We start from the raw sequence: 112,048 nt of genomic DNA, 5'->3' as shown, positions 1-112,048 counted from the left end.
CAGGGAAAAAGTGTGGCGATGGAGAGAGTGGGCCAGTTTTTAGATCCTGGGTGTTTTCTGGTTTAAACTCTGAATGGTCTGCAGGAAGAAGCTCCTCCTCATTCTCTCTGTGTTCGCTTTCAGGGAGTGGAAGCATTTCCCTGAAGGCAACAAAGAAAAGAGTTCATTGTTGAGATGGCTGAGGTCCTTCATAATCTTCCTAGCTCTGGTCCTGCACCACGTGCTGTAGATGTCCTGCAGGTTAGGGAGCTCGGTGTGGATGGTACTTTCAGCTGAACGCACCACCCTCTGGAGGACTCGCCTGTCCTGCATGGTGCTGTTCCCAAACCAGGAAGTGATGCTACCCATCAGAACGCTCTCAATGGTGCAAGTGTAAAAAGTCTTGAAAAAGCACCTGAGAGGGTAGTATATAGTCCCTTAAGCATCTTAGATGGTACAGACGCTGCCGGGCCTACCAGGGTGTTGGTGTGACAGGTCCAAGACAGGTCCTGTGTGATGTGAAAACCATCAACAAACCTGAGTAAACGTGTGAGAGTGAGGAGATGACAGCATCCAAATATCTCAGTTCACCAGACACTGCATATCCAGATTTGCTTAATTTACACTTGGCATTAACATGCGACCTGATTCCAGATGCTAATCACATACGCATTAAAAAGACAAGTGTAAATGCGCTTCTGAGAGGAATGTTATAGGATCCGATCCGTTATCAGATAAAGGAGTCAGTTGATGATGCCAAGTGTAAATGTGCCTTGTCATAATTGACTGATGATCCAAACTGCTTGATAGGATCACATTGATCGCCTGTTAATGCCAAGTGTAAACGTAGCCTGTATCTGAGTTCCGAACACTGATTGGAAGGTTGTTCCATTGTGGGGTTTATAAGAGAAAAATCTGCCCCCTGCTGTAGTCTTTATTATTTGTGATACCAACAAATAGCCTGCACCTTTTGATCTAAGTAGGCATGGAGGATCATACTGGTACAGAAGTTCACTCAGATACTGCAGCGTGAGAGAGCCAAGTGCTTTATAAGTCAGTAGTAGTGTTTTATAATCAGTGTGAGATGTAATTGGGAGCAGTGTAGATGATTAAAACAGGGCTCATGTGATCATATTTTCTAGATCTAGTGAGGACTTTTGTTGCTGCATTCTGAACTAACTGAAGCTTATTTCTGCACTTACTCCAACACCCAGACAGTAAAGCGTTACAGTAGTCTAATCTAGATGTTACAAAAGCATCAACTAGTGTTTCTGCATCCTGTAACGACATCATATTTCTAATTTTAGCAATATTTCTAAGTGGAAGGTAAGACTACACTGTTCCTGACAAGACTGAACGCTTTTGGTTTAAAGCCACGCCCACTCTGTGAGTCACACTATAGCACGCACAGAACCAGGAAGTTCATTTCAGAGAAAACAAACAAAACTCGTAGCCTCTCTCTCTCTTCCTCTCTCTCACAGACACACACACAGAGCCATAAATATGGCAGAAGCCAGTATTTCAGTAAATCAGGATCAGTTCATCTGTGCAGTGTGTCTGGATCTCCTGAAGGAACCAGACTATTCACTGTGGACACAGTTTCTGTAAAGTGTGTATTAATAGTCACTGGAATCAGGAGGACATGAAGAGCATCTACAGCTGTCCCCAGTGTAGAGAAACTTTCACTCCAAGGCCTGTTCTACGCAGGAACAACATGCTGGTTGAAGTGGTGGAGAAACTGAAGAACACTGAACTCCAAGCTGCTTCTCCTGTTCACTATTACACTGGACCTGGAGATGTGGACTGTGATTCCTGCACCGGGAGAAAACACAAAGCCGTCAAGTCCTGTCTGGTGTGTCTGGCCTCCTTTTGTGAAGATCATCTTAAACCTCACTATCAGTCTCAGGCTTTCAAGAAGCACAAGTTAGTTGAAGCCTGTGTAGATCTCCAAGAGAAGATCTGCTCTCAGCACGACAAACTGATGGAGATCTACTGCCGTACTGACCAAAGCTTCATCTGTTACTTATGTATGACGGATGAACATAAAGGCCATGATACAGTTTCAACTACTGCAGAAAGAAGTAAAAAACAGGTGAGAACCGTACATCATTATTCTTTTACAACGATTTTTCAAAAAAAAAAAGCATAAAACAGGTCAAACCAGTTAGTGTGCTTTAAACCGCCAACAAATGTCTTACAGCATTTTACTATCAGTTGACTGTGATAATATCTTCAACAATTTAAAAGTCTGTTTTTGAGTTTCTATAGTTCTTAGCTTCTATGACCACTCTTCATTTAATACTAACTTCTTCTTCTTCTTCTTCTTTCGGCTGCTCACATTAGGGGTCGCCACAGCGGATCATCCGTCTCCATACCACCCTGTCCTCTACATCTGCCTCTTTTACACCAACTACCTGCATGTCTTCCCTTACCACATCCATGAACCTCCTCCTTGGCCTTCCTCTTTTCCTCCTACCTGGTGGCTCCATCCTCAGCATTCTTCTACCAATATAATTCATGTCCCTCCTCTGCACATGTCCAAACCATCTCAATCTCGCCTCCCTCACCTTGTAACCAAAACATCCTACATGTGCTGTCCCTCTAATAAACTCATTTCTAATCTTGTCCATCCTCGTCACTCCCAACGAAAACCTTAACATCTTCAGCTCTGCTACCTCCAGCTCCACCTCCTGTCTTTTACTCAATGCCACAGTCTCTAATCCATACAACATCGCAGGTCTCACCACAGTCCTATAAACTTTCCTTTCATTCTTGCAGATACTGTCTATCACAAATCACTCCTGTCACTCTTCTCCACCCACTCCACCCTGCCTGCACTCTTTTCTTCACTTCTCTAACACACTCTCCATTACTTTGCACTGTTGACCCCAGGTACCTGAACTCCTCCACCTTCTCCACCTCTTCTCCCTGCAACCGCATCACTCCACTGCCCTCCCTCTCATTCACACACATGTACTCTGTCTTACTCCTACTGACTTTCATTCCCCTTCTCTCCAGCGCATATCTCCACCTCTCCAGGCTCTTCTCAACCTGCTCCCTACTCTCACCACAAATCACAATATCATCAGCAAACATCATAGTCCAGGGAGACTCCTGTCTGACCTCGTCCGTCAACCTGTCCATCACCACTGCAAACAGGAAAGGGCTCAGGGCCGATCCTTGATGCAGTCCAACCTTCACCCTGAACCAGTCTGTCGTACCTACTGCACACTTCACTGACGTCACACTGTCCTCATACATGTCCTGCACCACCCTCACATACTTCTCTGACACACCTGACTTCCTCATACAATACCACAACTCCTCTCTTGGCACTCTGTCATACGCTTTCTCTAAATCCACAAATACACAATGCAATTCCTTCTGTCCTTCTGGCCTCATTTGCTTCACTGCTCCAGGACAGAGAAATAGAAAATGGGGTGGCATTTGAGATGAAGACTGAGAAGAAAAAGATGCCCATTATGCTGTGATACTCTTTGTATTATGTCTCGTGTACCAATGCGACTGGCTGAGGCTCATAGATCTTTCAAACATGCAAGAGGCAGATGTAAAGGACAGGGTGGTATGGAGATGGATAATGCCCTGTGGCGACCCCTAATGGGAGTAGTAGAAAAAGGAAAAAAATGACTTGTCACATGTACTTTACAGCACAGTAAAATTCTTGAAATTCCTTCTTTCCATGTCCAAGCGATGTTTCAAAGCTGGGGTCAGAGTACAGGTTCAGCCATGTTACAGCATCTCAGAGCACTAAGAGTTAAGGGCCATGCTCAGGGGCCCAAGAGTGATAGCTTGACAATATCAGGGCTTGAACCCCCAACCTTTCAATCAGTAACACCAAGCCTTTACCACTGAGCTACCACCATGCCAACAGAAACTGTACTTACGCATTGCATGTACTGTACATTAAAGCAGTGGTCCCCAAAGATGAAATTTTTTTTTTTTTTTTTTTTTTGCACCATGGACCAGTTTCAGGCAAGACAATTTATAGGGGGAGACACAATAACATGCATATCATATTACTATATACATATAAATGAAAATTTTCATATTTCCATGCATAGAAATAAACTCTGAATGAAACAAATGTGCAAAGGTGGCAAAGTGGTATTTTTTTAATAAAACACTCTGCAGACTGCAAAAGTCAATAAAAAGGAAATAAATTAAGCATTAGTTTAATAGCAAATGTTTGTATTCTTTCTGCAGGGCCCAGCAAAACTGATCTGCCTGGTGGTTGGGGTCCCTTGAGTCAGCTGTGCTACAGCACCAATGGAGCAGAGAGGATTAAAGGCCTTGCTCAAGAACCCAAGAGGGGCAGCTTGGCAGTGCTAGGGCATGAACCCCTAACCCTAACAGGGTCTGACACACTCTTAGCCAAATGTTTTCTCATGGGTTCTTTGGTTGAAGGTTTTAGGATTCCTAAATACATTTTATACAGAAATTCTCTGTTGAGAGGTTTGGCATAAGGTTCCCAAAACAAGGATTAAGACTTATGTAAAAGATTGAATTCACAATCAGTGCTAGCATTGGACGTGGGTTTAAATTGTTTATTTCATGGAGTGTATGGAAAGAAATGGTGTAGGGGTGATTCTGAAGGAGGTAAGAAGGAGGTGATTGGTAGGAATGGCCTTGAGGAGAGGACTGTGGAGGGGCAGATGGTAGTAGATTTTGCTAAAAGGATGGAAATGGCAGTGGTGAATACTTATTTTAAGAATAGGCATAGGGTGACGTATAAGAGTGGAGGAAGGTGCACACAGGTGGACTATGTTCTATGTAGGAGATGCAACCTGAAAGGGACTGTAAGGTGTTAGCAGGAGACAGAGTAGCTAGACAGCATCAGATGGTGGACTGTAGGATGGTTTTGGAGGTGAAGAAGAAAGAAAAGAGTGTGAGGACAGAAAGAAGAATAAGATGGTGGACTCTGAAGGAGGAAGACTGTAGTGTGAGATTCAGGGAAGCGGTCAGACAGGAGCTCGGTGGTGGTGAAGAGGTGCTGGATGATTGGGCATCTACTGCAGAAGTGATAAGGGAGACAAATAAGGAGATACTTTGTGTGACATCTAAAAAAAGAGAAAGGAAAACACAGAGACATGGTGGTGGAATGAGGAAGTGCAGGAAAGCACAGGAGAAAGAGGTTGGCCAAACAGAATTGGGATCGGCAGAGAGATGAGTAAAGTAGGCAGGAATACAAGGAGATGCGATAACAGGTAAAGAGGGATGTGGCAAAAGCCAAGGAGAAGGCATATAAGGAGCTGTATGAAAAGTTGGACACTAAGGAAGAAGAAAAGAATTTGTAGCGATTGGCCAGGCAGAGAGACCGAGCTGGGAAGGATGTGCTGCAAGTTAGAGCAATAAAGGATGGAGATGGAAATGTGTTGACTAGTGAGGAGAGTGTGTTGAGCAGCTGATTAATGAGGAAAATGAAAAAGAGAGTAGGTTGGATGATGTGGAAATGGTGAAGCAGGAAGTGAATAGGATTAGTTAGGAAAATGAAGAATGGATAGTCAGTTGGACCAGTTGAGATACCAGTAGAAGTATGGAGATGTTCAGAAGAGATGGCAGTGAAGTTTTAACCAGATTGTTGAACAAGATTTTGGAAGGTGAGAGGATGCCTAAGGAATGGAGAAGGAGTGTGCTGGTACCGATCTTAAGAGAACAAGGGAGATGTCCAGACCTGCAGTATCTACAGTGGAATAAAGTTGATCGGTCACTCCATTAAGTTATGGGAAAGAGTAGTGTAAGCCAAGCTGAGAGAAGAGGTGATCTGTGAGCAGCAGTATGGTTTCATGCTGAGGAAGAGCACCACAGACGCATTATTTGCTTTGAGGATGTTGATGGAGAAGTATAGAGAAGGACAGATAAGTTGCATTGTGTGTTTGTGGATTTAAAGAAAGCATACAACAGGGTGCTGAGAAACGAGAGGTGGTATTGTCTGGTGTATGTGTATGTGAGGGTGGTGCATGACATGTATGAGGACAGTGTAACTGCAGTGAAGTGTGCAGTAGAAATGACAGACTGGTTCGAGGTGGTGTTGGGATTGCACCAAGAATCGGCTCTGAGCCCTTTCCTGTTTGCAGTGATGTACAGGTTGATAGACAAGGTCAGACAGGAGTCTCAATGGAATAATACGAATAAAAATGGTTTGCAAATGACATGCTGGAAAGATGGAGAATGAAAGTCAGTAGAAGTAACACAGTGTACATGTGTGAAAGAGAGGGAGGGCAGTAAAGTGGTGCGGTTGCAGGAAGTAGAGGTGGTGAAGGTGGAGGAGTTCATGTACCTGGGGTTAACAGTGCAAAGTAATGGAGAGTGCAGGCAGGGTGGAGTGGGTGGAGAAGAGTGACAGGAGTGATTTGTGATATTAGGGTATCTGCAAGAGTGAAAGGTAAATACCTTGAACCAGTCTGTCATTCCTACTGCACACTTCACTGTTGTCACACATTTACATTTACATTTACATTTGCGGCATTTAGCAGACGCCCTTATCCAGAGCGACGTACAACCCGACTTTCTCTTACAATACCACAACTCCTCTCTGGGCACTCATGACTTGCTCTATACTTTTCCCTCAACATTCTCAAAGCAAATAAGGCATCTGTGGTGCTCTTCCTCGGCATGATTCCATACTGTTGCTCACAGATGGTCACCTCTTCTCTCAGCCTGGCTTCCACTACTCTTTCCCATAACTTCATGGTGTGACTGATCAACTTAATTCCCCTGTAGTTACTGCAGGTCTGCACATCTCCCTTATGCTTAAAGATCGGTACCGGCACACTCCTTCTCCATTCCTCAGGCATCCTCTCACCTTCCAGAATCCTGTTAAACAATCTGGTTAAAAACTCCACTGCCATCTCTCCTAAACATCTCACGCTTCTACCGGTATGTCATCTGGTCCAACCGACTTTCCATTCTTCATCCTCTTAATCGCTGCTCTCACTTCCTCCTTACTAATCCTATCTACATCCTGCTTCACCAACTCCACATCCTCCAACCTTCTCTCTCTGATTTTCCTCATTCATCAGCTGCTCAAAATACTCCCTCCACCTTCTCAACACACTCTCCTCACTAGTCAACACATTTCCCTCTCCATCCTTTATTGCTCTAACTTGCAGTACATCCTTCCCAGCTCGGTCCCTCTGCCTGGCCAATCGGTATAAATCCTTTTCTCCTTCCTTAGTGTCCAACCTCTTATACAGCTCCTCATATGCCTTTTCCTTGGCTTTTGCCACATCCCTTTTTACCTGCTGCCGCATCTCCTTGTACTCCTGCCTACTTTTCTCATCACTCTGTCGATCCCACTTCTGTTTTGCCAACCTCTTTCTCCTAATGCTCTCCTGCACTTCCTCATTCCACCACCATGTCTCCTTGTCTTGCTTTCTATTTCCAGATGTCACACCAAGTACTTTTCTAGCTGCCTCCCTCATCACTCCTGCAGTAGTTGCCCAATTATCCAGCACCTCTTCACCACCACCAAGACCCTGTCTGACCTCTTCCCTGAACCTCACACTACTCTTCCTCCTTCAGTTTCCACCATCTTATTCTTCTTTCAATCCTTACTCTACTTTTCTTCTTCTTCGCCTCCAAAACCATCCTACAGACCACCATCCGATGCTGTCTAGCTACACTGTCCCCCGCCAACACCTTACAGTCTCCAATCTCCTTCAGGTTGCATCTCCTGCATAGCACATAGTCCACCTGTGTGCACCTTCCTCCACTCTTATCGTCACCCTATGATCCTCCTTCTTCTTAAAATACGTGTTCACCACTGCCATTTCCATCCTTTTAGCAAAATCTACCACCATCTGCCCTTCCACATTCCTCTCCTTAAAACCATACCTACCCATCACCTCCTCATCACCTCTGTTCCTTCACCTACATGCCCATTAAAGTCTGCCCCAATCACCAATCGTTCTTTCCTAGGTACACCATCTACCACTTCATCTAATTCACTCCAGAATCTTTCCTTCTCCTCCATCTCACAGCCAACTTGTGGAGCATAGGCACTGATGACATTTATCATCATCCCTTCAACTTCCACCTTCACGATCATCACCCTATCAGAAACTCTCTTCACCTCCACTACACTCTTACTGTACTCTTCCTTCAGAATCACCCCTACACCATTTCTCTTCCATCCACACCATGATAGAACAGTTTAAATCCACCTCCAATGTTCCTGGCCTTACTCCCTTTCCACTTGGTCTCCTGAACACACAACATATCTACCTTTCTCCTCTCCATCATATCAGCTACCGCTCTCCCTTTACCCGTCATAGTACCAACATTTAAAGTACCAACCCAAACCTCTACTCTCCTACACTGCTCCTTTCCCTGCCGTCTCTGTAGACGTCTTCCTCCTCTCCTTCTCCTCCTTCGGCCAACAGTAGCCCAATTTCCACCGGGACCCTGTCGGCTAACGATACCTGTGGCGGTCGTTGTTAACCCGGGCCTCGACCGATCCGGTATGAAATTCTCATTTGTGATCCGCATATTTGATTTGGCACATGTTTTACGCTGGATGCCCTTCCTAACGCAACCCTCCCCATTTACCCGGGCTTGGGACCGGCACTCAGAGTGCACTGGCTTGTGCCCCCCTAATGGCTGGGTTCATTTAATACTAACATTTAGATTAAATATATGAAATATAGTACCACAGAGTTTCATCTCCTTTGAAATTTGTCTCAGTCAGAGCATATGTACCTCACCATGTTACCGTGTTAATTGTACATTCACTTCAGCTACTGCAATGAGCTTTATTATAATCTCCTTGCAATATCATTGTACAGTAGAAGGCAACAGTTGGAGGAGAGAATGGGCTGGGTGTGTGGGGTCTAAAGTGATTTACTTAGCCCTTTTCTCCACTCTGGATGAGTAAAGACCTGTAGTGCTGTGTGCGGCACCTATAATCCACCTATAATCCACCTATAATTAGTCTCTTAATGTCTGATTTGGTAGCTGAACCAAACCAGTCAGTTATAGATGTACACAGATTTTCAGCCAGTTGTTGACTCTCCACAGACTGAGGGGGTGGTGTCTTATACTTGGTGATGTTCCTCAGACCAGTCCATACTGACACTGGGTCGTTGGCTGGAAACTGTTTTTGAGATTAATTAGAAAGTGGTCAGAGAGCCCCAAAGCTGCTGGTGGGACAAAGTGATATGCATCCTTTATTGGGGTGTAACAGTGATCCAAATATATTACTGTCTCTGGTGGGACACGTAATGTGCTGTCTGTATTTTGTCAGTTCACAGAAAGATTTGCTTTGTTTAAGTCTCTAAGAATGATTAAAATAGAGTATGGGTACCTTTGCTCCATTTCATTTATTTGTTCAGCCAGCTTTTGCAACGCTGCACTCATGCACAGGTCTGGAGGCACAAACACATTTGCAAGAATGAAAGAGGAAAACTCCCGCAGTGAGGAGAAAGGTTTACAGTTTATGAACAGTCCCTCTTATTACATCTAAACACCTACTTTCGTTGATATAGATACACAATCCACCACCTCTCGTTTTCCCAGTTAACTCCGTAATCCGATCCAATCTGCACAGGTGGAGGCCCAGCAGATGTAGCATGTTGCCCGGAATGACTTCACTCAGCCAGGTTTCAGTGAAGAACAATGCAGCAGAGTTTGAAAAGTCCTTGTTGATGCGGGTGAGGAGAAGTTGTTCATCCGTTCTGTTAGGGAATGGACATTCACGAGATGAATGCTTGGGCTTAACCTTAAAGCGCTTCCCTCTTTTGTGTCTGTACATGCGTTCGAACAGCAGGGGATGCACACCGTCACCGGCAGGGTGACGTCATGACAAGGAAGCTACAAAAACCCACATGGAGTGAAGCCGCCCCCAGCTTCAGTAATAGAGAAGGACATGCTTGCAGGGACGTGAAAGTATGGCAAGGGGACACAGCATCTCGTTCCCTCAGGGAACATACATAACCTAAAGGGTTACATACATAAGGGTTAAATACATAACCTAAAGACATTCCCGGTCAGGTGCAGGAGCTGCAACGCAATGCTTTGGGAATGAGAGTTCATGCTGCCAGACTGACCGGTCCCTAACTAGTGTGTATTGGCACAGCTATGTCGAAGGACAAAGGTGCCAGGAGTGTCACAGAGATCAAATTTATAAAACTTGATGAAGGTCACCAGGGGTCTTGGAGGGACACTACAGAGGACCAAGCCTTAGAGGCTGCCACACTCCGGGTCGAGTGCACTCTGACCCCAAAATGAGCAGAGATACCAGAGGATTTGTAGGTCACACCGGGGGGCTTTACGGAGAGAACGTGCCAGGAGCGGGTCTCTGCCCAGTGATTGCCCCGTCTTGGGGGCATGATTACCAAAATGGCAGAAAAAATGGCATAAGGAAGAAACCTTGAGAGGAACCAGACTCAAGATGGAACCCATTCTCATTTGGGTTGCATGGAATGTCCATTTATTGCAGATATATGATGTTGCGGGGAACAGCAATGGTGATCAGAAGCAAATTATAGTCCTGATTCAATGTAGCAAACTTTTGACATTAACTACAGTCCAAATCCATCCTCAAAGCTCCCGTTCTTACTCCGGAATTTCATGGACCCACCCAAGGTGTTGAAGACTCGCTATAGCAGCATATCAAATAGAGAGAACCAGAAGGAAACACAGACATGAGGGATCTCTGAGATAAGAGATGACCCACCACACCACCATCAACAAACCTGAGTGAACGTGTGAGAGTGAGGAGACGACAGCATACAAATATCCCAGTTCACCAAACACTCAATATCCATGATCCCCCCAGATCTAGACCTTTTACCTAAGAAAAATTTACTGATAAAAGACTTGACTAAATAAATACGTTTTCAGTCTCGACTTGAACACTGAGACTGTGTCTGAGTCCCGAACACTATTTGGAAGGTTGTTCCATAACTGTGGGGTTTATAAGAGAAATATCTGCCCCCTGCTGGAGTCTTCATTATTTGAGGTACCAACAAATAGTCTGCACCTTTTGATCTAAGTAGGCATGGAGGATCATATTGGTACAGAAGTTCACTCAGATACTGTGGCGTGAGAGCGTTAAGTGCTTTATACGTCAGTAGTAGTATTTTATAATCAGTGTAAGATGTAATTGGGAGCAGTGTAGATGATTAAAACAGGGCTGATGTGCTCATATTTTCTAGATCTTGGAAGGACTCTTGCTGCTGCATTCTGAACTAACTGAAACTTATTTATGCACTTACTCCAACACCCAGACAGTAAATCGTTACAGTAGTATAAGATTGATCCTTGTGGAACACCAAACTTTACATCAGAGAGTGTGGAGAACTCACCATTTACATCAACAAACTGATAATGATCAGTCAAATAAGACCTAAGCTGTTGACCTGAGCTGTTCCCTTTATTCAAGCAACGTTCTCAAGTCTAGCAAGCAGTAGAGTATGATCAGTAGTGTCAAAAGCTGCACTGAGGTCGAGCAAAACAAGTAAAGAGACAAAACTCTGATCAGAGGCCAATAACAGTCATTTACTACCTTAACTAGTGCCATTTCTGTGCTATGATAAGGCCTAAACCCTGACTGATACATTTAAAAAACGTTATTCCTAAGTAGATGTGAGCAGAACTGCTGGTCATCCCAGGTGATTCAGATCTCCAAATAACACTTCATGATTCTCTGCTCTTCCCTTCAGCCACTGCTCGTAACCTTGGGGTATCTATGGACAATGAACTGTCCTTCTTCCCACATGTCACTAATGTGGCTCACTCCTGTCGATTTCTTCTCTACAACATCCGAAGGATTCAACCATTTCTGTCCACACAGGCTGCCCAGGTGCTTGTTCAGTCTCTTGTCATTTCAAGACTGTACTACTGCAACTCTCTACTTGCAGGTCTTCCTCTGAACGCTATTCGTCCACTGCAAATGATCCAAAACGCAGCTGCACGTCTTGTGTTAAATCTGCCCAAGTTCTCCCACACCACCCCCCACTGCTGCTTCTTCACTGGCTTCCAGTAGCTGCACGTATCAGATTTAAAACATTGATGCTTGCCTACAAGGCCAAAAATGGACCAGTGCCATCTTACCTCAGTGACCTCATCACATCTTGCACTGCACCACGCTGTCTGAGATGAGAGCAAATCTGTTGGACATGTGAAGCGGAGAGGAAAGGTGCTCCCGTGGGCGAGCCTTAGCATTAGCTCCAGACTGGTGAGCATCCAGACTTTCCCCTACAAAACCTGGAGTGTTCTCGTACTCTCTACTTCTCTCTAGACTCTGGATGTGCTCCTCTAATGTTAAGATCTTCTCCATCAAAGAGCAAACTAACTTACACTTTTCACAGATAAAATTATTGTTAGCAAAGGAAAAAGACTGACTAAACATGTCACACTTCACACACTGAATGAGCTGGATGCTCACCAGAGCAGAGAAATTACGTACCTTAATGTGGTTACTGTAGTGTTTGTTCGTAGTTCTGGTGGGAATGGTCTCCGCTCACTGCTTTCAAACCCACGAACAGGGAAAAAAGCGCTCTTCCAAAAGCAAAAAGAGAAGAAACGAAGCTAACGGGCAAGTAGATGATGCAGGAAATCAAAAGGATATTTTAAGATTTTAAAGTGCTGAGAAAAAAAAACTAACTATAAAAATTTAAACGGCGATACAAACACAAAATTCTGGGCAAACAATCATCAAAAGGAAGCTACGTCACACTCACTTTCCTTCTGTCAAAAATAATCCAACTCTCACACATAACCATATAACATGTAAAACTCCATACAGACAGTAACCCATTACTATAATTCTGTAGAACACAATAAAATCTATCTGAAATGTATTTTATTTGGTCTCAGAATGAACTGAAGGAGGAGCAGATTAAATCCCAGCAGAAGATCCAGGAGAAGCAGAAGAAGGTGCAGGAGCTGAAACAGACTGTGGACAATATTAAGGTGAGTAATGAACACACACACACACACACACACACACACACAGACACACAGACACACAAACACACACATTTATAATGAGACTCACTAAACACATTTTGTGCGTGTGTTCTAACAGAAGCGTTCACAGGCAGCAGTAGATGATAATGAGAAGATCTTTAATGAGATGATCAGCTCCCTGGTGAAAAGGCGCTCGGAGGTGACGGAGATGATCAGAGTTCAGGAAAAAGCTGATCTGAGTCGAGCTGAACAACCTATAAAGCATCTGGAGCAGGAGATCACTGATCTTCAGAGGAGAGTCAGTGATCTGGAGCAGCTTTCACACACACCTGATCACATCCACTTCCTCCAGGTAACACTCACTGTCTGATCTACAGAGGGCGCTGTTCCTCACAAAGCTTCCTCCTAAAAGCTCATTACAGCAATAAATGTTCCTGTCTGAGATCACAAGTGTGTCTTTGGTCTGATTCAGTCTGAGATTCATTCGTTTCTCTCCTACACTTTTCTCCTTCTCTATGATGTGTTTCCTCTCTGTAGAGTTTCCCGTCTCTCTGTGTTTCTCCTGGATGTGACGACTCACCCAGCTTCACTGTCAATCAACATCTCTCATTTGATGGAGTGAGGAAATCTGTCTCAGATCTGAAAAAACGAGTCGAGGAGATCTGTCAGGAGGATTTCAACAAAATCCGTCCACAAGGTAAACAAATAGTTGTGTTGGAAATTATTTATATGTTGTGTATCACAGATGGAGAGATAATTAATGGAACAGGAATAAGTGGAGGTCACGTATGCCGAAGAAGGTAGATAGCGTTCTCCTCTGAGTGTGTTCCACTGCCTTGTGAGACATCATGAGCAGCAGATTGTAAAGATGCAGTTGTGTGGATTCTCATGTCTCTGAGGAAGCAGGTATTAGTGTTTCCTCTCCCCAGATGATAACTGTCTTATAAGTAGAGCTGTGTGTTGGGTGGGAAGTGGCAGGTGACCAAAAAAATGGAATTACATTAAGATAAACTCACCAGACAGTCAGAAGATCTAATCTAGAATATCATAGTTGATGCTTCAATTCAGATCTGGAAAGTTTCCTCACTGGTGACGTCACTGACGCGTCTGTTACCAGCAAAGAATCACAACTTTCATATTTATGATGTAAAATGTTTCCACATCATTTTTCAGTCTCCATTTTGTCTCTGTGTCTCAACAGCTGCAGCAGTTCTGATGATTTTCACAGAACCAAAGAGCAGAGCAGATTTTCTGCAGTGTAGGTGTAACACACACACACACACACACACACACACACACACACACACACAGAGTGTAAACATGTCTGTATTGATGATCTAAATCTGATCCATTTCTCCCTGATGACTGATGATGTGTAATATTTAAAATAGTTCATGTAGAGCAGCATTAGGAGAACAGAAACACACACAGGTGTCTCACACACACTTATTATAAATCCTGTGATTAACATCAAACCTGTGCACATTTTATTGTTCTAGATTTCTGTTATCTGACTCTGGATCCCAACACAGCACATCCTCAACTCATTCTGTCTGAGAAGAACAGAGTCGTGAGATGCAGTGAGAAAAAGCAGCGATACTCTGATCATCCAGAGAGATTTGACTTCTGGGTTCAGTTGTTGTGTAAAGAGAGTGTGTGTGGACGCTGTTACTGGGAGGTGGAGTGGAAAAGTGGTGTTGTGTTTCTATCAGTCTCATATAAAGAGATCAGCAGGAAAGGAGAAGGTGATGAGTGTGGGTTTGGATTCAACAGTCAGTCCTGGAGTCTGGAGTGTTCTTCTTCCTCTGTCTCTTTCTGGCACAACAACATTAAGACTGAGCTGCGAGGTCCAGCGTCCTCCAGAATAGGAGTGTATGTGGATCACAGTGCAGGAACTCTGTCCTTCTACAGCGTCTCCGATACAATGAGGCTCCTCCACAGAGTCCACACCACATTCACTCAACCTCTATATGCTGGATTGTTTGTAGGGTCTTACTCACTTGTGAAATTATGTGATGCAAAGTGAAAAGTATGTGTAATATATAAAAATAAATTATAGAGGAGTCAAATTTTATTTCTCCATGAACTGTAACAGTAATTCTCTATGCAAAATCTATAATACTAATGAATGAGTTTTATAGAATTTTTAGTTTTTTGTCAAACATAATGTTTACTTTATAAACTATTAGGAGATTTGTTATACTGAGATTTATCATAATGAGATTTGTTATGCTGAAATGAACAAAGTTAGTTTGACTTAAGTTTTGGTCACTATAAATATGTATATCTCCTTATATTTATATATCTGCACCTAGCAATACTACAAGACATACAAATAATATTTACATTTCAATAAATAACTGTGTCCTAACCTCATCCTAAACACTCACCCTTATCCACATATTCTTCTATGTTTTAGTGTACAACAACATTCCTTATATATCTGGGAACAGAGGAGGTCATTTGATGGAGTTTTGAGAGAGAAATTTTGTCTCATTTGTGTTTGATACAGGATTGAAGCTGCTTAACAGTCCTGAGTCTTCTTTCTCATATTATTCTTTCCCTGATGCCCTGAAATTCTGATTTTCACCCTTGTCGTTTGTTCTTTTTTGAATTTCTCCAAATTCTTTGAATCTTTTAATGATGATCACACTATAGATAAGGGATATTTAAAGTCTTTTTAATCTGATGTTGAGGAACATTATTCTGAAATTCCACAGTTTTTCACAGCCTGGTGAGAATCTTCCCATCTGTGCTTCTAACTCAGATTCTCTGAGATCTTTTCCTAACCAATCACTTTACTGACCTGTTGCCAATTAACCTAATGAGTTGCAAAATGTTTCTTTAGAGGTTTATTTTTTAGCAATACTTACTATTCCAGCCTTTTGTCACACTATCCTAACTTTTTGAGATGTATGGCGACCATCAAATTTAACATTAACCTATGAAATAATGCACTGTCTCAGTTTAAATATTTGATGTTTTCTATGTTCTATTGTAAATAAAATGACAATGAGATTTGCAACTTATTTTAATTTAACACAACATCAATATTCAATAACAGAACATCCCAATATTTTGGAACTGGGTTTGTCATGTATAACTTTCCACATTGATTGCTTAGTCCAGTGGTTTCAGTGTAAAAGGCAGAAGGTTTCATTTGATTCTGGCAAAACGTTTAACCAAAGGAAATTGGCATACCATGGCTGACCTGTGTTGCTGATTGAAATGTCAGGGGTTCAAAAGCACAAAACATACAAAAGCTTTTTTGTGCGTCGCTCTGAACTAGGGCGTCTGCTAAATGCAGCAAATGTAAATGGTTTGAGCCCTGATCTTGCGAAGCTGAAACTCTTGGGGCCCTTGAGCAAAGCCATTAATCCTCTGTGCTCCAGGGGCATGGTAACATGGCTGACTCTGCATTCTGACCCCAGTGACCTAACATCACTGGGAAATGTAAAGAAAGACTTGTACTGTGCTGTAAAATACATGTGACATGTTTAAAGCAGTGTTTGCTCTCAACATTACAAGAACAGCTCAATACCATTAATTTATTTTGCTGGCACCAACACTTTCCTGGCTTCACATTGACATTGGCTTCCTCACAGATTTGCCTTAATCTCAGGGTTACACTACCAGCTTTATTGTCATTGATAGTTTCAGATTAAAAAGACCTGTGGCTGATTCTGCTTCACTCCACTTAGCATTTAATAAGACTGACTTTAGCCATGTTTTCTTCTATTTAAGAATCCCAGAGGAGATTGTGGGTTAGCAGGGGACTCAGTTCATTTATGTGTGGGCTTAATGGAAAAACTCTGAGTGACAGTGAACGTCGCCTTAGGTTAGCACCCTAATGCAAACAGCTAAACGTTAAACAAAATCCTAATTAGATTGTCAGATTTCTTCACACTTTCTATGCTTGCTACTTCGTAACCAGGTTAAAACTGTTTTTTTTGTGTGTTGGCAAACTTTCATTATTGCCCTAGAACACTAATGCCACAGACTTATCAGCAATATACAAGTGGTTTTAGCTGTCAAGATTTGGGAATACAGTGGAACCCCGTTGTACGAGCATAATTCGTTCTTGAAAATTGCTCGTGTGTCCATTTGCTCGTATATTCGAACTAATTTTCCCCATAGAAATGAATGTAAAAGTGATTTAATCCGTTCCAAGATCTCATTCGATCGCTTATTTCTGCACTTAAAAAGTATTTGTAGTCTATTTTTTTTTAAAAATACACAGCAAATTACCGTAATATAAACATAATTTAACACTTACTCATGTGGTAGTGGTTGATTGCGAGTGTGAGACGCGCACCACGCTCGTAACCTCCTCGGTTTCCATGTAATTCTATTTACTTTCGTTTTCACAGCACCATCACTGATTTTCTTGGGAGACATTTTTCTAAAGTTCTAGTGAAATAAAAATATAAAACTAAAAAAAGTTACTGTGGGAGAGCATATGAATACAGAAATAAGGAACGCCACAACAGGTCAGGTGCAAAGGCTTCACATCCACTTTTATTTGTTTTTTTTTGTGTCGGTCTGCTTAGTGCCCCACGCAGCACATCTCTGGCGCGCCCATGCGCATGCACACACACACACACACATACACGCACACACACACACACACACACACACACACACGGTCTCCTCCTTAAATGCACCCTCCGATCACTTGAAAAGAGAGAACAATCATTAGGTCACATTAACTTCAGGTGAGGCAATCCCCTGCCTATCTGCTCCCGGACCCGCCCTCCATTCACAAATGGTGAATGGAGGGCGGGTCCAGCCGCCACGCCCCACTGCCACAGTTATGTTTTTGCTGCACTGAACAACGGGAGCGACTGAGTGATACGTCATCAACTAAGCGACTGATGCGACCCTCCGCCGGCAGGGAACCGGCAGCGTGAGTTTGCTCGTGCCTTCGAAATTTGCTCGTGAAACAGGGTCAAATTTTGCGAGCGAGGTTGCTCGTATCTCCGTTTGCTCGTACTATAGGTTGCTCGTACAACGGGGTTCCACTGTACTTCTGGATTCTACCCTTTTTTTATTTTCTTTATCTGTCTTTTTCTTATCCACCAGATGTCGCTAGAGTGTCCATTTGCCTTTCACTAATAACTTTCGGTTTTCAGCTGTTCAGTATCTCTGTGTGTATTTAAGTTCCGCTCTACACTCAGAGTAAAAGGTCTGCCTTTTTTGTATCCCTTTATTTTAGAGATAAGGAGGCAGAATGAAGATTTAAAGATTAGTTCTATAAAGTAAATTGGAATAAAAAACAAAATTAGTCTTGGTGCACATTGTTTGCACACGTTAGAAGTGTGGTATGAAAGAGGAATCCTGTAATTAATGTTTCTATATAAGATTTGGGTAAAACATCTCCATAATAAAGTTATTAATACATCCGACTAAAAAACAAAAATGTACTATGGTACCAAGAGTGCAGGCTTTCCGAGGAAAGTAAAGAACTAAGAAAAAGTATAGTAAAAAAAAGTTACAGAAAAATTGTATAGTACACATACGGAAATACAGTGGATATAATAAGTCTACACATCCTTATGAAATTGCAGGTTTTATAAAATATAAATACAAGTCAAGTCAAGTCAAGTCAAGTTTATTTGTATAGCGCTTTTCACAACAGACATTGTCTCAAAGCAGCTTTACACAAATCAACAGTGATGGTGAATGGTGTGCATTTGTCCCTGATGAGCAAGCCGTGGCGACTGTGGCAAGGAAAAACTCCCTTAGATGTTATGAGGAAGAAACCTTGAGAGGAACCAGACTCAAAGGGAACCCATCCTCATCTGGGTGACATCAAGAGTTTGATCATAAATCTTTCAACAATACAGAACACTGGAGAGTGAGAACTAACATGATTACTGGAGTATAAGATTATAAGTAATGTTCTTTCTGCAGTCTTAAACAGTCTATATGGTTAGTAGCTCCGAGTTTTATAAGCTCAGCATTTGTGATCACCACAGATCCAGCATCAGCTTCTCCATGCCAGAGCCTTTAAACACTCCAGGAGGTCCAATGTCAAAACTCCACACATGTAGCGGGATCCAAATGGCACTGGTACGTCTCTAGATGGTTCAGGATGTTTGTGAGTTCGGCATCTACTTCTTTAAAGGTCCGTAATCATCACGAGGTGGGAGGTGACTGGAGCTGGAGCAACCTCAGGATGCCTCGGGATGGGGAGAGAAAGAGAAGCAGTGGAGAGGAATTAGCGTAGCTGCTGTTCATGATATTAACAGCACAAGTTGATAATGTGCATGTGATCAGATGTTCTGGAGCACAAGGTTATGATGTGATGTGTGTTATGTGTAGGCTTTGCTAAAAGATACGTTTTAATCTACACTTAAATTGGGTGAGTGTGTCTGAGCCCCGAACACCGTCAGGAAGACTATTCCAGAGTTTAGGAGCTAAATGTGAAAATGCTCTACCACCTTTAGTGGACTTTGCTATTCTAGGAACTACTAGAAGCCCAGAGTTTTGAGATCTCAGGAGCGTGGCGGATTGTAGCGTGTTAAAAGACTGGATAGATACACGGAGCCAAACCATTTAGTGCTTTATAAGTGAGAAGTAATAGTTTGTAGTCTATTCGAAACTTAACAGGAAGCCAATGTAGGGACGATAAGATCGGGGTTATGTGATCATATTTTTTGACCTTGTAAGAACTCTGGCTGCTGCATTCTGGACTAACTGAAGCTTGTTTATTAATGAAGCAGGACATCCACCTAGTAACGCATTACAGTAGTCTATTCTGGAGGTCATAAGCATGGACGAGCTTCTCTGCATCGGATATAGACAACATATTTCTTAGCTTAGAAATATTTCTAAGGTGAAAGAAGGCTGTTTTGTAACCTGATTGATGTGATTTTTGAAAGACAAGTCGCTGTCTAAAATAACACCCAGGTCTTTTACCGTTGAACTAGTGGTTACAGAACATCCGTCTAAATGCAGGTTGAGATGCTGGAGCGTCTGTATACCAGTTTTTGGGCCGATGAGCAAAATCTCAGTCTTATCAGAATTTAAAAGTAGAAAGTTATGGGTCATCCAATCTCTTAGTTCCTTAACACACTCAGTCATCCGGGTTAATTGAGCTGTATCGCCTGGTTTAGATGAAATATATAGCTGAGTATCATCAGCATAACAATGGAAGCTAATTCCATGCCTTCTAATAATATTTCCTAACGGAAGCATGTATATTGTGAAGAGCAGGGTCCTAGAACTGAACCTTGCGGCACGCCATAATTTACTTGCATTAGCCTGGATAGCTCTCCATTCAAATCTACGAAATGGTAACGATCGGACAGGTAGGATTTAAACCAGCTTAATGCCTGTCCCTGAATGCCGATGTAATTTTGTAAGCGATCTAGGAGGAGATCATGGTCTATAGTGTCGAATGCAGCACTAAGATCTAGTAAAACCAACAGCGAGATGAAGCCTTGGTCTGAAGCTAAAAACAGGTCATTAGTTATTTTAACTAGAGCAGTTTCTGTGCTATGATGGGGCCTAAAACCTGACTGAAATTCTTCAAAGATATTGTTCTCTTGCAGGTAGGAACATAACTGTGCAGCGACAATCTTTTCTAAAATCTTAGACATAAATGGGAGATTTGAAATTGGTCTGTAATTTGATAACGTGTTTGGATCCAGATTAGGTTTTTAATGAGGGGCTTAATAACTGCTAACTTGAGGGATTTAGGGACGTGACCTAAAGATAGTGAGGAGTTAATAATATTTAGAAGAGGCTCACCAGTTGTATATAACACTTCCTTCAGTAATTTAGTAGGAATTGGATCTAACTGACATGTTGTCGATTTAGCTTTGGCAATAACATTATACAGCTCTTCCTGTCCTATACATGTAAAACAGTGGAGTTGTGGAGTTGAAGGTAACACTGTCTCAGGAGATGCTGTAAGAGGTTGAACTGCCACAATTGTTTTTCTAATGTTATCTATTTTTCAGTGAAGAAAATCATAAAGTCCTCACTACTAAACTGTGATGGAACACAATTTTCAGAGCCCTGATTTGTAGTTAGTTTAGCTACTGTACTGAAAAGGAACCTGGGATTGTTTTTGTTGTTTTCTATAAGTTTGCTCAGGTGTTCAGCTCTAGCAGCTTTTAGCGCCCGTCTGTAGCTGAGCATACTGTCTTTATCTGTGATTCTAAATACCTCCAATTTAGTTTTCCTCCATTTTCTCTCCAGATTACGTGCTGTTCTCTTGAGGGCATGTGTATGACTATTATACCAAGATGCAGGTGCTTGGTCTCTAACCTTTTTTAACCGGATAGGGGCAATGGTGTCTAATGTGCTAGTGAGGATAAGGTCTATGTTCTTAGTTATCTCATCAAGATTAATAGTAGTTATGGGTTTAGTGAGAAATTGAGATAAATCAGGCAGGTTATTTACGAATCTGTCCTTAGTGGTTGGAACAATAGTCCTACCAGGTCGATAACGTGGTGCAACACGGCTAATCTGCTCTACCGGTAGTGTGTACAGTATGAGGTAATGGTCTGTGATGTCATCACTCTGAGGTAAAATATCTATATCAGTGACGTCTGCTCCGTGTGATATTATTAAGTCTAGTGTGTGATTAAAGCGATGAGTTGGTCTGGTGACGTTTTGTTTAACCCCAAAAGAGTTTAATAAGTCAACAAATGATAATCCTAGAGCATCGTTTACATCATCTACATGAATATTAAAGTCTCCTACAAGCAGCACTTTATCAAAATTGATCAAGAGATCTGATAGAAAACAAGCAAACTCTTGAAGAAAATCAGCGTAGGGCCCTGGGGGTCTGTACACGGTGACCAGAGCGAGTTTACTACGTATGTCCGAAAGTACAACTTTAAGAACGAGCACTTCAAATGATTTAAAGCTGAATCCTAACATCTGACTAACATTAAGAGAAGCAGTATAAATGGTTCCTACACCCCCACGACCAGTCTGACGGGCTCATGCTTATAAACATATCCTGACGGTGTCGACTCGTTTAGACCCATATAATCACCTGGTTTAATCCAGGTCTCAGTGAGACAGAGTGCATCGAGATTATTCTCTGTGATCATCTCATTTATAATCAGTGCTTTGGGTGCAAGTGATCTAATGTTTAAAAGACCAAACTTTAAAACTTTTTGGTGTTTGTTTATCTGGCATTTTCAGTTTTAACTTCAATGAGATTGTTTCTGGATCTTGTGTATTTACTTCTTGGTTTTACTACGAGGGATAGATACGGTTTCTATAAACTGGGCTGTGTGTGAACTTGTAACTATTTGGTCTGTTGTATGCGTGTTCTCATTGTCGAAGATTTCCTGATGTCTTACCAGTCAGATGGTGTGAAGTATCCTAGAGATGTTATCTGATAGCACTGCTGCTCCAACTCTGCTGGGGTGCAGGCCATCAGGCGGAAGAACCTAGGACGCTCCCAGAAACAGTTCCAGTTATTAACAAAGAGAAGTTTATGTTCTCGACACCATGACTGTAACCATTCATTTAGAGCTAAAGTCTACTAAACTTCTCAGCCCCTCGCTGGTAAGTGGGAAGAGGTCCTGACACTATGATCCTCGTTGTGGGTGATGTGCTGCGTACCGTCTCCACCAGGATCCTGAAATCCCTCTTTAATACCTCCGTTTGTCTCAGCCTGGTGTCGTTCGTTCCGGCATGAAGAACAACCGCTCCAAGTTCTCCTTCAGGACCGCGGGTACCTGCGCAGCGACATCAAGAACACGAGCACCAGGAAAACAGCGAGTGTGCACCTTACCTTTAGCTCCGGTAGCGCGGACATGCCGGACGATGGAATCTCCGAGAATCACAGTGTCGCGTTCCGTCTCGCGGAGAGGCGGCGGTTCTCGGTCGAGATCTCGAAGGCCTGTAGTGGTGGCGGGGGAGGCGTCCTCGACCGGGGCTTTGCTTGTCTCTTCCGCTGCTGCCGCATCCAGGGTCCATGTTGCACCTTTGCGGAGTTGTAGGTGCGCTGGGTCTGGGCAGAGAAACACGCGGAGTTGAGGTGCTGGGAGCGTTAGGTTCAACCCGGAATTTACCTGGGACGAGTGCGCGTCCGCCCGGGATGTTTCCAGCGCCGCTTTCCGCTCTCGCAGCCGGGCATGCTTTTCATGCAGCTCGCGAATCTGTTTCTCCAAAACCTCCATCTCCAACGCCACCGTTTGCAAATCGAACGAGTCCTCACCTGTGCTCAAAGTCAGACACACAGCCGGCATAGTGCTCATAATCACGAACAGATTTCGGATACACAAATAAGATAAAGTGAGAGAAGATATAGTGGTAGTCGAGTTTAACTGACTACAGGCACAAGTCAGGAAGACAAACAATTTAGGATTATTAAAAGAGAAAAACACAAACAAACGAATATAAACACGAATACAAACACGGAACTCGCGGCAAACAAGTCAAACACAGGAAGCTACGTCACCGGAGACATGTGCCAGCCTGTTTAAATGCCATGACTGGTACCCTTCTGCCCAAGGCTACTAGTGACCTGCAGCATCTGAGCCAGAACAGCTTAGTGATAACCTGAGTGCTGCAAATGTGGATGAAGCAAGCATCTCCCACCTGGAACAGGAATCATCAGCACTGAGGATCCAAGCTGAGGAGGCTCAGAAGAACCCAGTATGTGCTCATGGTCAGCTGGACCAACTAACGGCAGAGACTCAGAAACAGTGCAGTACGACAGATGAGAAAGACCCAGAGCTGCAGGAGCAAAAAAAAAAAAAAAACTCCAAAAGGCCCTGACTGATCTCTGCATAGAAACCACAAGAAGAAAGAAGAAAGACACCATCTCGGTGAAAAACGTCTCTAGGTTACAAACGTAACCCTAGTTCCCCGAGGGAATGAGACGCCGCGTCGAAGCACTATGGGAACTCCCCTGCGTTGTCAACGCTCTGAACCACGTGTGAAATCTAGCCAATAGGCAAGCCGTGACGTCATAGACAGGCGACGTCGCGTAAACCAGGAAGCTACAAGATGGCTGTGCGGTGGTAGCGACATTAGCTTCTGCAAAGAGAGAAGGTAAGCGCCGCGGGATGCAGGAGTGTGGCACGGAGGCGCGGCGTCTCGTTCCCTCAGGGAACTAGGGTTACGTTAAGTAACCTGAGGCGTTCCCCTTCAGGAACTCGAGCTGCGTCGAAACGCTATGGGAACGAGTGTCCAATCACGCCACACTGACCAGACCCTGCTGAGAGAGTGAGGGCCTCGGCACCAGCACATAGGACAGAGGAGCCCATGGTTGCTCTGAGGTCAAGGCCATAGAACCGGACAAGGTCAGCGGGGTGGGCCAACCCGCAGCAACACAGACGTCCTGGAGTGACACTCCAGCGGACCCGGCCATAGAGGCCGCCACACTCCGGTGGAGCGAGCCCTGACCCCGATCGCAGCGGGGAGCAGGACTCGCAGCTGAAAGGATGGCATCCGCTACTCACCTGCTTAAAGTCCGCCCATCGGCCAGGAAACTTTTCCTATTAGGGCCACAGCAGACGAACAGCTGCACCATCCGCCTCCAAGGACTTGTCCTGTGGAGACAAGCATCCAGTGCTCGCACAGGACACAGCTGGGTCTGTAACCCCTGGTCGGGGGCCGAAAACAGAGGAGGGCAGAATGCCTGTAACACGACATATCGTGTGGGAGCCGTAGGCACCTTAGGCATGCACCCAGCCTCGTGTAAAGAAACGCTTTGGTCATGCCAGGGGGCAAACCCCAGACGGGACGGGGGAATGCCAAGTCCCAGACAGGCACTCTGAGTCGCGTCCCGGGCCTCAGCCTCCAGACGCCGTGGAGGAAACGTGTCACCAATAAGTGCCTACCCAGCGAATACGGAAACCCTCAGGGTCAAAGGGGTTAACCCTGCGGCAAACTGTACCCGTAAACCCCAGAACTGAACCTACCGGGCAGTTAACTGGGTCCAAGTCATGGTGCTCACACCGTGATGCGAACAGTCGCCATCGTGCGGCATACGACCTCCTCGTGGACGGAGATCTGGAGTGGAGAAGGGCCTCTACTACCTTGGTAGAGGGAACAGCTGCTATGGGGGCCACAGGGGCCACAGCCACAGCTTTCACAACTCCAGGCGGGGGTGAACCAGAGTTCCCAGAGGAGAACCAGAGGAGTAAAGATCCAGAATGGGTCGCACCCCGCCATCCACCTTCGGAACAATGAAGTACGGGCCGTAGTAGCCTGACTCTCTGACCGAGGAGGATGGAACCACCTCGATGGCCTGATTCCTCAGGAGAGTACGCACCTCCTGTCCCAGGACCAGAGCCTGCATGGGTCCCACCAGGGTGGGACACATCCTGTTGAACCGGGGAGGAGAAGACGTGAACTGAATCGCGCAGCTCTTCTCCACATTACGCAGGACCCCCGAGAGACTCCTGGCAGCCCTCCAGACTGACAGAAAGTTCCACAGGGGAACCATTCCCTCGGGGCTGGCCCCTGACCCACTCAGAGCGGCTGGAGCGGAGATCTGCAGCCGACAAAACCTCCTGAGAGGCGGCAGATCCCCCCGTCCGCAGCGATCTTTTGGGCAGAATACGGGGAGCAAACTGCTGGAGGGAGGCAGCGTCCTGAACACCCTGAGGCAGGGCCGACAGACCGACCTCCCAGTGGTGCCGGGGAGGGACGGGCATCATAGCATGAGGTGCACACCGCCTTCCAAGATGCAAGCCCTCAGGCTTATGCACCACAGCCTGTACACGAGAGGCGAGAACGAACCTCAGGTCTTCCAGCCCCTCCTCGGGCTCAGAGTGTTGCCAGGGCCCATAAGGACCTCCCCGCGGAAATCGGGCGGCAACGCACTCTGTCCGGGCTAATTCGATGTGCCTGGACGTACCAGGGCGAGGCTGCCGCCGAGCAGCCCCATCGGAGCGGCAAGAAAGTACCACTGAAATGCCACCGCGGCCACCTGAACCCGCCAGCAATCGCCCTTACCTACAGCATCACCAGGTCAGGCAAGGAGGGGCCACCGTGGCACTCAGAAGGAAGCTAACACCATTCCCCATAGCAGGCCAGCCTGGTATGCCTGCAACACACTCATCATGTGGATGTCATCATGCGCAGCCTGACCTGCAGCGTAGCCCTACCTACCAGAGCCAAGCGGATCTCCGTAGGCAAACCGATAGCCTTCATAGATGCAGCACTCAGGGAGAAAAAGCTAGCGTCTCTACCACAAACAGCATTGTCCCGTAGCCGCGCTACTTAGTCCCAATAACACTCGCGCAGAGCGAGAAACATTGAAAAAGCACGCGCACACACTGGCCTCCCAGGACCCAGACACCTCGCTGCGCAGATCAGGGAAGGTGCCGAAGCTGTGACACAGGGCGCAGGAAACGCTCATCCAGCTCACTGGGTGCGCGCTGCTTCTGCTACACGACCGGCCAAGCTAGATCCAGCTCGGAACCGGCCTGTGCCACGACCTCAAGGAGCTCCTCGTACAATACAGGTTGTGCAGAGTCTGCAGGCTCATTAGCACCCATCATCTCATCCTCCTCGGAGAGAGAGACATGTAATGCCGCGCCGCCCGCACCGGCAGAAGAAGCAGCCGCCAGGCATGCTTTCGCCGAAATTTCCGAAATTTCTCCCACCTCGGAGGAAGAAATACGGAGCACCACGTTACACACACCGGGAAAGGAACCGCCAACCGAGCGCACTCCCCGGGGAACAGGAGCTCGGCTAGCAGCCAGGAGCGCATAGCCATACGGCTAAAATGCTAACAGCCGATACCCTCGAGAGACGAAGCTGGGAGAGAGAGTGCGCTCATCGGAGAGCGCTCTCCGAACTTCTCCCACCTCGCAGGAAAAAATACGGAGCACCACCTCACACGCCCCGAGAAGAACCTGCCAAACGAGCGCACTCCCCGGGGAACGGGAGCTCGGCTCACAGCAAGGAGTGCATAGCCATACGGCTAAAACGCTAACAACCGATACCCTCGAGAGCCGACTAAGCACGCTTCTAAGCTAAGCAAACAACACATCGGCTGCGTGTCACCCCCCCCCGCCTTGAAATGAATCGGGGCAAGCAGGAAACACGCAGACGGAATACTGCCTGCATTTAAGCACATGACTGCACAGATAACACACACAAAGCACTTACCTGAACGAGCAGAAGCTAATGTCGCTACCACAGCACAGCCATCTTGTAGCTTCCTGGTTTACGCGACGTCGCCTGTCTATGATGTCACGGCTTGCCTATTGGCTAGATTTCACACGTGGTTCAGAGTGTGGACAACACAGGGGCGTTCCCATAGCGTTTCGACGCAGCTCGAGTTCCTGAAGGGGAACTCCAGGGAGCTGAGTCTCTGTTAATGATAGCAGGGACTGAACTAAGGAAGAGGCACACCACAAAATTTCCGTTAACCAGCCGACTAATACCCCCTAGCTAAGAATTCAGAGTTCCAAAGGAGGGTGAGAGCCAAGGCCTCTCTGAGGTCTACTCAAAGAACTGTGCCTTCCAGTCACAATCTCACCCTGGATCCTGAATTAGAATTGAGAAGGGGGATAGGGGGTTGTGCAAACAAATGAGATCACCCCCAATCGGCCCTCCGAACACTGTCTCGACTGCTGATCCCAACCAACTACCCTGTTACCCGATCTGGTACTGTCACCTACACGGTGCTTTCCATCTCCACAACCATCGTAACCTTGGCCTTACTCTATTACTGTTTAAATGAATCAATAGAGTACAAAGGTCAATGAACAGGTGCACAGCTGCTCTTCCCCGCACCTTCAAGCGGAACCACCGGAGATGTGGGACTCAGTCAGAGACAATGCTAAACCTCACTAAGATCAACCCCCATCCTGAGAAACCAAGGGCTGAGAGAAGTTAGACGCTAACACCATTAGGCCACCATGATCTACCTGCCTTCTGACCACCATGATCCACCTACTAGCCGACCTTCATAACTGTTAGCTGATGATGTTCCCCCCTAGAACTTCATTAACCTACAGGGGGGATCTGTAGCGTCTGGTTAGGATCATTTTGTGTATCAGCTAGATTACCTGTCCCAGGCATTCCTTTTAGCCTTTAACATCTGCATCTCAATCACAAAATGGGCCCCATGGTTTACACTTATTTGGGGGGGGAGTTCCAGACCACAGTGTCGTACCGCACACCAAAGACACAAAACAGGATAGTCCCTGGCCTCTCTAGCTATCTTTAAGGGGGGGGGGCATTCAATTGATAAGGCAATCCACTCTCTAAACTGGGTCTAAACAGTACATCTGGGTGTGATGACCCCCCCTGGGTGTGGCTAGGGGACCTTTAAATATCCTGAACCCCCACCAATCGTTGCTCAAGAACCTTACTCCGAGACAGGACTCAAACCCTTTGAGACAGATCTTTCAGTAAGCTTTACCTCCAAGAACTCCTACTCTGATCTTCAGGAGAACCTGGCAGAACATCTAACTCCCTCCTAACTGACTCTTCAAGAACCTCCTTTTGTCTACTGCATCCAGATTCTTGTTTAGTCAAGTCAAGTTAAGTTTATTTATATAGCGCTTTTCACAACAGACATTGTCTCATTGTTTAGCAACAAAGCCAATGCAAGTAATTGTTTTACCAACTATTTAAATGCGTGCTTGAGCTTGAGCCCCTTTATTAGGGTGAATTTGAATTTCTTGATGATTCTCATTTTAGGTTGTGGACAAATTAAAGTTAAACTTGCCATTCCTTTTCTTACTTTCTCTCTTTCTTTTTTTCCTTCTCTTCATCCCTCTGCATATTCTTAATTTCTTTTTTTTATGTATGTTTGTGTAGTTTAGTTCTATGTTGTGTGGTCCCATTCATTAAACGCAGTATGTTTATAAGTGATTGTCTCTAAGTGCTGCTCACATTTCAAAGTCACTGCAATACTTTGATCATGCTAAATTACTTGTACGGTATAAAGTAAATGGGGGGTCATGTCTGTCCTGGCTGGTAAGATCAGAATCAGAATCAGGTTTATTGACCATGTGTGTTGACACAAACAAGGAATTTGGTTCCAGCTGTTTGTTACTCTCAAAAGTACAGACATAAATAAAAACCTATACAAGACAAAACAGACACGACAAGACAAAAACAGACTATACAAGACAATACAGACAATACAGACAATATGAGACAGTATAGACAGTGTGGGTAATAAATAGGGATACAGACCAGTAATGTACATAAAGTGTGGGAGTGCATGGTAGTGCAAATGACAGTATTGTGTGCCAGGTATGATGAGAGAGTTTACTATAAAACTTTGTACAGTATATAGAAGCAATAGTATATAGAAGCAATAGTGTGTGCAACATATACAGATAATGTGATGACTGACAGTTCTGTGCAGTACTCATAGATGTTAGCAGGGAATATAATTATGGTCAGTTGTTAGTGAGGGTGATTGCTTGGGGAAAGAAACTGTTCCTGTGTCTGGCAGTCTTAGTGAACAAAGTTCTGTAGCGCCTGCCAGAAGGGAGGAGCTGAAAGATGTGTCCAGGGTGTGAAGGGTCATTAATGATTTTTCCTGCCCGGTTTCTGGTTCTTGTATGGTACAAGTCCTGGAGAGTGGGCAGGGGGCACCAATGATTTTTCAGCTGTTTTAACAGTTTTCTGCAGTCTGTTTCTGTCCTGTTTTGTTGCTGCTCCAAACCAGATGGTGATTGATGAGCACAGGACAGATTCAATGACTGCTGTGTAGAACTGTATCAACAGCTCCTGTGGCAGACTGTACTTCCTTAATTGCCTTAGAAAGTACATCCTCTGCTGGGCCTTTTTCAGAATCAAGTTTATGTTTGATTCCCATTTCAGGTCTTGGGAAATGGTAGTGCCCAGAAACTTGAAGTTCTCCACAGGTGACACAGGATGTTGGATATTGTGAGGGGAGTAGTGTTGAAGGATGTTTCCTAAAGTCCACTATCATCTCCACAGTTTTGAGTGTGTTTAGCTCAAGGTTGTTCTGACTGCACCATAGCACCAGCTGCTTCACCTCCTGCTTATATGCAGACTCGTCACCATCTTGGATTAGTTCAATGAGCGTGGTGTCATCTGCAAATTTCAGGAGTTTGACAGTTGGGTCACTTGATATGCAGTCATTCGTATAAAGGGAGAATAGCAGTGGGGAAAGGACACACCCCTGAGGAGCACCAGTGCTGACTGTCCGAATACCGGAGGTAACACCTCCCAGTCTCACCTGTTGTTTCCTGCCTGTCAGGAAGCTGGTGATCCATTGACAGATGGCAGGGGGTATAGTAAGGTTTAGGAGTTTGAGTGGAGGATTCCCGGAATTATTGTATTGAAAGCCGAACTAAAGTCAACAAACAAAATCCGGGCATATGTTCCTGGGCAGTCAAAGTGTTGCAGAATGTAGTTTAGCCCCATGTTGACTGTGTCATCCACCGATCTGTTTGCTCGGTATGCAAACTGTAGGGGATCCAGCAGCTGTTCTGTCTTCTTTAGATGGGCCAATACCAGCTTTTCAAAGGTCTTCATGACGACAGATGTCAGAGCGACAGGCCTGTAGTCATTCAGTCCAGTAATGGAGGGTTTCTTGGGGACTGGGATGATTGTGGAGAGTTTAAAGCAGGAGGGAACCTCACACAACTACAGTGATCTGTTGAAGATAGAGGGGAAAATAGGAGCCAGTTGGTCAGCACATGCTTTGAGACAGGAGGGGGAGACACCGTCTGGGCCGGGAGCCTTCCTTGTCTTCTGTCTCTGAAAGAGCCGATACACATCCTTTTCACAAATCGTGAGCGCAACTTGAGTGCTGGAAGGAGTTGTAAGAGAGGATTCCAGAGGTGTGATGGGGGCAGACATTAGGCTGGGTTGGATGAGAGGTGTGAAGATATTGTTCTCAAACCTGCAGTAGAAGGTGTTGAGGTCGTCAGCCAGGTCTTTGTTTGCTTCAGTGGGGAGGGGTGGTCTCCTGTAGTTTGTGATATTTTGCAGGCCTTTCCACACTGATGCAGGGTCGTTAGCTGAAAACCTTTCAGAGTAGCTTCTTTTGGCTATTCTGATCTCCTTTGTCAGTTGGTTCCTGGCCTGCTTGTACAGTGCTTTGTCCTCCCCTCTGTATGCATCTTCCTTGGCATGTCAAAGTTTTGCTGTGAACCATGGCTTGTTGTTACTAAATTCGCAGAAGGTTTTGGTTGGCACACACATGTCTTTACAAAAACTGTTGTAGGATGTCACAGTGTCAGTCAGCTCATCCAGGCTGTCAGTTCCAGCCTCAAAGACACTCCAATCAGTGCAGTCAAAGCAGTCTTGTAGTTCCTGCTTTGCCTCACTGGTCCATCTCTTCACTGTTTTGACTACAGGCTTAACAGATTTTAGTTTCTGCCTGTATGTTGGAATAAGATGAACCAAGCAGTGATCAGAGTTCCCTAAAGCTGCCGGGGTACAGAGCGTCTGAGTCCTTAAGAACGGTGTAGCAATGATCCAGTGTGTTTTTCCCTCTTGTCGGACAGTTAATATGTTGCCTGTAATTTGGAAGTTCTAGTGTTAGTTTTGCTCTGTTAAAGTCTCCAAGGATAATAAAAAGAGAATCCGGATGTTTTTGCTCCAAGCCGGATATTTGGTTTGCCAGGTTTTGCATTGCATCATTCACGTTGGCCTGAGGTGGGATGTAAACTCCGGTCAGAATGAATGAGGAAAATTCCCGCGGTGAGTAAAACGGTTTACAGTTTATTACCAGTGATTCCAGGTTTGGGCTGCAATATTTATCCAGCACTGTGACATCTGTACACCAACGTTCGTTAATGTAGAAGCAGATTCTGCCGCCTTTTGTTTTGCCCGATAGCTCCGTTCCGCAATCCGCTCGGTGTGGAAGCCCGAGAGAAGTAATCCGCTGTCCGGGATTGAGCGACTGAGCCAAGTTTCAGTAAAACAGAGAGCAGCGGAGCATGCAAAATCTTTGTTTGTTCCGTTAAGAAGAGTTAGTTCGTCCATTTTGTTCGGCAGTTCGCAAGGTAAATTGCAAGGTTCGTAAGGTTGCGACGGGAGCACAGTTCTAAGTCCCCTCTGTCGTAGCTTCACTAGCGCGCCGGCGCGCTTCCCCCGCCGGCGTCTCCTCCATGTGCCATAGAGAGTAGCTGCAGCTCCAACTAAGATCTCCAAATAACTTTCCGGGTTTGTAAAAACTGTTGAAAAAGTGTCTGGAGTGAACTCCCCGATGTTAAGCAATTCTTCTTTAGTGTAAGTTATTAGGGTAGGGTAACTAAACACACAGACAATAAACAAAAAGAAAGAAAGTACTAGAGAGAGTCGTGCCGAGGCTGCCATCCGCGGCGCCATCTTGACTCAACTCCTGCGTTAACCTTCTGTAGAATAAATTAGATTATACTGTCTGTTCAGTGGACGAACAAACCACATAATTGTAACATTAATTCCATTACCATAATTCTAAAACTTAATTTAAATATTTATGGTTAATTATAACCCGTTATAATTACTCATAAATATTTCCTTTTTTGCAAAACTAAATTTGCTACATGGTTAACTGGTGATATTCTGACCACATGTGATACCACATCTGCAATTTCATCATGAACAGCAAGTTAGAACAAAGCACAAACATGAATTTTTTCCTGAAACTGGACAAGTCTGCACACAGGGGTGTTTGACATGAAAGATTGACATACGGCGATGCCTAAAAAAGTTGTTTAAGAAGTTTTGTGTCAGGGAGCGGGTAGTTGGACCCAAATGCAGGATGCCAGCGAGGTATATAATAAACGTCTTTATTAACAAAAGACAAAATCAGGCAAACCCAGAGAAAACAACAGGAAGCAAGCATGGACCGGTTTGAGGCGTGAAACTTGGAAGATGGGGTGGACTGCCACAGGGTTGAGCACCTTGGAAATAGGGAAAGGGCCAATAAAGCAAGGTTCCTGCACACGACCTTCGAGGGCAGGTCCTTGGTGGAGAGCCAGATTCTATGCCCAGTGCAGTAAGCGGGTGCTGGTCCGCACCGGCGGTTAGCCCAGCAGGTATAGGAATGGAAAAACCTGAGGAGAGCAGCCCGGATCTTCTTCCAGGCACGGCGGCAGCGCCTGACCAAGGCACCAGCTGATGGTACCGAGGCCATAACTTCTTGAGAGGAAAAAATGGGTGGTTGGTAACCATAAGCGGCCTGAAAAGGGGAGAGGCTGGTGGCTGCGGAGGGCAGAGTATTTTGAGCATATTCAGCCCATATCAATTGAGATGCCCACGAGGCATTGTCATCGGTGCAAAGGATGTGAAGGGCCGTCTCCCGGTCTTGGTTTAGCGTTTCAGCTTGCCCGTTGGTCTGCGGGAAAAACCCGGAAGACAAGCTGACCGAGATACCCAGGAGGCGGCAGAAGTCCCTCCAAAAATTGGCAGTAAACCGTGGGCCCCCTTCCGAGACTATATTGCTTGAAAGACATGCTGTAGCAAGAGCTGGGCTGTTTCCTTGGCCGAGGGCAATTTTGGAAGAGGTATGAAATGGGCCATCTTGGAAAACCGATCAATTACAGAGAGAATGGTGGTATGGCCAGCTGAGGGGGGTAGACCGGTAACAAAATCCAAGGCTTTATGGGACCAAGGTCGATGAGGAATGGGAAGTAGGTGAAGGAGACCCGCCGGTGAGTTTCTCGGGTTCTTGTGCTGGGCGCAAATAGGACAGGATGCCACAAACTGGCGAACATCTTCCTTAATGGGCCACCAAAAACGAGAGCTGTGGCACCATTGGAGGACCTGAAAACAGAGCTGGTCCGCACACAGAGTCTACCCTCCAAACAGCCATCTGGGTTGGGCTGACAAAAAACACAAAAACAAAACTTATGACCACCGGATGAATAATTAACGTAGGTAAAAACGCACAAAAAACAACCCAGCCATTATAGATGCACAAGCCAGTGCACTCTTAGTGCCGGTCCCAAGCCCGGGTAAATGGGGAGGGTTGCGTTAGGAAGGGCATCCAGCGTAAAAACATGTGCCAAATCAAATATGCGGATCACAAATGAGAATTTCATACTGGATCGGTCGAGGCCCGGGTTAACAACGACCGCCACAGGTATTGTTAGCCGACAGGGTACCGGTGGAAATTGGGCTACTGTTGGCCGAAGGAGGAGAAGGAGAGGAGGAAGAAGTCTACAGAGATGGCAGGGAAAGGAGCAGTGTAGGAGACTGGAGGTTCGGGTTCGTACGTTAAATGTTGGTACTATGACGGGTAAAGGGAGAGAGATAGCTGATATGATGGAGAGAAGAAAGGTAGATATGCTGTGTGTTCAGGAGACCAAGTGAAAAGGGAGTAAGGCCAGGAACATTGAAGGTGGATTTAAACTGTTTTATCATGGTGTGGATGGAAAGAGAAATAGTGTAGGGGTGATTCTGAAGGAAGAGTACAGTAAGAGTGTAGTGGAGGTGAAGAGAGTTTCTGATAGGGTGATGATCGTGAAGGTGGAAGTTGAAGGGATGATGATAAATGTCATCAGTGCCTATGCTCCACAAGTTGGCTGTGAGATGGAGGAGAAGGAAAAATTCTGGAGTGAATTAGATGAAGTGGTAGATGGTGTACCTAGGAAAGAACGATTGGTGATTGGGGCAGACTTTAATGGGCATGTAGGTGAAGGGAACAGAGGTGATGAGGAGGTGATGGGTAGGTATGGTTTTAAGGAGAGGAATGTGGAAGGGCAAATGATGGTAGATTTTGCTAAAAGGATGGAGATGGCAGTGGTGAACACTTATTTTAAGAAGAAGGAGGATCAAAGGTTGACGTATAAGAGTGGAGGAAGGTGCACACAGGTGGTTTATGTGCTATGCAGGAGAGCATAAGGAGAAAGAGGTTGGCAAAACAGAAGTGGGATAGACAGAGTGATGAAAAAAGTAAGCAGGAGTACAAGGAGATGCGGCAGCAGGTAAAGAGGGATGTGGCAAAAGCCAAGGAAAAGGCATATGAGGAGCTGTATGAGAGGTTGGACACTAAGGAAGGAGAAAAGGATTGATACCGCTCGCAGCGGCCTCTCCGAAACCAAAAATGGACACCAGAGTCAGCTGTGTTCATGTGTACGACCACCAGACACTGTTACAGTACAGGCATCATGCAACCAACAATCTGCATGATGATCTTATCAACAACCTTCGCGACCTCGGCTTGCTGCGACCTCGGCGACCTCGGCCACAAAGACCAGGCCCCCAGACCCCGGTGTTACCTGATGCCGGTGGCCGGGAGAGGGGACGGCAAGCGGGCGGGTGTCCGTGCTAGGCTAAACGCTAACCCTAGCCGGCCGGCTCTCCCGTCCATTTTTCTTTCCAACGTCTGCTCCCTGGACAATAAACTGGAACTGTTGCGTCTTTGTTTTCACGGAGACGTGGCTCAGCGACAGAGTTCCGGACGCCGCCATCCAGCTAGACGGGCTAACCGTGTTTCGAGCCGACAGAAACGCAGCTCTGTGCGGTAAGACTCGCGGTGGTGGCGTGTGTGTTTATATCAACACGGAATGGTGTAAGAACTCTGTGCTTGTTTCAAGCTACTGCTCATCGCTAGTGGAGTTTGTGACTGTTAGATGCAGACCTTTTTAATTACCACGGGAATTCACAACTGTTTACATCGTCGGAGTGTACATTCCTCCCAGTGCTAATGCTAAGGAGGCACTGAGTGAACTCTACGGCGCTATTAGCGACCTGCAGAATGTTCACCCCGACGGATTGTTTATTATCGCCGGAGATTTCAACCATGTGAATCTCAAGACTGTGCTTCCTAAACTCCATCAGCATGTGGACTTTGCAACGAGAGGAGCGAACACGCTGGATCTTGTTTACACAAACATCCCCGGCGCGTATCGTGCGGAGCCCGCCCCATCTCGGATACTCAGACCACAGCTCTGTTATGTTGATTCCAGCATACAGACCGCTCATCAGACGCTCTAAACCGGTTCTGAAACAGGTGAAAACCTGGCCAGAAGGAGCTACTTCTGCTCTTCAGGACTGTTTTGAGTGCACTGACTGGGACATGTTTAGAGAGGCTGCAACCTACAGCGATTCCATCAACTTGGAGGAGTACACATCATCAGTGACCAGCTACATCAGCAAGTGCGTTGATGATGTGACCATCTCAAGACCATCACTACACGCTCAACCAGAAACCGTGGATGACTGCAAGCGTCGTGCGCTGCTGAAACAAAGAGACTCTGCCTTCAGATCAGGGGACAAGGCGGCCTTAAAAACAGCAAGGGCCAAACTGTCTCGTGCTATCAGAGAGGCGAAGCGCGCGCACGCGAAGAAAATCCACAACCACTTCCAGGACAGTGGAGACACCCGGCGCATGTGGCAGGGCATCCAGGCGATCACGAATTACAAGACCACATCACCTGCTTGTGACCGTGACCCCTCCCTCCCAGATGTGCTGAACGACTTCTACGCCCGGTTCGAGGTGCAGAACAACGTGGTGGCGAGGAAGACCATCCCTCCCCCCACTGACCAGGTGCTCTGTCTAACCACAGCTGAAGTGAGGAAAACTCTATGCAGAGTTAACCCACGGAAGTCTGCTGGACCTGACAACATTCCTGGCAGAGTGCTCAGGGAATGTGCAGAACAGCTAGCAGATGTCCTCACTGACATCTTCAACATCTCCCTGAGCAGCAACGTTGTTCCCACGTGCCTCAAGACAACGACTATTGTTCCCGTGCCGAAGAAGTCTTCTGTCTCCTGCCTCAATGACTATCGTCCCGTCACGCTCACACCCATCGCGATGAAGTGCTTCGAGAGGCTCGTCATGAGGCACATTAAGACACAGCTTCCACCCTCCCTGAACCCCATGCAGTTTGCGTATCGTCCAAACCGTTCCACGGACGATGCTATCTCCACAACCCTTCATCTGGCCCTCACCCACCTGGATAACAAGGACTCGTATGTACGAATGCTGTTCATTGACTTCAGCTCAGCATTCAACACAATCATTCCTCAGCACCTGATCGAGAAGTTGAACCTTCTGGGCCTGAACACCTCCCTCTGTAACTGGATCCTGGACTTCCTGACTGAGAGACCTCAGTCAGTCAGGATCGGGAACAGCATCTCCAGCACCACCACACTGAGCACTGGGGCCCCCCAGGGCTGTGTGCTCAGCCCACTGCTGTTCACTCTGCTGACTCACGACTGTGTAGCAATGCACAGCTCGAACCACATCATCAAGTTCGCTGATGACACGACCGTGGTAGGTCTAATCAGCAAGAACGACGAGTCAGCATATAGAGAAGAGGTGCAACGGCTAACTGCCTGGTGTGGAGCAAACAACCTGTCTCTGAACGTGGACAAAACGAAAGAGATGGTTGTGGACTTCAGGAGAGCACAGAGCGAACAATCTTCACTGATTATTGATGGAACCTCAGTGGAGATCGTCAAGAGCACCAAATTCCTTGGTGTTCATCTGGCAGACAACCTCACCTGGTCACTTAACACCAGCTCCATCACCAAGAAAGCCCAGCAGCGTCTCTACTTTCTGAGAAGGGTGAGGAAAACCCACCTCCCTCCCCCCATCCTGTCCATGTTCTACAGAGGGACCATTGAGAGCATCCTGAGCAGCTGCATCACTGCCTGGTTTGGGAACTGCACCGTCTCGGACCGCAAGTCCCTACAGAGGATAGTGAGGACAGCTGAGAAGATCATCGGAATCTCTCTCCCCTCTATCATGGACATTTACACTACACGCTGCATCCGCAAAGCACACAGCATTGTGGACGATCACACACACCCCTCACACACACTTTTTACACTCCTACCATCAGGAAAACGGTTCCGAAGCATTCGGGCCGCCACAACAAGACTATGCAACAGTTTCTTTCCACAAGCCATCAGGCTTCTTAATGCACAGAAATGAAACGGAACTCTCACACACACACACACACACACACACACACACACACACACACACACACACGCACTCAAATGTGTGTAACGAACTGTAAAATTTTTCCTGGACTTAACACTTAACACACTCATCACTCATCTCAATCCATTCCACCACCATTCATTTATTTATTTATTATTCTCAACTGTATCATACTCTCAACTGCTGTTTTTTGCACATTTATCATTATCACTGTATTATACTGTTTACATGCTGTTTTTTGCACCTTCGACTGCTGCTGTATTTTTTGCACTACATTGTACTGTTTATACTCACTTCTGGGATATAGTTTTTTTTATTTTGTATAGTTTTTTACAGTTTTCTGGTACAGTACTGTATAATCAAGTATACAGTAGGTTTACTGGTCGGCGCTATATTGGGTTTTATGTCTTGTCTTGTGTCGTCTGTCTGCACTGTCTGTCTGCACTGTCTGTCTGCACTGTTTGCACCAGGTTGCACTCGATGCACTTTATGTAGCTTGTGTTGTAGCTCTATGTTGTTTTGTTTGTTGTTGTTTAGTGTAGCACCAGGGTTCTGGAGAAACGTTGTCTCATTTTTACTGTGTACTGTGTACCACTGTGTATAGTAGAAATGACAATAAAAGCCTCTTGACTTGACTTGACTTGACTTGGTGAAGCAGGATGTAGATAGGATTAGTAAGGAGGAAGTGAGAGCAACAATTAAGAGAATGAAGAGTGGAAAGTCGGTTGGACCAGATGACATACCGGTAGAAGCGTGGAGATGTTTAGGAGAGATGGCAGTGGAGTTTTTGACCAGGTTGTTTAACAGGATTTTGGAAGGTGAGAAGATGCCTGAGGAATGGAGAAGAAGTGTGCTGGTACCGATCTTTAAGCATAAAGGAGATGTGCAGTCTTGCAGTAACTACAGGGGAATTAAGTTGATCAGTCACACCATGAAGTTTTGGGAAAGAGTAGTGGAAGCCAGGCTGAGAGAAGAGGTGACCATCTGTGAGCAACAGTATGGTTTCATGCCAAGGAAGAGCACCACAGATGCCTTATTTGCTTTGAGGATGTTGATGGAGAAGTATAGAGAAGGACAGAAGGAATTGCATTGTGTATTTGTGGATTTAGAAAGCGTCGACAGAGTGCCAAGAGAGGAGTTGTGGTATTGTATGAGGAAGTCAGGTGTGTCAGAGAAGTATGTGAGGGTGGTGCAGGACATGTATGAGGACAGTGTGACGGCAGGTACGACAGACTGGTTCACGGTGAAGGTTGGACTGCATCAAGGATCGGCCCTGAGCCCTTTCCTGTTTGCAGTGGTGATGGACAGCTTGACGGACGAGGTCAGACAGTAGTCTCCCTGGACTATGATGTTTGCGGATGATATTGTGATTTGTGGTGAGAGTAGAGAGCAGGTTGAGAAGAGCCTGGAGAGGTGGAGATATGCGTTGGAGAGAAGGGGAATGAGAGTCAGTAGGAGTAAGACAGAGTACATGTGTCTGAATGAGAGGGAGGGCAGTGGAGTGGTGCGGTTGCAGGGAGAAGAGCTGGAAAAGGTGGAGGAGTTCAGGTAGCTGGTGTCAACAGTGCAAAGTAATGGAGAATGTGTTAGAGAAGTAAAGAAAAGAGTGCAGGCAGGGTGGAGTGGGTGGAGAAAAGTGGCAGGAGTGATTTGTGATAGAAGAGTATCTACAAGAATGAAAGGGAAAGTTTATAGGACTGTGGTGAGACCTGCGATGTTGTATGGATTAGAGACAGTGGCATTGAGAGACAGGTGGTGGAGCTGGAGGTAGCAGAGCTGAAGATGTTGAGGTTTTAGTTGGAAGTGACGAGATGGACAAGATTAGAAACAAGTTTATTAGAGGGACAGCGCATGTAGGACGTTTTGGAGACAAGGTGAGGGAGGTGTGATTGAGATGGTTTCGACATGTGCAGAGGAGGGACAAAAGGTATATCGGTAGGAGAATGCTGAGAATGGAGCAACCAGGAAGGAGGAAAGAGGATGGCCAAGGAGGAGGTTCATGGATGTGGTGAGGGAAGACATGCAGGTAGTTGGGTTGAAAGAGGCAGATGTAGAGGACAGGGGGGTATGGAGAAGGATGATCCGCTGTGGCAAATAATGTTATTTGGTACTGTTATTTACATGAACCTCAAAGGAAAGACTAGAGTCAATAATACACACTGAGACAGAAAGACCATCCAGAGATGTTATGCAATCCGAGAGTTTACTTCTAGCTGCATGTGGTCCAAGTAAAAATACTTCTGTCTTAACAGAGTTAACCAGAAGGAAGGTATCAAGCATCCACTGTCTTAATATAAGACTACATTGTTCCCTACAAGTCTGAACTTTCTGGGTTTAAATCCACGCCCACTCTGTTTCACACTATAGAACACATAGAACCAGGAAGTTGATTTTAGAGAAAACAAAACTTGTAGCCTCTCTCTCTCTCTCTTACACACACACACACACACACACACAGCAGGAAAATGGCAGAAGCCAATATTTCAGTAAATCAGGATCAGTTCATCTGTCCAGTGTGTCTGGATCTCCTGAAGGAACCAGTGACTATTCACTGTGGACACAGTTTCTGTAAGGTGTGTATTAATAGTCACTGGAATCAGGAGGACATGAAGAGCATCTACAGCTGCCCCCAGTGTAGAGAACCTTTCACTCCAAGGCCTGTTCTACGCAGGAACAACATGCTGGCTGAAGTGGTGGAGAAACTGAAGAAGACTGAACTCCAAGCTGCTTCTCCTGCTCACTGTTACACTGGACCTGGAGATGTGGAGTGTGATTCCTGCACTGGGAGAAAACACAAAGCCGTCAAGTCCTGTCTGGTATGTCTGGCCTCCTTTTGTGAAGATCATCTTAAACCTCACTATCACTATTTCTGTGTCCCTTTTAAAGTCCCCCTGCTGGGAAGTGGGAGAAGTCTGTAACTGGTTCCCATGCAGGGGCTTCCGGGAACTGTAGTCTGATAGGACACAGTCTTGGTGGTCATGGTGCACTCTGGTGGAGAGTGGGAGGAACGACATGGACCGGATACGAGACACGCTGACATTGAAATTATTTGTAGCAAAATAATCATTTGTAATCATTCTGTTAGTTTCTAATACATTTTATTTTGAACATTTATGTTAAAGTCACATGCAAGTACTAGCCACACCCTCAACCAAAAGACATGCGATTGAGGAATGTGAAAAAGAAATCTGAGCCCCAAGCTGGATTTCTACGCAGCTTCTGTGAAAACCAGCCTTAGAGCCACAATTCAAATTTACACATCTCAAGTCATTTCCAAGACCTCATGGATTGACCTGGATATATCTGCTTTAACCAAATTGGATGTATGATCACATCATTGTAGGCCACTACACAAACACAGTTATAACTAGGAGCAACTTTATGTATATAATCCATCTGTCTACATGTTTTTTTGTGAATGTGAATGAAACCACAGAACCTGCACAAACCTTGTAACATGAAAATCTCCTCATAGATCGTAACCCAAGTTCAGGATTGAGCCTTGAACTGTGTGTCTGTGTAATGTGTGTGAACTGGGAACAACTAGTGTATTAACACGGACTTTCACTCAACCTTAAGTTACTTCAGAACTCCATTTAATGGTAGAGAGGAAGTAAAGTAAAAACTTTCTGAATGTAAGTGGATTCATGGTGCGTTTCAGTACAGAGAATATCACTGTTCATGTTCACAACAACATGCACACAACAGAAATGCAATGTTTCTTAATCTCATGACTTTTTTATTTAGTTTTATTTATTACAACAATTCTGTAGAACACAATAAAATCTATTTGAAATGTATTTTATTTGGTCTCAGAATGAGCTAAAGAAGAAGCAGATTAAATCCCAGCAGAAGATCCAGGAGAAGCAAAAGAAGGTGCAAGAGCTGAAACAGTCTGTGGGCACTATTAAGGTGAGGAGTGAAAACACACACACACACACACACACACACACACACACACACACTGTATATATTTATATATATATATATATATATATATATTCAGACCCCCTTCATTTTTCACTTATTAAATGTTATATTGCAGCCATTTGCTATAATTATGTAAATTCATTTCTTTTCCTCATTAATGTACACATAGAACCCATATTGACAAAAGAAAACACAGAATTGTTGACATTTTTGCAGATTTATCAAAAAAGTAAAACTGAAATATCACATGGTCCTAAGTGTTCAGACCCTTTGCTGTGACACTCATATATTTAACTCAAGTGCTATCCATTTCTTCTGATCATCCTTGAGATGGTTCTACACCTTCATTTGAGTCCAGCTGTGTTTGATTATACTGTTTGGACTTGATTAGGAAAGCCACACACCTGTCTATATAAGACCTTACAGATCACAATGCATGTCAGAGCAAATGAGAATCATGAGGTCAAAGGAACTGCCTGAAGAGCTCAGAGACAGAATTGTGGCAAGGCACAGATCTGGCCAAGGTTACAAAAACATTACTGCTGCACTTAAGGTTCCTAAGAGCACAGTGGCCTCCATAATCCTTAAATTGAAGACGTTTGGGACGACCAGAACCCTTCCTAGAGCTGACCGTCCGGCCAAACTGAGCTATCGGGGGAGAAAAACCTTGGTGAGAGAGGTAAAGAAGAACCAAAAGATCACTTTGGCTGAGCTCCAGAGTCAGTCAGTATATGGGAGAAAGTTGTAGAAAGTCAACCATCACTGCAGCCATCCACCAGTCGGGGCTTTATGGCAGAGTGGCCCGATAGAAGCCTCTCCTCAGTGCAAGACACATGAAAGCCTGCATGGAGTTTGCTAAAAAAACACCTGAAGGACTCCATGATGGTGAGAAATAAGATTACATTGTTCTGTTTATACTCACTTACCGTGTATAGTTTTTAGTTTGTATAGTTTTTACAGTCTTCTCGTACAGTACTGTATAATCAAGTATACAGTAGGTTTACTGGTTGGCGCTATATTGGGTTTTGTGTCTTGTCTTGTGTCGTCTGTTTGCACTGTCTGTCTGCACTGTTTGCACTAGGTTGCACTCGATGCACTTTATGTAGCTTGTGTTGTAGCTCTATGCTGTTTGTTTGTTGTTGTTTAGTGTAGCAACAGGGTTCCGGAGGAACGTTGTCTCGTTTTTACTGTGTACCACTGTGTATAGTAGAAATGACAATAAAAGCCTCTTGACTTGACTTGAGATTCTCTGGTCTAATGAGACCAAGATAGAACTTTTTGGCCTTAATTCTAAGCGGTATGTGTGGAGAAAACCAGGCACTGCTCATCACATGTCCAATACAGTCCCAACAGTGAAGCATCATGCTGTGGGGGTGTTTTTCAGCTGCAGGGACAGGACGACTGGTTACAATCGAGGGAAAGATGAATGCGGCTAAGTACAGGAATATCCTGGAGAAAAACCTTCTCCAGAGTGCTCTGGACCTCAGACTGGGCCGAAGGTTTACCTTCCAACAAGACAATGACCCTAAGCACACAGCTAAATTAACGAAGGAGTGACTTCACAACAACTCCGTGACTGTTCTTGAATGGCCCAGCCGGAGCCCTGACTTAAACCCAATTGAGAATCTCTAGAGAGCTTGTGACATTGCGACCAGCCTGCAGCAGGAGTGATACTCAGGCAGACCAGGCCGTAGAGGCCGCCACACTCCGGTGGAGCGAGCCCTGACCCCGATCGGAGTGGGGAGACCAGGACTCATAGCTGAAAGGATGGCATCCACTACCCACCTGCTAAACGTCCGCCCATCGGCCAGGAAACCTTTCCTATTAGGGCCACAGCAGACGAACAGCTGCACCGACTGCCTCCAAGGACTCAAGCATCCAGTGCTCGCACTAGACACAGCCGGGTCTGTAACCCCTGGTCGGGGGTTATAAACAGAGGAGGGCAGAATGCCTGTAACACAACACATCGCCTTAGGTACGCACCCAGGTTTCGTGTATAGAAACACTCTGGCCATGCAAGGGGGCAATACCAGGCGGGACGGGGCAACTGCCAAGTCCCAGACAGGCACTCTGGGTCGGGTCCCGGGCCTCAGCCTCCGGGTGCAGCGGAGGAAACGTGCCACCAATGGGTGCCCCGCAGGCGGGGTGATATATGCCGCGATGGCGGACACAGAAACCTTCAGGGTCGAAGGGGTTAACCCTGTGGCAAACTGTTCCTGTAAAAACTCCAGAACTGAACCGACCTGCGAGCGGAGATCCCTCCAGGGAGGAATTTCCCATGGAGGGCCCTCGAGTAGGGATAACAGGTCCGCAAACCACAGCTTGCCCGGACATCGAGGTGCTACCAGGAGGAGACAGACTCCTTCCCGGCGAACACTTTCCAGAACTCCCGAGAGCAGTGCAATCGGGGGAAAGGCATACAGGCATAGCCTCGGCCATGACCGTCCCTTGGCAGCCACTGTCTCGACAGGGCGTCTGCTCTGACATCCAACTGTCCCGGGATGTAAATGGCTCTCAATGAGAGAAGTTCGTCCTGGGACCACAAGAGGACCTCTTGCGCCTCTCGCAGTTGTTTGCAAGGAGCGAGACCGGAGGCCCCCCTGGTGGTTGATGTACGAGACCACTGCAGTATTGTCCCTGCGGACCAACACATGGCGATCTCTCAGGACTGGGAGGAAGTGTTTTAACCCCAACAACACTGCCATCATCTCATCATCAGGCAATCTATCTGCCACAAGAGAAGTGGGCCACTCCACAGACCCTGGCGGAGTGGCCACTCATGACCGCTCCCCACCCTGTGAGGGAAGCATCCGTCGTTAGCTTTAAGCGACGACAAGGAGTCCCTAAAACAGGCCTCGGGACAGAACGTTGGGTCCTTCCATGCATCCAAGGCTCGAAGGGCACACCGCGAGACCTTGATTTTACGATACGGACTCCCTCTGGGGGAGAACCATTCTGCCCCGGAGCCACCACTGGAGGGGCCTCATGCAGAGGAGACCAAGTAGAATTACACTGGACGCTGCCACTATGAGATCCAGCAGCCTCTGGAACTGCCTCACAGTGAGTGGCTGGCCTGCTCCTACCCTCCTGACTGCGGTGAGGATGACTTCAAACCGGGCGGGAGACAACCATGCCCGCAACCTGGCCGAGTCCCACACCACGCAGAGAAAAGTGGTTCTCCGCGCTGGAGAAAGTGCACTCTTCAACGGCGTTTCAGTCTGAACCCCAGTACCTTCATGCAGGACATCTTATTGCGGAACCGCCTGGTGCTCTAAACGAGCCAACATCAACCCATCGTCGATATAATACAAAATGCGGATGCCCTGAAGCCGCAGCGGGGTCATTGCCGCATTCACGCACCTTGTGAAGGTACGGGTGAGAGTGCTAGGCCGAACGGGGGGACCGATATTGGTAAGCTTCACCCTGAAAGCAACCTCAGGAACCTCCCTTGTGTGGTGAAGGACGGCTGCGTGGGAGCATGCGACCTCCAGATCTAACATATGACAAATCATTCCTCGGACTTGATCTGAGACACGCTCTTTCTCAGCGAGTAACCTGAACCCGAGCCTCATTAATGAGTGGTTCAAGGAGTGGAGATCCAGAATGGGATGCAACCCGCCATCCCTCTTTGGAACAATGAAGTACGGACCATAGTAGCCTGACTCTCTGACCGAGGAGGATGGAACCACCTCCTGTTCCAGGACCAGAGCCTGCACGGGTCCCTCCAGGGTGGGACACATCCGGGAGGATGAACCGGGAAGGAGAAGACGCGAACTGAATCGCGCAGCCCTTCTCCAAAGCATGCAGGACCCCCAGGAAACTCCTGCCGACCACACCTCCTGAGAGGCGGCGGATCCCCCCCATCCGCAGTGATCTTACGGGCGGGGAGCAAACCGCTCGAGGGAAGCCACGCCCTGAACACGTCCCGTGGCAGGGCTGGCAGACAGCACTCCTGAACCCGAACGGCAGGAGCAGCGTACTGCAGCCGTTAAAGCCCCCTGAGAGGCGGCGGATGACCCCCATCCGCAACGAACTTTTGGGTGGAATAAGGGAGTTAACCACTGGATGGAGGCAGCATCTTGAACACCCTGAGGCAGGGCCGACAGACCGGCCTCCCGGTGGTGCCGGGGAGAGACGGGCACCATAGCATGAGGTGCACACCGCTCTCCAAAATGCAAGCCGACAGGCTTACGCACCACAGCCCGTCCACTAGAGGCGAGGACGAACCTCAGGTCGTCCAGCCCCTCCTCGGGCTTAGAGCAACCCGCAGCCTGACCTGCCGCATAGCCCTACCTACCAGAGCCAAGCAGCTCCTCATAGGCAAACCAATAGCCTTCAAAGATGTAGCACTCGGGGAGATTGCTAGCTAGCGTCTCTACCACAAGCGGCATTGTCCCGTAGCCACGCTACTTAGTCCTAATAACATTCGTGCACAGTGAGCAACATTGGAAAAGCACCCGGCTTGGAGCCGGGAGCGCATAGCCACACGGCTAAAATGCTAACAACCGATACCCTCGAGAGCCGAATAAGCACGCTTCTAAGCTAAGCAAACAACACATCGGAACAGATGGAATTCTGCCTGCATTAAGCTCATGACTGCACAGATAACACACACAAAGCGCTTAACTGAACGAGCAGAAGCTAATGTCGCTACCACCGCACAGCCATCTTGTAGCTTCCTGGTTTACTCGACGTCGCCTGTCTATGACGTCACATCTTGCCTATTGGCTAGATTTCACACGCGGTTCAGAGCGCAGGGGCATTCCCATAGCGTTTCGACGCAGCTCGAGTTCCCGATGGGGAACCCCAAATCCAGGTGTGAAAAACTTGTTGCATCTTTCCCAAAAAGACTCATGGCTGTATTAGTTCAAAATGGTGCTTCTACTAAATACTGAGCTAAGGGTCTGAATACTTAGGACCATGTGATATTTCAGTTTTTCTTTTTTAATAAATCTGCAACAATGTCAACAATTCTGTGTTTTTCTGTCAATATGGGGTGCTGTGTGCACATTAATGAGGAAAAGAAATTAACTTAAATGATTTTAGCAAATGGCTGCAATATAACGGAGTGAAAAATGTAAGGGGGTCTAAATACTTTCTGTACCCACTGTAATATATATATATATATATATATATATATATATATATATGTGTGTGTGTGTGTGTGTGTGTGTTGTGTGTGTGTGTGTTCTAACAGAAGCGTTCACAGGCAGCAGTAGATGATAATGAGAAGATCTTCAATGAGATGATCAGCTCCCTGGTGAAAATGCGCTCGGAGGTGACGGAGATGATCAGAGTTCAGGAAAAAGCTGAACTGAGTCGAGCTGAACAACACCTGAAAGATCTGGAGCAGGAGATCACTGATCTTCAGAGGAGAGTCAGTGATCTGGAGCAGCTTTCACACACACATGATCACATCCACTTCCTCCAGGTAACACTAACTGTCTGATCTACAGAGGGCGCTGTTCCTCACAAAGTTTCCTCCTAAAAGCTCATTACAGCAATAAATGTTCCTGTCTGAGATCACAAGTGTGTCTTTGGTCTGATTCAGTCTGAGATTCATTCGTTTCTCTCCTCCACTTTTCTCCTTCTCTATGATGTGTTTCCTCTCTGTAGAGTTTCCCGTCTCTCTGTGTTTCTCCTGGATGTGACGACTCACCCAGCTTCACTGTCAATCAACATCTCTCATTTGATGGAGTGAGGAAATCTGTCTCAGATCTGAAAAAACGAGTCGAGGAAATCTGTCAGGAGAAATTCAACAAAATCCGTCCACAAGGTAGTCAGAAGATCTAATTTAGAATATCATAGTTGATGCTTTAATTCAGATCTGGAAAGTTTCCTCACTGGTCACTGACGCGTCTGATACCAGCAAAGAATCACAACTTTTATATTTATAATGTAAAATGTTTTCACATCATTTTTAGTCTCCATTTTGTCTCTGTGTCTCAACAGCTGCAGCAGTTCATATGATTTTACCCTCAGATCCAAAGAGCAGAGCAGATTTTCTGCAGTGTAGGTGTAACACACACACACACACACACACACACACACACACATGCACAGTGTGTAAACATGTCTGTATTGATGATCTAAATCTGATCCATTTCTCCCTGATGACTGATGATGTGTAATATTTAAAATAGTTCATGTAGAGCAGCATTAGGAGAACAGAAACACACACAGGTGTCTCACACACACTTATTATAAATCCTGTGATTAACATCAAACCTGTGCACATTTTATTGTTCTAGATTTCTGTTATCTGACTCTGGATCCCAACACAGCACATCCTCAACTCATTCTGTCTGAGAATAAAAGAGTCGTGAGATGCAGTGATACAGCACAGCGATACTCTGATCATCCAGAGAGATTTGACTTCTGGGTTCAGGTGTTGTGTAAAGAGAGTGTGTGTGGACGCTGTTACTGGGAGGTGGAGTGGAGAGGGGATGTTGTGTTTATATCAGTCTCATATAAAGAGATCAGCAGGAAAGGAGAAGGTGATGAATGTGGGATTGGATACAACAGTAAATCTTGGAGTCTGGAGTGTTCTTCTTCCTCTGTCTACTTCTGGCACAATAACATTAAAACTGATCTCAAAGTTCCATCACCATCCAGAATAGGAGTGTATGTGGATCACAGTGCAGGAACTCTGTCCTTTCACAGAATCTCTGATACAATGAGGCTCCTCCACAGAGTCCACACCACATTCACTCAACCTCTATATGCTGTGTTCAGTTTGGGTTATAAAACAGTTCTGAGGTTTTGTGATTGAAAATTAAATATATCTAAAAGTGTTTAGGAAAATTATAACAACAGTAATTCATGGATAATTACTATATTCTTTTTATAATTACTATGCGTTGTGTGAATTATTTGTACATGTTGAAACAATCTATTAGATCCTAGATTTAAATTTCTCAATAAATTCAATATATCTGTAAATATTTATCTTTATATCCAGCAATACTACAAGATTTCTGAATAATATTTGAAGTGGACTACATGATTGTGTTTTAACCTCAACCCAAAACCCAACCTGAGTCAAATCCACACGTTTTCCTCAGTTTTAGTGGAAGTGTGAGGAGGATCTCTCTCCCACTGTGACTTTAAACAATCATTTTCCTACAGAAATAAATGTACTGAAAGGCTCCCTGTAGAGTTGTGATATTCTAATTTATTGAGATGCACCTGTATATCATGGAAAAGTTAATTTATTTCAGTACTTTAACTCCAATTGTGAAACTCCTGTATTAATAAATTTAGTGCAAACAGATTGAAGTATTGTTCTTTTAAATATCAAAAAATTAGAATATGGCGACATGCCAATCAGCTAATCAACTCAAAACACCAGCAACGGTTTCCTGAGCCTTCAAAATGGTCTTTCAGTTTGGTTCACTAGGCATCACAATAATGGGGAAGACTGCTGATCTGACAGGTGTCCAGAAGACAATCATTGACACCTTCAGAAGGAGGGGAAGCCACAAATATTGATTGCCAAAGAAACTGGTGTTCACAGAGTGCTGTATCTGAGCATGTTAACAGAAAGTTGAGTGGAAGGAACATGTGAAAGGAAAGGATGCACAACCAACCGAGAGAACCGCAGCCTTAAGAGGCTTGTCAAGCAAAATCCATTCTAGAATTTGGGTGAACTTCACAAGGAATGGACTAAGGCATGGAGTTCAGTACTGCAAGTGCAATTTGAATAAAAGATGTGGGTGAAGTGGAATAAAAACCAATTGTATCGGAGTCTGGCATTTGGTCCTCAATGACAGCTTCTACTTGTGTCCCTGATGTGGCAAGGCAGGGGCTTTCCCCTTGTAGGTTTGGGAGAAATGTACATGTCGTGTGGGGTTAGGGTTAGGTGATTGGGTTAGGGTTAGCTGCTGATGTGTACTTCTCCATCTGTTAAGTCACTGTTTGGTGCGGCACTGTTTGGTGGACAGGTTCTCACCTGCTTCCGGACTGGTTTTGATTGTCTGATGAGTGGTCTGAGCAGTGGCAGGCATGCATTTGGTACCTGGGCCTTCAGCAGGGACTTACCCGACTTGATCCACCCATTAATGCCACCACTATCTTTCTTCTTCTTCTTTCGGCTTCTCCAATTAGGGGTCACCACAGCGGATCATCTGTCTCCATAACCTCCTGTTCCTTTACATCTGCCTTGTAAGATAATCTGGCAAGGAGCTAAAGTCTTGGTTGTCCTTATATAAAAAAAGAATTTAATATAAACAGTAGAGCAAAGGGACAAAGGCAAAAACACAATCCAAAAACAGTCCAGGGTCAAGGCACAGGCAAACAGGGCAATGCAGGGAGACAAAACCAAAACTGAAAAAACAGTCCAAAATATCAAGAGCCGGCAAACAGAACAATACAGGGCAGAGCAAAACATTCACACACCAGGTAACTAGGGAGACAGAAGAACAGAAAACAGGTTCAGGTTCAGGGTAAGGATCAGGAACAGGATACAGAGCAAGCAGGATGGCAAGAATAATCTCAGGGGCAAGGAGGCCGGTAAAATAATCTGACCAGGAGCTAAAGTCTTGGTTGTCCTTATATACCGGGAGGCGCGGGAAAAACGGCAAGACGGCCGCCGACCCGGAAGTGCTCACCACGGAACCGGAAGTGCGCACCATGTAGCCCGGCGATCCTGACACTTTCAACCCAACTACCTGCATGTCTTCCCTCACCACATCCATAAACCTCCTCCTTGGTCTTCATCTTTTCCTTCTTCCTGGTGGCTAAATCCTCAGCATTCTCCTACTGATATACCCCATGGTCCTCCTCTGCACATGTCCAACCCATCTCAATCACACCTCCCTCACCTTGTCTCCAAAGCATCCTACATGCGCTGTCCCTTTAATAAACTCATTTCTAATCCTGTCAATCCTTGTCACTCCCAACGAAAACCTCAACATCTTCAGCTCTGCTACCTCCAGCTTCACCTCCTGTCTTTAACTCAATGCCACTGTCTCTAAACCATACAACATCTCAGGTCTCACCACAGTCCTATAAACTTTCCCTTTCATTCTCACAGATACTCTTCTATCACAAATCACTCCTGCTATCACTTTTCTCCACCCACTCCACCCTGCCTGCACTCTTTTCTTCATTTCTCTAACACACTCTCCATTAATTTGCACTGTTGATCCCAGGTACCTGAACTCCTTCACCTTCTCCACCTCCTCTCCCTGCAATTACACCCCTCCACTGCCCTCCCTCTCATTCACACACATGTACTTTGTCTTACTCCTACTGACTGTCTTTCCTCAGCACGTACCTCCACCTCTTCAGGCTCTTCTCCACCTGCTCCTTACTCTCACAACAAATCACAATATCATCTGCAAACTTATAGTCTATGGAGACTCCTGTATGACCTCGTCCGTCAATCACCACTGCAAACAGGAAATGGCTCAGAGCCGATCTTTGATGCAGTCCAACCTCCACCTTAAACCAGTCTGTCGTTCCTACTGCACACTTCACTGCGGTCACACTCATACATGTCCTGCACCACCCTCACATACTTCTCTGACACACCAGACTTCCTCATACAATTCCACAACTTCTCTCTCCACCCTGTCATATGCTTTCTACAAATCCACAAACACACAATGCAACTCCTTCTGACCTTCTCTATACTTCTCCATCAACATCCTCAAATCAAATTATGCGTCTCTGGTGCTCTTCCTTGGCATGAAACCATACAGTTGCTCACACATGGTCAGCTCTTCTCTCAGCCTGGCTTCCACTACTCTTTCCCATAACTTCATGGTGTGACTGATCAAGTTTATTCCCCTGTAGTTACTGCAGATCTGCACATCTCTCTTATTCTTAAAGATCGTTACCAGCACACTCCTTCTCCATTCCTGAGGCATCCTCTCACCTTCCAAAATGATGTTGAACAATCTTGTTAAAAACTCCACTGCATCTCTCCTAAACATCTCCATGCTTCTACCGGTATGTCATCAGGTCCAACCGACTTTCCACTCTTCATCCTCTTAATCAATGCTCTCATTTCCTCTTTACTAATCCTATCCACTTCCTGCTTCACTAACTTCACATCATCCAACCTTCTCTCTCTCTTTTTCCTTGTTCATCAGCTGCTCAAAATACTCGCTCCATCTTCTCAACACACTCTCCTCACTAGTCAACACATTTCCATCTCCATCCTTTATTGCTCTAACTTGCAGCACATCCTTCCCAGCTCGGTTCCTCCCCCTGGCCAATCGGTACAAATCCTTTTCTCCTTCCTTAGTGTCCAGCTTCTCATACAGTTCCTCATATGCCTTTTTGCCACACCTGCTGCCGCATTTCCTTTTTCTCCTGCCTACTTTTCTCATTACTCTGTCGATCCCAATTCTGTTTCTCCAACCTCTTTCTCCTTATGCTCTCCTGCACTTCCTCATTCCACCACCACATCTCTTTGTCTTCCTTTCTATTTCCAGATGTCCCACCAAGTACCTTTCTAGCTGTCTCCCTTATCACTTCTGCAGTAGTTGCCCAATCATCCAGCTCCTCTTCACCACAACTTAGCTCCTGTCTGACCTCTTCCCTGAATCTTTTACTACAGTCTTCAGTTTCTTTCAGTTTTCACCATCTTATTCTTCTTTCAGTCCTCCCTCTCCTCCTCCTCTTCTTCACCTCGAAAACCATCCTACAGACCACCATCGAATGCTGTCTAGCTACACTGTCCCCTGCCAACACCTTACAGTCTTCAATCTCCTTCAGGTTGCATCTCCTGCATAGAACATAGTCCACCTGTGTGCACCTTCCCCCACTCTTATACGTCACCCTATGATCCTCCTTCTTCTTAAAATAAGTGTTCACCACTGCCATTTCCATCCTTTTAGCAAAATCTACCACCATCTGCCCTTCCACATTCCTCTCCTTAAAACCATACCTACCATCACCTCCTCATCACCTCTGTTCCCTTCACCTACATGCCCATTAAAGTCTGCCATAATCACTGATGACATTTATCATCACCCCTTCAACTTCCAGCTTCACGTTCATCACCCTATCAGAAACTCTCTTCACCTCCACTACACTCTTACTGTGCTCTTCCTTCAGAATCACCCCTACACCAGTTCTCTTTCCATCCACACCACGATAGACCAGTTTAAACACCTTCAATGTGCCTGCTCTTACTCCCTTTCCACTTGGTCTCCTGAACACACAACATATCTACCTTTCTCCTCTCCATCATATCAGCTCCCTCTCTCCCTTTACCAGTCATAGTACCAACATTAAAAGTGCCCCCCCAAACCTCCACTCTCCTCCACTTCTCCTTTCCCTGCCATCTCTGTAGACGTCTTCCTCCTCTCCTTCTCCTCCTTTATCACGTCACAATTATAGAAACTGTATATATACTGCACAAAAACACAATATAACAACACATTGCATTACAGAGAGAGAGGCATATTGAGGATGAATACCATTTTTAATACAAACTCCACACCTCTACACTACCACCGCATCTGTGCACCTACATCATCTGGAGCAGTTTAGTCTAATAAAATGACAAAAACATTTTTAAAAAAATAATAAAATACAACCTACTCACCAGAGATGCAGACTCATAATTTGCACCGCTCCTCAGAGGCTGTAAGCCAGTGGTACCGCTCGTATTAACTGGTCTGGAGCCATTGTGGGTGCAAAAAATTCTAACTCAAATGTATCAACATGTGCAGAGAGTGAGGCAAATTTGAAATCAGATTGGTTAATGAAACAGTCCCATTGCTTGTTTGGTTTAAGGTACATCAGCCAGCACTACTGATTCTGAAGGCCCTGGGCAGATTAGATTCTGATTGAACAAAAAAATCTAACATCCACATACACGTACTGGAAGCAGTGCAGCTGAGAGAAACGCTACGAAATAAAGAGAATAAACTGTTGGAAATAAATTAATACAATTTCTCGGAACAAAAATTAAAATTTAGGTTGTAAATGTAGGTCAGTGCTTCTTATAGTGTTTAGGCCAGCAGAGAAGGCTTTGCCCTGATGGCCCACCTTAGGTCTGTATGTGAGATCTGCATAACAGATATGTGGTTTATGTAGCAGAGGTGGGGCGGTGCTTTGCCCTGTTTGTGCACTGTATGTTTGTATAAACAACATCCAGCATTTTTTCCCCTCTAGTTGCAATGTCCACATTCTGGTGAAATTCAGGGAGCACAGTCCTGAGATTTGCATGATTAAAATCTCTGGTGACAATAAACAGTCTGTCAGGGTGTGTGTTCTGCAGTTCGCTTATGGTCCCATAGAGTACAGAGCGCATCCTTAATATAGCAGTAGGTTTATTGTACATGGAGTACAATAACAGTTGTGATTTCCCTAGGTAAATAAAAAGTTCTACATTTGACAGTCTCGCTTTCTACACTTCGGCTTCCCTCTCCTTCTGCCATCGGCCACAGGCAACACCAAGGTCTGGAGGCCTGTCCCTCAAAGCAAGCCGAGGTCATGTAGCTTCTTCCACAGATCAGTACTAATGATGTTGTTATTTTTGTAATTCTCTAGAGCCTGGCAATGGTACACACAAACACTGGTTGCTCAGATGTCCATATGTTGCATAAGATGGGCTACAGGTGAGCTAGTATAACAGGGCAACTAGCGAAGAGTATATATATATACAGTGAGGAAAATAAGTATTTGAACACCCTGCTATTTTGCAAGTTCTCCCACTTAGAAATCATGGAGGGGTTCGAAATTGTCATCGTAGGTGCATGTCCACTGTGAGAGACATAATCTAAAAAAAAAATCCAGAAATCACAATGTATGATTTTTAAACTATTTATTTGTTTGATACAGCTGCAAATAAGTATTTGAAACACCTGAGAAAGTCAATGTTAATATTTGGTACAGTAGCCTTTGTTTGCAATTACAGAGGTCAAACGTTTCCTGTAGTTTTTCACCAGGTTTGCACACACTGCAGGAGGGATTTTGGCCCACTCCTCCACACAGATCTTCTCTAGATCAGTCAGGTTTCTGGCCTGTCGCTGAGAAACACGGAGTTTGAGCTCCCTCCAAAGATTCTCTATTGGGTTTAGGTCTGGAGACTGGCTAGGCCATGCCAGAACCTTGATATGCTTCTTACAGAGCTACTCCTTGGTTATCCTTGCTGTGTGCTTCGGGTCATTGTCATGTTGGAAGACCCAGCCTCGACCCATCTTCAATGCTCTAACTGAGTTGTTCCTTAAAATCTCGCAATACATGGCCCCGGTCATCCTCTCCTTAATACAGTGCAGTCGCCCTGTCCCATGTGCAGAAAAACACCCCCAAAGCATGATGCTACCACCCCCATATTTCATATGTTTTACTAACAGTAACCTTGGAAACGGTGGTCCCAGCTCTTTTCAGGTCATTGACCAGCTCCTACCGTGTAGTTCTGGGCTGATTTCTCACCTTCCTTAGGATCATTGAGACCCCACGAGGTGAGATCTTGCATGGAGCCCCAGTCCGAGTGTTTAGCTTCTTCCATTTTCTAATGATTGCTCCAACAGTAGACCTTTTTTCACCAAGCAGCATGCCAATTTCCCCGTAGCCCTTTCCAGCCTTGTGGATGTGTACAATTTTGTCTCTAGTGTCTTTGGACACCTCTTTGGTCTTGGCCATGTTAGTAGTTGGATTCTTACTGATTGTATGGGGTGGACAGGTGTCTTTATGGACATGGAAACGTTTGACCTCTGTAATTGCAAACAAAGGCTACTGTACCAAATATTAACATTGACTTTCTCAGGTGTTTAAATACTTATTTGCAGCTGTATCAAACAAATAAATAGTTTAAAAATCATATATTGTGATTTCTGGATTTTTTTTTTAGATTATGTCTCTCACAGTGGACATGCACCTACGATGACAATTTCAGACCCCTCCATGATTTCTAATTGGGAGAACTTGCAAAATAGCAGGGTGTTCAAATACTTATTTTCCTCACTGTATATATATATATATATATATTTATTTATACTCTACCTAAGACTAAACCTTCTTTCAGACACTAAATATTTTATGTTGGTGTTAAGAACTTCGAATGTGTTACATTTGTGTTACATTTGTTTGTGTGACCCTTAGATTATTCTAAATAGCTTCAGCACATCTGCGGCCACAGGACAGCACTAGTCTCTCACACTGCCCTGGTGTGATTTTGGTCCACTCTTCTTCCAGTCTCCTCCACAGTTCGGTGACTGTAGTGGGTTTCTTGGCCATAACTTTGTCGCCAAGGATTTTCCAGAGGTTCTCTATTGGGTTGAGATTAGGACTCTGGGCAGGCCATGTCATTATTTCAATGTTTTCAAGGAACTGCTTTACCCGTTTTTCTGTGTGACATGGAGCGTTGTCCTGCATTAACACTGCGGGCTGATTGGGTATGAACACAGGGAAGGAACCATATGTTGTTGAAGAAGGTTCTGATAAACATTTGCATTCACTCTGCCATGTAGCTGTATAAGAGGCCCAACTCCTGCTGCAGAAAACATGCCCCAAACCATGACACTTCCTCCTTCACTTTTCACTGACTTCTTTACACACTTTGGGTACAGTCTTTCTCCAGTTTGTCGCCGAACATAATGTTTCCCATCGGACCCAAATAAATTAAACTTGCTTTCATCACTGAAGTGAACTTTGGACCAGTTCTCCTCTGTCCACACAACATGCTCCTCAGCAAAGCTTAGTCTCTTCTTTTGATTCTTTCTGCTAATGAGAGGTTTGGTCACTGCAGAGTGGGCTTTCAGTCCAAATGCTCTTAAACGTCGAGACACTGTATGACGAGACAGATCCTTACCCTGTTCAGCGCTGAACTGGTGAGCAATTCCAGCTGCAGTTTGGAAACGATTGCCCATTCAGATCCTCCGCAGTGTCCTGTCCTCTCTTGTATTTGTCTTCCGTGGACGACCAGCCTTCTTGGCGGACTTGAATGAGTTTGTGATGTTGTAAAGATTCAATATTCTTGAAATCACAGATTTGGAACGACCAACTTGTCTTGCTATGGCTGATAGGGTCATCCCTTTGGCCTTCATCTGGACAACCTTCTGCCGGAGGCTTTCAGTCACTTTAGAACGGCCCACCATCTTGCAGAGTCAGTGAAACTGGAAGTTAGGCTGCCAGTTAAATAGGGGTTTACAGATAATCAAGGAAATTAGCACCAGGTGCAGATTAACACCAACAACTGGGAGGTATCTGAAAGAGTTCTCTAATTTTGATCAGTGTGTTTTCTGCAAAATAATGTTTTTTTTAAATGCCTTAGTTATTTTGTGGAAAAGGTGTTCTGGTAGCATGGTATAGACAGGACAAAAACTCCTTCAACTGTTGAGCAGTGAAGATCACATTATTGCAGAATTGTTCAATTGTTTATGAATTGTTCTCTAAGTTTGATCGCCAGTGTATATATATATATATATATATATATATATATATATATATATATATATATATATATATATATATATATATATATATATATAGGTGGAGTCACATATACTAAACAAAATTATAAACGCAACACTTTTGTTTTTGCCACCATTTTTCATGAGCTGAACTCAAAGGTCTAAGACAGGGGTGGCCAACCAGTCAAGAGACCAAGAGCCACATTTTTTACTGTGTGAACCGCAAAGAGCCACATCATACACACGAACATCACCCGTCCCTTCCTCTCACCCCCTGTTTGGCCAGATTTATTGTAAATGTTACACACCTGCATGATAATGACACAAATTGACTCCTACAGTACTAAGACCACAGGACAGTCATTTTTAACAATGAACATTGTGTGCACTCACACACACACACAAACTCTCAGTTCAACCAAGTCCACAAACAAAAATATAATAATTTACAGTAGCATTTATTTTTTTACTGTGCATGTTGCTTAGTGGGACTTCTGGCATCCCAGGTCAGAGTGCAACCATGATTCAATAGCCGTGTTAATGTCCCATATTCTGTGTTCAACAGTGTGGCAGGACAGTTGGACGTCTGATACCATGCGGTTTAGTTTGTCATTTTCAGAAGGCAAGATTTCAACAACATCACTGAGGCATTATTTATTACCTCCCCTTCATTGTATGGCATTTTAGCTTGTTTAATGTTCCAAACCAGTTAAAACTGTATCTGTTTTTCTGCCTGACTTTTCAAAGTAACCAACTTGTGTTTGTGAAGTTCAGTCCCTTTTTGGAAATTCCTGGTTGATGTTAGTGTAGCAGTATGGTCTGATGTCATCTAGTCAGCTGAGGCTGATTATGCTCATTTACCTGCCTATAAAGTCGTTTCGGTTTGTGTTGTGGGGGTGTTTGCTCTTTGTCCGCGAGCGAGCCGCCGTACTTCCGGCTTTACGTGCAGATAGTGGCAAGGGTGGACTGAGGAGCTTTGTGGGGAAGCCGCTAAGTGTTTAGGAAGACGTGCTTAATAAACGTCTGCATCCGTGCCTCGTGAGTCGTCGTACAGGTGCGGGTCAATGTGCAAGGGACGTTACAGTGGGCTGCTGTAGTGGGCTGCTGTAGTGGGCTTTTCGCTTGCTGTGTGGCTTTCCTGCGCTATGTGCATCGTTTACACCGCTTTGATGTTGGCTTGACTGCTCTGTGCTACATCACCTGTGCTCTGCATTGTCTGCTTCGCTGGGTTTAGCTGGACATTGTTAATTTACGTTCCTGTTCTCTGGAGCTGTGTTACTTCCTTTTGGCACCAGCTGATTGACATTTTGCTGCTCTTGTATGCTAACAGTTTCTTGTTGCAGCATTTAACTACCCGCAGGATCAGCTGGACCGGGGGCATGTGTTTATTTACAACGGTAATGTGAGTAATTAGATTTGTGGCGTGTTACAGGGTAGTCATTACCTGATTCTTTGTGTTGTGATTTAATCACTTATTTTTGCATTAGTTGTATTCTTTTATGCAGATTAGCATCTTGTGGTGGTGGGTTCCTTACCTGATTGCAGTGCAGTGTTCACAGTGAGGTGTGGTGTGCTGTGGTGCGTGTGTGCATGTGTGAGTGTTCTCTTTGCTTAGGACCCTGTGTGCTCTCTGCTTAGGACATGAGGCCTTCTCCCACCCTGAAGTGTTTGTCTTTTCTTCCCTGTTTTTACTATTTGATGTAGTGAATAAAATGTGATTATTTTAAATAAAGTTTTTTTTATTTACTCAACTCTGGTCTGATACCTGACCCAGTCGTGACGAACCTGTGTGCTTTAAGGTTGGGGCAGTCCCGGAAATAGCCCCCGGGTGGCGTAGTCAGTACAAATTACAGTGGAACCTCGGGTTACGAACGCCCGGGCATACGTATAATTCAGGTTACGAATCGCAGTTCATCAAAATTTTTGTCCCTGGTTACGAACAATATATCGGGATCTGACGCCGCTCACCAAAAATCGCAGGCAAGTTGGTTGTTTTTGCTCTATCCACGCAGCTCGTCACATCAGTTAGCGTCCTGTGTCCCTAGCGAGAGCATCGTGTTACTTATCCGCTTGAACTTTTCCCGGCGGCAGCGTAACAACTCGTTAGTTGATGCTCGTGGAATGATGAGATGGACAACATTAGCCGATGCATAACCACTTTACTTGTTTTTATGAAGATAGATTAGCAGGGTTACAGTCTTTTCCGAAGTACAATACCCATAATGCATTTCACTCTGGACTTCAATACCAACTGATAGTAGCCTTAAAGAAACAGCTCTCATTTTCCCTCTAATGCAACAATTGTCTCAGCGTTCGTGTTAATAACACTGTCTTTAATATTCTATAATATAATATATAATAATATATAAATAATATAATATAATAAGATTCTCCTTCAAACAATAACTCTCCCTCCTCCCCTTCTCTGACGTCGTCTCCTGCAGCAAGTCTTCTCAAAGGGAAAGTACCCGGTAAAGATCTTTTCCTCTTTTGTATGTTTTTATGTGGTATAATTAATATAACATGTTAAAAGTAAATAATATTAGTGAATATTGGCTTTATTTTTATTTAAGTAATATTTTTGGTTGTCCAGAACGAATTACCGAAGTTTCTGTTCATTATTATGGGGAAATTTGTATCGGAATACGAACTTTTCAGGTTACGAATAAAGTACCGGAACAAATTAAATTCGTAACCCGAGGTTCCACTGTATTAGTTGGTAACGCGGCAGTTGGCGTAGTCGGTACAAGTTACGAGTTCACAACGCCACATTAGCATGGAGTGAGCTGAAGTGGCACTGAAGATTTGAAACTTTGAAATGCGCTAATGACGCCTGGCATTAGGCAGAATGACTTGTCATCACGTTCAACAAAAAAAATATAAACTCTCCCACTCTTAACATCCCGTGTTCATCTTCATATTTTCGTTTTGCTGTGCATTTTTCTTGCCATTTTGAGAGCGAACTTGACACAAATTGTTTACCTAAAATTTAACAAGTTGCATATCGAAGTTTGTGTTTTTTTTTATGTGCGTATTCGCTTCTCTTGAGTTCATTACGGTATTTTTGTCAAATGCGCATGTGCGTGAGATCAAAATACCGCAAAGTTTCAGCATGATTACAGCACAGGTGTGCTTTAGGCTGGACACAATAAAAGACCACTCTAAAATGTAGCTTTATCACACAGCACAAAGTCACAGATGTCGCAGGTTTTAAGGGAGCGTGCAATCGGCATACTGACTGCAGAAATTAGCTGTTGCCCGTGAATTGAAAGTTAATTTCTCTACCATAAGCCGTCTCCAAAGGCGTTTCAGAGAATTTGGCAGTACATCCAACAGACCATGTGTGACCCCACCAGCCCAGGACCTCCACATCCAGCATCTTCACCTTCAAGATTGTCTGAGACCAGACACCTGGACAGCTGCTGCAACAATGGATTTGCATAACCAAAGAATTTCTGCTCAAACAGTCAAAGCGTCTCAGCTAAGCTCATCGGGGGCTCGACCTGACTGCAATTTCGTCATCGTAATCGACTTGAGTGGGCAAATGCTCACATTCGATGGCGTCTGCAATTTGAAGAGGTGTTCTCTTCACGAATGAATCTCGGTTTTCACTGGGTAAAATGAATGAGGCAAATGGTGGCCACACCAGATACTGACTGTTTTTCAGACCCCCAATACTGTAAAACTGCATATTTACTGACTGATTATTACGACTGAAAAATCTTCCTCATAGATATCAAACAAAGTTTTGTTAAACACTGTGTTGGCAGTTTTTACTCATTTATCAAGGAAAACTCCAAATTAGGTCAAATAGATACTTTCAGATGGATTTGATAAAAAATATTATTTATTTACTCTAAGAGCCCTGACTTGGTAAATGTTTTAAGTACTTCAATACTTTAAAAATATAATTTAATACAATTTCTATTAAATTGATTTCACATTTAATCAGGCAAAAGTAAAAATCATGATTTTTTTTATGTCCATTAAAACCCTAGACGGAGATTTAATTTAAAATGTGACTTTATTAAAGAGATCATTGTGAAGGTGAGGAGAAGGGCGCGTATGCTCGTGTCTCTCTCCATCTCTACACGTCGTGAGATCTACACACACTTCAAGCTTCACACACCAAACGCTGGTTTCCTGTGAGGCCGTCACTAATGTGCAGCTCCGCACGAACGCTAGCGTACGGAGGAGAAACGAGGAACACTGCCTGCCCAGCACCGACACGGTTCTCTGTTCATACACACGGTACAAAAAAAAGAAAAAGAAACATACACCAAAAAAATTCAGATGGACCAGCTGGAATTGGTCTGATGATCAGGAGAACATCTCAAAGAATCAATAAATGCGGTGAAAAAAGATTTAGTAATAAACTGGGACTAGAAAACAAAAACAACTGGAACATAAGGTGATCCGGGGAGAAATGTGATGTTTGTTTAAATGCGCTCGAGCTTCTCCCCGAGAAACTCCTCCACGCTGTCCGTGTTCCACTTAAGGATGCTGAGTTCTTCAGCGATGTTCCCGTTATCGTCCAGCAGCTTCAGTACAGGATCCGAGCCTCGCACGTACTGTGAAGAACAAACAACAACTCCTGGTGTTAATGACCTACAGACGCCCTTCACAGTTTAATACAACAAAACACTCAATGCGAGAACATCGAGTTACACGAGTCACACGGTCCTGAAAAGATCTTCATCTTAGTGCTGGGAAATCAGTTCTAAGTTCAAGGTGTTGAGATTTTATTTGAATATTTAATTATATAAATGCTTTGTATAATTTCATCATTTAATTTATGTTTATTCTGCATTTGTGCCCCTTTTATTTCTCCTTTGGCTTATTTTAATTTTTCAAATTTATATGATGTAAATAATTTTATAAAGTCATTTTTGTTCTATTACATTCACAACATTTTCACGTCCATATGTTTTTTATTATTATTTATTTAAATGCAATTATTATATTACATTTATTTCTTCTATATTGGTGCCTACATGATGTTCATCTGCTTGTTTTTATTATTTTAACTACATTTTATTTTTAATAATCCTACAGAATTGTGTAATACACAGAATTTTCTTAAATTAAAATGAAGGGTATATAATTTTTTTTATATGAAGCAAAGAACATTTCAGATTCTTCTAATTATTATTTGATTGCTTTAAATAACTTAAAATAATTATAAATCCATGCATATTTATTGTATGGCTTCTTTTTTAATTACCTTTAGGCTTTATTTAACTATACATTTTTTTATCCTCGAGTGTTCTGCAACTTTTAATGGTAGAATCCACTTTAGTTGGACCTCTGACACGGCAGACTCCTTCCATAAATCTCACATAAGCTTCTTATCAAATATTTTTTATATTGTATAAATTAATAAAATAGAAAAATAGAAAATGACACGCTAGGGTTAGGGCTGTGAACCAGCTGTGGCACAGAAACAATAATGCAATAGTGTAGCACTTGTCTTGAAAATTTTAAATTTAACAGATGTTAATAATTCAGGTAACAACATAAAATATAAAGTATCAAATCGATGAAAACTTTTGAACTGATTCAATTCATATACGTTATTAGGTTTTGTGATCATATCTGCATTTTGAATTATGAACTTTAATGGGGCGTACGCAACTTTTGACCTGGACTGTAAGACTGAGGAGGTTTTCTGTGATTTTTTTTATTAGACGGTGAAAATAACACGATACCACACGAGTGTGTGATGAGGACGTGAAAATCACTTTGTACCTTTATTTGAAGGCCCTTGAACATCTTCGGCTTGTCGCCCCTGACGAAAGCTGCAAAGAAATTGACAAATAAATAAAAAAAACCCAGGCAGAAATAAATTATATACACAATTTAGAATTCAATCTATAACAAAATCTTTTAACATAAAAGATTACATGGTAAACTGACTCTGTATTTCATACATTTTATTACACAGTGTAGCATGTTGTGAGGCGGCCAATCAAAAACCACCAGAGCTGCAGGCAGCCAATCAAAACTGAGTTCATAAACAAATGAGAAAGCCAATGATACCTGAAAGGTTTCAGCTAAGCCAATGATATTTAAGGCTACAATTAGAGGTCAGCCATTTGATTGGCTAGGCGATTAATCGGGGCGTTTCTGCCATTGTTTAATTAATCAGCATCGGCTGATTGTGCTGCTGCAAACTATACTGATTATTAGGCAGGAGGGCGCATCTGACACACTAAACAGTGCCTGTATGTTTAGCGCTTGCATTAGAGAACATAACTCTCCAATACCAGCAGGTGGCAGTAGCGTGTATTCTACATCCAAACAGGGAAACCTGCAGCCTTTTTTCAATCATGTCTGCTTACGTGGTCCAACTAGAGTCAACAACGCGGGAAAAACTAAATGACGACTGATGCTCAAAAAACCAGAGAGCTAGCGGTCAGCTTGGTGTGTCCCGCGCGTTACATTTTTATCATTTGTTCTTAATCTCTTACGCATTTCATATGATACAACTTTTGGAGATAGAATGAGAAGAACATTTGGAGACTGGATGTCTGCAGTTCTTTAAAATCTTATTCCAAATGATCCTCAGTGGATATTACATTCCCTGAAATGTTACCCTACTACAATATTATTATTATTATTATTATTATTATTAATATTAATATTATCCTCCTCAGCCTAAAACTCACCTTGGACTTGAGGGAACCTCCCCAATTTTCATCCACAGACCTCGAGGATGGCTCCGGGGTAGAGCTAGACACCAAACAACACTCAGGATTAGATCAGCATCATCATCATGATCACCACAGTAATAGAATGTGGTGTGTATGGTGAAAGTTTATGGATGTGATGGAGCAGAGTGATGGAGAGGTGGAGCATACCTTCCTGGACTCAAACTGAGCCTCCTCCTGGCAGCACTTCCTGCAGAAGGGTTCGAGCCGCATCAGGCTGAACTCACCCAACAAATCACATGAGCTGCACAGCAGGTTACTGGAGAAGCCGAGCTCCCTGCACGCCTCGGACGAAACCTCAGCTCCGAACGCTGCCAGCTGTTCAAAACAAATCACATTTAAATAAAAATATTAAATACACTAAACTCAAAATAAAATTAAAAAAGATAATTAAAGAACAAAACAATTGGAGTGAACAGAAAAAAAAGGAAAAATAGAATAGAAAAACAATAGGATTTTACAACAGAATCAGAATAAAAAACAAGCCAACACTTTATTGCAAAATTATTTATTTTCATTCAGATTTGTTTTTAAATATTTATTGTCCTGAACGTCACACTTTTGTTTTTATTTAATTAATTCCATGACATGTACACATTTTTATTTTAAATGTGTGCTGTTTTTATTTCCGTCTAAATCTTTTTTATTTTGTTTGCGACACACGTAACCTCAGAACAGAATTCAGTCAAATGTGTTTTCGCTTCATGATACAAAATAGAATAAAAACTGAATACAGGACTTAAAAAAATTCATTTATTATATAATAAAACTAAACAAATAGAAAATACTGAATTAAACAGAATATGGTTACAAGAAATACAAATCATCTAATTTTACTATAATTATGTTTTATTCTTTTATTAAAAATGTGTGTAAAAAACGCATTAATGTATAATTTCTCAATTCATTTGTATTTCAATATTATAAATATTATAAATAGAATATTACATTACAATTACTGCCCTATTTTTATTCATTTTTTTGGAGAAAATTAAAGAAAATTATAAATAATTAAAAAGAAAAACATTTCGATGAATTTTATTCATAATTTATCGATAATTTCGACATGATTTTGTGCGACTTTGAACTGAAACTTTAAAATATACCACTGATTGCAGTCAGGACGTGATTCTAATTACTTTAACTCATCATTTATTTATTTATTTTCATGAAATAAAACTAAATATTTTCTGACACATTTCGCTTCATTTCGAAAAGCCACGTCACGCGCGCGGCAGCTCTTCTTCTTAGCATATTAGCATCCGCATCGACTTCACAATCGACTTCGCGTTTATTTATTCAGTATCAAAACACATTCAGAATTAAAGACACGCGAAAACCTTATAATGAATAATAAACCATTTAAAATAACATTCTTACCGACTGCAGCAAAGGTAATAACCAAAGTAAATAAACCTCAGCCGCCATAGCGCTCCGTCTTCCGCGTCTCAGCTGAGCGGAAGTACTTACAACTATTCAACCGGAAGAGAAGATACGTTGACCTGGAAGTGGAAGCAAACTACAACTACGCTAAGTAAAATATATTTTTCCCCTAAATTTAAGGCTAGTAAATATAAATAATTAAGGTTTATTTAGTGTAATTTTTACACTTTACATTAAATTGTACGACTGTATTTAATAAATAACTCGTTTAGCCCGTAAGCGTAGCAGGATAAATAGTCGGTCCGCTGTGGCGGTATTGCAAACCAATCCTCACTTCCTGTATAGCCACACTACATAGTGCATGTTGTAGCGATGTTTGCGTACTACGTAGTGCGCTATGTGTTAAGCAGGCGCGCGGTTTAGGTTCGAGCTTGGTTTACTAAACCTAAGCGACTGAGGTTACAATAGAAACACACATCAAAGCTGTTTCTCCTTCAGCGCGTGTATTTTCTTATTTCTTAGAGACACCCAGCAGTGAAAAAGAGATTATTGTGGATATTCCGATCTCCAAACAGATATAGAAGGTTTATTCGACACTTTAATAGCGGAGAGTTTTGTTTTTTTTGATGGTGCAGTAAACTTCAGCATGTCTTCATCTCTCCAGCTGCTGCTGTGATTTCATGGGGACTTTAAGGATCATGATGGCACCGAAGTTTCAGCTTCTGGCGCTGCTGGCCTTCGCAATAACCATGCTGTTCCTGGAGAACCAGATCCATCAACTGGAGGAGTCCAAAGGCAAACTGGGTGAGAAACACCACCACGTTCTTCTCGCTGCTTTCCTCCTCAAGACACAGGGTATACAGATGATCTCTGGAGGCAGCCAGAATGCCAATGTGTTGGTTTTTTATTTATTTTAGTTGTTTAAAAGTTCTGGGGAAACATCTCAGGAATATCTCAGGTGGTCAGAAGATAACCCTGATGAAGGTTAGAAGACTGGTTTGAGTTGAAGATGATAAAAGTGAACCACATTGTTGTATTTGAGTTTGATTGGTCAGAAGGTTTCATGATCTGAGCTGGAGTTACACAGAAAGCTGAGTGTAACTGTGTAACTATAACAGGATAAAAACTACATGTCATAACCATTGGCAAATTGGCCTCGATGGAACTGCTTGTTACACCACATCACCACTCAGTTTACAGTAACACACACACACACACACACACACACACACACACACACGCAGTGGTTTTGAATCTATTTAGTAATTAATATTTCTGTCTCTTTGGCGTTAGGACGTCATGACTCCTGGGCTGAGAGACGGAGATCTCAGTAATCGTAGATCGAGTCTCAGGCTTTCGTAAATAGATCATAATCTGTCATCTCTCTTATTGACCACATGTTAATGAAGTTAGACGTACAAATTTCATCTCCTTTTATGGTTCCTAGCGTCCCCCGGCGTGTCCTTCTAAACAATCAGATTTTCAGAGAATCCATTTGCGTCTCATTATGTTTCTGTCCGACTTGCTGAGAACCACGTCCTTTACCTGGAATCTAACAGCGTCATTCTGGGGCTCATTAAACCGCAGTGGTTTCGAGTCTCTGTCACGCAAATGAATTGATGATGTTATGACTGTTTTTTTCTCGAGCCTGATATTTATGCCGTGTTTGTAAATGGATGCTCCAGGGATTTTGTTGGAGTCGTAGAGCTGTTTTTAGTCTCTCCGGTGCAGTTAACACCTCAAGCACATGTTACTTTGGCACTTGTGCTCTTGAGCACTTATGGGCTCGAATTTCCAAACACTCAAGACTCCTGTTTCTGTTCATGTAACTGCACAAACTAACAGGTTCTACGAAGAGAATTAGACAAAATACTGCATCAGTGTTCTGACTGTGTACCCTGGGTTAGGGTTAGAGATTAAAAAAGGAGATTTAAAAACTGAAATTGAATTTCTGGATTGTCAAGAGTCATTCAGGGCTCCTATAATGTAAAAGAGTCATTTAGGGGCTCTTAGAATCTAAAAGAGTCATTTAGGGGCTCTTAGAATCTAAAAGAGTCATTTAGGGGCTCTGTGAATCTAAAAGAGTCATTTAGGGGCTCTGTGAATCTAAAAGACTTGTTTACAGCACCGATTCCCAACCGTAGGAGTCGCTCATATAATAATGTGCACATTACACGCATATGATTACATTTTTTATTTACTTATTATATACATAATGAAAATATAACGTAATTCACCATAATGCAGAATTTGTAGGAGCGTAGTTTCTCAGTGCAGAGAAAATAAGTGAGGCAAATTTGGCACAGGCAGAATTGGAATTAAAATAAACATGTAAATGTGCTTTATACTCGCCATATGTACATTACAGTGAAATTCAGCCATGATTCAGCACCATTAGAGCACAGACGGTTAAGGGCCTTGCTTAAGGGCCCCAAGAGTGGGGTTAGTGTTTCCTAAATCCAAACCAGTCACGTAGAAGCTCTCTGAATCTAAAAGAGTGATTTATGGTCTCATAGAATCTAATAGAGACCCCATCTTTGGGGTCTGATTGACAGGTCCTAGTGCACCATGCTGTCCCTTTACCTGGAGATCACACAGCTGAACATGAGGCGCTATGATTAGCCGTGACCTCTTCATTACTCAGCAGTAGCAGCTGCTCACCAGTTTCCTCATCATCTAAACCCTCGCTCCCAGATCCCACGAGTATTAGGTGCCTTCAACCAGAGGGTCAGAACAGTTCAGAGTTAGTGTGTATTATTACACCGGATAAAGGCCCTAGTTTCAGTGTGACTGAGTGATAATTATTTCTGATGAATATAATGCAGTAACCATGGAAACCAAGACTTTGAATGTACACTTTAAAAAAAAATGTTGTCCAAGACTAAATAATCATCTGCGACTGTGTTTTAGTGCCATGTTAAAATAATGTAAAGATTACGAGAATTAAGTCGAAATATTATAAGAATCAAGTCGAAATTACGAGAATAAATATTTTGGGAATAAAATTGTATCAGTATGAGATTAAAGTGATAATATAAAGTGGTAGAAATTCTTTGTCTTTTGGCGAATCAGTTATAATCAGTAAACTTAGCGGTTTATGTAGGAAACTTTATTTATTTTCGAAAAGATCAAAGGATGATGATCAAACAAATTGATTCTGAAAGACACTTTATTCTCATAATCTTGTTTTTTTTGTAAATGTAGCACTAAAACAACTTCGTAAACATCAACTGCACCACGCAGGAAAATATCTTCCATTAAAGTGAGGTGTGAGGAACATGCATTACGTAAAACATGCATCATTTGAAAATGAACGCTCTTGCCTCTGCAGAGCTCGCCATCGCCAGGCTGGAAGTCCGAGATATCGATGAACGGCGCACTCAGGACGGAGCGAGAGAATCTCAACAGGATGCAGAGAGTGACGTCGTGGTCATCTACAATCGAGTCCCCAAAACCGCCAGCACCTCGTTCACCAACCTCGCCTATGACCTGTGCAGCAGGAACCACTACCACGTCCTGCACATCAACACCAGCAAGAACAACCCTGTCATGTCCCTGCAAGACCAGGTGTGTGTGAGACGCACACATACAATACAGTATACACACATGCAGTAAACATACATACCTGCATACAGATTAGAGGTCGACCGTTTCATGGTTTTTGCCAATTAATTGATTGCTGGAACTATCGGCTTTTGGCAAAAATCATTACAGATAGTTTTTCCAGGTCACGTCTGCACTGAAGCGGTGCAAACGCGACCCGGAACATACACACACACACACACACACACACACACACACAGTATGTTTAATTGGATGTGCAGGTTCGCTTTGTAAAGAACGTAACGATGTGGAAGGAGATGAAGCCGGCGCTGTACCACGGTCACGTTTCATTCCTCGACTTCTCCAGGTGAGAGCTGAGTGCATCTACCAGCAGCTTCACTTTCACCTGTGTGTGTGTGACACATACAAACACACAAGCTCTTCTCCTTTCTTCCCCTATTCTCAGATTCGGAGTGATGAAAAAACCCATCTACATCAACATCGTGCGTGATCCCATCGAGCGCCTGGTGTCTTATTACTACTTCCTGCGATTCGGGGACGATTACAGACCCGGCCTGAAGCGCAGGAAACAGGGGGACAAGAAGGTCAGACTGAAGCTGTTTTTTTCCCCCTTATATATATATATATATATATATATATACCAAAAAAATCACAGGCAAGTCGGTTCTTTTCTTATCGCCACCCACGCTCTATACACGCGTATCGGGATACGAACTTTTTAGGTTACGAATAAAGTACCGGAACCAATTAAATTCGTAACCCGAGGTTCCACTGTATATATATATATATATATATATATATATATATATATATATATATATATATATATATATATAATATTTTAATAGCAGTTTCTGGCCTGAACACTAGGTGTTGCTGCTGCAGTTAAAAAACGCTTTGTGTGATGTTTAATTGTATGAACATGAACTCGTAAGGTGTAGAAGAAAAAGTTGAGGAGTTTAAGGTTCTTATACTGTATTATTTATAAAATTAATACATTTATAATTATTGTAAATTGTATATTTGGTTATATGTCTTAATATATATTCCTTTATGTTCTGCTGTCGATTTTGTGACTCTTAAAATGTTGGGTTTTTATTTTGTGTCTCTGTGGTGAGCTCTGAGTGCATGCTTGATAACCGTGTGTGTGTGTGTGTGTGTGTGTGTGTGTGTGTGTGTGTGTGATATTTTCCAGACATTTGATGAGTGTGTTGCTGCAGGAGGTTCAGACTGCGCTCCAGAAAAACTCTGGCTCCAGATCCCTTTCTTCTGCGGTCATTACTCTGAGTGCTGGTCAGTGTGGGCGTGTGTGCGAGCGTGTGTGTGCGAGCGTGTGTGCGAGCGTGTGTGTGCGAGCGTGTGTGCGGCGTGTGTGCGGCGTGTGTGCGGCGTGTGTGTGGCGTGTGTGTGTGGCGTGGTGAGTGTGTGTGTGCGTGTGTGGTGAGTGAGTGAGTGAGTGAGTGAGTGAGTGAGTGAGTGAGTGAGTGAGTGAGTGAGTGAGTGAGTGTGTGAGTGAGTGTGTGAGTGAGTGTGTGTCTGTGTCTGTGTGTATATTTTGTTAAACACAGTATGGTTGGATTTGGTGGTGCTGGTGTGCAGGAACATCGGAAGCCACTGGGCTCTGGAGCAGGCCAAGTACAACCTGATTAACGAGTACCTGCTGGTGGGCGTGACCGAGGAGCTGGAGGACTTTGTGATGATGCTGGAGGCGGCGCTGCCTCGATTCTTCCGAGGAGCCACTGAGCTCTACAGGACGGGTACGCTCTACAGGGTGATGAGGTTCTCAGACATGGGTTCACAGGAGATGTTGAGATTTATAGGAACGTTTAGAAATAATTCTGTACACACAGGCAATACAGTGACTTTTATTCAGGTTCAGTTTATTTTTATTTAATTTATGCACAATTTTAATGTTTATTTAACAACCTTTAAAACTGTTGGCCAAAAGTTTTGGGACAACTAACTTTTTCACCCATATGCTGTTCTTCTGTAAACTCTGAACACAAAGTTGGAGGCACACGATTGTCCTCTTTGGATGCCGCAGCATGAAATTTTTCCTTTAATTGAACTAGGAGAACCAAAACCTGTTCCATCATGACACAGTGGATAAAACCAGTTCCATGAAGATCTGCTTTATATGGTTTGGAAGATGTGGAAGATCCTCAATCTTACTGAACACCTTTGGGATGAATGTGAACTCTGACTGGGCCTCAGCAACGTCCTCACCTACATTAGTACCTGACTTTACTCACAGCCTTGTAGCTGAACGAATCTCCACCAGAAGAGCTCATTATAATGTGGCATGGAATGTTCAAGAAGCACAGAATGTTATGGTCAGGTGTCCACAAATTTTTGGCCGTGTAGTGTATAATAAATACAGGGTTAAGTTGTGATGTTTTTAGCGTAAAATCTCTATACAGTAAATTCTCTAATGTAAGGAAGTGTACAGAGAGCTGACTGTGTCACATCTCCTTACGTCTTTTCTTCCTCCCTAGGAAAAAAATCGCACCTGAGGAAAACCAGCGAGAAGAAACCTCCCACTAAGGAGTCCATCGCTCGTCTGCAGCAGTCGGCCATCTGGAAGCTGGAGAACGAATTTTACGAGTTCGCTCTCGAGCAGTTCCAGTTTGTCCGTGCTCACGCCGTGAGGGAGAAAGACGGAGAGCTCTACCTCCTCCCACAGAACTACTTCTATGAGAAAATCTACCCCAAGACCACCTGAGAGGGACGGAAAAGGCGCCGCTCCGGCGCTACTCACTGGCGTCGCGTTCACTGGAGGAGGACCTTTTACAGCTGAACCGATTTTTTATTGTGTTGTTTTTTTGTGTCTTTATGTTTATTCAGCTGAGTCTTTTACACGTGAGGTAAACGCTGAAAGCTCCACACCAGCTGCAGAAACTTTCCTGCATTTCGATCCTTTGATTAAACGCAGACTAACTCGTTCGGGGTGCAGAAACATCACTGATGTGGAGAAATCAATTCGGAACGATGAAAAGCAAATCAGGATGGTGCGACCTCATTTTTTTCCTGCTTTTATTTATTTATTTTTGTAGGATTTCAAAATGTGTTGATGTAAAGAAGCAGGATGTGATGTTTAGCGCCCTCTGCTGGAAAAGCCAAGCATTATAAGTAAGGAATAAAACCCTCAGCGGTATGCTGTTATAGGAAAACAATCCACGAGGTGGCGTGATGCCATACTACTCAATATTGCCTCACCCCATGTCGATTATTTTCCAATTCCAGCATGTTCCTTCAGTGCTTACGTTTTCTAACATTTTTATTCGAATTACACTTTTTATGTTTATAGCTACATTGTTAGAATTTTAACATTATAACAACATTCACGAGCTAAGTTCCTGTTTCTTGCTGACATTATAGCAGCTACAAGCGCTCATTCCAGCCCCCCACCAGCCTTTACTGAAAACACTACGACATAATAAGCTTTTTTTTTTATTTTTTAACTCTTTTAAATGATGTCAATATAAGAAGGTGTGAAACAGCATTTTAATGTCCTCAAAGCACGAGACACGTTGTGTAAATTCACAATTCATTTTCTGCATATTTCTATTGTTTTTTTAAAAATGATATTAAGTGCAGTACGTGTGATTGAGTTATCGAGTGATGTGTAAATCATAAATCCTTTAACGGTGTGACTATTACATCACTGCATTTCGTTACACCTCTAGCGCTGGACTCAGGGTAGGATCAAATCCCCTGCTGTCATTGCGACCGTTTTTAGAAAGATTGAACGCCACAGCATCGACTGTATTTTGTCTTGATGCTACTCCTCACTCACATGTACAGGAGATCCTGCTGGCCTTCAAGAGAGACCTTCATCTACATCTACAGCATTTAGCAGTCACCTTCATCCAGAGCCACTTACAACTTAACAGTTGAGGGTTAAGGGCCCAGCTGTGGAAGATCAGTGGTCCTGGGATTTAAACTCATGACCTTCTGAGCCAAGATCCAATGCCTTAACCACTGAACGACCACCTCCACATCTCACTAATCCGGTTTAGATTTCACGATGGTATTGATTCTGTCACATTAAATATTGGAGCTGATGTTCTACACTGACCAGGTGACCAGGTGCTGACGTTCTCACTGGAGCTGTGAGTGTGGTGTCTGCTACATGATCTCAAGCCTTTATTTTTTATAGTAAGACACGTTTTACACGCACTTCTTCATATTTACACACATTCATTCCCTGCACAATTTGTTTCTAAGTTTCTCAAACATAGTTTTCCTGGAAAGTCTCGCAGTGTTTTTTTCCCCCTCCCTCATGCTGCATTTAAAATCATTTATCATTGAAAATACACTGCATGGACAACATAGTTTTGTCCAGACAGAGAGACATCTGTCCATCTCACAACACCAGATTACATGTGAACACAGAAACCTGACTGATTTATGTTTTTAAAATTTAGAATCAATTGGAATATTGTGTTTGCTTTTTTTTTTTTTTTTGAAAGGATTAGACATCATTATACTTTTATACAAATCAAAAATCATTGGATTAAATCTAATCTAATCTCAGACAGCGTTTTAGCTCAGTGTCTGTCCGTATCAGAGCTCATCTACTTTATCATGCTAAAAGAGGGATTTTTTTCAATCCTCTGTTTTATAAATATTGTTTTTTTCCAGTGTGTGTGAAAGATTGTGGAATGTAAATATGTGTGAGTGTGTGTGTGTGTGTGTGTGTGTGTGTGTGTAGTTTGATTATATTTATCACTGAAAGTGTTTACTGGAAATAAAAGGACACATCAAATCTCAGAGCACTTATTAATTTTTTCAACCCGATTTATTAAACAGAAAATAGCCACCATTGGTTTTATGGTCCAGAGCGATACTGTGTACATCAAATACTGTAGTGGTTTAAAAATATCACAAATCTCCACACGCGTAATCCAAAATCCAGTTATTATAACAGCAAATGGGGATAAATGTGGAATGTGATGCTCAAAAAAGATTTACATACTGAACTGAGGGTCACGTGTCCATATTGGGCGTATGATTAATCTAATCAATCAATTAGTGCTTTTTAAACTTTCAGGCGTTCTGGGTAAAGAGAAAGAAATGAGCAGAAGTCACACTGTTTTATAAACACAGATTAAACAGGAATTATATTAAAAAAAAAACTTCACATTTAGCATTTATATTTATTTAGATGTAAACCTCTTTAGTGTGTGTGTGTGTGTGTGTGTGTGTGTGTGTGTGTGTGTGTCTATATTTAATGCAGGATAAACACGTTTCTGTAAGTCTACAGGATCGTTTATTACCATTTTACACACTTTTGACACTATTTCAATTATTCAATACATTTCAGGATTTTCAAAATTTTTGTGCATGTATTTAAAAACTAAAAAGAAACACAAATATTACATTTACATATTCAGAATCTCTATTCAAATCCTCCAGGGTGCGAAACTATCTGTGTTGTGCCATAGTGTTCTCCCATGACTAATGTCTCTGGACCACTCAAGAACATTCTCAAGATCAGACTCGACCCAACACCAGACCAGAGTTTTCTTTGTCATGCACTAAACCCCCTTTGGGAAGCATTTTGAAAGCCCTGATATAAGTTTTCATTATCTTTACCTAAGAAGATGCTTCTGTCAGGTTCTCTACACAAGACCTCGAAAGCTCCATCTAAGTCCCTGACTCAAGGGATGGCTTGTCTTAGTGTAGCAGTATGGTCTGATGTCATCTAGTCAGCTGAGGCTGATTATGCTCATTTACCTGCCTTTAAAGTCGTTTCGGTTTGTGTTGTGGGGGCGTTTGCTCTTTGTCCGCGAGCGAGCCGCCGTACTTCCGGGTTTACGTGTGGATAGTGGCAAGGGTGGACTGAGGAGTTTTGTGGGGAAGCCGCTAAGTGTTTAGGAAGACGTGCTTAATTAATGTCTGCATCCGTGCCTCGTGAGTTGCCGTACAGGTGCGGGTCAATGTGCAAGGGACGTTACAGTGGGCTGCTGTAGTGGGCTGCTATATTAGGCTTTTCGCTTGCTGTGTGGCTTTCCTGCGCTATGTGCATTGTTTACACCGCTTTGATGTTGGCTTGACTGTCTGCTTTTTCCGACTGCAGCTGCTCTGTGCTACATCATCTGTGCTCTGCTTCGCCTGCTTCGCTCTGTGTTGTCTGCTTCGCTGGGTTCAGCTGGGCATTGTCATTTACGTTCCTGTTCTCTGGAGCTGTGTTACTTCCTTTTGGCACCAGCTGATTGACATTTTGCTGCTCTTGTATGCTAACAGTTTCTTGTTGCAGCATTTAACTACCTGCAGGATCTGCGGACCGAGGGCATGGTGCTTATTTCCAATGGTAGTGTGAGTAACTGATTTAGAAGTGGTGTGTTAAAGGATAGTCATTACCTGATTCTTTGGGTTGTGATTTAATTACTTATTTTTGCATTAGCTTAATTAGTTTATTATTTTCCTAACCTTATTGGGTTGGAGTTTGCCTACTTTAATGGGAATCCATTTCTTTTGATTTCTATTCTTTTTATTAGTTTGAATTTGTGGTATAATATTCTTTTTGTTTTCTTATTAAGTGTAGTGATTTCTCCAATTTCTTTTGTATCTGTGAAGTGCCTTTCCTCTGTTCATGTGCCTTTGTGAGGATCAAGTAACAAGCAGTTTTTGGGCTGTTGACTGTGTCGAGAGCCAGGCTGTTGTAATGCGATGCTTGTTTTAAGTTGTGTTTTAAATTACTTTTCTGTCTTTTCTTTTGCCTTCAGGAGTGGGGTGGCCAGTGGCAGCAGATTAGCATCTTGTGGTGGTGGGTTCCTTACCTGATTGCACTGCAGTGTTCACAGTGAGGTGTGGTGTGCTGTGGTGCGTGTGTGCACGTGTGAGTGTTCTCTTTGCTTAGGACCCTGTGTGCTTTCTGCTTAGGACATCAGGCCTTCTCCCACCCTGAAGTGTTTGTCTTCTTTTCTGTTTTTACTATTTGATGTAGTAAATAAAATGTGATTATTTTAAATAACAAAAAAACTTTATTTACTCAACTCAGGTCTGATACCTGACCCAGTCGTGACGAACCTGTGTGCCTTAAGGTTGAGGGCAGTCCCGGAAATAGCCCCCGGGTGGCGTAGTCGGTACAAATTATTAGTTGGTAACGCCGCGGTTGGCGTAGCCGGTACAAATTACGAGTTCACACCGCCACATTTGGCGTAGTCGGTACAAGTTACGAGTTCACAACGCCACATTTGGCGTAGACGGCAGGATGTTCGACTGGTTATCAGATTCAGACTTTGAGGCGAGATTTTTTTTTCTTTCTTTCTTTTCTTTGTGTGTTTTTATAGCAAACTGGTGACAGAACAGTGGTTGGGTGAGTACCTTTGTAGCACGCCATGGATAATGAATTGCAGGAGATGCGGGATTTGGTAGCCCAATTACGGCTGGATAATGAGAGGTTGCGACAGGAGCGTGCGGTGGTTGAGCTGCCCGATCCTGGCGCACCTTCTGTTAGTGCAGCATGCCCATCTACACCACGATCAGCTGAGGTGAGGAGTGGTGAAGTTTTCGCCACATGAAGTTTTAAATGGTGATTTCATTGTGCGAGATCAATTCGTTGAATGCGTTTTAGATAATGTGCTTCGTACAGAATTAAAACAACTGATACGACGTCAGCCCACTGTAACGTTGCTAGAGGTTCGGGGAGAAGCGATTTGTTGGGAACGAGAGGGATTGCCAGGGAGTGCTAGGGGTAGAAGTCAGTTGGTTCCCCTGGTGAGCGGAATTCAGTATGAGGTCCAGGGAATTCCAGAGATAGGTTGGGCTCAGGGAAGTCGTACATCTGTGTTAAATGAGCTACGAGAAATGCTGCATCTGCAGCAGCAGCAGTTAGATTTGCTTACCCACACTATCGCCCGGCGTCAGACTACCTTTTCCCAGGGTTGTGCACCTCGTCCAGCTCAATTGATATGTCGACGGTGTCGCCCCTCTCGCCCTCTGCCATGCCCAGTTGTTGCCCCTTCGACTGGTTAACCAAGGTACTTGCCTGGCCTTAACCGTTCGGAAAACTAGCGCCTACCGAGCTGTTGAGCCACAGTTCGGTAGGGAGTGCGCGTGGCTCTTGTATTGTTAAATTAGATTGCTCCCCGTTTAGTGTCCACATGTCCACACCTTGTCCACACCGAAGGAGGAGAAGGAGAGGAGGAAGACGTCTACAGAGACGGCAGGGAAAGGAGCAGTGTAGGAGAGTGGAGTTTCGGGTTGGTACTTTAAATGTTGGTACTATGACGGGTAAAGGGAGAGAGGTAGCTGATATGATGGAGAGGAGAAAGGTAGATATGTTGTGTGTTCAGGAGACCAAGTGGAAAGGGAGTAAGGCCAGGAACATTGGAGGTGGGTTTAAACTGTTTTATCATGGTGTGGATGGAAAGAGAAATGGTGTAGGGGTGATTCTGAAGGAAGAGTACAGTAAGAGTGTAGTGGAGGTGAAGAGAGTTTCTGATAGGGTGATGATCATGAAGGTGGAAGTTGAAGGATGATGATAAATGTCATCAGTGCCTATGCTCCACAAGTTGGCTGTGAGATGGAGGAGAAGGAAAGATTCTGGAGTGAATTAGATGAAGTGGTAGATGGTGTACCTAGGAAAGAACGGTTAGTGATTGGGGCGGACTTTAATGGGCATGTGGGTGAAGGGAACAGAGGTGATGAGGAGGTGATGGGTAGGTATGGTTTTAAGGAGAGGAATGTGGAAGGGCAGATGGTGGTAGATTTTGCTAAAAGGATGGAAATGGCAGTGGTGAACACTTATTTTAAAAGAAGGAGGATCATAGGGTGGCGATAAGAGTGGAGGAAGGTGCACACAGGTGGACTATGTGCTATGCAGGAGATGCAACCTGAAGGAGATTGGCGACTGTAAGGTGTTGGCAGGGGACAGTGTAGCTAGACAGCATAGGATGGTGGTCTGTAGGATGGTTTTGGAGGCGAGGATGAAGAGGAGGAGAGTGAGGACTGAAAGAAGAATAAGATGGTGGAAACTGAAGGAGGAAGAGTGTAGTGTGAGGTTCAGGGAAGAGGTCAGAGAGAGGCTCAGTGGTGTTAAGGAGGTGTTGGATGATTGGGCAACTACTGCAGGAGTGATGAGGAGGCAGCTAGAAAAGTACTTGGTGTGACATCTGGAAATAGAAAGGAAGACAAGGAGACGTGGTGGTGGAATGAGGAAGTGCAGGAGAGCATAAGGAGAAAGAGGTTGGCAAAACAGAAGTGGGATAGACAGAGTGATGAGAAAAGTAGGCAGGAGTACAAGGAGATGCGGCAGCAGGTTAAGAGGATGTGGCGAAAGCCAAGGAAAAGGCATATGAGGAGCTGTATGAGAGGTTGGACACTAAGGAAGGAGAAAAGGATTTGTACCGATTGGCCAGGCAGAGGGACCGAGCTGGAAAGGATGTACTGCAAGTTAGAGCAGTAAAGGATGGAGAGGAAATGTGTTGACTAGTGAGGAGAGTGTGTTGAGAAGGTGGAGGGAGTATTTTGAGCAGCTGATGAATGAGGAAAATCAGAGAGAGAGAAGGTTGGATGATGTGGAGATGGTGAAGCAGGATGTAGATAAGATTAGTAAGGAGGAAGTGAGAGCAGCGATTAAGAGGATGAAGAGTGGAAAGTCGGTTGGACCAGATGACATACCGGTGGAAGCGTGGAGATGTTTAGGAGAGATGGCAGTGGGGTTTTGACCAGATTGTTTAACAGGATTTTGGAAGGTGAGAAGATGCCTGAGGAATGGAGAAAGAGTGTGCTGGTACCGATCTTTAAGCATAAAGGAGATGTGCAGACCTGCAGTAACTACAGGGGTATTAAGTTGATCAGTCACACCATGAAGTTATGGGAAAGAGTAGTGGAAGCCAGGCTGAGAGAAGAGGTGACCATCTGTGAGCAACAGTATGGTTTCATGCCGAGGAAGAGCACCACAGATGCCATATTTGCTTTGAGAATGTTGATGGAGAAGTATAGAGAAGGACAGAAGGAATTGCATTGTGTATTTGTGGATTTAGAGAAGGCGTCGACAGGGTGCCAAGAGAGGAGTTGTGGTACTGTATGAGGAAGTCAGGTGTGTCGGAGAAGTATGTAAGGGTGGTGCAGGACATGTATGAGGACAGTGTGACGGCAGTGAAGTGTGCAGTAGGTACGACAGACTGGTTTAGAGTGAAGGTTGGACTGCATCAAGGATCGGCCCTGAGCCCTTTCCTGTTTGCAGTGGTGATGGACAGGTTGACGGACGAGGTCAGACAGGAGTCTCCTGGACTATGATGTTTGCGGATGATATTGTGATTTGTTGTGAGAGTAGGGAGCAGGTTGAGAAGAGCCTGGAGAGGTGGAGATATGCACTGGAGAGAAGGGGAATGAAACTCAGTAGGAGTAAGACAGAGTACATGTGTGTGAATGAGAGGGAGGGCAGTGGAGTGGTGCGGTTGCAGGAGAAGAGCTTCAGAAGGTGGAGGAATTCAGGTACCTGGGTTCAACAGTGCAAAGTAATGGAGAGTGTGTTAGAGAAGTGAAGAAAAGAGTGCAGGCAGGGTGGAGTGGGTGGAGAAGAGTGACAGGAGTGATTTGTGATAGTAGGGTATCTGCAAAATTGAAAGGGAAAGTTTATAGGACTGTGGTGAGACCTGCGATGTTGTATGGTTTAGAGACAGTGGCATTGAGTAAAAGACAGGAGGTGGAGCTGGAGGTAGCAGAGCTAAAGATGTTGAGGTTTTCGTTGGGAGTGACGAGGATGGATAAGATTAGAAATGAGTTTATTAGAGGGACAGCGCATGTAGGATGTTTTGGTGACAAGGTGAGGAGGCGAGATTGAGATGGTTTGGACATGTGCAGAGGAGGGACATAAATTATATTGGTAGAAGAATGCTGAGGATGGAGCCACCAGGTAGGAGGAAAGAGGAAGGCCAAAAGGAGGTTCATGGATGTGGTGAGGAAGACATGCAGGTAGTTGGTGTAAAGAGGCAGATGTAGAGGACAGGGTGGTGTGGAGACGGATGATCCGCTGTGGCGACCCCTAATGGGAGCAGCCGAAAGAAGAAGAAGAAGAAGAAGAAGAAGATGTCCACACCTTGTTGTAAATATTGGGGGGGTTTCAGTGCCCTGTCTGGTAGATACTGGTTCCATGGTGTCTACCATCACGGAATCTTGTTTCCGGTTACGGTTTAAACCTTGGGGCCCAGGTCGTTTACAGTCATGTCACTGGCTGCAGCTCCGCGCAGCGAATGGACTGGAAATTCCGTATATTGGCTATCTCAAATTGTATATTGAATTGTGTGTGGTAGTAAAATCCCTAATTGTGGTGTGTTGGTGGTCCGTGATCCTCCAGGCAGTGGCACAGACATGCCTGGTATTTTGGGCATGAATGTGCTTAGTCGTTGTAATCGGGAGCTGTTCAGTCGACACGGATCCAATTTATTCGAGTTGCCAAGTGTGGTCGAGAATGAAAATATGACCCAAGTATTTCAAAATTGCCAACAAGTTGTCCACGCTGCTGACCGTGGAAATAACGTAAAGGTAAGGGGGCGTAGGGTATGCCGCATTTCTGGCGGCACTTTGACGTTCGTCATGGCCACCTGTTCCTCCTTGCTCGCTGGTAAAACAGTGTTGTTTGAGCCCACCGAGACCAGTTTACCTGCGGGACTATTGGCTTCACCCTCTTTAGTACAGGTGAGAGGGGGGACTGTCGCAGTCCCTGTCATAAATGTTGGTACCGTCGACGTAGTATTGTATCCCACTATGGTTATTGGAATGCTAAGGGAGGTATATTTAGTGGGGCTACCAAATGGATTGACCGAGGTCCCAACCGTGATTGCGCAGGTGGCCTCTTGTGATACATCGGATATGTTGGAGCAGATAGAGTCGGTTGATTTAGGAGGACTGTCGGTCGAGGAACAGGAGCAGGACCTGGGTTGTACCAACTTACTCTCCCACGAGATCCCCCTAACCGACGACAATGCAGTTCGGCAGCGGTACCGACGTATTCCACCATCTGAGTATGAAGTGGTTAAGACCCACATCAGTCAGTTGTTAGACTCACAAATCATCCGGGAGAGTTGCAGCCCTTACGCCTCCCCCATCGTGTTAGTTAAGAAGAAGGACGGTAGCTTACGCATGTGCGTAGACTACCGTCAGCTTAATTCCAAAACGCGTAAGGATGCGTTTCCGTTACCTCGGATTGAGGAGACGTTGGATTTATTGACTGGTGCCCACTGGTTTTCCACTTTATATCTGGCCAGCGGGTATAACCAAGTTCCCGTCTCTGAATCCGACCGTCCCAAGACTGCCTTTGCACGCCATTTGGGTTATTCGAATGGAATCGGATGCCGTTTGGTTTGTGCAATGCGCCAAGTATGTTCCAGCGCCTGATGGAGCGGCTCTTCGGTGACCAGCGGCACCAGTCTGTTTTGTTGTACTTGGATGACATTATTGTGTTTTCTTCGTCAGTGCAACAGCATTTAGAGCGGTTAAGGATGGTGCTGAGTCGCTTAAGGGCCGAAGGCCTCAAGGTAAAACTGGAAAAATGCGCGTTCTTTCAGGAAAAGGTTACATATTTGGGGCATCTAATCTCTGCCTCCGGAGTAGCAACAGACCCGGGTAAGGTTGAGGCCGTGGCTCAGTGGCCTTGTCCTGTGATGGTGGCCGAGCTGCGGACCTTCCTGGGGTTTGCCAGTTACTATAGGCGTTTTGTTGAAGGGTTCGCCAAGGGAGTTGGCGGCTCCGTTACATCGAATAGTGGCAGAGCTAACACGAGGTAAGGTAGGTAAGCGCAGTCTAGAGTTGGCAGCGGTGTGGTCTCCACAATGTGAGGAGTCATTTCAATCGTTGAAGCGAAAGCTTACTACTGCGCCAGTGTTGGCTTATGCAGACTTTACACGGCCTTTTATATTGGAGATCGATGCCAGCTATGCAGGGCTTGGAGCTGTGTTGTCACAGGAAGTTGAAGGGAAGGTTAGACCCGTTGCATACGCTAGCCGCGGTCTTCAGCCTGCAGAACAGAATACGGCCACTTATAGTTCGATGAGGCTCGAATACTTGGCCCTTAAGTGGGCCATGGCTGAGAAATTTGGTGAATATCTGTTGGGACATAAGTGTGTCGTACGTACGGATAACAACCCACTAAGTCATCTGGCTACAGCCAAGTTAGGTGCTACCGAGCAAAGGTGGGCTGCTGAGTTGGCTGCCTTTGATTTTGTGATTCAGTCCCGGGCGGGCAGAACCAATCAAAATGCTGTGCAACCGGAGGCTGACGGTAGTGGGCAGTCAGGGGCTGTGGTGCCTGAGCTTGTGCGGCGAGCAGTAATCATAGGCCAAGCGGAGGTTACCACTTTGCATGCGATGCAGGCTTGGCCCAGTCACTCGGCACCTAATGTTAGCACTTTACAGCAGGCGGACCCAGTGGTAGGGGAATCCTTGAATTTTTGGTGGTAAGAGCAGCGCCCAGGCCTGCAGGAGCGACGGACCAACTGGCCAGTGATTACACTTCTCCGGCAATGGGACCGGTTAGTAGAGCAAGAGGGCCTATTATATTGTAGGGATTTCCGGCCCGATGGAGGGGAGACAGTGCTTCAGGTTGTCATGCCAGTTTCTTTACAGCCAGAGGTGTTAACTTCTTTACATCAGCAGCATGGACACCAAGGTGTTGAACGGACCTTGGAGCTGGTACGGCAACGCTGCTACTGGCCAGGTATGTTGGCAGATGTGGCTCAGTGGGTTTAGAAGTGCGAGCGGTGTCAACAAGCAAAAGATGTAGCACCAATTTCTCGAAGCTACACGGGCCACTTATTGGCATCTCGTCCAAATGAGATTGTAGCCATTGATTTTACTGTGTTAGAGCCGTCTCAGGCTGGGCAAGAAAATGTGCTTGTGATGACTGACGTTTTCAGTAAGTTCACGGTGGCAATTCCTACTTGGGATCAGCAGGCTAGTACTGTGGCCAGGGTCTTGGTAGAGGAGTGGTTGACCAGGGCCGCAATTTTGAGTCCAGCCTGATTCAACAGTTGTGCAGCCTGTATGAGGTGGGAAGGTCACGCAGCACTCCATACCATCCGGCCGGCAACGGCTAGTGTGAGCGGTTCAATCGGACCTTACACAATTTGTTGCCCTTGCCCACCGATCGGAAGAGAGATTGGGCATCTTGCCTAGCCCAGGTGGTGTTTTGTAACACCACTCCTCACCAAGCTAATGGTGAGTCGCCTTTCTTTTTAATGTTTGGGCAAGAGCCAAGGTTGCCTATAGATTTCCTGCTCGGTCAGGTACGAGAGCCTGTGGCAGGTCGAGTCCACAAGTGGATAGAGGAGCATCAGGCACAGCTGCAGGTGGCGGTTGATGGTGCCCGGGAGCGGCTGCAGGCTGCGGACATGATCAATGGGTAAAAGAGCTGCCGTTGTGGGAGGGCCAGTTGGTTTATCTGAGAGACTATGGGGTTTGGGGTAGACATAAGATACATGATCTATGGAGCTCTACTGTATATCAGGTGGTTAAAGCTCCTCTGTCTGGTGGTTCCGTGTATACAGTAGCTCCGGTAAGTGACCTGAGTCGAGTTCGGCACGTTCATCGGTCTGCATTGAAACCTCGAGCCCAAGGGGAGGTGGTAGCAGATGACCTCTCTGAGGGTCCAGATGAATCACCAGTGCCTTTGGAGCCCGAGATAGAATTAGATGGGGACCTGGCATATGTGGTTTCTGAGGTTCCACCATTAGCTCACGGGGGGAGCATTGCAAGGCCAGATCCATTGGGGATGGTGCTTGCTGATGAACCTCCAGCATTTATAGATACATAGATAGATATATGTTGAGTTGGTACCCGTGGTAAGGTCTCCCTCCCTGAACCCTCCTAATCCATTAGGGGTGGTTCCACGTCGGACAGGACGAGTAGGGGCAGGTCAACATTCTAATGTGCACCATTTACCACGAACGGTAAGAGCTTGAAATGTAATTGATCCAGATCCTTCAGCTTATGGGGCTAATGCAGTCATGGCATTTTTCAGGCCCTGGAATTAGGGTCTTGGGTTTATAACTCCACCGTCGGGACGACGATGACGAATGGTGGGTAGAATGTAGCAGTATGGTCTGATGTCATCTAGTCAGCTGAGGCTGATTATGCTCATTTACCTGCCTATAAAGTCGTTTCGGTTTGTGTTGTGGGGGCGTTTGCTCTTTGTCCGCGAGCGAGCCGCCGTACTTCCGGGTTTACGTGCGGATAGTGGCAAGGGTGGACTGAGGAGCTTTGTGGGGAAGCCGCTAAGTGTTTAGGAAGACGTGCTTACTAACCGCTTGCATCCGTGCCTGGTGAGTCGTCGTACAGGTGCGGGTCAATGTGCAAGGGACGTGACAGTGGGCTGCTGTAGTGGGCTGCTATATTGGGCTTTTCGCTTGCTGTGTGGCTTTCCTGCGCTATGTGCATCGTTTACACCGCTTTGATGTTGGCTTGACTGTCTGCTTTTTCCGACTGCAGCTGCTCTGTGCTACATCATCTGTGCTCTGCTTCGCCTGCTTCGCTCTGCGTTGTCTGCTTCGCTGGGTTCAGCTGGACATTGTAAATTTACGTTCCTGTTCTCTGGAGCTGTGTTACTTCCTTTTGGCACCAGCTGATTGACATTTTGCTGCTCTTGTATGCTAACAGTTTCTTGTTGCAGCATTTAACTACCTGCAGGATCAGCGGACCGGGGGCATGGTGCTTATTTCCAACGGTAGTGTGAGTAACTGATTTAGAAGTGGCGTGCTACAGGGTAGTCATTACCTGATTCTTTGAGTTGTGAGTTAATTACTTATTTTTGCATTAGCTTTATTAGTTTATTATTTTCCTAACCTTATTGGGTTGAGGTTTCCCTACTTTAATGGGAATCCATTTTTTTTTATTTCTATTCTTTTTATTAGTTTTAATTTGTGGTATAATGTTCTTTTGTTTTCTTATTAAGTGTAGTGATTTTTCTAATTTCTTTTGTATCTGTGAAGTGCCTTTCCTCTGTTCACGTGCCTTTGTGAGGATCAAGTAACGAGCAGTTTTTGGGCTGTTGACTGTGTCGAGAACCAGGCTGTTGTAATGTGATGCTTGTTTTAAGTTGTGTTTTAAATTACTTTTCTGTCTTTTCTTTTGCCTTCAGGAGTGGGGTGGCCAGTGGCAGCAGATTAGCATCTTGTGGTGGTGGGTTCCTTACCTGATTGCAGTGCAGTGTTCACAGTGAGGTGTGGTGTGCTGTGGTGCTTGTGTGCACGTGTGAGTGTTCTCTCTGCTTAGGACCCTGTGTGCTCTCTGCTTATGACATCAGGCCTTCTCCCACCCTGAAGTGTTTGTCTTCTTTTCTGTTTTTACTATTTGATGTAGTGAATAAAATGTGATTATTTTAAATAATTTTTTTTTGTTATTTACTCAACTCTGGTCTGATACCTGACCCAGTCGTGATGAACCTGTGTGCCTTAAGGTTGAGGGCAGTCCCGGAAATAGCCCCCGGGTGGCGTAGTCGGTACAAATTATTAGTTGGTAACGCCGCAGTTGGCGTAGCCGGTACAAGTTACGAGTTCACAATGCCACATTAGCATCAAGCTAATTGTTTTATTTCAAAAAGATTCAATGAAAAAACCTTCACACCTGTTCATCCATCCGTCCGTCTGTTCATATAACTGTTCATCTCTCAAAAGTAGTGAACATCTCATTTCCATCAGAATGAAAAGTTCTTTTGTCATTGTTCACAAACACGATCATCAAAATGTGTATTCATGATATCAGTATGATGCTGCACAGTTTCAGTGTTTCCTGATATAAACTATGGTTTGGATCACAGAGACTGAAATGCACAAGGCTAAATTTCAGCAGCACAAATTCATTTTTTTGTTTTATTTATATTGATTGTAAAAGACCAGACAGGATTCACACTTTTACTGTACTGTACATGTGTTTGTTTGTTTCTTAGTTGTTGATCCATTTTCAGAATGTATAATTCTGTGTTTTTCTCCGTCTGTATTCAGTCTCCAACTGAAGCTTCAAGATTCACCTTTGACCTGTTTTAGAGAACCTTCATTAGTGACATTCAAGATTCATCTGCACAATTCATCAATTCAACACATTTACACAAAAAAAGTTTTATAGAAATTTTAGATGTCAGATTCTGACAACTAGTTTAATCATTTTACATTCAATGACATTTACAATGAACTGATGCTGAGATGTTTTGGGGGTTAAAACTATTCAGGTGAAACCAGTATAATATATTTTGATCAACATGAACATAAACAACTGATAATGTAGGTAACAGCAGACACTCGTACACAATCAGTTATGCGCCGATTGATGCGTGTAGCCAAGGAGGTCAGACAATCCAGATTCCGGGGTGGATAAAGTGCCATGTGATCCCATCCACTGTCAATAGCCTGGGTCCGAAAGTCAGCCGTAAACTCTGCCACAGAGCGATTCCCCTGTGTGGCCAAGATCAGGGATCGGGCGGCATTTGGGCATGGTGTAGATGAACCAAAAACCTTTCAGAGTTCGGCAGAAAAGGTGGGCGAATGATGTGCAGTTAACGGATTGGCTACCACGGGGGGTGCCACGGGGGCCTGCCAGACCAGAGCGGCTGGCGATGACGGCGGTGGAGCACCTGTGGGGATTCTGTCACCAAAATGTGTGAGCAAGTATCCCATGATTTCCTGCACGCCTTCAGAGAGGTTTTGAAACTGGTGCGCCTGCGCCGCTTGTCGGCGAGACACAGCAGTTAGAGCGGCACTAGAGGTAGGTATAGCCACGGGATCCCTGTTGGCCAGATTGTTCTGTCAGCTATTAAGGATTAGGATCAAAGGCAGATGCCACGACGGTGCTGGGAGCAGGAAAAGCAGCGGCAGAAATGCTAGCATGCAGTGCGCGAAGGAGAGCCGATTCAGAGAGCAAATTCTGAGCCGATTCAGTAAGCCGATTCAGTGAGCCGAATCAGTGAGCCGAAGCGCTCAGAGCGTAAGAATGGCGAGCCGGAAGTCGAAACGCGTTGAGCGTCAGCAGAGGAGAGCATGGAACCAGAGCACAAGCAGAGCTGTGCCAAAATCCGTAACGCTGAGGGGAGAGTCGGGAAAACAGATGCGGTCGGGAAGCTGGAGGACAGAATTGTCACGCGGACACAGATCGGTAAAAGAGTAACTGACTATTCTGTCCTCCAGCTTCCCGACCTTCCGGTGACGCAGCTTCCTGTGTTTAGACGCAGCTTCCTGTGTTTACTTGTTTGCCGCGAGTTCCGTGTTTGTATTTGTTTGTTTGTGTTTTTCTCTTTTAATAATCCTAAATTGTTTCTGTCTTCCTGACTTGTGCCTGTAGTCAGGTAAACTCGACTACCACTATATTCATTGTCTCTCACTTTATCATATTTGTGTATCTTAAATCTGTTCGTGATTATAAGCACTATGCCGGCTGTGTGTCTGACTTTGAGCACAGGTGAAGATTTGTTCGATTTGCAAACGGTGGCGTTGGAGATGGAGGTTTTGGAGAAATAGATTCGCGAGCTGCATGAAAATCATGCCCAGCTGCGAGAGCGGAAAGCGGCGCTGGAAACATCCCGGGCGGACGCGCACTCGTCCCAGGTAAATTCCCGGGTTGAACCCAACGCTCCCAGCACCTCAACTCCGCGTGTTTCTCTGCCCAGACCCAGCGCACCTACAACTCCGGTAAAGGTGCAACACGGACCCTGGATGCGGCAGCGGGGGAAGAGACAAGCCAAGCCCCGGTCGAAGACGTCTCCCCCACCACTACTACGGGCCTTCGAGATCTCGACCGAGAACCGCTTCGCCCCTCTCCGCGAGACGGAACGCAACACTGTGATTCTCGGAGATTCCATCGTCCGGCATGTCCGCGCTACCGGAGCTAAAGGTAAGGTGCACACTCGCTGTTTTCCTGGTGCTCGTGTTCTTGATGTCGCTGCGCAGGTATCCGAGATCCTGAAGGAGAACTTTGGAGCGGTTGTTCTTCATGCCGGAACGAACGACACCAGGCTGAGGCAAACGGAGATCTTAAAGAGGGATTTCAGGATCCTGGTGAAGACAGTACGCAGCACATCACCCACAGCGAGGATCATAGTGTCAGGACCTCTTCCCACTTACCAGCGAGGGGCTGAGAAGTTTAGTAGACTTTTAGCTCTAAATGAATGGTTACAGTCATGGTGTCGAGAACATAAACTTCTCTTTGTTAATAACTGGAACTGTTTCTGGGAGCGTCCTAGGTTCTTCCGCTCTGATGGCCTGCACCCCAGCAGAGTTGGAGCAGCAGTGCTATCAGATAACATCTCTAGGATACTTCACACCATCTGACTGGTAAGACATCAGGAAATCTTCGACAATGAGAACACGCATACTACAGACCAAATAGTTACAAGTTAACACACAGCCCAGTTTATAGAAACCGTATCTATTCCTCGTGTAGTAAAACCAAGAAGTAAATACACAAGATCCAGAAATAATCTCATTGCAGTTAAAACCGAAAAATGCCAGATAAGCAAACACCAAAAAGTTCTAAAATTTGGTCTTTTAAACATTAGATCACTTGCACCCAAAGCACTGATTATAAATGAGATGATCACAGAGAATAATCTCGATGCACTCTGTCTCACTGAGACCTGGATTAAACCAGGTGATTACATGGGTCTAAACGAGTCGACACCGTCAGGATATGTTTATAAGCATGAGCCCGTCAGACTGGTTGTGGGGGTGTAGGAACCATTTATACTGCTTCTCTTAATGTTAGTCAGATGTTAGGATTCAGCTTTAAATCATTTGAAGTGCTCGTTCTTCAAGTTGTACTTTCAGACAGACATAGAAAACTCGCTCTGGTCACCGTGTACAGACCCCCAGGGCCCTACGCTGATTTTCTTCAAGAGTTTGCTTGTTTTCTATCAGATCTCTTGATCAATTTTGATAAAGTGCTGCTTGTAGGAGATTTTAATATTCATGTAGATGATGTAAACGATGCTCTAGGATTATCATTTGTTGACTTATTAAACTCTTTTGGGGTTAAACAAAACGTCACCAGACCAACTCATCGCTTTAACCACACACTAGACTTAATAATATCCCACGGAGCAGACGTCACTGATATAGATATTTTACCTCAGAGTGATGACATCACAGACCATTACCTCATACTGTACACACTACCGGTAGAGCAGATTAGCCGTGTTGCACCACGTTATCGACTTGGTAGGACTATTGTTCCAACCACTAAGGACAGATTCATAAATAACCTGCCTGATTTATCTCAATTTCTCACTAAACCCATAACTACTAATAATCTTGATGAGATAACTAAGAACATAGACCTTATCCTCACTAGCACATTAGACACCGTTGCCCCTATCCGGTTAAAAAAGGTTAGAGAACAAGCACCTGCACCTTGGTATAATAGTCATACACATGCCCTCAAGAGAACAGCACGTAATCTGGAGAGAAAATGGAGGAAAACTAAATTGGAGGTATTTAGAATCGCGTATAAAGACAGTATGCTCAACTACAGACGGGCGCTAAAAGCTGCTAGAGCTGAACACCTGAGCAAACTTATAGAAAACAACAAAAACAATCCCAGGTTCCTTTTCAGTACTGTAGCTAAACTAACTACAAATCAGGGCTCTGAAAATTGTGTTCCATCACAGTTTAGTAGTGAGGACTTTATGATTTTCTTCACTGAAAAAATAGATAACATTAGAAAAACAATTGTGGCAGTTCAACCTCTGACAGCATCTCGTGAGACAGTGTTACCTTCAACTCCACAACTCCACTATTTTACATGTATAGGACAGGAAGAGCTGTATAATGTTATTGCCAAAGCTAAATCGACAACATGTCAGTTAGATCCAATTCCTACTAAATTACTGAAGGAAGTGTTATATACAACTGGTGAACCTCTTCTGAATATTATTAACTCTTTACTATCGTTAGGACATGTCCCTAAATCCTTCAAGTTAGCAGTTATTAAGCCCCTAATTAAAAAACCTAATCTGGATCCAAACACGCTATCAAATTACAGACCAATTTCAAATCTCCCATTTATGTCTAAGATTTTAGAAAAGATTGTCGCTGCCCAGTTATGTTCCTACCTGCAAGAAAACTATATCTTTGAAGAATTTCAGTCAGGTTTTAGGCCCCATCATAGCACAGAAACTGCTCTAGTTAAAATCACTAATGACCTGTTTTTAGCTTCAGACCAAGGCTTCATCTCGCTGTTGGTTTTACTAGATCTTAGTGCTGCATTCGACACTATAGACTATGATCTCCTCCTAGATCGCTTACAAAATTACATCGGCATTCAGGGACAGGCATTAGGCTGGTTTAAATCCTACCTGTCCGATCGTTACCATTTCGTATATTTAAATGGAGAGCTATCCAGGCTAATGCAAGTAAATTATGGCGTGCCGCAAGGTTCAGTTCTAGGACCCCTGCTCTTCACAATATACATGCTTCCGTTAGGAAATATTATTAGAAGGCATGGAATTAGCTTCCATTATTATGCGGATGATACTCAGCTATATATCTCATCTAAACCAGGCGATACAGCTCAATTAACCCGGATAACTGAGTGTGTTAAGGAACTAAGAGATTGGATGACCCATAACTTTCTACTTTTAAATTCTGATAAGACTGAGATTTTGCTCATCGGCCCAAAAACTAGTATACAGACGCATCTCAACCTGCATTTAGACGGATGTTCTGTAACTACTAGTTCAACGGTAAAAGACCTGGGTGTTATTTTAGACAGCGACTTGTCTTTTAAAAATCATATCAACCAAGTTACAAAAACAGCCTTCTTTCACCTTAGAAATATTTCTAAGTTAAGAGACATGTTGTCTATATCCGATGCAGAGTAGCTCGTCCATGCGTTCATGACCTCCAGAATAGACTACTGTAATGCATTACTAGGTGGATGTCCTGCGTCATTAATAAACAAGCTTCAGTTAGTCCAGAATGCAGCAGCCAGAGTTCTTACAAGGTCAAGAAAATATGATCACATAACCCCAATCCTATCGTCCCTACATTGGCTTCCTGTTGTTTCGAATAGTCTACAAACTATTACTTCTCACTTATAAAGCACTAAATGGTTTGGCTCCCATGTATCTATCCAGTCTTTTAACACGCTACAATCTGCCACGCTCCCTGAGATCTCAAAACTCTGGGCTTCTAGTTGTTCGTAGAATAGCAAAGTCCACTAAAGGTGGTAGAGCATTTTCACATTTAGCTCCTAAACTCTGGAATAGTCTTCCTGACGGTGTTCGGGGCTCAGACACACTCACCCAGTTTAAGTGTAGATTAAAAACATATCTTTTTAGCAAACCTACACATAACACACATCACATATCATAAACTTGTGCTCCAGAACATCTGATCACATGCACATTATCAACTTGTGCTGTGAATATCATGAACAGCAGCTACGCTAATTCCTCTTCACTGCTTCTCTTTCTCTCCCTATCCCGAGACACCCTGAGGTTTGGCCAGCTCCAGTCACCTCCCACCTCGTGCTGATTACGGACCTTTGAATAAGTAGTTGCCGAACTTGCAAACATCCCGAACCATCTAGAGACGTTCCAGTGCCATTTGGATCCCGCTACATGTGTGGAGTTTGACATTGGACCTCCTGGAGTGTTTAAAGGCTCTGGCATGGAGAAGCTGATGCTGGATCTGTGGTGCCCACAAATGCTGAGCTTATAAAACTCGGAGCTACTAACCATATAGACTGTATAAGACTGTAGAAAGAACATCACTTATAATCTTATACTCCAGTAATCATGTTAGTTCTCACTGTCCAGTGTTCTGTATTGTTGAAAGATTTATGATCAAACTCTTGATGTCACCCAGATGAGGATGGGTTCCCCTTTTGAGCCTGGTTCCTCTCAAGGTTTCTTCCTCATAACATCTAAGGGATTTTTTCCTTGCCACAGTTGCCACGGCTTGCTCATCAGGGACAAATTCACACCATTCACCATCACTGTTGATTTGTGTAAAGCTGCTTTGAGACAATGTCTGTTGTGAAAAGCGCTATACAAATAAACTTGACTTGACTTGACTTGACTTCCCCACAGGTGCTCCACCGCCGCCATCGCCAGCCGCTCTGGTCTGGCAGGCCCCCGTGGCACCCCCGTGGTAGCCAATTAAACAGAGAATTAAACAGTGGAAAAATGCTGGAGTGTAATCAGGGCAAGCCTCAAAGACAATCTAGCACTGACTGGAGGTTTCTGGTGTCCTTATATGTGTGTGAAAGATGGACGCCATTTCCGTATAACAGGTTGCAAGGGGGCGGTTCCTCTGTGATGAAGGCTTAGGGTTAGGGTTAGTCTTTACAGCGATGTGAAGGTGAAGTATAATAAGTTTAATCCCCCTGGTTAAATTTACATCTCCCTTTTTTTGTGCTAATTAATTTATGTTTGTGACTTTCCATAATGTTAAATATGTGCTTTTTATGTCCATTATGCTATTGTTAATTATTTACACACAACATATACACAAAGAGTTATTTATATCAGGGCTGCAAAAACTAATCGATAAAAATCGATAATGAAATTTGTTGTCAACAAATGGCTTATCGATTAGTTGTGCTGCTGAAGTTACGGGTCTGTGAGACGGTAAGCCGCTTTTCAAAGCCGCTTGTGAAAAGGAAAAAGAAAACACACCGGTGTGATGGATGAAGGTGAAACATTATCACAGTGAGTAAAAACTCTATAATCCTCATCATGTATAAATGGTGCAGTTTAACTAGGTGTTATTGTGTAAACTGTTGTGGAAAGTCACACTGGACCTGTTCTGTTTGTATATTTAATTTATGCTTTTATCATTTAATTATTATACAAAATGACTAATTATATATTCCAGATTCTTATATTTTTACAAATAAATAAAATGGGTTTTTTTACAGCATGATTGTCAACTTGCCATCTGCAATTAGCATTAAAAACAATAGAAATGTTGATTAACACAATTTACATAATTGCATTATTGAATGCTTTATTTCGTTATTTTTTACAGAAAGAAACAATCCTGAGTGAATTTGTTTAAAGGTGAAATCACGCAGTTGCTCCTCCACAAGCAGCTTCTATAAACATAGTAATGTCAAATTTAAAGGTAGTTAAACTCAATATGTGGCTTTTGGATCTTTTGTAAATTTTTAGATAAATACCCTGAATTAGAGATTTATTTCATTATAATCAGCAAAACGGCTTATTTAAAAAAACAATTATATTATATCCACTCGTTTATTTGTACTCGTTTAGTTTTTTTGTGATTGTTCGGTTGTTTTAAGGGGTCTAATGAGGGACAAAGGCCACAAACCAGCTTTATGCTACATGCACTGATGTACATGACATCAGTGTGTAACAATTTCTAGTGTATTGTCCGTTGTGCTTTGGCATGAGAGTCAATATTTCAACAGTCTCCTGGATATTGTCCTCCATTTTATCTCTCTCTCTCTCTCTCTCTCTCTCTCCTCTTATATCTGACATTTAAGTTATCATTTTATTAAACACTTTTACATACATTTCATTTTCGATCACAAAACCTCAAGTCTGCATAATAATCCATACAGAATCCAGCGTATAGCGTCCGAGTGAATGTGGTTTGGACTTTGTAGAGGAGCCTCATCGTATCAGAGACGCTGTAGAAGGACAGAGTTCCTGCACTGTGATCCACATACACTCCTATTCTGGAGGACGCTGGACCTCGGAGTGCAGTTTTAATGTTGTTGTGCCAGAAAGAGACAGAGGAAGAAGAACACACCAGACTCCAGGACTGACTGTTCAATCCAAACCCACATTCATCACCGCATCCGTTCCTGCTGATCTCTTTATATGAGACTGATATGTACACAACACTGCTCCACTCCACCTCCCAGTAACAGCGTCCACACACACTCTCTTTACACAACACCTGAAACCAGGAGTCAAATCTCTCTGGATGATCAGAGTATCGCTGCTTTTTCTCACTGCATCTCACGACTCTGTTCTTCTCAGAGAGAAAGAGATCAGGATGTGCTGTGTTGGGATCCAAAGTCAGATAACAGAAATCTAGAACAATAAAATGTGCACAGGTTTGATGTTAATCACAGGATTTATAATAAGTGTGTGTGAGACACCTGTGTGTGTTTCTGTTCTCCTAATGCTGCTCTACATGAACTATTTTAAATATTACACATCATCAGTCATCAGGGAGAAATGGATCAGATTTAGATCAACAATACAGACATGTTTACACTCTGTGTGTGTGTGTGTGTGTGTGTGTGTGTGTGTGTGTGTGTGTGTGTGTGTGTGTGTGTGTGTGTTACACCTACACTGCAGAAAATCTGCTCTGCTCTTTGGTTCTGAGGGTAAAATCATCTGAACTGCTGCAGCTGTTGAGACACAGAGACAAAATGGAGACTTAAAAATGATGTGGAAACATTTTACATCATAATTATGAAAGTTTTAATATTGTGATTTGTGGTGAGAGTAGGGAGCAGGTGGAGAAGATCCTGGAGAGGTGGAGGTACACGATGGAGAGAAGGGGAATGAAAGTCAGTAGGAGTAAGACAGAGAGTACATGTGTGTGAATGAGAGGGAGGGCAGTGGAGGGGTGCAGTTGCAGGGAGAAGAGGTGGAGAAGGTGGAGGAGTTCAGGTACCTGGGGTCAACAGTGCAAAGTAATGGAGAGTGTGTTAGAGAAGTGAAGAAAAGAGTGCAGGCAGGGTGGAGTGGGTGGAGAAGAGTGATAGCAGGAGTGATTTGTGAAAGAAGAGTATCTGTAAGAGTGAAATGGAAAGTTTATAGGACTGTGGTGAGACCTGAGATGTTGTATGGATTAGAGACAGTGGCATTGAGTAGAAGACAGAAGGTGGAGCTAGAGGTAGCAGAGCTGAAGATGTTGAGGTGTTCATTGGGAGTGACGACGATGAACAGGATTAGAAATGAGTTTATTAGAGGGACAGGACATGTAGGACGTTGGGAGGTGAGATTGTGAGGGAGGTGAGATTGAGATGGTTTGGACATGTGCAGAGGAGGGACATGGGGTATATCAGTAGGAGAATGCTGAGGATGGAGCCACCAGGAAGGAGGAAAAGTGGAAGACCAAGGAGGAGGATTATGGAGGTGGTGAGGGAGGACTCTTTACTGTGATACACAACAAATAAATAGTTTCCAACACAACTATTTGTTTACCTTGTGGACGGATTTTGTTGAATTCCTCCTGACAGATCTCCTTGACTTGTTTTTTCAGATCTGAGACAGATTTCCTCACTCCATCAAATGAGAGATGTTGGTTGACAGTGAAGCTGGGTGAGTCGTCACATCCAGGAGAAACACAGAGAGACGGGAAACTCTACAGAGAGGAAACACATCATAGAGAAGGAGAAAAGTGTAGGAGAGAAACAAATGAATCTCAGACTGAATCAGATCAAAGACACACTTGTGATCTCAGGCAGGAACATTTATTGTTGCTGTAATGAGCTTTTAGGAGGAAACTTTGTGAGAAACAGCGCCCTCAGTAGATCAGACAGTGAGTGTTACCTGGAGTAAGTGGATGTGATCAGGTGTGTGTGAAAGCTGCTCCAGATCACTGACTCTCCTCTGAAGATCAGCAATCTCCTGCTCCAGATGTTTCAGGTGTTGTTCAGCTCGACTCAGCTCCGTCTCCTCCGAGCGCCTTTTCACCAGGGAGCTGATCATCTCATTAAAGATCTTCTCATTATCATCTACTGCTGCCTTTGAACACCTCTGTTAGAACACACACACAAACACATCTTTATAATGAGTCTCTCTAGTGTTTGTGTGTGTGTGTGTGTGTGTGTGTGTGTGTGTGTGTGTGTGTGTGTTCATTGCTCACCTTTATTATATCAACAGTCTGTTTCAGCTCCTGCACCACCTTCTGCTTCTCCTGGATCTTCTGCTGGGATTTAATCTGCTCCTCCTTTAGTTCATTCTGAGACCAAATGAAATACATTTCAGGTAGATTTTATTGTGTTTTACAGAATTATAGTACTTAAAGTTCTTAATATTGTCTCTAGAACTAATTCTGCTAAAAGGAGAATTAAAGTATAAAAGTTCTATTAAACTACATTCTTCAGCAGGTGTCACATGATCTCTTTGGTTTTGGGTGAAAACAGCACCTGGTTGTGTTGTGTATCTGTTTTATTTACTTAGTTTATCTTATTAACTAAGTCACACACACCAAACGGGATTCTGAACATCTCCTTTACTCGTGTTCTCAAGCACACTACACATATTTAACATCCTGCTCCCAGTATGCATTGCACTTTCATTTCTTAAAGATACAGAGCATCATTCCAGTACATGACATCCCCCCCAAAGTCGGATATAGACTTATAACACTTTAACCTTAACACTTTAAGACAAACTGTTGTCTCTATATTGGCAAACAAACAACATACCATTTTTAAACTTTCACATATAACATTTTTTTAGCCTGTTCTAGACTTGCTTACTAATTCTCAAACCATGAACATGTAAATAGCATTATTTGCATTTACCAGTTTAAGAAAATTAACCAATTACAAAGTCAGCAAATTTCTGAGGCAGTTTCTTTTGTCTCTGGGGCTTAGAATATGCCACATTTTGGTTACACACAGTATCAGACGCAAGCCTCTCTGAGTCCTCTGACATTGTCTGTTGCTCTGCATTCATAGCACCTTCATCACAATCCTCGTTCTCCTGCTTGTTTTCTGCTTCTCTCTCTACATATTTTTTTCACGAATGTTGTGTTGCGAGTATATTGGGCTCCAGTAGGTGATTCAACCGTTATTTGGTTTTTAGCTTTTCTGACCACTGTGTGAGGTGTTGCATTAAACTGAGTGGTAAACTTGTCAATCTTGTCCTGTCTCAGAAGAACTCGGTCTCCAACTGCTACATTTGAGTATTCTGCCTTGCGATGTTCATCCGCATACAGTTTATATTTCCCCTTTTTCTCCGCATCGTAGTCGTGAACTTCAAGATCATTATCCACAGATGTAAGATCAGGTAGCTTGCCTCTCATCTTTCTTTTAAACAGAAGCTCAGCTGGACTTTTGCCGGTGGTATTATGCACAATTCCTCTGTACACTGTGACATACTTCCTGAGTTCTTTTTGCCAGTCAAGTCCTACTGACTGTGCAATTCTGATGCGTTTCATGATTGAAGCATTTTGGCGCTCAACTTCGCCATTTGCTTGTGCCCATTTAGGCGTCGTTTTCAGGTGTTTGATTCCGTTTGCCACACAGAAATCCTTGAATTCATCTGATCTGAATTGAGGTCCGTTGTCGGACTTCAGTGTGAGTGGAAGTCCATGTCGGCTAAATATATCCTCAAGACTATTAATCACTTTTGTTGCGGTGGTGGAGGTTAGTATGTCATACTCATAATACCTACTGTAATAATCCACTACAACTAGGATTGAGTGTTTTGATGGCAATGGTCCAAGTAGATCCACTGCTAGATCTTGCCATGGTCCATCTGGCAATGGTGCAGGCTGCAGTGGTTCTGGAGCATCAGGGCGAGACACTATTTGACAACCATGACATGATTTGCAAAATCTTTCTGCAGCTTTGTCCATGCCAGGCCACCATACTTTTGTTCTCAGATGTTGTTTGGTTCCAACAATACCTATATGTCCTTCATGTGCCAGTGAAATTGCTCGTGCTTGTAGTGTTTTCAGAAGAACAATGCGCATTCCACGTAGTACTAAAAACCCTACAACACACAGCTCATTAGCTACAGGTGCATACGTCATACACCTTTTAAAATGACCACTTTCTATTGCGTTTCTCAGCTCTATGAGTTCTGAATCTTTTTCCGAAGCTTCCTCCACTTCTCTTGTAGTCAGGGCTCTTGGGGTGGCGCTGATGGCCACAAATCTCACATACTCATCCGATTCATGCGAGTGTTTTTCTCTCATTGCTGTGCTTCCCAAGAGTCGTGATAATGGATCAGCAATGTTTTCTTTTCCAGAAACATAAACAACCTTAAAGTTATATGGTTGAAGACGCAAAACCCATCGCTCAACACGGGCACAGGGCTTGGAACGTGGACCGTATATTGACTCCAATGGCTTATGGTCTGTGACCAAATCAAACTGTCTGCCATACATATAGGGGTGTAGCCTCTCGCAGGCCCATACAAGGGCAAGGGCCTCCCTCTCAGTCTGAGAGTAACGTCTCTCACAGTCCGATAGACTTCTACTGATGTAGCAAACTGTCACCATTTGTCCTTTCTGACGCTGCGTCAATACAGCCCCCAACCCTACAGGGCTAGCATCAGCGATGACCTGCGTTGGAGCGTCTTTGTCGAAGTATGCTAAAGTCCCTGCTCTTGCAAGTTCCTTTTTTAGATCATTGAATGCGTTTTTCTGTTCTGGACCAAAGACAAACTCAGAGTCTTTTCTGGTAAAACGTCTCAAGGGCTCCGCCAGTGTTGCAAATTGTGGAATAAATCTACTGCTGTAACTGACGAGTCCAAGAAAGCTCCGAACTTCTGAAGCGTTTTGTGGTTCCCTGGCCTCTGCCACAGCTCTGACTCTCTCCTCAGTGGGACCGATGCCTTTTTGTGTGAGCAGAATTCCCATGAAGTTTAAGCGATCCATGCCAAACTGACATTTTGAAGGATTTAGGGTTAGCCCGCTCTCTCTTAAACGCTTCATGACGACATGTAGACGTTGCATATGTGCTTCCTGGTCAGCTGCATGAACAATCACATCGTCTGAGATGTTTTCAACTCCCTCTATTCCAGCAAGGGCAGACGCTATCTCATGTTGGTATTGTTCACTTGCAGACGATACTCCAAAGATGAGCCGTTTGTATCTGTATACCCCATTGTGGACTGCAAATGTTGTAATCTGACGAGACTGTGGTGTCAACTCCAGTTGGTGGTATCCCCATTTGAGATCTAGCTTGCTAAAGAACATGGATCCATTCATGCTTTGTAAGATCTCATCGACAGTGGGGATGGGGTATCGCTCTCTGATGATTGCTCGATTAGCTTGTCGCATGTCAAGACATAGTCTGATTTCAGAATTGGCTTTTGGCACTATTACAACTGGATTAACCCATGGTGTAGGTCCCTCCTCCAACAGTTTGCGACGCACATATGTTGACGAACATTTGCCTACTATGGTATCCCGAATCTGATTATTCATGTCACCCGCAAATGCACAGTCTCTCGCAGCCTGTCTGAGACGCGTTGTAAACTGCTGAACAGTCTCTCCGGAGTTTTGGGAAAGTTTATAAAATGATTGCCTTGCATACGCATTATTTACCCGTGGAACGAAGTATGCATTCAAAGCTGCAACGGCCTCGATATAATCAACAGCCTCTCCTGTGTTCGGCAAGGTGGAGAAAACATCCTGAACATCAGGTCCAGCATGATGCAAAAGAAGTGCTCTGCGTCTCTGACGAACTGCCGCTGTAGCGTCCCCAGCGATTATCAGTCCTTTCCCGTCCGCATAAAGTTCAAACGATGTCAGCCACCTTGTCCATCTCGGACCAAGAGTTGCGGGATCTTTGTAGCACTCAAACGTAGGAATACCTGACTTTTCCATCGTGTATAATCAGTACTAATATCCCATCGTCGCCAATGTTGTGTATCTGTTTTATTTACTTAGTTTATCTTATTAACTAAGTCACACACACCAAACGGGATTCTGAACATCTCCTTTACTCGTGTTCTCAAGCACACTACACATATTTAACATCCTGCTCCCAGTATGCATTGCACTTTCATTTCTTAAAGATACAGAGCATCATTCCAGTACATGACAGGTTGAAATGTCACTGTTTTTCCTGTTACAGAAACATTAAGGTAGAAAGTCTAACAGCATCACTTACTATTTGATTGAGATGCAGGTTCTCAGATATGATCTTTCTATATAGTGTGTGTCTGTGTGCATTTATAAATAGATCTGATCTCTCATATATATCTCAAATATCATCTGTTGATTTGTGCACTTTAGCTGTAAAAAGCTGTATGAAGGTTGTTGGGTGTCGGCTGTTTAAAGTACACTGACTGCTCGCCCGTGTTTAACACGTATTTACACATGATCCTCTAACAGTAAATACAAATTCACCTCAGAACCGAATAAATCCACTGAACAGAATTTACAGTAGAAACAGAATTTGTGTAAAATCATAAATTAATGTTCAGTTCTCACCTGTTTTTTACTTCTTTCTGCAGTAGTTGAAACTGTATCATGGCCTTTATGTTCATCCGTCATACACAAGTAACAGATGAAGTTTTGGTCAGTACGGCAGTAGATCTCCATCAGTTTGTCGTGCTGAGAGCAGATCTTCTCTTGGAGATCTACACAGGCTTCAACTAACTTGTGCTTTTTAAAAGCCTGAGACTGATAGTGAGGTTTAAAATGATCTTCACAATATAAGGCCAGACACACCAGACAGGACTTGACGGCTTTGTGTTTTCTCTCAGTGCAGAAATCACAGCTTACATCTCCAGGTCCAGTGTAACAGTGAGCAGGAGAAGCAGCTTGGAGTTCAGTCTTCTTCAGTTTCTCCACCACTTCAGCCAGAATGTTGTTCCTGCGTAAAACAGGCCTTGGAGTGAACGTTTCTCTACACTGTGGGCAGCTGTAGACTCTCTGCAGATCTTCCTGATTCCAGCAGCTATTAATACACACCTTACAAAAACTGTGTTCACAGTGAATAGTCACAGGATCCTTCAGGAGATCCAGACACACTGTACAGATGAACTGATCCTGATTTACTGAAATACTGACTTCTGCCATTTTCTCTCTTACCAGTGTGTGTGAGAGAGAGCGAGAGAGCGAGAGAGGCGGGGGGCTTTGAGTTCTGAGTTTTGTTTTCTCTAAAATGAACTTCCTGTTGTGTGTTATAGTGTGACACACAGAGTGGGCGTGGCTTTAAACACAGAGAGTTCAGGCTTGTGAGGAACAGTGTAGTCTTACAACAGGAGATACTTTCTGATCTAAACAGTCCAATCCAATGCAGCCTGATTTGTTCTTTGTTGTGAATTTGACTGTGGGTTTAATAATAAAATAAATATAAACCTGACAGCATTCAGATGCTTCACTCAGCACATCATGTCTTTGTAGGTGTAATGCTACAAATTCACCACATCTGGATTCGAGGATCTCCCTCATTTGCTCTCTGCAGTGTCTTCAACATCTGTCATGTGAATTAGGAAACGTCACTGTACAGCTGTTATCAGAGAGAATACATTTGGATTGAAATCCAGGCTCTGACTAGACCTCTCATGAACATTCACACACTTTTATCAGCACAGTGTACTGGGTGTGTTTCGGCTCTTTGTCATGTTGAAAGGTAAAAATTGTCTCCAGCAGCAATTAAGAGGATGAAGTGTGAAGTACTGTTTCTTTAAACAGATAGCTCCAGAGGTAATTGAACCTGTTTTAAAAATAATTAACTCTTCCATTAGCACTGGTTATGTACCGAAATCCTTCAAACTGGCAGTTATCCACCCCCTTATTAAGAAACCTGACCTTGACCCATGTCAGTTGTCCAACTACAGACCGATATCAAATCTCCCCTTTATATCCAAAATTTTTGAAAAGGTTGTAGCACAGCAGTTATGCTCACATCTGCTTATGAATAACATTTTTGAAATGTATCAGTCAGGATTTCGGCCTCATCATAGCACAGAGACGGCGCTAGTTAAGGTGGTAAATGACCTGTTATTGGCCTCTGATCAGGGTTTTGTCTCCTTACTTGTTTTGCTCGACCTTAGTGCAGCTTTTGACACCATTGATCACACTATACTGCTTGCTAGACTTGAGAATGTTGTAGGAATAAAGGGAACAGCTCTCTCTTGGCTCAGGTCTTATTTGACTGATCGCTATCAGTTTGTGGATGTAAATGGTGAGTTCTCCACGCTCTATGAGGTAAAGTTTGGTGTTCCTCAAGGATCTGTCTTAGGCCCACTGCTTTTCTCTTTATATATGCTGCCTCTTGGTGAAATTATTCATAAACATGGGATTCGCTTCCATTGCTATGCTGATGACACACAGCTGTATATTTCAGCAAAGCCAGATGAGAAATATCAGCTTAACAATGTTGAGAAGTGTGTAAAGGACATTAGACAGTGGATGCTTAATAACTTTCTTCTGCTCAACTCAGATAAGACGGAAGTACTTTTACTAGGACCACATGCAGCTAGAAGTAAACTTTCCGATTACGTAGCATCTCTGGATGGTGTTTCTGTTTCAGCATGTACGGCTGTCAAAGACCTTGGTGTGATTATTGACCCGAGTCTTTCCTTTGAGTCTCACGTGAATAACATCACCAGAATCGCCTTCTTTCACCTTAGAAATATTGCTAAGATTAGAAATATGATGTCGTTACAGGATGCAGAAAAACTGGTTCATGCTTTTGTTACTTCTAGATTAGACTACTGTAACGCTTTACTGTCTGGGTGTGCAAGTAAGTGCATCAATAAGCTTCAGTTAGTCCAGAATGCAGCAGCAAGGGTCCTCACTAGATCTAGGAAATACGACCACATCACCCCTGTTTTAATCAGTCTACACTGGCTCCCAATCAAATCTCGCATTGATTATAAAATATTACTACTGACGTATAAAGCACTTAACGGTCTCGCACCGCAGTATCTGAGTGAACTTCTGTACCAGTATGATCCTCCACGCCTACTTAGATCAAAAGGTGCTGGCTATCTGTTGGTTCCTCAAATAATGAAGACTACAGCAGGGGGCAGATCTTTCTCTTATAAAGCCCCACAGTTATGGAACAGCCTTCCAACCAGTGTTCGGGACTCAGACACAGTCTCAGTGTTCAAGTCGAGGTTGAAAACGTATTTATTTAGTCAAGCCTTTTATCAGTAGATTTCTCTTAGGTAAAGGCACAGATCTGGAGGGAACATGGATATAGAGTGTTTGGTGAACTGGTATATTTGTATGCTGTCGTCCCTCACATTCACACGTTCACTCAGGTTTGTTGACGGTGGTGTGGTGGGTCGTCTCTTATCCCAGAGATCCCTCATGTCTGTGTTACCTTCTGGTTCTCCCTTTTAGTTATGCTGCCATAGCGAGTCTTGCCGGAGTCCAAACTGCACAGTGACATTAACTTTCATACACCAATAGTTACACTTAATAATCCATATCCTTCTCTTCCCGTCACCCTCTCTCTCTCTCTCTCTCTCTCTCTCTCTCTCTCTCTCTCTTTCAATCGAGTTAAACATGCTCCTGAGGCTCCAGTGACCAGTGTTCCTGCCCTCTCCCTCCTTGGATCTTCACACTTCTGTGCAGCTCGGGACGGTCTCTTAATTCCGGAGTAGAACGGGTGCTTTGAGGACGGATTGGACTGTAGTTGGTGTCGGCGGTCTGCTGCACTGACTCGGGAGTGCAGTTTGCTTCTGATCATCATCACTGTACCCCACAACATTGTATATCTGCTTCAAATGGACATTTGGTGCAACCCAGATGAGGATGGGTTCCCTCTTGAGTCTGGTTCCTCTCAAGGTTTCTTCCTTATGCCATCTCGGGGAGTTTTTCCTTGCCACAGTTGCTCATCAGGGACAAACATACTTACAAAGAACATATCTATGTTTAATCACCACATTATCTGTGTAAAGCTGCTTTGAGACAATGTTCATTGTTAAAAGCGCTATACAAATAAAAATGAATTGAATTGAATTGAAGTATCGGTTGGACCAAATGACATCCCAGTAGAAGCATGGAGATGTTTACATTTACATTTACATTTGCGGCATGTAGCAGATGCCCTTATCCAGAGTGACGTACAAAAGTGCTTTGATTCTCTAGCAATGAATAAATCTACACTGGTACGCAAGATTACAAACTTAATAAAAATATAACTCTTGAATTCTACAATGTGTGGCACTGTCAACTTGTAATTTGTACCGGCTACGCCAACCGCGGCGTTACCAACTAATAATTTGTACCGACTACGCCACCCGGGACTGCCCTCAACCTTAAGGCACACAGGTTCATCACGACTGGGTCAGGTATCAGACCAGAGTTGACTGAATAACAAAAAAGTTATTTAAAATGAATTCGACTTTTATTCACTACATCCAATAGTAAAAACAGAAAAGAAGACAAACACTTCAGGGTGGGAGAAGGCTTGATGTCCTAAGCAGAGAGCACACAGGGTTCTAAGCAGAGAGAACACTCACACGTGCACACAAGCACCACAGCACACCACACCTCACTGTGAACACTGCACTGCAATCAGGTAAGGAACCCACCACCACAAGATGCTAATCTGCTGCCACTGGCCACCCCACTCCTGAAGGCAAAAGAGAGGACAGAAAAGTAATTTAAAACACAAATTAAAACAAGCATCGCATTACAACAGCCTGGCTCTCGACACAGTCAACAGCCCAAAAACTGCTCGTTACTTGATTCGTACAGAGGCACATGAACAGAGGAAAGGCACTTCACAGATACAAAAGAAATGAGAAAATAACTACATTAATTAATAAGAAAACAAAAAGAACATTATACCACAAATTCAAACTAATAAAAAGAATATAAATCAAAAGAAATGGATTCCCATTAAAGTAGGGAAACCTCAACCCGATAAGGTTAGGAAAATAATAAACAAAAAAATAAAGCTAATGCAAAAATAAATAGTTAAATCACAACACAAAGAATCAGGTGATGACTACCCTGTAACACGCCACTTCTAAATCAATTACTCACACTACCGTTGGAAATAAGCACCATGCCCCCGGTCCAGCTGATCCTGCATGTAGAGAAACTGTTAGCATACAAGAGCAGCAAAATGTGAATCAGCTGGTGCCAAACGGAAGTAACACGGAATGTAAATGAACAATGCCCAGCTAAACCCAGCGAAGCAGACAACGTAGAGCAAAGCAGGCAAAGCAGAGCACAGATGATGTAACGCGGAGCAGCTGCAGTCGGAAAAAGCAGACAGTCAAGCCAACATCAAAGCGGTGTAAACGATGCACATAGTGCAGGAAAGCCACACAGCAAGCGAAAAGCCCACTATAGCAGCCCACTACAGCAGCCCACAGTAACGTACCTTGCACATTGTCCCGCACCTGTACGACGACTCACGACTCACGAGGCACGGATGCAGACGGTTAGTAAGCACGTCTTCCTAAACACTTAGCGGCTTCCCCACAAAGCTCCTCAGTCCACCCTTGCCACTATCCGCACATAAACCCGGAAGTACGGCGGCTCACTCGCGGACAAAGAGCAAACGCACCCACAACACAAACCGAAACGACTTTATAGGCAGGTAAATGAGCATAATCAGCCTCAGCTGACGATGACATTAGACCATTCTGCTACATTCTACCCCCCATTCGTCATCGTCGTCCTGACGGTGGAGTATTTAAACCCAAGACCCTAATTCCAGGGCCTGAAAAATGCCATGACTGCATTAGCCCCACAAGCTGAAGGATCTGGAGCACTTACATTTCCAGCTCGTACCATTCGTGGTAAATGGTGCACATTAGAATGTTGACCTGCCCCTACTCGTCCTGTCCGACGTGGAACCACCCCTAATGGATTAGGAGGTTTCAGGGAAGGAGACCCTACCAGGGGTACCAACTCAACATTGGATAAATCTATAAATGCCGGAGGATCATCAGCAAGCACCATCCCCAATGGATCTGGCCTTGCAATGCTCCCCCCGTGAGCTAATGGTGGAACTCTTAGAAACCACATATGCCAGGTCCCCATCTAATCTATCTCAGGCTCCAAAGGCACTGGTGATTCATCTAGACCCTCAAAAAGGTCATCTGCTACCATCTCCCCTTGGGCTCGAGGTTTCAATGCAGACCGATGAACGTGCCGAACTCGACTCAGGTCAATTACCAGAGCTACTGTATACACGGAACCACCAGACAGAGGAGCTTTAACCACCTGATATACAGTAGAGCTCCATAGATCATGTGTCTTATGTCGACCCCGGACCTCATAGTCTCTCAGATAAACCAACTGGCCCTCCCACAACGGCAGCTCTTTTACCCGTTGATCATGTCCTGCTTTACGCCGGCTTGCTGCAGCCTGCAGCCGCTCCCGGGCACCATCAACCGCCACCTGCAGCTGTGCCTGATGCTCCTCTATCCACCTGTGGACTCGACCGGCCACAGGCTCTCGTACCTGACCAAGCAGGAAATCTATAGGCAACCTTGGCTCTTGCCCAAACATTAAAAAGGAAGGCGACTCACCAGTAGCTTGGTGAGGAGTGGTGTTGTAACAAAACACCACCTGGGCTAGGCAAGATGCCAATCTCTCTTCTGATTGGTGGGCAAGGTCCGCAACAAATTGTGTAAGGTCCGATTGAACCGATCACACTGGCCGTTGCCGGCTGGATGGTATGAAGTGCTGCGTGATTTACCCACCTCATACAGGCTGCACAACTGTTGAATCAGGCTGGACTCAAAAATTGCGGCCCAAATTTGAAGAACCACTCCTCTACCAAGACCCTGGCCACAGTACTAGCCTGCTGATCCCAAGTAGGAATTGCCACCGTGAACTTACTAAAAACGTCAGTCATCAGAAGCACGTTTTCTTGCCCAGCCTGAGACGGCTCTAACACAGTAAAATCAACGGCTACAATCTCATTTGGACGAGAGGCCAATAAGTGGCCCATGTAGCTTCGAGGAATTGGTGCCACATCTTTAGCTTGTTGACACCGCTCGCACTTCTGAACCCACTGAGCCACATCTGCGGACATACCTGGCCAGTAGCAGCATTGCCGTGCCAGCTAAAAGGTCTGTTCAACACCTAGGTGTCCATGCTGCTGATGTAAAGAAGTTAACACCTCTGGCTGTAAAGAAACTGGCACGACAACCTGAAACACTGTCTCCCCTCCATCGGGCCGGAAAACCCTACGATATAATAGGCCCTCTTGCTCTACTAACCGGTCCCATTGCCGGAGAAGTGAAATCACCGCCTGCTGTAAAATGCTAATCTCAGGTGCCGAGCGACTGGGCCAAGCCTGCATCGCATGCAAAGTGGTAAGCTCCGCTTGTCCTACGATCACTGCTCGCCGCAAAAGCTCAGGCACCACAGCCCCTAACTGCCCACTACCATCGGCCTCCGATTACAAAGTTGTTAATCGCGACAGCGCATCGGCATTTTGATTGGTTCTGCCCGCCCTGTACTTAATCACAAAATCAAAGGCAGCCAACTCAGCAGCCCACCTATGCTCGGTAGCACCTAACTTGGCTGTAGCCAGATGACTTAGTGGGTTGTTATCCATACGTACGACACACTTATGTCCCAACAGATATTCACAAAATTTCTTAGCCATGGCCCACTTAAGGGCCAAGAATTCGAAACTCATTGAACTATAAGTGGCCGTATTCCGTTCTGCAGGCCGAAGACCGCGGCTAGCGTATGCAACGGGTCTAACCTTCCCTTCAACTTCCTGCAACAACACAGCTCCAAGCCCTGCATAGCTGGCATCGACCTTCAATATAAAAGGCCGTGTAAATTCTGCATAAGCCAACACTGGCACAGTAGTAAGCTTTCGCTTCAAAGATTGAAATGACTCCACACATTGTAGAGACAACACCGCTGCCAACTCTAGACTGCGCTTACCTACCTTAACTCATGTTAGCTCTGCCACTAATCGATGTAACGGAGCCGCCAACTTGGCGAACCCTTCAACAAAACGCCTATAGTAACTGGCAAACCCCTGGAAGGTCCGCAGCTCGGCCACCGTCACAGGACAAGGCCACTGACTCAACCTTATCCGGGTCTGTTGCTACTCCCGAGGCAGAGATTACATGCCCCAAATATGTAACCTTTTCCTGAAAGAACATGCATTTTTCCAGTTTTGCCTTGAGGCCTTCCGCCTCAAGTGACTCAGCACCATCCTTAACCGCTCTAAATGCTGTTGCAAGAAGAAAACACAATAAGAAGAAAACACAATAATGTCACAATAATGTCATCCAATAATGTCATCCAAGTACAACAAAACAGACTGGTGCTGCTGGTCACCAAAGAGCCGCTCCATCAGGCGCTGGAACGTACTTGGCGCATTGCACAAACCAAACGGCATCTTATTCCATTCGAACCCAAATGGCGTGCAAAAGGCAGTCTTGGGACGGTCGGATTCAGAGACGGAAACCTGGTTATACCCGCTGGCCAGATCTAAAGTGGAAAACCAGTGGGCACCAGTCAATGAATCCAACGACTCCTCAATCCGAGGTAACGGAAACGCATCCTTACGCGTTTTGGAATTAAGCTGACGGTAGTCTACGCACATGCGTAAGCTACCGTCCTTCTTCTTAACTAACACGATGGGGGAGGCGAATGGGCTGCAACTCTCCCGGATGATTTGTGAGTCTAACAACTGACTGATGTGGGTCTTAACCACTTCATGCTCGGATGGTGGAATACGTCGGTACCGCTGCCGGACTGGAATGTCGTCGGTTAGGGGGATCTCGTGGGAGAATAAGTTGGTACAACCCAGGTCCTTTGTGTATCGAGAACACATTTTGATACTCACGAAGGAGAGCCCTAACCTGCTCCTGTTCCTCGACCGACAGTCCTCCTAAATCAACCGACTCTATCTGCTCCAACATATCCGATGTATCACAATAGGTCATCTGCGCGATCACGGTTGAGACCTCGATCAATCCATTTGGTTGCCCCACTAAATATACCTCCTTTAACATTCCAATAACCGTAGTGGGATACAATACTAAGTCAACGGTACCGACATTTATGACAGTCCCCCATCTTACCTGTACTAAAGAGGGTGAAGCCAATAGCCAATAGTACCACAGGCAAACCGGTCTCGTTGGGCTCAAACAACACAGTCTTACCAGCGAGCAAGGAGGAACAGGTGGCCGTGACGAACGTCAAAGTGCCGCCAGAAATGCGGCATACCCTACGCCCCCTTACCTTTACGTTATTTCCACGGTCAGCAGCACGGACAACTTGTTGGCAATTTTGAAATACTTCGGTCATATTTTCATCCTCGACCACACTTGGCAACTCTAATAAAGTGGGTCCGTGCCGACCGAACAGCTCCCCATAACAACGACTAAGCACATTCATGCCCAAAATACCAGGCGTGTCTGTGCCACTGCCCGGAGGATCACGGGCCACCAACACTCCACAATTAGGGATTTTACTACCACACAATTCAATATCCAATTCGAGATAGCCAATATACGGAATTTCCAACCCATTCGCTGCGCGGAGCTGCAGCCAGTGACATGACTGCAAACAATCAGGGCCCCAAGGCTCAAACCCCAACCGGAAACTAGATTCCATGATGGTAGACACCATGGAACCAGTATCTACCAGACAGGGCACTGAAACCCCCCCACAATTTACAACAAGGTGTGGACATGAGGACACTAAACGGGGAGCAATCTTATTAACAATACGAGAGCCACGCGCACTCCCTACCGAACTGTGGCTCAACAGCTCGGTAGGCGCTAGTTTTCCGAACAGTTAAGGCCAGGCAAAGACCTTGGTTCACCGCTCGAAGGGGCAACAACTGGGCATGGCAGAGGGCGAGAGGGGTGACGCTCCCCATCGCACTCCCTTGCAAAATGACCTGGTTGTTGACACCATCGACAGATCAATTGAGCTTGACGAGGCGCACGACCCTAGGAAAAGGTAGTCTGACTCCGGGCGATAGTTTGGGTAAGCAAATCTAAATGCTGTTGCTGCCGATGCAGCATTTCTCGTAGCTCATTTAACTCAGATGTACGACTTCCCTGAGCCCAACCTATCTCTGGACTTTCCCGGACCTCATACTGGATTCCGCTCACCAGGGGGACCGACTGACTTCTACCCCTAGCACTCCCTGGCAATCCCTCTCGTTCCCAACGAATCGCTTCTCCACGAACCTCTAGCAACGTTACAGTGGGCTGACATCGTATTAGTTGTTTTAATTCTCTACGCAGCGCATTATCTAAAACGCATTCAACGAATTGATCTCGCACAATGAAATCACCATTTAAAACTTCACGTGGCGACTGGCTTTTTTACCCTCTCAAAAAGACTCAACAATACCAAGGAGAACTCCAATAATGTTTCTCCTTTGCGCTGCCGCCGAGAGAAAAATGTTTCTTGCAGCGCAATATACGACTCTGCACAACCATACACTTCACGCAATGCTGCAATAATTTTGTCTGGATCGCTCTTATCAGCACTAGACCGGTACTTAATCTCGTTTTGGGCCTTCCCTTCAAGGTGATCATACAGGAAAAAGGCTTGCTCCCTAGGGATCATATTACGAACACGCATACACGCTTGGGGCTCCTCAAGCCACTCATCGATACCGATACCAGACCTGCCATTGAAATTTGGGCAGCGTCGATCCCTCGGAATGAATACAAATCGTTCAACTGTACCGGCACTCACCTCAGCTGATCGTGGTGTAGATGGGCATGCTGCACTAACAGAAGGTGCGCCAGGATCGGGCAGCTCAACCGCCGCATGCTCCTGTCGCAACCTCTCATTTTCCAGCCATAATTGAGCTACTAAATCCTGCATCTCCTGCAATTCATTATCCATGGCGTGCTACAAAGGTACTCACCCAACCACTGTTCTGTCACCAGTTTGCTATAAAACACACAAAGAAAAGAAAGAAAGGAAAAAAAATCTTTCCTCAAAGTCTGAATCTGATAACCAGTCGAATATCCTGCCGACTATGCCAAATGTGGCGTTGCCAACTTGTAATTTGTACCGGCTACGCCAACCGCGGCGTTACCAACTAATAATTTGTACCGACTACGTCACCCGGGGGCTATTTCCAGGACTGCACTCAACCTTAAGGCACACAGGTTCATCACGACTGGGTCAGGTATCAGACCAGAGTTGAGTGAATAACAAAAAAGTTATTTAAAATGAATTCGACTTTTATTCACTACATCAAATAGTAAAAACAAAAATAAAGAAGACAAACACTTCAGGGTGGGAGAAGGCTTGATGTCCTAAGCAGAGAGCACACAGGGTTCTAAGCAGAGAGAACACTCACACGTGCACACAAGCACCACAGCACACCACACCTCACTGTGAACACTGCACTGCAATCAGGTAAGGAACCCACCACCACAAGATGCTAATCTGCTGCCACTGGCCACCCCACTTCTGAAGGCAAAAGAAAAGACAGAAAAGTAATTTAAAACACAAATTAAAACAAGCATCGCATTACAACAGCCTGGCTCTCGACACAGTCAACAGCCCAAAAACTGCTTGTTACTTGATTCGTACAGAGGCACATGAACAGAGCAAAGGCACTTCACAGATACAAAAGAAATTAGAAAATAACTACATTAATTAATAAGAAAACAAAAAGAACATTATTCCACAAATTCAAACTAATAAAAAGAATATAAATCAAAAGAAATGGATTCCCATTAAAGTAGTGAAACCTCAACCCGAAAAGGTTAGGAAAATAATAAACAAAAGAATAAAGCTAATGCAAAAATAAATGATTAAATCAGAATCAGGTAATGACTACCCTGTAACACGCCACTTCTAAATCAATTACTCACACTACCGTTGGAAATAAGCACCATGCCCCCGGTCCAGCTGATCCTGCATGTAGTTAAATGCTGCAACAAGAAACTGTTAGCATACAAGAGCAGCAAAATGTCAATCAGCTGGTGCCAAACGGAAGTAACACGGAGCTCCAGAGAACAGGAACGTAAATTAACAATGCCCAGCTAAAGCCAACATCAAGCCAACATCAAAGCGGTGTAAATGATGCACATAGCGCAGGAAAGCCACACAGCAAGCGAAAAGCCCACTATAGCAGCCCACTACAGCAGCCCACTGTAACGTCCCTCGCACATTGACCCGCACCTGTACGACGACTCACGAGGCACGGATACAGACATTTATTAAGCACGTCTTCCTAAACACTTAGCGGCTTCCCCACAAAGCTCCTCAGTCCACCCTTGCCACTATTCGCACATAAACCCGGAGGTACGGTGGCTCGCTCGCGGACAAAGAGCAAACGCACCCACAACACAAACCGAAACGACTTCATAGGCAGGTAAATGAGCATAATCAGCCTCAGCTGACTAGATGACATCAGACCATTCTGCTACAAAAGCAAACTTGAAAAGTGCTAATTTAGGTGGTTCAGGAAGAGGAAGGTCTTCATTTGTAGCTTGATGATAGCCAGGGACTTCGCTGTATGGACATCTAGGGGACGTTCATTCCACCACCTCAGTGGCAGAACAGAGAAGAGCCTTGAAGTATACTTACCTCTCATTCTAAGAGAAGGTGGTACCATTCGAGCAGTGCTGGAGGATCTCAGACAGCCTGGTGCAGTGCGAGATGTGATGAGGTCACTGAGGTAAGATGCCGCTGGTCCGTTTTTGGCCTTGTAGGCAAGCATCAGTGTTTTGAATCTGATATGTACAGCTACTGAAAGCCAGTGAAGGGAGCGCAGCAGTGGGGTGGTGTGGGAGAACTTGGGCAGGTTGAACACAA

The 112,048-nt window shown here is 44.4% G+C and overlaps 5 protein-coding genes and 2 long non-coding RNA genes across 8 annotated transcripts; 4 read left to right on the top strand and 3 right to left on the bottom strand.

Annotated features, from left to right (window-relative positions):
• The first annotated feature begins 1,392 nt into the window (after nucleotides 1-1,392).
• LOC124394208 (tripartite motif-containing protein 16-like) lies at nucleotides 1,393-15,920 on the top strand. The gene is given in 7 exon segments (XM_046862343.1): nucleotides 1,393-1,556; nucleotides 1,558-2,071; nucleotides 12,817-12,912; nucleotides 13,028-13,261; nucleotides 13,447-13,606; nucleotides 14,111-14,167; nucleotides 14,409-15,920. Coding segments are annotated over 7 exon segments (1,662 nt in total). The 5' UTR covers nucleotides 1,393-1,482; the 3' UTR covers nucleotides 14,936-15,920.
• Nucleotides 15,921-40,164: 24,244 nt separating this feature from the next.
• On the top strand, nucleotides 40,165-48,459 carry LOC124394334 (tripartite motif-containing protein 16-like protein). The gene is made up of 6 exons (XM_046862472.1): nucleotides 40,165-40,539; nucleotides 41,540-41,635; nucleotides 46,851-47,084; nucleotides 47,270-47,429; nucleotides 47,606-47,665; nucleotides 47,905-48,459. The coding sequence occupies exons 1-6, from the start codon at nucleotides 40,189-40,191 to the stop codon at nucleotides 48,423-48,425; spliced, it is 1,422 nt and encodes a 473-aa protein (XP_046718428.1). The 5' UTR covers nucleotides 40,165-40,188; the 3' UTR covers nucleotides 48,426-48,459.
• A 9,495-nt stretch (nucleotides 48,460-57,954) lies between these two features.
• Nucleotides 57,955-85,674, top strand: LOC124394241. The gene is made up of 3 exons (XR_006927458.1): nucleotides 57,955-58,585; nucleotides 75,416-75,492; nucleotides 84,772-85,674. It is a non-coding gene; the product is annotated as an uncharacterized LOC124394241 (long non-coding RNA).
• selenof (selenoprotein F) lies at nucleotides 61,033-65,269 on the bottom strand. Its single transcript, XM_046862377.1, has 5 exons — nucleotides 65,118-65,269; nucleotides 63,888-64,055; nucleotides 63,696-63,759; nucleotides 62,776-62,825; nucleotides 61,033-61,598 (listed from the first exon to the last, which is right to left on the bottom strand). The coding sequence occupies exons 1-5, from the start codon at nucleotides 65,163-65,165 to the stop codon at nucleotides 61,467-61,469; spliced, it is 462 nt and encodes a 153-aa protein (XP_046718333.1). The 5' UTR covers nucleotides 65,166-65,269; the 3' UTR covers nucleotides 61,033-61,466.
• hs2st1a (heparan sulfate 2-O-sulfotransferase 1a) lies at nucleotides 65,241-73,457 on the top strand. 2 transcript variants are annotated; one of them, XM_046862365.1, is made up of 8 exons: nucleotides 65,241-65,271; nucleotides 65,785-65,924; nucleotides 68,452-68,687; nucleotides 68,945-69,030; nucleotides 69,130-69,268; nucleotides 69,880-69,977; nucleotides 70,284-70,441; nucleotides 71,180-73,457. In XM_046862365.1, the coding sequence occupies exons 2-8, from the start codon at nucleotides 65,801-65,803 to the stop codon at nucleotides 71,404-71,406; spliced, it is 1,068 nt and encodes a 355-aa protein (XP_046718321.1). In that variant the 5' UTR covers nucleotides 65,241-65,271; nucleotides 65,785-65,800; the 3' UTR covers nucleotides 71,407-73,457. The 2 variants fall into 2 exon arrangements, with proteins under 2 accessions (XP_046718321.1, XP_046718320.1); XM_046862364.1 differs by lacking the exon at nucleotides 65,241-65,271 and adding an exon at nucleotides 65,283-65,704.
• A 7,186-nt stretch (nucleotides 85,675-92,860) lies between the features above and the next one.
• On the bottom strand, nucleotides 92,861-100,993 carry LOC124394215 (E3 ubiquitin/ISG15 ligase TRIM25-like). Its single transcript, XM_046862350.1, has 6 exons — nucleotides 99,782-100,993; nucleotides 95,471-95,566; nucleotides 95,155-95,361; nucleotides 94,807-94,966; nucleotides 93,945-94,004; nucleotides 92,861-93,681 (listed from the first exon to the last, which is right to left on the bottom strand). Exons 1-6 carry the CDS (start codon nucleotides 100,370-100,372, stop codon nucleotides 93,158-93,160), a joined length of 1,638 nt encoding a protein of 545 aa, XP_046718306.1. The 5' UTR covers nucleotides 100,373-100,993; the 3' UTR covers nucleotides 92,861-93,157.
• A 2,623-nt stretch (nucleotides 100,994-103,616) lies between these two features.
• Nucleotides 103,617-111,816, bottom strand: LOC124394242. Its single transcript, XR_006927459.1, has 2 exons — nucleotides 110,619-111,816; nucleotides 103,617-103,886 (listed from the first exon to the last, which is right to left on the bottom strand). It is a non-coding gene; the product is annotated as an uncharacterized LOC124394242 (long non-coding RNA).
• Between the last annotated feature and the right edge of the window lie 232 nt (nucleotides 111,817-112,048).

Source organism: Silurus meridionalis, chromosome 12, assembly GCF_014805685.1.
Source record: "Silurus meridionalis isolate SWU-2019-XX chromosome 12, ASM1480568v1, whole genome shotgun sequence".
NCBI lineage: Eukaryota > Metazoa > Chordata > Actinopteri > Siluriformes > Siluridae > Silurus > Silurus meridionalis.
This window is presented reverse-complemented; position numbering and strand designations above follow the sequence as displayed.

Coding starts and splice junctions, on each gene's coding strand:
- LOC124394334 (XM_046862472.1), top strand. CDS start 40,189: ATGGCAGAAGCCAATATTTCAGTAAATCAGGATCAGTTCATCTGTCCA. Junction 47,085..47,269: donor ATCACATCCACTTCCTCCAG/GTAACACTAACT, acceptor TCCTCTCTGTAG/AGTTTCCCGTCTCTCTGTGT. Junction 47,430..47,605: donor CAACAAAATCCGTCCACAAG/GTAGTCAGAAGA, acceptor GTGTCTCAACAG/CTGCAGCAGTTCATATGATT.
- hs2st1a (XM_046862365.1), top strand. CDS start 65,801: ATGGGGACTTTAAGGATCATGATGGCACCGAAGTTTCAGCTTCTGGCG. Junction 68,688..68,944: donor TCATGTCCCTGCAAGACCAG/GTGTGTGTGAGA, acceptor TTGGATGTGCAG/GTTCGCTTTGTAAAGAACGT. Junction 69,031..69,129: donor TCATTCCTCGACTTCTCCAG/GTGAGAGCTGAG, acceptor CCCTATTCTCAG/ATTCGGAGTGATGAAAAAAC.
- LOC124394215 (XM_046862350.1), bottom strand. CDS start 100,372: ATGGCAGAAGTCAGTATTTCAGTAAATCAGGATCAGTTCATCTGTACA. Junction 95,567..99,781: donor CAGAAAGAAGTAAAAAACAG/GTGAGAACTGAA, acceptor ATTTGGTCTCAG/AATGAACTAAAGGAGGAGCA. Junction 94,005..94,806: donor CAACAAAATCCGTCCACAAG/GTAAACAAATAG, acceptor GTGTCTCAACAG/CTGCAGCAGTTCAGATGATT.